The sequence below is a fragment of the Cottoperca gobio genome, chromosome 22 (genome assembly GCF_900634415.1).
Source record: "Cottoperca gobio chromosome 22, fCotGob3.1, whole genome shotgun sequence".
Lineage (NCBI taxonomy): Eukaryota > Metazoa > Chordata > Actinopteri > Perciformes > Bovichtidae > Cottoperca > Cottoperca gobio.
The window spans coordinates 19,103,761-19,206,351 of NC_041376.1; the positions used below are offsets into that span (position 1 = coordinate 19,103,761).

At 41.2% G+C, this 102,591-nt stretch overlaps 3 protein-coding genes across 8 annotated transcripts; 1 reads left to right on the forward strand and 2 right to left on the reverse strand.

The window, feature by feature from the left end:
- The first annotated feature begins 1,691 nt into the window (after positions 1–1,691).
- gnmt (glycine N-methyltransferase) lies at positions 1,692–10,839 on the forward strand. Its single transcript, XM_029461125.1, has 6 exons — positions 1,692–2,049; positions 4,205–4,332; positions 4,439–4,552; positions 4,761–4,903; positions 7,256–7,377; positions 8,935–10,839. Exons 1-6 carry the CDS (start codon positions 1,841–1,843, stop codon positions 9,104–9,106), a joined length of 888 nt encoding a protein of 295 aa, XP_029316985.1. The 5' UTR covers positions 1,692–1,840; the 3' UTR covers positions 9,107–10,839.
- An 18,593-nt stretch (positions 10,840–29,432) lies between these two features.
- On the reverse strand, positions 29,433–47,892 carry sertad4 (SERTA domain containing 4). 5 transcript variants are annotated; one of them, XM_029461120.1, is made up of 5 exons: positions 47,431–47,892; positions 37,990–38,362; positions 34,577–34,749; positions 33,822–33,940; positions 29,433–33,148 (listed from the first exon to the last, which is right to left on the reverse strand). In XM_029461120.1, exons 2-5 carry the CDS (start codon positions 38,013–38,015, stop codon positions 32,279–32,281), a joined length of 1,188 nt encoding a protein of 395 aa, XP_029316980.1. In that variant the 5' UTR covers positions 38,016–38,362; positions 47,431–47,892; the 3' UTR covers positions 29,433–32,278. The 5 variants fall into 5 exon arrangements, with proteins under 5 accessions (XP_029316980.1, XP_029316981.1, XP_029316979.1 ...); XM_029461121.1 differs by lacking the exon at positions 47,431–47,892 and adding an exon at positions 39,543–39,688 and having other exon boundaries at positions 37,990–38,136; XM_029461119.1 differs by lacking the exon at positions 47,431–47,892 and adding an exon at positions 39,543–39,688.
- Positions 47,893–49,342: 1,450 nt separating this feature from the next.
- Positions 49,343–101,068, reverse strand: syt14a (synaptotagmin XIVa). Of its 2 annotated transcripts, XM_029460991.1 has the most exons (9): positions 101,063–101,068; positions 85,863–85,910; positions 75,490–75,642; positions 72,211–72,438; positions 58,780–59,051; positions 58,247–58,696; positions 57,393–57,582; positions 56,761–56,817; positions 49,343–54,365 (listed from the first exon to the last, which is right to left on the reverse strand). In XM_029460991.1, exons 3-9 carry the CDS (start codon positions 75,587–75,589, stop codon positions 54,052–54,054), a joined length of 1,611 nt encoding a protein of 536 aa, XP_029316851.1. In that variant the 5' UTR covers positions 75,590–75,642; positions 85,863–85,910; positions 101,063–101,068; the 3' UTR covers positions 49,343–54,051. The 2 variants fall into 2 exon arrangements, with proteins under 2 accessions (XP_029316851.1, XP_029316850.1); XM_029460990.1 differs by lacking the exons at positions 85,863–85,910; positions 101,063–101,068 and having other exon boundaries at positions 56,761–56,838; positions 75,490–75,881.
- Between the last annotated feature and the right edge of the window lie 1,523 nt (positions 101,069–102,591).

Sequence of the window (102,591 nt, forward strand, 5' to 3'; positions counted from 1 at the left end):
TTCTCTGTGCATGTTGACTCTAAAATGAAACATTGACTATGAGGTTAAAGTACTGATTTAGCTTGTTAAGGCTTAGGGTCAGAAGGTCAACAACGGGTCAATGGAGAAAGGGTCAGATGAATAGTGAAGGAAATGCAGCCGTTAGTCCTACAAGTTTTCAAGGACCAAAATATACTAAACAATGAATTCATCATATCTTGATAATGCTTTGTCAGGCCTGTACTACTACCACGCAATGCACGCACAGTTGGATTCAGGTCAGGTGATCAAGTTTGACAAATTCATCAAACTTGCAGTATCACCTGCCCTGCAATTTTTGTTTTTTCATATGCATCACTCATATAACATTTTTAAGGTATAGCATGCTAGAACATTTTTTTTGTTTGACAAGCTTTAAAACACACAAAGCTCAATTGCCAAACTAAGTCTGTTATGTCATACAAAAAAACATGACACTGCACACAGGCATGCACATGTATTTAATAGTAGATAACCTATTGTTTCCCCATCGAACTTTGGTGGAACTGGTTGTATGTGACCTCATGCTGCCGTGGTTTGTCTTATCTTGAAAATAAGTGTGTATGTACTGTATGTGTGACTAACAGAGAGCATTATGTAAAGTAGGAGTGTGAGTTGATAAAACTGGGTGGTACAAACCTAACCCGGATGGCACCAGTTGTGGCTGACATAACCTCACCTCTACCAGTAAATACTTTTCTGAGCTTAATCAGCCAATCACAACAGGAGGAGTTCCCTTTTTGGGGAGGGAACAAAAAAAAAAAAATGCTCCAACCTGTTTTGTTTCAGATACATTATTGTTTTTCATGACTCGCACCATGATATATGCACTCGGCATTTAAATAGATGGTGTGCAATAAAGTTAATAATTATTGTTGAGGCATACAATTGCAAACATACCCTACCTTTCTGCTAACTTTATTCTTATCATTTTACAGTTATGATGTTTTTATAAGCACATGTGCCGAAGCTGCATGATGAAATGATGAATGATGAAATGTTGGAGTGGGAGGATAGCATTTGGTCAATTGTGCCCTGAGTTTTGCCTCACAGGCAACACTATCTTCTAGCCTACCTTCTTCAGTAGTCTGGCTACCTTAAAAACATAACCCTAACCTAAACATCAATTATCTAAAGCATAGGTCTTCAACAGGGGGTCCATGACCCCCAGGGGGTCCTCGGAGGTACTGCAGGGGGGGTCCCGAAATTGTTTGTAGATAAAGCTATTAATTCAAAAAAAATGTTTGGCTTTGCCATTCACATTCCCTCCTCTGCTGTACTTCGTGAAGGGCGGCGACACACGACTGAGTGGAGGAAAGGAGAGGGGTGACCTAAAATATATTTCTGTCACTCACGCACATTCAAGCCTTTTCTATACAATATATACAGTAGGGGGTCCCTGCACCACGCTACACCAGTTTCGGGGTCCTTGGCATGAAACACGTTGAAGACCCCTGCTCTAAAGTGTCTGATTTTGCGGTTTTGTGTTACGTAATAATGCAGAACGGTGAGTAAATGATACTGGGAGGCTATTTAGGGACGTCTGCTAACGTAAACATGGAAATGGGAGCCGTCTCCCTTTGCTTCATCCTATCAGAAAGTAGGCGTCAGTTCATTGCATAGTGTCATTGGGTTAAAGTTTGCCCCCACCCTCCATTTGTTATATATAAATAATAACAACCGGAATCGGTGCTAGCATGTGGAGAGAGTACCTGTTAGACAAGGAGCTAGTTCGCACACACGTTTAAGCAGCCAGGTAGCTGAACACCACACCCGATTGCTGAGTAAGCTAAGAGGACACAGTCAACAACAAGGCAGCAGCATGTCGGTCGACAGCGTGTTTAGGACCCGCTCTCTCGGTGTGGCCGCCGAGGGTCTTCCTGACCAGTATGCCGACGGCAAAGCAGCGAAAGTCTGGGAGCTGTACATCGGAGACACGCAGAGTAGGACGCAGGAATACAAAAGCTGGGTGGTGTCTTTGCTGAAAGAGCAAGGGGTGCGGGGAGTGCTGGATGTAGCCTGCGGAACAGGGTAATGTAAAGCCGACTCCGAAGTTTTACACTGGCCACTTGTGTAGTCTCACCAAACTCCATCAAAAATTAGTTCAATTTTTATGCATACCCTTATATATCAGCAAAGGTAACACCATCAGTTAAAACTTTTATAACGTTTCTATATTTTCACAACCCAACCTTTATTTCGGCATTAGTTTTATAAATCAAGTCTACATTATTTCAATGAAATGTCAAATGATGTGCATATTTGTTTATTAACTGTAGCCTATGTCGAATTGAAGACTGCACCCAGTAGTGAAAATTGGGATGCTATAATTACCCTGCAGGTTTGTGAATGGGTGTGACCATGCTGAAAAAACACACTGTGATCATATTAGAGTCTTGGCATTCTTGCCACGTTTACAGTGTTTATTATTGCTGTTTATTTATTTTTTATATAAACGTTTAACTTTTGTGTGCATGATAGAGACATAGACACACATGTTGTTGTGTAATACATAAGTTAGATTTATCTTTATAGAAAATCAAGTAAATTTGGCTTTTTCTGGAATTTCAACCCTCTGACCCTTTTTAACTCTGGACAAAAAGCGGATTAGGCCAGAGAGTAATGAATGAAAGTGCAGAGTTTGCACCAGCCACTGTGCCAGTTCCTGCCTCCAGCAGCAGTCTGGAGCTGGGACCATGTCGACAATGTCACTTAAAATAGTTCTAACTAAGTTTTAACTATATGGTCTAAACAAATGCCCCAAGATACAAATGCTGTTGATCAGATCTGTGTACATTTTCTGCCTTTAACATTTACTCCAGTTGCCCTCATTCAAACCACTGGTTTAAGATCGTGGATGTAGGGTTCAGGGTCTGATGACCTGGTTCTGGGTTGCTGCAGGGAGTTTTGGCTGGTTCTATGCAGTCTGTTTACCTCTGCTGATAGTGTATCTGTGTCCTGGAACAACAGCAAGGCCGTTGGCTGAACACTACTTTAACCTGTCAGTGTGTAGCCTCTCAATTCACCTCAATTTGTCTTTCTGGCTGAGAGAAATTGTACATTGCAACATTTATTTTGTCATTAAATGGCATGTACTACAGGATTTTGCACTTAACAAACATCTATTCAGTGATCTATCCGTTTAATTAACCCATTTATAAAATGGGTTGCTAAAATGTTTGCTTTTTTAATCAGTTAAAAGCTGTCATTGCAGATAAATATCACAGAGTTAATACTTTTATCTTAATGCCATCCACCCATGCGCATCTCAAATGTAGACATTGTAAACCTGCATATCTCACATAAGACTTTTGGTATCCAGTATGGAGGCACACAGTCTTTGGCCATGTGTCATAGTAAAAGTGTCTCCGCAGCACAACCATCTGAGGCGACGTAAACACGCTCACAGTCGAATGAGGGGACAAATGGCCTCACTATTTTTGGCAGTCTAAATGTGCCGGTGATGCCAGACTCTCCAGTTGTTCTGCCATCAGATTTAGCAGCAACTTATGCAAGAGCAGAAGAAGCTGCACACCATGCTTTCAATTAGGATATAATCATCATAATTTGCAGATGAATTACCTTGATCTGAACCATAGAGTTTTCTTTGCTTTTGCTTTGCATGAGATTTATGTTACGTAATTATGAACCAAACTTGAAAGACTTGTTACCTTAACTGTTATAACTGCTTTATATTATCTTGTTACCCAGTTGTTAATGATTGCAGTTTTTTTCAGGTCATTGTGCAATGAATCTCGCTCCTGTGTTGCTCTTTAACACGCATCAATTTGGATTCTGTTTGAAATGTTCCGGAGCTCTTGCATATTGTTTAACTCAAAACTAGTTATTTTTGGAATTCAGTGCAATCAAAGTCCAAACAAAACTCTGCCAGGCTTTTTAAGCATAAAGATGTCAACCATGTCTTTATAGCTGTAAAACAATGTGTTGTATGATGACATTCATCGTCACACTGAAGTTATTTCTCTTGTCACAAGCTAACATCGGTCTAAGAGCACATCCAACCTCACCATGAACAAACGAGATGAAGTCACTAAAGACCACATTTCCTAAACGTGTCTCACCTCACTGTAGTACACACTAGTGTATTATTAGCAAGGTTTGTAAGTTTATGCTGTTGTTTAGTACACAACTTGTATTTACAGAGCAACTGTATTTTATGTTGTAGAGTTGACTCCATCATGTTGGTGGAGGAGGGCTTTAACATGGTGAGCGTGGATGCCAGCGACAAAATGCTCAAGTATGCGCTGAAGTCAAGATGGGAGAGAAGAAAAGAACCAGCTTTTGACCAATGGGGTACGGCATCTTTCATTTGGTTTAAATTCAATTGTCATTTTTGAATGTTCAAAAACACGTTTTCCTCTTCATGTTTCATGGCCGTTCTTTCCCCTGGTATCCACAGTGATTGAAGAGGCCAACTGGTTAACATTATCGGAGGATCTTCAGAAGCCAGGGCCTGGCTTTGATGCTGTTATCTGCCTCGGCAACTCATTTGCCCACTTACCAGACTTTAAAGGTACGTGAAAGATGAAGGGACAGAGTTTATTTTTCCAAAGACCTCTTTCACATTTTTCTTGAATTTGCCAGGTTAAATTCTGGAACACAATATGGATCCCTGATCATCTCCAACCAAGCAAAATCTTTCTTAGATGCCAATGATCATCCAACGTCAAGTCACTCACATAACATCTACTGATGATGTGTGATCATTGTATTGCTCTCAGGGGACCAGAGTGACCAAAGGTTGGCCCTTCAGAACATTGCCAGTATGGTCAGACCCGGTGGGATCCTCATCATTGACCACCGTAATTACGACTTCATCCTGGAGACCGGCCGGGCACCAAAGGGCAAAAATATCTACTATAAGGTATTAAACTTAATGGCGTTAGGAAAGGTTTGTTACAGAGAGGTGCAGATTGACATGTAGATGGATCATTTTGCAGTGGTGGACCAAGGACTCAGAATTTATACTAAAAGTAAAAGTAGTACTAACACAGTGTGTAAATACTGTTACAAGTCAAAGTCCTGCATTCAAAATCTTACTTCAGTAAAAGTATAAATTAGCATCAAAGTACAAAGAGTGAAAGTACACATGCTGCACAACGACCCATTTCAGAATAGTGTATGTTATATAATTGGATTATAATTGTTGATGGATTAATGTGTTCATTACTTTAATGTTGCAGCTGGTAAAGGAGAAGTTTTTATTCAGTTTTGTTTTACTATAAATTCTGCTGTGTAGCTTGTGAATCTTTGAACAGGGGATCAACAGTTTTATCTTAACCTACACGTAGTAATACACCATCATTTATTTGTTGAAATATATTTTGTCTTATTAAACCGAATCTGAATCTTCAAAGTAACTAAAGCTGTCAAATAAATGTATAAATAAATGTAAAAAGTACATATTTACCTCTAAATTGAGTGGAATCATGAAGTAGCAGGAAATGTAAATACTCAAGTAAAGTACTTCAAAGTTCAGTTCAGTACTTGAGTTAATGTACTTAGTTGCTGTCTACCACTGTCATTTTGTCCCCATTCATTAGTGGTGTAACAGTTGAAACAGAGACCACAAACTGTGACACTGTCCCCCCCCCCCCCCCTCTCAAACAGCTGCCAACGTGACGGCCGAGGTCTCATTCCGCTATGAGGCGGAGCTCTCAGGACGGCTGCTAATAGACCTGAGGTTGCATTTTAACAAAGCATCTTAACCAGGAGGTGGCAGTGTTAGCTAACGGATGTCTATTCACAGCATCAGAACCTGCACTCTACTGCCTCTCTGCTCAATGGTGTCACTTTATCAACACTTTGTAGTCCTCATGGCTTTTGTCTGCATCCTGTGTGCCGGTATGCAGCCCGTGTCTGTGCTGTTAGACACACGTGAGCTGAAGGTCACAGCTGGTGTGCTGTTTACTGACTCTTCATGTACATTTTGCTTTCTGGATGTTGTCCGAACTCCTACCTGCTTAGAATGAAACCTCTTCTTCATTAAGGTGGTTCCATTGAGTGTGATCACGCCGGGCTTTATACCTGTTAGCTGCTCTTCTGTCGTGCTCACCTTCTCCAAATAAAACAGAGGCTGCTTTTGTTGGTGGGAAGCCCGGGGGTGATCACAGAACGTGTGCGTGCGTGCGTGCCCGTGCGTGCGTGTGTGTGTGTGATGGAGGAACTGAAGCTGAAAAAAGTGCATTTGTTAATTTCAGTGTAGTGCATGTTATGTAAAGAACTGATTGAAGTGTATGTTTTTATGAGTTTGTCCTGGTGCCTCAACAGTCTGGTGGAAAAATGCCAAGAATCTACTGGTGCACTGTTGCCAAAAGTGTTTTCTCTCAACCATTTTGACCATGTAGTTCTAATTTCAGTTTTTATATGAAACAGCCTGCGGAACGCATTACAAGCTTGTAAGACACACAAATGTCAAAGAAGAACAAAGGCATCAGCCTGAACGATTCATAAAAAGGCTTTTCTTAAATCAAATGTTCTGCTCTATCTGACTATTTATTTCCTTGTGAAGAGAAGTTGGACGGACTCGTATTGTTTAGGAATGTTTTATTTAGCAGCAGCTGAGTTTAAGACCTAAATCTCTATCCAGAGCCTGCCGGATATTGTGAGGTTTTATTGAAAGTGGCCTCAGAGAAACAGAAGGAAATGAGGATGAAATTGTTGAGTTTAAAAATATTTTTTGCAATTGGAAGAAACACCCCTAATGTCAGGGGTGCTGAGGAAAAAATCTATTTGCAAGACGGAAAATGAAGTTAAGTGTTTTCATATCGGGCTTAAAATGATGAGCAATATCTAGTTTGTAGCTAAAATGTACATGTATTTCTATAAGCAGCATGTGTTTGGATATCTAAAGTTGAATTATACAACCAATCCTGCTATTATTCTATTTTTTGTCAAAAGCTGAAGAATATAAAATGGAACTAGAAAGACAGAACAGCAGGTGCCAACAGAAATGAGCCATATTTGATTTATTTTCCACAAAACAAGTTCCGTATTCTTTGATCCAGCCAAAGTGTGAACTAACCAGCTGGAAGTGCTCGAGGAAATATCCCCTTCTGATACCTCTGTAATCCCCGAGTCTGCTCATATGCTCCAACTCTGTACTCCACAACAGTAAGAGCCACCTCCAGGTTCTGTCACTACTGAAGAAAAGAGTATTTTTGGTGGCGAATACTCTGCAACATGTTTCATAAATGAGCGTGTGTTTGTGTTGCAGAGCGATCTAACTCAGGACATCTCCACCTCGGTGCTGTGGGTCAATAATAACCCCCATATGATCACTCTGGACTACACCATCCACGTGCCCAAGGCCGCACTTCACAATCTTCCTGAAGTCAGGTAGGTCATCACTCTGCTCACACAACACTAACGCAGCATCAAAGTGCCCAGCGCTACTTACTTACAGCTGGACAATAAGAAGAATAATAATAAACAAGAAGACTCTGGTATATGGTATGTCAATCATTTAATGTGTTGATACCTCAACATAATACAGTTTCAGTAATTGTAAATGGATGAAATAACCAGAAATGGATGTTTGTTTGTCGAATTCAGCAAATGAAATACTCAGAAAAATATATACCAAACGACACATGACACTGCTCCACTTTGACAGCGGCTGTTATAAGATAGTTATTAATATGTCATCAGTCCTAATGATTACAGTTTGGAAGCTTCAAACATATTGTGTAATTATTAATATTCTTTCACAAGTCTGTCTCCGCCCCACACACACACACACACAATTTTTTTTATAAAATAGAATTATTATTATATATATATATATATATATATATATATATATATTAATAATTCTATTTTATTTTATAAAAAAAATTATATAAATTGCCCCCACTGCCACAATTTTCTTGGGCGTTACAATAAAATGTGTTTGTCAGAAAATTAACATTGTTCTGCTGGATTTTCAGCAGTAATTGCAACCTGACGGGGCGGAGACAGACTTGTGAAAGAATACTAATAATTACACAATATGTTTGAAGCTTCCAAACTGTAATCATTAGGACTGATGACATATTAATAACTAGCCGCTGTCAAAGTGGAGCAGTGTCATGTGGCGTGTTCCATAAGGACATACAGTATTTGTGGCAGATTTTGGTGCATATCCGGAGCAGCATTCAATTTATCAAATGACTCTTCAGGTGTCATAAGCCAATAAGCCATATTCACTCAGGACTCGTATTGTGAGGGGGTCTCATGTGATCTCACGTCTGGGTTTCGTATATGATGTCAAGGCTTTGCATAACATCTGCTTATATTAAAGATATTGTACTTATTATTATTATTATTATTATTATTATTTTACTTTGATTCATTATTGCCAACATTGCCTCTAAAATTCTGGACTGGGAAATAATCAGAGAAAACAACAAACCTTATGGAAAAGAAATGCGACTCCAAATCACAGATTTAATTTGATTTATTTATTTTATTGAGCTTTCTGTTTGGCGGAATATGGAAGGCAAGTTGCGGTGAAATTTTTACTTTGACAAGCTATGAACCTGGCAGCATTGCACAGGATTCAGATCAGACGACCGTCACAATAATAATTATTATTATTATTATTATTATTATTATTATTATTATTACCCAGAGTTCCCCAGGTAATGCTAGTCCCGTGCGAATAGGGCTTAAGGATATAATAATGACGATGATGTGTGACCCTTTGAATAAAATGTTACTGGAGGACAGTCTCTAGGGTTTTGTCAGCATTCATCTGATATTTGTCTCACAGTCTGGGTTGTTTTCTGAAATCCCTTACAGTCAAGGTGGATGGCCTCTCTCACCAGACATGTCACACACACAACAGAAAGTAAGACTGGTTGGAGGAATTGTAATGTGTGTAACTCTGCTTCTGTGTAACTCTGTCCTCTGTAGTAAATTTCGTCTGTCCTACTACCCTCATCGCCTGGAGAGCTTCAAAGCTTTACTGAAAGATGCCTTCAACGGCAAAATGGAGCACAGCGTCTACGGAGACTTCAAGACGTACGTCCCTGGCCAGACCCAGGCCCCGTGCTACTTCATCCATGTCTGTAAGAAGACAGCATAAGAAGCCCCACACACACACACACTGCTAAGAAAATAATAACACTCTGTTCTCTTCATGTCTCAGCATGCTCCTCCAGATTTGGGCAAAATTATATTTGAATATGTTTTTAAAAAAACCAAACAAACCAAAAAAGAATAATTCATGAGCATGCACAAGAGTGGCAGTGCCAGTAGGTGGCCTGATGAACATTATATAAGAATACAACTTGCTGCTAGCTGTCATTTCTCTACTGATTGTGAAATGATGTATGCTAACATGTTTGTCTTTACGTGCAACAGTTGGTGGGTTCTTATCTCTCTTGACTTCAAACACGGCACGTTGCTAAAACTCTCAAATAGTAAAAAGTATTACAGTAAATAATATATTTCAAATGTATCGGACCACTGTTTTGCCCATATCTGTTTATTTTCCCAGTGTGCTGTGTGTTGCTTTTGTGTTTACCTCATTTCCTCCCTGAACTTGGATATCCACGATGAACATGTTTTGAAATGAGCGATATTCCTCATGATGGAACACTTGATATTAATCGCCACTAATGTACAAAGTGCTGCGATTCTTTTTCTTAAACAATTGTATTATGTAAGTTTACAACAAGGGTCTTAAAAACACAGTTCTAAGTTTTTTAAAAGCGTATCTCATTCCGGCCTGCTGCCTTTCTTTAAGTTCAGGCAGATCTGGCACAGCATGACAGTTTCATATTCATTAGCCTTGCTTTTATGACATGTTCAACTTCATGTTTAATAGTAATCGTGCACACCATGTTGGAGTCAATTAAAAAAGACCAGAGAGCAGCTAGTGAAGATTGTGAATCCCGCTGACCCCCTTTGAAAGGCCAGGTGTATGTTTGGAGTGTCACACCGCACGATCCCCCACAGAGATCATTCTGTAACTTTCCTCCACATCCTTACTTCCTCACCCTCCAGCTCCAGAGCTGAATGACCTCTGACCTCTTTGAGAGGAACGGCTTCTCATATTTTAACTCTTTTGTAGCAATTCAGATGTTGCTTAACTGGTTTCTAGTTTATCTTATTTAAGCCAATAACAGCCTTTACATTTCCTGGCCACTAATAAGGGTTGATGATTCAAAACTACCAACTGTGTCGTTTTAGCAATACTCGTAAGGCCAGTGACTTTGAGCAGACTGTACTAAACTGGTTATAATTTCAAACAGTTTTATATCATGGAGAAACAAATGTCTTAGACAATTGTGTTATCAACCAAAGATATTTGAAAAGTGTTATTTTCTGCTCATATCTTGGAATTGTATGCTTCAAAAGTGAGAGAAACTTGAATGTTTGTACATGTCGCAAATAATTGAGTTCACTTAAATGATGAGTGGAACATGATGAAAGATTAATTTATTGTGCCATATTATCCAGGTCCAAATACATTTTGCTTTGACACCAAATATTTTTCACGTGAATGAGAAAAAAAAGAGTCTCTAGCAGAGACAAATAAAATATTATCCTGACCCCTGCTGTTTGCCTGAACAAGAGCGCACGGTGCATTCAAACGCTGTGCGTGTGCCTCTTGCAGAACTAAGCGTAGCTTGTGACAGATCAACGGGAGGTATGTGGTGAGAATGTCTGGATGTTTGAGTGGCTTTGAACGTTAACGTAGAGATACAACTATTTCACAGCAGTCTTATTGTGTTGTCAGCTCTTAAATAAAACATGTTTTAACATTTTATAATGAACGATGATAATTGGAAATAAAAGAGTATTTGAAATAAACCTGACTGTCACATTTTTATTTGCAGTGTCATGTTGTGAATTTGAAGATTTGTTTTCAGCTCTTTTGAATGATACTACCAGATTTATGAAAGCAAGTAAACATGTGTCAGCTCATATATGTTACACGTGAGGGTTTATACATGTGGCTCACTGGAGCTCAGTATCACTGCATCAAGTAAAGATATTGGTTATTCATTTCAAATCTGCATGAAAGCGACACAAAATGCTTCACTCGTGTTTTCAGAATCATGATTTTCATATGGCAACTGATTGAAGTTAATAACTAAGAAACATATGAAAGCAGTTGTGACGTTATTCCATCAAAATGAGATCTTTTAAAGGAGTCAGTCATTAAGTGCAGTACACATGTTGGACACCAGAGGGCAGTGTTACATTACATGTAGCTATTGAAAAGCAGAACGTCCCACAGATGAGGAGTGAACATTAGTAAACTTCTGCTTTTTGTCTTTCAACATGATACATTTTTTTATTATATTACCAATGCAATTATTTTATTTAATCTAAGCAAGTTTTATATGTCCCATTTCATTTTAATGACCCTTGTCTGCTCTCAATTGTGTTTATTGTGATCGCCTAAACAGCTTTAAAGTCCCAAGGCTTTCAAATTTTGTTGACTTTGTCTTTATTTTTTTGTGTAAGATTCAAACCTATAAGAAGCGTTTACCTTCTCGCTCTCTTTCAGCTGCAACAATTCAACATTCAAAGAACAGTAAGAAGTTTTTAGCCGCAATAAAACAAACAGCTTCTTCACTGTCGGACATTTAGTCAGTGAGTGACATTTCCTGCATTGTGTGCCTGACCTCCGAACATGAACTCGCTCACCATCATCCAGCTTCTCTTCCCGGAGCGGAGCGTCTTTAGCTCATCTCATTTCTCAGGGGCATGCCATCAGACTGTGTGGTAGACGGCCGTGCAAGGAGCTGATACACAAACCAGATGTGAGGACCGTTTGCCAGATGTGACTGCTACGCTTTACTTTGCTCCAGTTAGGGAAGTCAAAGTGGTCAACCATGACTGGCTTTACTGGGGAGGATCGCTTTCACAGCACATCATTGGCCAAATCAAACAAAAACAGCGAGAGCGGAGAGAGACAGATTGGCTGGAAAGAAGGAGATGAGTAATTATGATTAATAATGGTTATACTGAGGAGCCCTTTAAAGGAAGGGAAGAAAAGATGTTAGATTAAGTCATTTTACTTTATCCATACTACTTATACATTATTATGTTCTTGTTACAAAATAGTTGTGGAAGTATTTCTAGGCACGTCCACATTACACTCACTGGTCAGATGTGGATTTTCTGGCTCTAGCATTTGACAAGTTGATGTTATCCCTTCAGACACCTACAATATTAGTTTCAGTACTGGACGTATACACACGGTCATCCAGCTGCTACATGTTTTTTGTATCTATACTCTTCGTGTACGGTCAAGTCACTTCCTGGGAAAACCCAGGAAGACACTTAACACTTTGGAGTTAAGTGTCCTGTAATCAGACCTGCTCACAGAGCTCTGCACACATTCAAGCACATTTTGTGGTTCAAAGTACACAGTGAGCTGTTGTTCACCAACAAGAGTATTGTCAAAGTTACAGCCAATCAAATTCCTGCCTCAAAATTTGCATAGTCCAGTTTTATGTTTTTGTAGATATTTGCTAAGACAAATACAATTCTACTTCAGCTATCACTTATCTCTCAGCATACACTTATCTCTGCGTGTTTGGTAAGGGTCCATCAAGATTGCAAAGTGAAGATCATGACCCGACAAAAGTCCTTAAATTGTTTAAATTGATTCACATTTTCTCTCTTTCCTTTCTTTATTTGTCAGGAAAAGATGTATAGATGTATGAAGTAACTCTTTATATATGTTCATTCTAACAGTGGACAACCAGTTCACCACGTGTGTAACGTGAAAGTGTTGTCGCCTCACTGCAGTTCCCCTCAGCTCTACAGGCTGTTTTAGCCTCTTTCAGCTTCACTACTTGTTTTTTTTTTACTTGTGTTGTACTGTTTACTCTTAGTACAATGTGATGCTGTGTTTAGAGTATAGTTCAGATGTTGCCAAGTGGCTAATATATTTTTAAAGCTTCATAGGAATTGTACAACATCATAAGAAATACACTCATTTGATTTCTTGCTGAAAGTGAAATGAGTAGATCAAGTAAACCACAAGGCGTTTTTTTTCGTCAGTTTTTGTACGGATTGAACAAACAAGATATAATGTGTTCATTGGTGACAGTGCCGGTGATGTAGTTTGATATGAGGAAGGATCACAGGGTATTTCGGTTTAGTTTTTCTAGTCTGTGCCTCTGAGTAGCCAGGGTGGTGCATGCTCTATATGCCGCTTAAAAACAGCATGTCTTTGTTCTCTTCACTTGTATTGCAAAATAGCTACATTTCCAATGGCACAAATATGCAGAGGATGTTATGGACGAGGATACATTTTGCAGTGTTTTGGCTGACTCGGATATTCAGCCATATTTATTCGAGCCAGAGTATACGGCTAAAGAGATGCAGCTGAGAGAAGCTGAGGCGGCGGCTTTATTAGCCGTGCAAGAGGATATGGCCGCTGGAACCCTGAAGCAATGCATCCTGGTACATGTAGGCACTGCCGGCAAGGCTCCGCGAGCAGGAGCACTCTGCTTTCTTGGTCAAAATAATAATATAATGATATATAATTTGCCATCAACACTGAGTGGACATCCACATAAAAGGTAGCAAATGTTTTCTCGTTTAGTATGTATAAGTATGTTTATGTTACTATTATTTTCCAGTAAAATTCACTGTAGGTTTAGATGGAGTTCTGGGAGAAGAGAGGTAAACAAAAAGGACAAGGACATTGAAGGAGAAAAATAGAAGGTGAGAAACAAGAATTAATAAAACTTCTACATCTTTGCCAACAAAACCATCCAAGAAAAACTCAGGACTCAGGACTCAGAAGACACGTATAGAGGTGAAACCGTTAAAGTGAAAATGGAAAAAGATGCAGCAGGAATCCAAAGGTGCTGAATGAGAAAAAGCTGAGACGGGGAAGGGAACGAAAAGTCAGACAGTATCTAACTGGCTTCAGTTGCTTCCACTCTGTGCTGCCAGATGAGGATTTTCCAGATGTTAGAGGTAAGGAAAGAATAGGTAGGGGATGTGGAGGGAAATAAACAGCCTGAAATGTGTTCCTGTGAGTTTCCAAGGCTGGTCAGAGCACGACTTACAGTAAGCGCCTGCAAACACTTCAACAAGGTGCCTCCGAGTGCTTTGATGGCCTCTATTAGTCTCACAGCGCTCGTAGAAACAATAGATGAAGAAAAAAAAAAACAGTCTAGCTTGATGGCTTCCTATAAACTCACTGAACTGCTTGCTTTCTTCCTCTCTCCACCTCTCTCCTCTTTTCACTTCTTCCTCCCACATCACTGATCGTTTTCTTTCCAGGGCGCATGAGAAATTATGTTTTTATGTGTGTGTCATGTGATTCCTTAGTACTAAAAGCCTGGCTCTCATTTTTCAATCCCCCTGTGTGTGTGTGTGTGTGTGTGTGTGTGTGTGTGTGTGTGTGTGTGTGTGTGTGTGTACAGGCAGGACTAAGGAGTCCCAGCTGTCTCTTCCCCAGCTGGCACTGTGTGACTCCTGGTGAGAAGTGGACACAGTGAGAGAATAGTTAGCTTGTATCTTCACCTCTGTTTGTATGCATGTGCATTTACTGTGATGTGTACATAATGTGTTTGTGTAGCGGGTCTTTCTTGAATCCCCTCCTCGGGGCGGGCCAAGTTCAAGGGTCTGTAAGCATTTATAGAGTCGTTATAATAAAAGCGCAGGTCACACCAAAAACTCAACAGCAGCTCTGGGATTTTCCAGCCCTCCACTCAGCCTGTGCCAAGACACTGTTTGGACAGAGAAGGATGGAGATATTGAATGCCTTGTCTAGTGTTACGCAGGGGAATAGCCTAATCCAGACTGGGCCCATTCTTTCCCACATGAATGGTGCGTGTTTGTGTGTGTTTGTGTGTGTTGTGTGTGTGTGTGTGTGTGTGTGTGTGTGTGTGTGTGTGTGTGTGTGTGTGTGTGGGTGTGTGTGTGTGCGCGCGTGTCGAGAGAGGCCGGTATGAGAATCAAGAAACAGACAACATCCTCCTGCTGCGCAGAGAGGGCCTGCAGAACAATAAAGCCTGGCGAGTGAAGGAAGCACTCTGGCTGGAGGCCCGTGACTGGACAACGCTTAGCTTGTTTCGGGTCCTGAAACAAATAAATGTTGTTTCACAAGCTTGCGCGCACAAACACAAAAACACACACACACACACACATACACACAAACACACACACACACACTCACACACACACACACTCACACACACACACACAAACACACACACACACTCTCACACACACGCACACACAAACACACACACACTCACACACACACACGCACACACACACACACACACTCACACACACACACACACACACACACACGCACACAAACATGCATATGAAAACATACGGAAATCAATATGGTTTACTCATAACAAACGGATTGCACAAGCGCAACACAAATTCAAGCTGTAATCAATCTGCAAGAGTTCAGAGAGTGCAGAGACAGATTTGTAAGCGCAGTAAAAGTTTTGAGCTCCATTTGTTTGGCAAACTCCACTCATGGTATATTTCTCCGGATGTCTAAGCAGGAACAAAAGAAAAGAACATGCTGGAGAAATCGCCTGATCTACAGGATGACTCTGCACTTCCTGGTTATATCTAGGTTATATGAGTAAAAATAAAAGAACTTAATTCGTGCTTGCATATGTTTGTTAGGGTAATAAAAAACACACAGGTTTACACTTGCAAAATTCCTGGAGGCTGCTCACGACAAGTGCACTGCCTGTTATTGACAGGAAGTTATCTTTAAATAATCACCCATATGTATGAGTGATTGGTCAGAGAATTCACTGTCAATCCACATTTCCTATTTGTTAATGTACTCTGAAGGCAGCTGAAGTGAAATCACAAATTCCTTCTTTGTCTTTCAATAGACAGAATTTCCTTTCTGAGCTGCATTGGTGGAATAGTTTCTCAAAGAGGTCATTTTATATAAAAGTACTGTGCCTTTGGATGAACTTCAGAATGTATTTTTCACAGACTGAGGAGTGTGGATTTTTGTTCTTCATCTGTGAGTGTGTCAGCCAAACCCCCTACTGTAGGTTGTCTGGCAGTTATAGCTCAATAAACTGTGCTGTGGCCTTACTGTACACGGACAGACACACACACATACACACACATACACACACACATACACCTAAGACACACATCAATAGAAACACATTAACTCACTCAAACCCAACATTCAGTGAATGTGTGTAAACCAGAGGTGTTCTTGACAGTTATGACTCTCAGGCTTCTTTACAACCCCCTGTGTGCTTTGTTTTTTCTTTAGTTAGCCTCTAAAGATTTTTGGTGTGTGAGGTCTCGCTCTCTTTCTGCATGTGTCTATCACTCTGCCCCAACTTCTCATTCATGCCCTCCATTTGGTTTTCCTCCCAGTGGTCTTCCAGATTCATTTCAGAGTGTTGCCAGCTCGCCACAGGTTAGACAGAAATAACAGCCAGGCTCTGCAGGTTAAACAGCGACCTTGTCATAGCATCTAAAAAGCCCCTCTGCTTCCTCTGGGCCGCCCTCTGCTCAAAGAATGTGTCTTCAGTTCTCTGAGAAAATGCCACAGTCTTCACACACGAGCAAACAAACCTGCTCGCATGTAGAAATGAACATATAGATGTCATGTTCACACACAAACACACATGGAAAGTGTAACTCTTGTGCACACAAAGGAGACACACACGGGCAAACTCTCGCTGTGGTGATTTCAGGGACAGTCCTGACTACACTGTGTCTATTGTTCGGAGGCTTTTGTGGGTCCCAAAGAGAGCGGGGAAGTGTTTGCCCAAAGAGAGGGATATGGGGCGGGGGTTGGATATCCATTTCTCCACACTAGTGAAACTACACTCACTCTCTCCTAACTGCTGCCACATGCTGAGCTCTCTTAATGGCATACAGTTGAGCACAATCCGCCCTTACACACCACAGGCACACACACACACACACACACACACACACACACACACACACACACACACACACACACACACACACACACACACACACACACGTATGGACATCGTCACATAACATTTTCATAGAGAGAAGTTTTTCCTCCTAGCAGGTCACTCCTGCAGAAGCTCAAGGTTTCCACAGGTTTGAAACATTTAGGAAGGATGTGAGCAAAGCTTACACTCTGAGCCATTAAACATTATAGAGTAGGTCAAGTGGTGAACTCACCATGAAGTAAACAAAAGTAATGCTCATATATTATACAATTATTTTCTATCCGAATTTAGTATTCATAATACTGAAAGTCTGCAATCTGGACAGAAAGACAACACAATTGTTTTAATTCCTAGACTAAACAGCTGAAGTTGGATGGTATTCTAAAGCAGAAAGTTATTCTACAGGCATTTTTCTATATAGACTAATCTGTGTTGTAAATGGAAGTGAACAAGCTGGTTAGAGCTGTAGCGTCTCACTTGCACCTGCATAATAAAATAGGATGTTTCAGCTTTTGCCAATAAACAGTCAGTGAAATGGCACTTAAATAATAATGAATGTAAATTGTATATACAATACAAGTTTTGTTGATCCATAATCAGAAGCTAGTAAGTAAAGCTGGCTAGGGTCACAGCACTTAAACACCAGTCTGTGGAGGTCGGACCAGGTCATCTCATTCCATTTGAAGGCTAATGTTTTGAGACTGAGTGACTTCCACATCAACAAAGGCCGTTCATCTGTTGGAGGGGGCGACTGCCAACACGAATGAATCTGTTCTTTCACTGTCGGTGAAAAGGCCTTCACATTCACTGACTGACTGATTGAGTTTCGCTAAATCAACCTGCAGATTGTCCTATAGTGTTATCCCAAACAAAGACACTTCCTCAGATCTTGCTTATTGGCCTGAAACCATACCTGACTCATCATATTCTGTCATAACTTTATGTTTGTTAGTAATGTGTAGTCAGTTGCTTGTAGAGACATTTAGAATGTGTTACATCTTCTCTCTGAAATAGACTGAACAGACACAATGTTTTCATCCAACTGCTCGGTTGCTATGTACTTATACTACCAGAGGAAAGTTCTGTAGTGGGATTTTAGTTTTTGTTTCAACTACCATCTTCCATAAATTAAGAATTGTGGTCAGACTTTGGACCTCTTTTGTCATAAATTGTGTTTGTTTGGACTGTGGGAAGTTATTCTCTTTGACTCTCCGCTCCAAGATGAGAAGTTCTCCTTTTATTGGAAATTAAAAGCATGATTTGTGTTCCCAGGAAGGCCAGAAAACTTTGTTTTGATTTAACCACACTGCATGTGTTTTGAATGTGCAGAGGGTGTCAACAAAGCCCCTTTCTGCTCTACAACAGTTTGTTGATGCATTTCGTAAAGCCACTGGAAAATCACATTAGAGCTGTTTTTAATCTCTTTCCTCTTTTCTTTAGGTAACATTGCTTTTTAAATGTCTTTTCACTGGTAAATTAATACGTAGGAGGTATTTTCTCTATGGCTTTAATTCAAACCCTGGTTATGAGTGGGAGTGATAACAGTGATAAGACTAAATAGCACATGTTTCCAGCCCTCTTCTTGAAATGAATGCAATGGTAGTGGTTTGAGTAAAACTGAAATAAGATGAAAGCATAGAATAACTGGTGCAAGTTGCTGTGAAAAGGAGTTTGGACAATTTTCTTATTGGTTCTGTTTATTAATAACAGTGAATAAAGAGAAAAAGACCCAATAATCTCAGTAATTTACCATTTTCTATAGAAGTAAAAGAAAGTGTTCAAGGCTGGAATGACAACTCTATCATTGGGTTTTCTATAATGGTATCGTATAAGGTTCAACAATGTACTTTCGACCTATCCTGATGCAAGCGCATCAGGATCTTGTTTGTCTGGACTGTGTGGACTGTGGCTACACTGGGAACCATAATTCTAAGCTAAACCACAAAAACACAGGAGACAAAGAAGCCAGCTAATAAGAATTTAACTTGCGTGCCAATTGGAGTCTGGAGTTTCAGGTTATTTGAGGCTGAGAGGAGCAGTAGAAATGAGTCAGAGGGCCATCTGAGTCATTTCCTTTAATATGATGAATGCTGGCACACGCAGAGATCTGACTGAGGCTTTCTTTAGAATCATCTGGATACAGCCAGTGGTGACTTGGATGAGTTGTGTGTGAACATTTTTAATTGCATGTGAAATAATTCTTTGTAGACATTTCAGCTGTAAATAAAACCGAAAAACAGCCGGACGTTCTTATTTTCTCCTCAAGACAGAACCTGCGGTCTTTATAACTCCAAGGTGCAGGGCAGCTCTATGGGTCACACATGGTCACTGATGGCAGAAAGCGTGCACTTTCAGCCCCATAGATAACAAGCATTTAATTCAAGCTAATTCCCAGCCTCATGTTCCTTGACATTTTGGACAGCCTGTAAACATACTGATGCTAACCGTCTATAAGGTGCTACGATAAAATCTGATCAAAAATAGTCCGCTCGAAGGAGGCAAATACTGCTGCGCTCCTTTATGCATGCTCAACGTTTTTTTACCAAACCATATTTAGCTCAAACTTTTCAAGGAATACTGAGACATATTGCAGAATATGCTTATTTACTTTCTTGCCGAGAATTTGAAAAAGATTGATACCACTCTCACGTCTACGCTAAACATGATGCTATAGCTAGCACCCAGTTAGGTTATTAGCAATTTGTAGCTTTTACACTTGAGTTTTTGTTTGAATTAAACAAACGAGATTGTGAGATTCAAAACTACTAGTAGGCAGATTTGTTTTACCTTTAGGCATAGCCAGACTAGCGTACAGACATGAAAGCTATCCATCTTCTGATCTGGTGAAGTGGATGCACAATTCTAAAACTGTTATCTATAATGTTAAAATCTAGCTCAACTGTATACTGCTCTCACAAGCTCCCAGTTAAAGGGGGTAAAGGGAGATGTTTGGTGATGATTTGACCACTGGACATGTCGAATGATGTTTACAATCCAGTTACTGTTGTATGTTGTTAAAATGCCCCGCTAAATTCCTTCTGTCTGCACCATCTTTCAGCTCGGTTGCACCATATGCGCTTCAAAACACAATCGCTGCATTTCGAGTCAAACTTTGCTTTGGGTCGGAGACAACGAGCCAAGAGACCGGAGACTGGCATTAATCAGACACAGATGACCTGGCTTGCCTTGTATGATAAATGCATCCAAAAAGGAAAAAAAAGGGTTGACATTTGAAAGTCAGAAGTGAAGAGGGAAAACAGTTCATAAAAGCAGGGAAAGACTTAAAGGGTTCGATCAAAGCTAACATCGTCACATAAAGGGTTTCTAGGTCTCTATCGGCAGTTTTTCACATATCTGTCACTTCCTGATTACCTATTTATTTTACAGTCAAAGAGATCATAGTGCAGATCAGGACGTAACAGGACTTCAGGGGTGGAGAGATCCCAGTTGTACAGTTGGTGGACAGGAAAAACGGGGATGCGGCAGAACAGATATAGAACAAGGTTAAAGGAGGACATGTTGTAGATGCACTCAGGCGGTTCTCTCCCCTCCTCCAACGTTTAACCTCATTCTTTCTTTCAGGTCCATCAGCCCACTGATGCCGCTGCATGTTGCAACAAGGAGTGATTCAGGGCCTTGACAGGAAACTTGTGAATTGTTGCCAAAGATATCAATCTCCAGACAAGGTTTGGCCTTTGCCTGCTTTCCCTTCATACTAGGCTAATCTACTCCCTCTTAAAACCTAGCTTCAATGTCACAACAGCATTGACACAAGTTCTTTTTAACAGCAATTAAACACTGATAAAAGGAGAAAATAAATGTCACAGATCATAAATGTCAACTAAGGTTTGTCTCCTTATTTTATTTAAATGATTATCCTGGCAGCACAAAGACTGCTAACGAACCTTTGTTAAAGTGTAATCAATGTTACATCTGATAACTGCGACCTTGAGCAATGAGGTTAAATGATAGTTGTGTTACATTTGTGATCTACAAGTTAAAAAAGTAGCATATTACCACAAAGAAACATATACCACACTATCAGTCTGGAAACTGTCATTTTGGAAGTTCACAATTGTAGGAGATTAGAATTTTAAAGAAGATGATAAGTAAACAAATGAAGTTGAAGTTAAACAAATGTTGTCAAAATTACGCAATTGTGCAAGTCTGCGGTATTTTCTTTTTTCCAATAAAAACAGTTGATATGTTTAACGCGTTAGCAAACAGTCATCTATTTACACATCCAGCAGCCATTAAGCAACATCCATGGTCCCTGTATGCTTTGATAGTTTGTGGCAGAAAGACTCGCTCCCCTTGACTCATCCTCATCGCCACCACAGTCGCTAACTCAAGCCACTGCACGCTTCCTTCCGGGTGAAGCAGTTTTGTTTTGTTTGTTATTTTGACCAGTTCTCAGAGTTACAGCAGTTTTTCAGCAAATTTCACGTATTCTTGCCCTGCTGTTATTTAGTAGTATTTGATAATTGTTGACTGTATATTTTGGTTGTATTGACCCAGTAGTAGAGGTGAAATGCTGCCTCCTATTTCTTCTATATTTATAGCATAATATCAGTGCAAAAAACTAAAAGGTTATCATCATTAGACATTTAACTTATACAGACTTCATTGCAGCACTGCTCTTGGGCTATTTTGCAAATAGCTAAATGGGGCAATAACACACTTTATTCCAAAGTAATCAGTCAATAAAGACTAGTACTTTATTTTATTTCAAATCCATCCATAATAAGCTTGTGGGTTGTTTTCATTGCATTTACACATTCTCTGCTTTGGGACAGAAAATACATAGTTTGGCCAGTAAGATGATTTATGCTCAATCCAGTTTTTAGTTAAAGACACCACAAATCATAAAAATCAGGTGTCATAGCCAGTAAAATTGATCTCTTTCATATCAAGTCACAATCCATAAACAACGTGTTCCTGATACCGTGAAAGATTGACTGGTGGGGAGAGGGAGTGTGCTTTACAGTTAAGGATTGAGGACATCCTCCACATTGCAAGTGTTTATCAAATACCAACAGCTTCTTTCTGCACTGAAAATACAGGCGCATAATGCTGCAGGGAGAGACCCAGAAACATCAACAACAGCCAGAGAGCCGTGTTTGTTATGTAAGCTGAATCAAATTGATCCTATGGGGATTGACTTGTTGGGCTTGAGCTGCTGTGACATGGATAAAAAATTCAGGCATAATAATTTGTAAACCTTTGCAGAGGGCAAATCATGGCTGTAGTCCTTGTTGTTTAACAGGACTGTGCATTCTGGTTATAGGTAACCAATCCTCTCAGATATCAGCTGATCTTTAATCTGATCTATGATATTGCTCAGGATCTTCACTTTTATAATGTTTACAGTAGTTTGGTTTTTGAATGTAATTGCATGTAAGGTGCATGTACTTGTATTAAATATATACCATATCCTGAAGACAATTACAATAACCAAATCTTAATGAAGATGCTATAGTCACAGATTGTGCTATGTGTGGACACAACCACAGCATATGGTTCAGATATGACAAGTAATACTGCAGTATTTTAAGCTGCTAATGTTTTGTGATGTACAATACTGGACAGCCACAGAGAGCTGCAGGAATGAGTCCTAAAACCTGAAAATCAGTCAGCATTTTAGCACTTCCTCGTCTCAAAGTCAATGGTTTTTTTGAATGAGTTTTAAGTTAGCGTGAAATACGGTCTGTGGTTCTAACAAACTTAACATATTTTAATGTTTTGTTCTATGCCATAAAATAAATACAAATAAGTAAATACCCCACTCTTGAATTTCTGAAGCTTCTGTGTGTCTTAAAACCTGTGGTTGCTAACAAGTGGCTAAAGAGACTACTAAACGTAATTTGTGAATATTGTCCTGCTGAACAAAACGTGTAAGTATCATCAACGTGTGTTTGTCACAGAGCTTATTTTCTGCAATAATCAAAAATTCAATGGAAAATTGCCGTTGACTTTCTATTGAGGGAACCGGAGCAATGCTAACTTCCTGGTCGGACAACAACAATATGTCATCCCTGCAGTACTCTACCTGTTATGATTTATGAGGTACATCATTAAAAGGCTACTGAATACATTTTCATTACCACACAATGATTTAGCAAACATTTGGCATTTCCCCTTTTTAAGGTAAATAACCATTGTTTAATATATAAATTCTCTGAATTGAACCTAAACAGCAGCTTAGATGCAAACAGTGTAGCACTAAGCAGAGTGTACATGTGCCCAGAATGTAGTCTAAGATGGTAGCTGGGTGATGGTAGCCTAGTGGTCTAGTGGTACGCCTAGTAGTCTAGTGGTACGCCTAGTAGTCTAGGCGTACCACTAGGTGCACCACCTAGTGGTACAACTATCTCTCTATCTATCTATCTATCTCATACCTGTCAACATTGGAATTTCAAAATAAGGGAATTATTTTGGCGGACTCTGTCCATACTTTCACAGCTCTCAGCCCCTTACCAGCCCCCATATAATGTAAATGTAAGCACATAAGGGACGGGTATATACATTCAGGAAATACATGTTTATTTAAAGTATGTATTACTTGTACAGACATGTTTAGAAGATGTATGTATTTTATTTATTAGTTATTATCATCAATTTATTTGATGTTTGATGAGTTTTTATGAGTTAAGGCTTTTGCACATGTCCGCTACACTGCGACTGAAATCATCGCAGAAGCTGAAAGCTACATTATTTTTGGCGCAAAGCATTAACATCTTTACCTCAGTTTTGGTCACTTGATCTGCCTCCAACACAGTTCTTGTCACAAATGAAGTCATTGACAGTGTATGTTTTGTGCCGCTTGTGCTTGGACGATTATTCAGACTGGCGAACATCGCTTATTCCGCCGTGTGCAATGCTAACATCTGAATGGCACACTTTACAAAAAGCATGAGTTTGCCAGACTCTGCTTTTCATTAAATAAGGGAAGGTCTCCTCCTACTACTTACATAAAGTTGTAACTTTTTTGGCAGGTACAACTGCGTCTCCATCTATCTCCCGTTCACTGTGTCTCATCCATCTCTTTTTGTCTTCACCTTCTGTGTTATTGTTCCTGTGTGTTTACTGGCGGATAACGTTTTTCAGGTCATGTTAAACATAATACTGCCACCTGCTTTACTGGAGTCCACTTTACCACTGTACACTTTTTTTAATTAGGCCTTTTTTTTTTTGAAAGGTTAAAAATATGGGACAATTACGGGAAAATATTTAAACGGGAGGAAAACGGGATAGAAGGAAAAATACGGGATCTATCTATCTATCTATCTCTATCTATCTATCTCTCTATCTATCTCTATCCATCCATCCATTGTCTACCGCTTATCTGGGGTCGGGTCGTGGGGGCAGCAGCTCCAGTAAGGAACCCCAAACTTCCCTTCTCCGGGCCACATCCGCCAGCTCCGACTAGAGGATCCTGAGGCGTTCCCAGGCCAGTGAGGAGATATAAACTCTCCACCGAGTCCTGGGTCTTCCCCGGGGTCTCTTCCCAGCTGGATGTACCTGGAACACCTCCATAGGGAGGCGGCCAGGTGGCATCCTTATTAGATGCGCGAATCACCTCCACTGGCTCCTTTCAACGCAAAGGAGCAGCGGCTCTACTCCAAGTCTCTCACAGATGGCTGAGCTTCTCACCCTATCTCTAAGGGAGACGCCAGCCACCTGTCTGAGAAAACCCATTTTGGCCACTTGTACCTGTGATCTTGTTCTTTCGGTCATGACCCAGCCTTCATCACCATAGGTGAAGGTAGGAACGAAGATCGCCCGGAAGATCGAGAGCTTTGCCTTCTGGCTCAGCTCTCTTTTCGTCACAACGGTGCGGTAAAGCGAATGCAATACCGCCCCCGCTGCTCCGATTCTCCGGCCAATCTCTTGCTCCATTGTGCCCTCACTCGTGAACAAGACCCCGAGGTACTTGAACTCCTTCACTTGGGGTAAAGGCTCATTCCCTACCCGGAGTAGGCAATCCACCGGTTTCCTGCTGAGAGCCATGGCCTCAGATTTTGAGGTGCTGATCCTCATCCCAACCGCTTCACACTCAGCTGCGAACCGATACAGTGACTGCTGAAGGTCACAGACCGATGACGCCATCAGGACCACATCATCTTCAAAGAGCAGCGATGAGATCCTCAGGCCACCAAACTGCAACCCCTCTCCTCCACGCCTACACTTCAATGTCCTGTCCATGAAAATCACAAACAGGATTGGCGATAAAGCGCAGCCCTGGTGGAGGCCAACATTCACTGGGAACGAGTCCGACTTACTGCTGAGTATCCGGACACAACTCTCGTTTTGGGCGTACAGAGATTGGATGGCCCTCAGAAGTGACCCCCTCACCCCATACTCCCGCAGCACCTCCCACAGTATCACCCGGGGGACCCGGTCATACGTCTTCTCCAGATGCACAAAACACATGTAGACCGGTTGGGCATACTCCCAGGCCCCCTACAGGATCCTTGCGAGAGTAACGAGTTGGTCCGTTGTTCCACGACCAGGACAGAATCTGCATTGTTCCTCTTCAATCAGAGGTTCGACTATTGGCCGAACCCTCCTTTCCAGCACCTTGGAGTAGACTTTACCAGGGAGGCTGAGAAGTGTGATACCCCTGTAGTTGGCACACACTCTCTGGTCCCCCTTTTTGAATAGGGGAACCACCACCCCGGTCTGTCACCCCCTAGGCACTGTCCCAAACTTCCACGCAATGTTGGCGAGGCATGTCAACCAAGACAGCCCCTCAACACCCAAAGCCTTCAGCATTTCTTGACGGATCTCATCAACCCCTGAGGCTTTGCCACTGTGGAGTTGTTTGACTACCTCAGTGACTTCCAACAGGGACATTGACGATGGTCCTTCTCCATAGCTTCTTCCACACCGGATGCTTTGCCTCTGCCACGGCAGAGGCTGCCGCCCTTTGAGTCCGTCGGTACCATGCAACTATTTTCAGAGTCCTCCCGGATAACATAACCCGGAAGGACTCCTTCTTCAGTCGAACGGCTTCCCTGACCACCGGGGTCCACCACGGTGTTTGAGGGTTACCGCCCCTTGAGGCACCTAAGACCTTGAGACCACAGCTCCCACCGCCGCTTCAGCAATAGAGGTTTTGAATATCGCCCACTCAGGTTCAATGCCCCCAACCTTCACAGGTATGTCTGAAAAGCTCCGCCGGAGGTGTGAGTTGAAGATCTCCAGGACAGGGTCTTCCTCCAGACGTTCCCAGTTCACCCGCACTACCCGTTTGGGCTTACCAGGTCTGTCCAGAGTCTTCCCCCACCCCTTGATCCAACTCACCACCAGCCTCAGATCAGATGATACGATCACAAAATTCACCATTGACCTTTGGCTTAGGGTGCTCTGGTACCATGTACACTTATGAGCATCCTTATGTTCGAACATGGTATTTGTTATGGCCATTCTATGACTAGCACAGAAGTCCAACAACAAACGACCATTCGGGTTTAGATCAGGGAGGCCATTCCTCCCAATCCCGCCTCTCCAGGTGTCTCCATCGTTTCCCACGTGCGCGTTAAAGTCTCCCAGCAAGACTACGGAGTCCCCTACTGGAGCACCCTGCAGGGCTCCATTCAGGGTCTCCAAGAAGGCCGGATACTCCAAACTGCTGTTTGGGGCATAGGCACAAACAACAGCCAGAGTTTTCCCCCCCATAACCCGAAGGCGTAGGGAGGCGACCCTCTCGTCCACTGGGGTGAACTCCAACGTAGCCGCGCTCAGCCGGAGGCTTGTAAGTATCCCCAAATCCGCCCGACGCTTCACACCTTGGGCAACTCCAGAGAAGAATAGAGTCCAACCCCTATCCAGGAGTACGGTTCCAGAGCCAAGACTGTGCTTAGAGGTAAGCCCCACCAGATCCAACTGATAGCGCTCCACCTCCCGCATTAGTTTCGGCTCCTTCCCCCACAGAGAGGTGACGTTCCACATCCTGAGAGCCAGCCTCTGCTGCCCGGGTCTGTCTATCTATCTATCTCTCCATCTATCTATCTCTCCATCTATCTATTTCTCCATCTATCTATCTCTCCATCTATCTATCTCTCTGTCTCTCTGTCTCTCTATCTATCTATCTATCTATCTATCTATCTATCTATCTATCTATCTATCTATCTGTCTATCTATCTCTCTATCTATCTCGAGCGATCTCTCATCGCGCTATCGCGAGCCCTATCGCGAGCGCAGAGCGCGCTACAGCGAGCGAGAGATCGAGCGAGAGCGAGCGATCTAGCGCGCGCCTCGCGCGAGCGCGCGCGTCGCGCGCGCGCCGCGCGCGCGCGCTAGCGATCGAGCGAGCGAGCGAGCTAGCTACAAGCGAGCGAGCCTCGCTCGCTCGCGCGCGCTCGCTCTCTCTCTCTCTATAATATATAGAGAATATAGATATATATATAGCTATCTATCTATCTATCTATCTATCTATCTAATCTTCTATCTATCTATCTATCTATCTATCTCTCTCTCTCTCTCTCTCTATATATATATATATATATATATATATATATATCTATCTATCTATCTATCTATCTCTCTATCTATTTATTTATCTTGTTGCTGTTGTAAATCAAAGAGCAGAAACAGATCTCCCTTAATGAGAACACCTGACTGGGGATTGAAGCAGGATTTCAGTCTCTGAGGTTGAAGACAGCAGAACTGGGAGAAAGAAAGAAACCCTGACAATATGTTTGAAGCTGTGAGAGACGGAGGTGAGGCGGGTGGAGGAGGGGTGGGATCTCCGAGGCTTTAGAGCCATTCGAGGACCTTGTGATGCAAAACCAGTCCTCTGCAACAGACAGTTCCCATGGCAACGGTGAGCTGCCAAAGTTCCTTGTTGATAAATGACAACTCCCCTCTCCTCAGCACTTGCCCGGCGATGTGTGTGTGTGTGTGTGTGTGTGTGTGTGTGTGTGTGTGTGTGTGTGTGTGTGTGTGTGTGTGTGTGTGTGTGTGTGTGCGTGTGTGTGTGTGTGGTATTTGGCAAGTCCCCATCTTTGCCTCAGGCAAGGGAGGAAGAAGGGATGAAGGGACAGAGAGAGAGCATTGTATTATGTATGCAGACATGCATACAGTATTCAAACACACACACACACACACACACACACACACACACACACACACACACACACACACACACACACACACACACACAGTAGCTGCAAGAATGGCCAACATCCCCTTACTAGATTCTGAATAATTTGCCAAACTACAGTATATGTTAGTCTTATAACTGTTAATGATGTACAATTGTATAATATTTGTTCATATATGATATAATACCATATTATAGGTAATAGTAATTGGGAGTGTGTACTATTGTGCAGTATAGTGATCCAGGTGTTCTGGGAGCGCAGGTTACTTTTGCTGTTGTCAAAGGGTTCGTGGAAAGATTGCAGAGCAGTTCAAACCATTTGAACTGTTGTAATGGTGATGATGATAGATAATGGATAGCGAAATAGGGCTGCAGATTATTTTCGTTATCGATTATTTTCTCAATTAATCGTTTGATCTATACAATTTAAATGTCTTGTTGTGTCAGACCAAGACCCAAAGATATTCACTTTAATATAAAACAGAGAAACAGAAAATGCCCTTTTACTATAAAGTGATTATCAAAATAGTAGGCGATTAACTATTTTCTGTTTTATTTATTAGTGGACTAATCGTTGCAGCTCTATAGCGAACAATAGCGAAGAAAAAGTTCAAATACTGATTCATTCAAATGAACTAAATTAGTAGTCTTAACTAGTTAGCTAAAAGTATTGGATTAATGGTGAAATACACACACCCCTGTGGCAGAAGTGTCATGAAAAGATGATCTTCCATCCTCACCTCGCAACAGAGCTGTCAAGATGTTCAGACCCGGGATTTAACCTCCCCCACTTCACACTGTTGCATCCTACCGACACACACACGCACATACAGACTGCACAGTATGCACTACAATGGCTTAGCTGCTTTCAAGCAATCTGGACTAATGTCATACAAAACCTGCACAGTATTATCAATAATCCAGTAATTAGACTGCACATGGTGAACACTATTACTGGATCAGGAGAACATTTCATTTAAAGACCAGTAATGCCAGTGGATGAGTCCTGTGTCCATTACAACTGTACTGGGCTAATCTCTAGGTAGAAGTGTGTGTGTTTTATGCTACAACATGTGAGTATTGCACGGACAATAGATAAGACAGGGAGTGCAGGGAGGAGTGTGGAGGTGACTGCTCTGAGCGTAATGTCAAGAAGATTAACAAGAATTGAGCAGCAAAGTGACACCTGAGAGATATTTTGGTGAGTGCAATAAGCTGTGGTACTGCACTCCACTGAACAGCAGACAGAATGGGAAGACAATAACACACACACACACACACACACACACACACACACAGAGTATGTCATTGTACTGTGAACTGCAGTGTTGTAATGTTAAGGAATAAAGATGGAAGCAAGGTTTTTTTTCAACATTTCTTTTACTGATCTTTACACTTGTCACGGAACATCACATAAAATGATCAGAGCAGACTCGCTCTTTTGTTTTTTTTAATAACAAACAACGCAGTTACATGTTCTTGTCTCAGAAACAAATACTGCTTTGTCAAAAATGTTCATCTTTAAAAAATACCACCGATAATCACTGGGTTTTATCATTTAGGGTTTAGAGAAATGAAATGAAATAGTCTGGTACTGGACTTGTCTAGTTGTAGATGTGTCACTGTGATGCCAAAACAGTCTGAGGGATGCAAACTGTTATTTTGTACATCTGAAAAACAAGCAGTTATAATTCCACCTCACAAAGAGACTGAGATCATCCAATTCTTGTACCTAATTGTACGTCACAAAAAAGAAAGAAACACTACTGACTGATATAATCTTTACATTTGTAAACACCTTTGGTTTGTGGTTGTCATCAGTGTGAGGACCCAAATCTTCAGAGGTGCCAAACGAGACACACCAACAAACAAGAAACCACTGATCATGCCATCATGACAGAAAGGCTCATATACGTAGATTAGAAATGCTTTTGTATTGTATCTGTCCTTGATTGGTTTATTTTAGTCTAGAAGATGTTTGGTCTGTTAGCCGCTGAAGGGGTTCGGTATACATGTTATGTATGTATGTTGAGATACATGTATATGTACACTGTGACACAGGGAGAACATGTGTTGTATTGTAGTCCCTTTCCTGTCGAGTTACTTTAGATCGATATCACTGTCATGTCTGTAAAGTAAATATGAAGCTACAAACAGCAACCAGTTGCTTAGCTTAGCATAAAGACTGGAAACAGGTAGAAACAGCTAGCCTGACTCTCTAAAGGTAACATCATCAGCCTCCCAGCACCTCTACAGCTCTCTTATCACCTCATTGTTGGTTTAATCCATACAACACAAGAGTAACAACGACACTTTGTGGTGTTGCATAGGGTTATGCATTGGGCTTGGCCCGGTGCAGAAACTCCCTGGTTGAGCAACAACCAGGAAAAAAACGATGCTCATGCACAAAAACCATGTGTGCACATACACTGGTATTTATAACAGAAGAATGTGTGCACATCATGCACGCTTCAGACCAGCCGTACGTTTCAGCTGAGATAGCTGCGGGTGAAATGATAAGGAGGACATGAAATATAAGTTGAGAAACAGGTTGTTTTCAGATTTCACAGATAAACAGCATTTCATCATCATTTCAATTTAATGTTAGACATCATCTCCCTGTTAATGGTCTTTAGTTGTATCCATCCTTCTGATGCTTAATAATAATGATAATTGAGAATTCTACTGCAATGATGGTTTGCAGACATGTCATCGACAGGTCTAATGAGTGGTGGAGCCGGCACAGGTATCCATATGCAAAGGTATGTTCACTGTGAGTGTGGACATGAGGCTTGAGCACTTGGTCCACAACAATTGAGATTTCTAAAACAAAATCAGGCGTACATGAGGCTTGAAAAATCTGACGGAAAGAAATGCGTATGAGTATTTCTGTTTTTTTAGTCGTGAATCTACATATAGATTTACACATCTGGCCCCAGGAATGTGACCACAGTGATACAACGTGTTAATTAGTGAGCTGTAGGGGAGCTGGTAAGATGATTTTGTTAACTTTGGGACTGATCTTCTCATCGAACTCTCTGTATATTTGCAAGTATATTTCCTAAAATGTCAAATTACTCCTTTAACTTAAAGTCTGACTTGTCCCGTTGTGTTTGCTACACATGTATTTCTATGATGAAGGTGACTGTTTGATAATGCTGCAGACAGACTTCAACTCTCTTTTTGGTAAAACCTCATCAACGGACAGACCAACCAAACCATGACAAGCCTTTTCTGATAGAATCCAACTAAAGGAGCTTTTGAACACAATTATTTTTTCAAGGCTTTAGCAACTGCCCTTGAAAGTTGGGTTAGGGTTTGTGCATTGTCAAGACAGGTAATCCTAGAAAACATGCATTTTGAAGTAAAACAATAAGAACACATTTTGGGTGTGGAAATTTAGTTTCTTTGAACTTTCATAGACATTTAAAAGAATCCCTGCATTTCACTACATGCCTGTGTCCTGTCTTAGTCAACGCAGTCACTTGGAATGCAAGATACTTAGTAACAAGAACAATTACATTAACACACAATATACACGTATCTATAAAAACACTAAGGCACTTGAACTTGTGATTTAACATTTCCAATGTGTATGATTGTTGTCTTAAAATAATTTGAAGAATACACATGGTGCCGCCACTGCAGCACAGTCGCCCGCCATTGCCTGAGACAGCATCAAAATCAACCAATGTTTAAGAAAAAGAGCGGCTTAAATCAAGTTTTAAAATGCTACATAATATCTTGCAAACACACGCACATACACACACAGAAGCACACACTCCCAAATCCACAACACTTCATTTTGCAGGCTTGTTTAGGGTCCTGGAACAAGACCGGTGCACCAATATAAAGCCCCACTTGAGACCTTTAGTTTTGTGCAATGGGGCTTGAAAATGGTCTTGGAGACCCTTCACTTCACTTTTAGGATTTATGATGCCACCATGTGACCTTAGCCTATATATATATCATTGTTTAAGAAAATGTTCCAGTGCCAACAGTGGCCAAGATCTGTTTTGTGTATTTTATCATTTTATTTGACCATAACATAAGCAATAGAGTTGAATGGAGTTTGTCTGAGTGCAATCGATATTAGAGCATTACAATAAAGCTGACTTGGCATTACTATAGTGTAGATAGCTCACACCTTCATCTGCTATGAGGAGAAATAATCTTCAACTGATGACAGCTGTCGTCATCGTTACATTTACATTCTCAGAGAGCACAATCATTGTCTGTGAGCCCTGCGGTGCCACAGGCTGACCTTGTGGAGATCCCTTCCTGTGGCAGTAGAGTCCACAACCTGCCCCTCTTCTTCCTCCTCCTCGTCCTCCTCCTGCTCTCCCTCATCCTCCTCTTCTACCCTATCTGTCATGCAGCTCTCCTCCTCTGTCCTTGTGTGTGCGTGACCCAGCAAGGTCCTAGTCCTACTTTTCTGGCTTGAGTTGTCCTTAACAACATTGAGGGAAGGCCCAGCCTCTCTTCTGTCATCCTCTTCCTCTTCTTCTTCTTCTTCTTCTTCCTCCTCTTCCCTTTCTTCTTCCTCTTCATTTTCCTCCTCCTCGTCCTCAACATCTTCATCCTCATCATCATGCTCCTCTATGGCCACTGTCAGTCCTAACTTACTATGGCTAGCTAGCTGAAAAAAGTGTGGTGTGGACGTTGAAAGTGCTGCATCATACATGGAGAACGGGAGGTGGAGGTAGTGTCCTGCAGCGGCTGCCGCTGCATAGATGCAGCAGCATGTCTGGGCACAGTCGGGGCGTAGATCCCCCTGCCCCCCACGCACCATTCGGAGGCGCTTACGGAAGGGCGGTCCAGCTTGGGGTGCTATGCAGATCCGGGTTGGTACTGCTCCGTGGAGTGCCTGGTGACTTGGGTTAGTGCTTGGTGCCGGGACGCAGGGGCCCGTGGTAAATGCTGGGTTGGGTGGGAAGCACCAGTCTGTGCTCTGGAGCAGAATCTCAGCTCGCAGGCGCCGAAGGAGGTTGTTAACAAGGACAGAGCGTCGGAGGAAGGCCTCAGGGTCGTCAATGAAGCGCATCTTCTCCAGGGAGAGGCGCAGCACATGGGCACGCTCCTCCAACACCGGTGCAACCTGAAGGACATTGTCAATTAGATTCCCAACCGATGTTAAATGGCTCGTGAGAGTATGAGTTATTTTTGCTATGAATAATATCAATGCAAATCAAATTGCAAACAAACCCTTTAAAAAGATAACTGTGTAGGTGCATAAACCTCTTCTTCTTTTAACTATGGCAACTTTTTATTCCAAAAATACCTTTTATAATAAATCTGGTGGGAGCAGTGCTTTCATGCAGCGATAATTGTAGCCACTTTGAATAAACAGCTAAATGTATCCCTGTTTACCATGATATTTACTGACTGCTATTTTATTTGAGTGGTAAAATTCTACGTGTAGAATTCATCCACTATATGGTGCCCTCAGAAATGATAACAAAATAACAAAGTCAGGTCATGCAAAACTACATCTGTAATCTCAAACTCACTATAAAGTGAACTATGGCATCACATCACATCATATAGGGAATATTGGTTGAATATGGAAGCTTGTAGCATCTTTCAAATGGTTTCATGATGACAAAATGATGGTCTATAATAATTATAGTTAAAGAGTTAGAGTTTGTGTAAACTTCTTCATTTACAGTAGTACAGTGTGCTACAGTTAGTAAAGAGCACAGCATTGTAATGAGGTAACTTGGGATACACTGTGTACTGTGAATGTAAGCATGTGAGTATGTAATACTTACAGTCTGGCAGTACGTCCTGAAGCTGAAGGGAGACTCATCATCATCATCAACAAACTTCCTCTTGAAGTATGCAATCCTTGATACTGAAACATGATCAGGAACTCGCCTGCAGGGGGTTTCTGCAGACACAACACATTGTAATGACATGAAAATCATGTCATTCCAAAACAACATTAATATAGAAGTGAGCTGTACACCAGCCGTAAAAATAACTTTTCTGATGCATTAATAAAAAAGAAAAAAAAAGTAAAGGAAAACACTTTTAGTCAAAGAAACCTTTAACAAAAGTTTCAGTGTAATCAGTTCACAGTCACGCTGGTTAAGCTTGAGTTGAACTTGAGCCTCAGAAGCAGCCTAAGGACAGCAGGAGATTCTAGAAGAACAGCTTTCTTTGGCTACTGACTGTCTGATTAACAATGTGATTAAATGTATCCTTAAATTACACCGACTCTGTAATGAAAGCAAATACACCTACTGCTTACCTGCTAACATGCTATTTAGTTGGTTGCTCCACATCATTTGCAATTACCTATACTCAAATCTTTCATATTGACTGTGACATGCACCGAGAACACTTTAACAGCAGGGCCATGACAGACCGTGGACAGGATGTGACTAGCTGCCCTGTCTGAAGACTAAGGACTATAAGATGTGGTGCAACATCATTGCTTATCAAATAAGTTTGTGGATCATGTGATTAAATCCAGCTTACATAAATGACTAAATAAACAAACATCTGTGTTTGGTGTCTGTACCTTGTGTACATTGCTCCTCAGAGCTGCATGGTGGAGCAGGGTCCGACAGGCAGGTCTTAGTGCAACGCTCCGATTCCCATATGGGCTGGTATGTGGAGAGCGGAGGGTCTCCCTCTGGGTCCAGGAAAGGATTCATGGACAAAACTAGGGTCATCTCTCTCTCCGAGTCAGGTCTTGAAAACAAATTAAAATGGAAAAAACAAATCTAGTCAAACCCAAAATAAGTTGTAATTCTAAACACAGAACAATTCTCCATGATTATAAGAGGATACTTTCAAACAGAAAACACATTGATGAATGAGGTGACATTAGTTTATTCAATGCAACCTTCAATATTCTGTTAAATAATTCTAATAATATAAAACCGTAGCAGTTTGCACATTATCTCCATAAATCTAACAAGCATTGTGCATATGCTTTCCTAATGATGCGGTTAACAAGATGTTTGTCTACGGTACTGGCAAATACGTCGCTGTTGCACGGAGGAGTCACCAGCTTCTGTGCAAGCTGCATGGGAAATCCGAACGACAATATTTGTGAGCACAAAAAATTGCCAGATGGCTGGCAACTCTGTGATATGCGTGGTACTGTTACATGGGGGACACAGATGGAGAGATGACACCCACTCACATCGTGAATTCCCTATTGATTAGTTGGTAGAAGAGTTAGCGAGATGTTTGACACGCTCATTCGGTGAAATGGATCTCACACATCAAATCGCACTGGGAAGCTTGTGTCAACAGCATGGTGATCTATAAAGCTAAGGAGATGTGCACAGTGCCAGTAGGTCCAGAGCACGAGGCAAACAACTTGACAAAAGGTATCAAACAGTCACAGTGTGTAGATCATGTTGGTTTGTGTAAGAGTAACATCACCTTAAGTTTTAAATGAAAGTGATGCAGATCAGAAGAAACATGAGGAGGGCACATTACTTGGCAGCGAGTGACTCTAGCCGCCAACTGAGCTTTTTTCAAACTGAAATCAGAGCCCCACTGTGAAGACACTGAGAGCCAAAGTCTGTTGTGATACTTTGAATCCGAGGAGAAGCTCTACGGTGCTTTTGATCACAGTGAACGACTGTCATTTGGTTCGCTGTTGATTCCCTCCCCTTCATGCAGAATGCAAAGGAAGCTGTTTAAGGCAGCGGCGGTCGAACCTCCTTGTCACCACCTTTCCTCCTCAAAGCTTCTCTACCTGCCCCCATAAACAGATATCATCGCCCACAACCCAGCTTGACAGACCAAACTGAGGCGACACCATTTCAGCCTCACCCGTTGGGAAGCTGATTAAAATGTCCGCTTCAATAAGCTCACTGCTTTGCTTGGATGAACAGTTTCATTTCTATGCTGCTTTTCTAGTGTTTGCTTTTAACTGTCTAATCAGACACACCCTAACGCTACTGAAACATCACCTTAGGCAGTGCTGCTCCTACCAAACCCATCTAGCAAGCCTCAGGTAGTAATGGATTACATAGAAGAGCATTGCATTGAATATTTTTTAAAGGTTCAGCAAGCATGCTTTAATATCAACTCCAACAGTGCAGTGCAGTGTCTGTATCACTGAGAATGCTGCAACAATCCTCATATTTATGCTCCACCTTACCCTCACTCATGAACAAGTCCCCGCTCTGAATTGTCACTTCATTGTGGTGGAGGACTCTGCACGTCCTTGTGACTGTCAGAGCTGCGTTGGGTGCATTAGCCAGTAGGATCTACCGAGACAACCTGCTGTCGGAGATGATAATGTTCATTTCAAATGTGCTATCCATGTATATGTAATGTTATATTGCAGTATCATTATTTATATATAGAGTATATATCTTGTCTGATACACAGACCTTAGTGCGAGGCAAAGTGGCAGCTCTCCAGGTGCCCGTCCACACTCGGTACTTGGTATTGAAGTCTGGGTCTTGAACTGGCTACAGTCCGGTTCCTGAGCCAAGTCCCTACGAGCTGAGCTACTGCCCCACTGTGGAAGGTTACTTTCAATTGTTGAAGTTGCTTCTCCCAGCCAAAAATCCCATTCTTTTATAGCGCCCCTCCCCCGGACCTCACAGCTTCCCGGGGCTATGGATTTGTTACGAGGACGGGGATATACGCAGGGGGAGACTGTCCTCAGTGTGTCCCCTGTCTGCAGCTCGTCTCGCTTTGTGGGGTTGACTCTTTGTGTAATCACAATTCATATCAATTTGCGTTTATTGTCCTATGCACAGTAAAACAAAGTTTCCCTGTACAAGTTTAGAGAGAATTATTTCCACCAGACATTATGACGAGAAAGATTTAAATATGATGTTACCGGATAAGGAAAACCCTGTACGGTGTGGGAAGGACATGCATCCATGTGGCAGCTGAAGAGAAGCAGCTAGTGACTCCATGTGCATCAGAGAAGAAGACTCATGAGTGTCTTTATTTGCCTCGGGCCAACAGTGCGTGTCAACAGAAAAAAGGACTGCAGCACAAAAATAAATGTTGTTTTTTTTGGGGGGGGGGGGGACAAATTACTTCCACAATTCACTGACATATTCTGATGTTAATGCAAATGGAAGAGCGAAGGAAGAATCCATCTGAAAGACATTACATTGTATTCTCTCTGACCGTTGGAGCCTGCAAATTATTCCAGTTATTCCTGTTCTGGTGGTAATCCATTGCATTACATTAAGGATTATTCACATTTCATAATGTGTTGTCAGATTTAAACCATACCTCCCTCATCAAGGGCCACCAACTAGGGCCAATTATGTCACTGTTATTGCACTAGTGCCATGGTTAATTAGCAGCTTTAGCCCTTCTTGATTCCCCCTGAGCTGCTTTATTACCCTTAGCTACTTTCATCTCCATCACCTCCCTTCACTGCTGCTGTTACTACGTTTTCCGGGACACAAAGAAACAAGCATGCCATCACTCCCTTTGCCCTCTTTAGGGACCGCCATCTCAACACTCCCACCTCCCTCCTTTACCGCCTCTTTCATCCCCCAGTCTCAATTTCCCTCTCTCTCGCTGACATCCTTTCAACAGCGGTCACAGTCGACAGCTCTCTGAACCCGGGGGGTGAAAAAAAAAAAGCAACGAGAATACCGACAGAGCAGCTTCCCTACATGTACAGCAATACTTCTTGTTCTTCAAAGACAAGGAGGAGGAGGGGAGACAGCGTGAACAAATGTGTGTGCGTCTGTGAAAGGGGTAGGGAGAAATGGAGGGTTGAGAAATAAAAACAAGGAACGTGGAGAGACAAATCTCCTGAGGGGGAAATCATACCTCTCTTACTCCCTTTCTCTGTATCTGTCTGCATCTCGCAGGAATGTGAGTGATTGAGAGCAAGCGTAGGCTGTGTAAGAGTGTGTGTTTGAGGAGAAAAATAGAGAACCTGTGAGTGTGCAGGTTTAAGTGTGTGTGTGTGTGTGTGTGCTGCTTCACCTCTGTTCACTCTCCTCTGGTGTCATCCCTCTTATCCTCCCTCTCGCACAGCTTCCCTTCCTCTGTCTGACTCTCTATCTCGCATTGTTTTTCATTAGAGCCTTTGATGATGAGAAGTTAATTGCAGTGCCAGGGCACGAGACAAACCTTGGAAGGGATAGAGAATAGGAAGAGAGAATGAGGAGAGGTGGAGATAGAGGGAGGGATGAGGGATGTTTGGATGGAATGAGTCAAGGAAGGAAAGATAAGTGCCTTAGGAGCCTTGTCATGAGTGGAGACAGATCGCCCGCAGGGATGATTTCTGCTGCTGTGATTGACTCACTCCCTCCAGCGCAGATAGACACACACTCAGACACACACAGCTTGTAGTGTCCTGAAATATTTCAGAAGGAAAGTCAACTGAGGCTACGACAGTCAACAGAGGGGCTCCTACACCACACTACTACTGACAGATTGTGGATTTTTACACATATACAGTAGGTGCTATTTTTGACATTCAGTCTAACAATAACCAATGTCTTTGGCCATTTTAATTGTAAATGTTCTATTAGATGTGGGTGTTATTTAGGTTGTAACATGTGTATAAAGATAAATGTCTGGTTTACTTTCTATTTCTCAAAACAAACCACATCCACCCATGTGCATCCTTCTTCAAGAGGAAATCTAAATAAAGCTTGGTGCACAGGAGTGACCTCTCAGGGGAAGAACGTGGTACAGGAACAAGCTCCGATGGACACAAACTTAAAATGATCTTAAGGAACACCATTTTACTTTCCCCCCAACTAAATTGACAGTGGTAGATGCCTAAATCCTGTATTATGAAAATCAAATGTGTCAGCTTTAGCATGTTAGCTTTAGTCTCTGTCTGTTACATCCCTGTTTTAAAACAAGTCAGCAGGAAACATTAAAAGGTCAGCCGTAGACGGTGTTTTCAACCAACTCATGGGGATAACGTAGAGCTTAATTTGCTATACAGCTGATAAGATCTGCCAACGACAGTTGACATTTGAGAAATCTAGGCCACCACGTAAAGAAGGAGAAGCCTGCTTTTGTCTTTTTCTGTCTGAAATCAGGGACCTAGAGTTTCAAATATCAACATTTCGTGGACAAATCTGTCACTGTTGTCATTGTAGACTGCACTTATATAAATAATATGATCATTTATCGTCTTTCAATAGAATCATGATGAAATCTAATATTGTGATATCATGATACACAATTACTTAGTGTAAGTACATACGCACATACTAACTCAAATTTCTCAGAAAATCTGATGTGAAATATATTGAGGGAATATCATTTGAAGATTGCGGTTTTGTTTTCTATCACACTTTATAATACCACTCAGTTCAACCTTCCAATCCCAACCGTCTCCAACATTAAGCTCCATCACTCTAGAATACAATAGTGCACACAACTCAGGACAGGGTTCTCTCGGCATATTAACATTTTTGCAATTCAGCGCCAAGATGTTGTCATTGGCTCCCCACATAATTGCTCCAATGAGCATCCATGTAGCTAGCTGTTACACAAACTCCCTTTTTTATCCTTACTTTCTTGTAAAGACGTGTTCGGCATGGAAGTTACTGTAGGCTACTCTCTTACTGACTCCATGGATATGTGATTGGCCACCGAACCGTGACGACAGGCTGCGTTTCTCCAAAAGTTGAGGCTGAGATGTGAGGACTGGTCCCGCACCGACCCCGACTTGTTGTTCATCCTCACTGCCTGCAATCTACTTATTCCCCTCACCTGGTTTCCACAGCCCATCTCCTCACCTGCTTCTCATTCCCTCATTAGTTCTCTCAGAGGATATATACCAGGTCTCTCCCACTTGTTCCCTGTCAGATTGTCTTGTGTTTTTCTGCCAAGCTCTCCAGCGATCGTCTAGTTTACCTGTTTAGTTTTCCTGACCTGCCTGTTTTGACCCTGCTGCCTGTTTCTGGACTCCGATTCTTCTGCCTGCTCCTTACTGGATTTGTTTGCCTTTTGGACTGATTCACTGATATTTGACCCTGCCTGGATTACTGAGTAAACTGAACTATATTGTATTCTGCCCGTCTGTGTCGTGCTTTTGGGTTCAGGTCTGTCGGTTCCAGTGACCCTTACAAGTTTAAACCATCTAATAAACTGTGTGCTCTTTTTTTTTTCTCTGCTCCCTCAAAAATGCTAATCGATCCAGCGTGTGTGCGTGTGTAAAAAGTGTTTACTCCCTGTTCTTTTGGCCAGGTTTTTACTTAGTGTTTCCAAGCCTTGGGGGGAAAAGATCGCAGTGAAAGAGTTCATGTCTGTGGTTTTAACATGAAAATAGATCCCTGACAGCCTGAGAGGGTCTTCACAACACACACAAGAATGCAATGTGCCATGACTTAACATCTGCACAATGAGGCAGATGCATTATGGAGCAGGGAATTCTGCAGAGGACATGCGTGTGTTGGTAAGATGTTGCTCTGCCATATTCCAGTACCACACATGACATGAGTGCCCACCTAGTGTATTAGGAATACACATTTAATAGAGATCAACATGGTGAATAGAATATGCATTTATGCTAATAGTACAAGAAAATCGGAAACAAATGCTGTTGACGTCAAATAGGGCTGCACTTTTATAATAAAACAATATGTATGGCTAAACTCTGAACACCATCATTAATCACATTTATATGTCTCTGGACAAAATTATTTAATTTCTTATTCTCTTTTGTGTTAGCAGCAGCTTGTAAGAATATGTACTCATCTGGTTTAAACCACAACATTTTCAAATGACTTGACAATTTCCTCACTGATGTTGAGCCAACTCATGGGTTAGGGTTGGTTAGATGGACAAAGTATTAATTCTCCATCTAAACATTTGTCTCAGTATGACAAATGACATGAACAATAGTAGACATACAGTTGAATTGTAATACAGTAGGATTAACTGCAAATATGTGGTTAACTATGAAATCATGTTAAAACAAATGCAGAGCTCTGAGTTGTTATGCAACTTAACAAAGGAACCCACAACACTAATGCAAACCATCTTTGCATCAGATGGCTTCGAAAGAGCTTCTCTAACCCTGAAGACTTAATATGTGCATCAACTTTGACTGGATGACAATGTGAAGACACTTTTAATGCATAACTTTAGTGTATGTTGAACCATGTGCCATGCCTTATAGCCCATTTCATTGGTGAAGCAGTTCATATAAGTTGGGAGACAGCTGCAATGTATTCTATATGTATAAAGCACAGGGGGGGGGCGTTTACAGTAACCATGTGCCTATGTACTAAGAGTCAAATCTTTTTTCTCAGTCACTTTTGACAGCTCTTGAAAGTGTCAGCCTTTGTCTATGTCAGTACTCATCTCTGTACAGAGACAGACAGGTGTGTGTCTTTGTGTGTGTTGGGCCAAATCTAAGCAATACAACTCCACAGTGAGAAGACAAGTGGGCGTAGCCCTGGTAGAGCTGCCTGTGGTTGCCTTGACAGGAGCTTCAACAGCCAGGTTCCTCGGAGCACTGTGATCTCACAGGAAGAGAGAAAACTTGAGTACTAGCAGTGCCTTCCCTGCTCCCTTACTTTTCTCTTGGAGCTTGATGCCTGCTGCCTTTGCTCATTCTGAGACTGCACAGTGATGTGCTTTGACAGGGACAGGGCTGTTGGAATCTGTCACATGTGGAGTACCTGTTGTATCTTTATAGTGCTACCTGGTCACCTGCATCACTTTGTAGAATGTCTATAGTCGAAGACAGCCCTAAAAAATCTGTATTATTGCCTTTCTGTCTTCTCTTCACTTTTACTGGTGCCCTGCTACTTTTAGTGATGCTTTACAGTGAAGAACCGGCAATATGCATTAACGCCCTACAGTTGGCAGCAATGTGTATCACACCAACCCTCCCACGCTTGCTGCATGCATGTACAGAATGTCCTCATGCAAATATTCATTGAAAAAAATATAAATAAAAAAGGGTTATTTAGTAAATATAATGCTAGCAGCGGAGTTAACAGCCTGTTGTTTAAGTTGAGTTAACTGTATTTTCATCGCTGAAACAGAGTTGCCCCATTATTTGTAATCTGACATACCACAGCCAGCCAAACTGTAATTACATTACACTACATTTACATATTTGAAGAAACCAAAAGCTGACATAAACTTTACATCTAAGCATACACTACGGAAACAGTCTGTGATCTTAACCCACATGAAGAAAGAGTTTGAAAACTGTGACGCAGCAGCGGCGGCAGCAGCACTGTCTGTGTGGACACCTCATATGAGTAAGCCGCGGCAGTTCAGCCAGGTAGCGGCCGGTCACACACAGGTGAAGGTGGAGGCAGCGTGTGCATAACCATAGATAGTATAACCTGTGTGGGTGTAACGTAGTTCATCGGCTTGTGGCAAGTAGATCGCCCTCATGTGTGTGCTGAAACCAAAATGTGTGTGTCCTTAAAGGTTCAATGAGCCACCTGATTTAAAGAAATAGGGCGCAGTATTTCACCTCTAAACTGGGTCCACACAATCTCTAATTTTTATATTTTAGTTGTAGTAGTTTGGCAGATTAATTTTATTCTCATTTATTCTTTATATTGTGTATTGCATTTACTACGTGGCTGAAGTGGAGTTAACTGCTAACTAAAGCTTTCCCGGAGCTGCCGACAGCTCTACGCTCGGCGAAGCAGCCTCCTGGCAGCTGTGAGGACAACGTGAGGTGATGCAGGTGCTTTTCTCCTTTCTGTCACTTTGAATGTAATCCAATAAATAAATAATATAATAAATTAGGTTTAAATCTGGCATACATTGAACCTTTAAACCTAAATAAGTGTGTATTTATCACTGTAACGACGATATTGCAAAATTCATGTTGTGGCAGGACGTGACACTGATGAAACCGTAGCGCCCACCCCTAATCGGGAAACAATAAGGTGAAAACTGCTTGTACAATACCAATCAGAAAGCAGACTAATGAGAAATAAAGTGGACCTGATCATCATACTGTAACTGAGAACTTTAAGCCAAGATACAGCCCACTTCTTCTCAATATGGAGCGCTACATCCCATCAATATGCCTGTTGGCGTGGGGGTGGAGAGTGTGCAAGTGCTGGCAGGCTGGGGGGGAAGCACACAGCCAGAGAGTACAGATAGAGAATAGATAATAGGTGTCATGACATCAAGTTCTCCTTCAGAGTAGCAACAGCAAGGCACTGTGCAGGTATGAATCCAAACTGAGACACTGAAATATCAAGCAATTAGTCCCCTACTATTAGAGTGACCACAGTTACTCAGAGACACTAACAACAGCCACACTAGACAGAAAAGCATGAAGATACTTTGCAGAAGCATGAAGCACTGACAGCCTCTTTGATATCAACAGGATCAATAATTACTCATGTGTCTTCTTTAGATATTATGTCCTTATATACAGTACACATGTGTGTAGGATTAGAGACAAAACAAATGGTACAGTAGTTTAGGAAATGCGACACTTGCCTCCTTGTGCACATGATGGCCATGCATATTTGCAAAACATATTTTCAGGCTTGACAAAGAGCCAAGCTTGGTGATAAATCTTGGGTCTCCTTTCTTAAATGAGCCCCATTACTTTGACTTGTTCTACCTCTGCTAATACCTATATTCATTTGAGTAGTATCGAAGTATCGTTTCTTGTGACATCCCTACTTAGAAGCAGTGTTTCCCATGAAGACTGTGGTGGCCCGCCACAGTTTCATAATGAACCGAAAATATCTTCACACTTCTAAATGGGTGTGCTGGCTGGCCCTTACCAAGCACATGTCCTCTGCAGCAGTGCAGTGTGACTGGCAAGGTCGCCCAGGCTGAAGGTGGCTTGGAGCTTCGGCCTTAAGCTTTACAGAACCACTTGCCCCCGACATTGCCGCTTCCCAGGGCCCGCGACCCACTGCGCAATATTTTACTATCAACCAGGCAGACTGCTCAGTGCGTCAGCGGTCTGTAACGATGTCTGCAAACCACCTGATCTATCTTAAAACACGGAGCCCGTCACATTTGTCATGCTTTGTGACAGTGTCTCTTTAACTGTGTCATCACCATTAATATCAAGTCAAAGCCTCTATTTTCATATGCACAGTTAAAAACAAGTTTCCCCGTACAAAGAAATTCCTAATTTGCCTCCCATTCTGAACGGTGTACGAGGTATACAGAAATAAATACAAGAAAATAAATAAATAAAACTATGTACATACAATATGCAGAATAATAGAAAGAGATTTGTGCAAAATTCTATGCAGACAATGGGTAGCCTAAATGTCTGTGAGTGTGCAATATGGAGTGTGAGAAATTGTTTACAAGAAGACAAAGTTCTTCATAAAATTCTTAATTTTGCTCTACATCTATAACATGTACACAATTTTCTTCCGGAGGAGCATGGCCCGGGATCCCCCTCCGACCCATCACAGTAATTTACGCTTCCTAATCAATTCAGAACAATCTGTCCACACCTGATTCTCCATTTAGTTTGGGTATGCTGTATGTGAATCTACAGTATGTGTAATTTCACTACTCAAACACAGAAATAACCTTTCACAAATGTTAACATTTCAGGCTTTGCGCTTATATTAGTGACGGTTCTTTCAGACTTCTTAAGGATACCCTGATGTTGGACAAAAATAACGGACAACTCAGAGGCATCCTCCCTGCCCTTCCACTCTCATGCTGTGTGATGTTCGTATTTTCTTTTGGTTGAATCTTAGATTGTGTTTGTGCCAGCTTGCAGCCTGTCAGGAGTCATCAGAGCAGCTTGAAGTTGGTAGAGGGCCGTCTTGACCACGGTGGCGTGACTAAGCTGGGCTCAGGGCCTCCGGGGTTTCGCCCAGCGCTCTTCTCGCTGAGTGGTGACACATGTGTTGTGGCAGGGCAGCTGTACGGGGCTGCATTATGGACTATCTGGGGATGGCTAGTTGTGGCTGTGAGGGTTAACAGGCCAGGGGTCCGTGGGTATGTCACTGCCAGAGGTGGATGCAGCACATTAAAGGCATCAAGGGCACTGGTATTTATTTTTTTAAAACATGTTGGTGACACTACAGTACAATCTCCTTTACACTCCTGAACAGACATTGTGAAAGGGATTTTCAAGCTATGTTTTTCTATATATTAAATTACGAAACTGAAGGTTGTGAAATGAAATCCACCGCAAAATATGTTACCACTTATGATAAGTGATAAACCTTTACCTTCTGGAATGTGAGGCATTTTGAACCTACATGTTGCATTAATCCTGACTCGTCTAAATAAAAGCATGCTCTTATGCAGGTCTAAATCCATTACAGACACAAAGAGCAAAGTACTGGGAGGAATCTCGGAGAAACATGTTTTTGGGAACTACAGGATTTGAAAGAGCAGGATCTCAGGTTGTACATGCAGTTTTTTCAAGAGAAAGCTGAAGTCATAAGGTCTCAGCTATAAATAAATGTCACGTCACACGTCCATCTATTTTTGCACTTGTGCAGAAACAAATGTGTGTTCTGCTTTCCTATCAAGTTGTCCACCTAAGTTGTGTGTCTTTCTGGAGCACAAAGGCGTATTCATGATGGGGAAGTGGTGCCTGAGGGGAAAAAGAAGTCTGGGGCTACACCCTGCAGTCCTCACACACACACACACACACACACACACACACACACACACACACACACACACACACACACAGAGCAGCTCAACTTGTCTTGGCTGAGAAAAAACAGAGCAGAGAAAGAGAGGGACAAAGGGAATGAGATGTAAAGCCCGCCTAAGCTATTTCTTGCCAACTATCATCACCGATGACATGCCGTTAGCATTTTTGTCTTTCAATGGTAATCTCAATTTCCCTTTGTAATATAATATTCTGTATTATCCACTACACCCGTCTTTGGCAAATAATATACTATTACAGGTTTGTGTATGAACAACACACTTCAAGTGCTGTTAATTTTATGCTCTGCACCACGTCTGCTGAAAGGTAGCCTTTAAAAATGCATTGAATCTCTTTCAGTACATGTCTGCTAAGAGCTATGTTTTGAAATGCTGCTCCAGATGTGAGTGTCTGCACCCCGCTGAGAGAGATGAATGGCTAGGGGGGCTGCAGGCTACCTACAGGTTCACATCCTTAATGAGCAGAAGAGTCTGCTGAGAGCAAGATATGATTGATAGCGCCGCAACAGAACTGGGAGGGAAATCGCAGCGAGGGCTTTTGATAAAGACGATGGGGTGGAAGGCTTTGGCAGGCGTCAAAGAGAAGGAATCTGGCATCGGACTTGCCCAAGCTGGATGCCAGGAACCCGTCCACCATGATGCAAAGTCGGTCCGCTTCCTCTTGTTACAGCCCCTCTTCTCTGGTCTGTTAGTTCAATCTGAGCTGGATGTTCCTCCCTGTTGCATGCCTCATAATATTCCACATAACACACTTTTCCCTCCAAGGGAAACAAATAGCAAAGATGGAATTCCTGGCAAACAACTCCGGATATTGTTGGCAGTGAGTGGAGGTGAAGCAAAGACAGAGGGGAGATGGCCTATATTTATTGACCTTACTCCATAAAACCTGATATGTTTGAATGTTTTTAATCCTCTCCGGGGCTAACAGGGTGGTAATGGTGAGTGAGGCGATGCTTGTGACACTAAGTCTAAGACAGCACAGAAAAGACATCAAGGAGAGAATTACAACAGAAGCTCAGAATTCAGCTAAATCGTCTAAACTCGCATTCATTCAGCAGGCAGCAGTAATACAGACAACCGCCACTTCAGGATTTGCAGCCAAGAGCAGTCCCCACAAAATAATGAAGTGAGGCTGGATGGATGCCAGGAGGGTGGCTGGTTATGTCAGCCTGCATAATGTGCAAGACCAGGGTCTCTGTCATGTCATACTAGTGAGCTATTGACGGCCCTTATTCTCACAAATCCTACAGTAATCTGATCATTCCACTACGGGTTTATCTAACTATGTTCTTAGTTCAGTGAACATTGACTACAATAACCACTTTGCATTGACTAAAGCAATATTGCTCAATCAACAGAATCACCTTAAACAAAATGTTCAATTTTAGAAACTTTTGTTCTACTTATTTTTTATATTGTCATTGCTTGATTAGAATTTTAAATAAACAGAACTACTTAGGAAAATTAGTTAGTATGCAATTACATTTTTTTTAATAACCTTAACTTAACAATAAGTGATTGTTTACCTGCATGGTATGGGCGTCAACAAAATATGAGCACTTGCCAAAATTATGTTTGAGTCCAAATGGGATGTTGAAAGGTTTTATTAATTAATAATGAACACAAAGACACGTACATATAGAATCAGATAAACAACCTAGGCTTTGTGAGAGAGCGTTTAGGAATAATTTATGGCGGCAAAAATATTATTACAAAGCCCGCTTTCACTTTTTAATACTAAACCTGATGCTTACACAACTAAACATCAGGACACATTTAGCTAAAGGAATGTGAGCTCACCTGTCTTGAATTGTTTTGACCTCGGCTCCACACTTGCTTTGTGATAACGACAGAAATCCAAGGTGCTTTGATGAAAAATAAAAAAAGTCCTACTGAATAAACACTGCAGGGTCCTCCGTTGGCAGCGCGTTGTTCTAATTTTAGCCTCCTAGCAGACACGCGAACCACACTGGCGGTTTAAATACCACTTATGTAATTACTAGATAATTAGCTGCTTGTCTAAATACTTATCATTAAGCGCGCGCGTTTCTCTCACAACACCCGCGCGAAGCATCCCCACGCGCTTTCCACACTATCAAACGTAGACAGATATTGTTTTTCTTTTCCTCAATGAAATAAAAAGGTGGCCTAACGTTGGTTCGGTGCCGTGGTAGTCCATTCAGGGTGTCTTCACATGCAGAAGGTTCCGCGCTGCTCACGTCGCTCCGGCTGGGTCGACAGTTGAGATAAATGTGTGGCGGAGAAAACAACATCAGCGTCGCAGCTCCATCCCTCCCAGTCAACTACTGATGAGGAGTTCAAGAACTGCTCGGAATTCTCCCTACTCTCTTGGCTCTCAAGTTGTAAGTGAAGTCAGTTACTTATTTTTAAGCAGCTTTTAACCTTTTGATTTTGTTGTGGGCAGCAACTAACGATTATTTTCATTATCGATTACACTGCCAAGCAACAATCCGAAATCAAATTATATGTTTACTATTAATTTACATGACCAAGATAAAGACCAAAGGCAACTAACATTATTTTATTTTTATTATGTCTATATTCTATTTAAAGTAATGTAGTCCTACAGTAAGAACAAGAAGAGCAACAAATTCTCACATTTTGAGAAACTGGAAGCAAATGTTTGGAATTTCTGCTTGAAAAACGATTAATCGACATTGCCACTTGATTTCATATTTACAAATAATAGATCAACTACTCATTGCATCTAATCTAAATGATTGCTGTTTGTTCCCCATGTCATTTGACTAATCACTTTAGCTCTAATCATGTTTCATTAATATTGGTTGATTGATTCTTGTATGTGTTTTAGGCCCACTTGATATTACTCAGTCATCAACATAGCCATACATAAATGCATACACCAGTTTTGCCTCATACTTGTTTATCAATCTTTTCATTTACATTTGTGTTCATTTTAATGTCACATTAATACCAATTTGTTTTGGCCTGTGCACGGAATTTGTGATTGTCATAATTCTGACAGCACTTTAAGGCAATCTAACACTTTCTTTAGATGGGTTGTGTGTTGGAGATCTGCTCTGCAGGGATGTGACCGACAAAGAGAAGGGAGGGAGCAAGCCCCTCTCATCTGTCATGCATTTCCCCTTTGATTCAGCAGCAGCCACTGAATCTTATTTTGCAGCATTTGTCCCCCTCGGCGCTTTGTTCTGTGTTCAGCTGTGGAATGTGTTGGAGAACACAGTCAATTGTAAAAAAACGTAAATCTCTGATCTTGTTTTCTCTGTCTTTACTCTCTTTGTTTTCTGATAGCTAAAACTACCACCGAAATATTCAGGTTTGTGCCAAGATCACATAAAGCAGTCAGACCTACGTCATGGCAAAGTCTCTGCAGAGTGTAACAAACAATCGGAATATTTCTTTTTACTTTCACAAGTTACTAATACTATGACAAGTCATTTACTCATAATAAAAGCTGAAGTCAATCTGCTTTCAAACAAAGTTTATCAGACAATATAGTGTTCTGTGGCAATGTGAACATTGTATAGACTTAAATAACTGTATTAGGGCAGAGCTGCACATCATACTTAAAATGTACCATAAGCCCAAAACATACAGTGTGAAAGGGTTCAACACTGTGTACAAAGTGGATGTTTGCTCATATCAACACAAATGTAGTTGCTTTAAAAAGTAAATGTGAATATGTTAACACAAACTGCTCCCACACAAGTGTTTCTTATTTTTCTTTAAACAATAATATCACATATAAATTATCTCTATCATAAATCAATTTGTAAGACATTTTACAAATCAAACTCAGCCTGAAGTACAGAAGAAAAGTACATGTACGAGTACATTAAGACACTGTGACACAAGTTTGCTGAGTGAAAAACAGTAAGGCACCATTGCCGTATGTGGCATAGGTAGTTTCCAAACTAAAAGAAAAACAAAATCAGCAATTAAAACCAGCATTAAAACCAAAGGATTTGAAAAAATAAAAAAAGCAAAATAATAACAATACTGAAAATGAATAAACATATTGTTTTAAAAACCTTATTAATGGATCACATCTTGTGAAAGATCTGAAAAAATGTTTTCCAAGTCTTGTGTTGGTTTGTACAGAAGCAAAGGAAGGCCATAACAGCCTGCATTTTAAATGCAGCTGAATACCTAATTGTGAAATGAAACCACTATTGAATACTTAACTTTGAAATTTAAATACTACTGAATTTATAGCATTGGAATATAGTATTTTATTTTGAAAACCATCAATCTCAATTTATGTGGTTTGAATTTCATACCTTATTTTTCTCTTTTTTCGCTATATCAAAAAGAACATTCTAATATCTGGTAGATATTAGGTTTAAGATTTTATTTTGTTTGTGAATTTTGCTGTCTACATTTCCAATCCAATTTTAGAAACATCTTTTTTTTATACTGAATTTTAAATTTTAGATGGGAAAATAATCTGAATGTAGTTTTTCTTTCATTTTCCATTTGAATTCATATACTCTAAAAATACATTTAAAATCAAGTTCTAATCATTTTTAAAAGGGGAATTAAAACCACATACATGTTTGAATGCTCTTCATTCAGTGGAATTCAATCAACACATTTTTACATCTAGATATTCAGTTTCTTCCAAAAATAAAAATCCTTTTGGCCTATTTCTTTTAATCTTCTGTAGGTTGTTAATCACACTAATAATAGGATGTGTGGCACTCTAAGGAAAGTGTGCGTCTGCATTTTAAATACAATTTCAGTTGCTATTTCTTTCTCCTGTAATTGATTTGTATGAAGAGGTGTTGAAGAACCCTTTTGTCCCCAATGTTCATCATTCCAGGATGCACAAACATCTACTTCTTCACTGATGATATAGTCTTGTTCGCTGCCTTTAGATACCCACTGACAGTGTGAAATAACCCTATTTATATTCCTGCACACCTTCTGTTGATTCAACAAGATCCCTCCCCTTTTTCTGCAGGGAGAATTAATTTACTAAGGTCATATAAAATGATCCAGCCAAATCATAAAACAAATATTGTAAGAGTGGATTGGCAAACTTTGGATTCAAATTATATGATGCATCTCTACATGTACAAGTGAGATATTGCCACGCTATCTTTTATCTTTCTTTACACGGTGTGCTTCACTATTGTGCTGTAAAAGCTGTGCTTCTGTTTCACACTGTTAAAAAGCATCAAAGCTAAAAAGTGTTGAAAGATTGTTTGAAGATGAGCTCTGCTGTTCTTCATCACATCCCTTTGTTTCAGAGACACAACTGTTACTTTCTCCTGTACAGAACACAAAGTAATGGAATAAACAATAGCGATAGAATAGTATTGCTCACAAGGTGCGTTAATATGTGATTCACTATTTCACTGTCTCAACACAATTCCCTAACCATTATTGATACAAAAATAGAAAACATCTACTGTATATAAAGTATATGGCAGACAATCAAGAAGTGGGTTACTTTGTTCTAAATACCATTAATTATATTTAGAAATTGTCACACCCAACAAGTAAATGCAATAACGACCTATAACACAGCCCCCCACGCCCCCTTTACTGTATCTTTCCAGTCAACACAAACACACACGCACACACATCCACTTGGTAAACACTGCACAAAGCTAGCTTTCACCACAACTACAGGCACAGTTAAGAGTGCATGTATTTTCTGTTGTCTGTGAATGAAATGAAGTGAGGAAGTGGCCACAGCTAAAAATACAACCATTCGCCTGTAGACATTCTGCAAGTTTGTCAATGTACACTGTGGCTCCTATGGAAACCGTTAGAATTCCCTTCAGTGAGGTTGAGTGGTGCTGTGTGTGCTTTCTGTAATTATGGATGCAGGTCTGTGTGCTCTGAGGGTGTGTCTGTGTCTGTTTTTGTACTGGGTCCTACATAAACATAAGGCAAGGGAATTCTGTGCGTGCAGCCACAGCACTTATTAGCACCAGAGCAGGTAAAAGAGAATAACAGGTACATGTTATTCTCACCTGTACTGCTGTGATGTGCGACCACCAAGATATTTTTTAATTCAAGAGAGACGCATAAAAAAGTGCCTTGAATGTCTTGGAATATGACTTTGACATTATGAGTGACTTTTGAATGGTGGATACATGTAGGATTGCACAACGCTTTTATACAGGCTAACATATCTCAGTCTGTCAGTTCTTCAACAAACTGGTGTTTTCTAAAAAATGTGAGATGCCTATTTCTTCTCAAAGATCACTACTGACCTCCATCTCAGCATCGACCGTGACACTTCCACTATTATACCTTGACAATTTTATTTGTCTGACAAAAATGTCTACAATTATTAAGTTGATGTTTCGTTTACTTTAGTTGAGGCTGAGACAATGGGGAGATGTTTAGCCTCGGCAGTGTTGACAGAGGGATTCATGAAAGTGTGGTAATTCAGCTCAAGTCTTCAAATTATTATTCATAAGGTCCCTGGAAATCAAAAATGGCCATCAGTTCTTTGGCCTTCAAAATATCTTTCAACATGCCTCCATCCCCAGAGAGTCCTGTACATGTTTGCATTCAACACATAATTGCAAGGAATTCATAGTAGACACATCGGGATGTGGCGCATTTAAGCTTTGGCAAATAATAATCAGCAGCATTTACAACCTAATGATTTAACCTGATTTGTATCCATACTCAATTTATGAAAGTGTTTACTAATGTCCTCCCTGTACGGAAGAAGTGACTAAACTAAACTAATGAGTTTTTAGTTTTTAGGTTCATTAAGCAACCCGTTCTCATTCCCAACTCATCACATACTTACACTTAGTCAGGACCCCTGACGTTACTTGAACTTTTAACGAGCAGGGTAGCCCTACACGTCAAACCGTGACGCTCCACTAGTGTTACTCTTTTAAAACACGCGGTTAATGTTGTGAATTCAAACAATACTACTTTGTCATTTTTACAAGACAAAACAGCATGGTACGGGTTAAAATAAGTACATTTTTTAGGTAAATGTTACTGTTAAATGTTACGTACGGACATTATTCGTTGGAAGCCCAGTTTGTCTCATACGGATGCCTCGTGTGCAACGGTATCAGGGTTAGGCTTTGACAGAACGTCTGTATTTGCTGACCTGAGAATGAGACTGGGCTGGACGAACAGGGTAGCCAGCAGTAGTGATGGTAGCTTCATGTAGCCACACCTCTTGCTTAAACAGGAGACATTCAAACTCAAGAGAAGTAGTGATGTTGTTTCCTCTCTGACAGAGCATAGCTGAAAATCCCTGAAAACTTGGTTTCAATGCATTTCTCTACAAAATTACATATTAATTTATAACGAGGCAACGGTCTCAGTTAAAGGGACAGTGCGTAGGATTTGGCGGCTGATTGTAACCAACTGAATACTACGCCGCTCACCCATCCCCTTACAAGACTGCGGTAAGAAGCTGGTAAGGGCAAAATGGTAGTAACTTTCAGCACCATCACCTTTCTCACTGTAGAAACAAGGCGGTGCAACACATCCGTGGAAGAAGACCCGCTCCCTATGTAGATATGAAGGCTCATTCTAAGCTAACAAACATACTACTCTTAGTTCCAGTTTATACACTAATGAAAACATAGTTATGAATACTATATTCCATTTCTGCTAATAGATCCTAAATACTTTATAAAAAATTATTAATTGTTAGTTACCAGAGTTGACCATTCAAAAAACTATTCTCATTTACTTGGGATATGTTGTGTTTATGTGGGACCACTCCATCGTAAGAGTTTTATAGTAGGTAGTTATAAACTGACTGAGAAAATAGGTTGTCTTTTACCTTTAACAATGGTGGTGAAAAGTCCATAAAAAAATTGAAAAATAACTTACTAGTACTGATTTGAAAAGTCCCGTGTTCTGGCTTCTAAATTGAAAAGTATTTCTTTGGTCAACCCATAAATTCATGACTTCAAGTTGTTGTACACAGGAACACAACAGCAAAAGAGATGGGCTATGTTTCACGTTGTAAACCTTTCTGGTAAGATTAAGTCAAATTCCTAACATCAGTTGTTCGAGCTGGAGGTGTGGATACACAAAATTATCAGTCAATAATTTACTTATCAAAGTTTTCCAGAACCTGCTTTTAGGGGCAGATCCCAGCTCAAACAGTTCAACAGACAAAAACAGAGCGCCATCTAGAGAAACTTAAAGGTCATTACTCGGCAGTCTATGAAAATAAATGACATCACATTACTGGCCATACAACTAATCAATGGCTGTCAGCGATTTTACAAACAGTGCCGTGTAATGCCTTTGTTGTGCAAAGTTAGAGACACACTGTGTTCCGTGTCTTTTCCTTCATCAGCACTGACCCTGGTTTATCTATCCCAGCTGAATGTATTCATTTCTCGCCCATCTGGGAAGACAAACGCTCCGTGCAGTTATCCTCACGCTCTCTCTTCAGTTGTTCTCTTGCTGTTAGGACTCCAACAAACTGTGCCAGCGGCAAACCTGCTGTCCTTTAGACTCCTTCATCAGAGTCCAGTGGGTGAGCTCCTCCTCTCCAGAGCTGTTGAGGCCGAGCGAAATCCAGCCAATCATCTCCTTACGCTTCATGCTGCGCTTGTTGTAGACGGAGAGGATGAGCGTGACGTCAGATAGCTGGAAAAGAGCTACCTGGAAGACAAACGTCTCTTTGTATGTTGGGTTGGGCTGACCTCGACAGATGGATGTCTTACACTTGGACATCTCGTGGCCCATGGAGTTCAGTAAGGTCAGCTTAACATATGTATCTGAGTGAGAAACAGATGGAGCAGACAATTATATGGGGAAATGATGTAAACCTTTAGAAATAGTATGGCACCTGACTTGAGTACTGGATCATTTGTGCAAAATCCTTCTGTTTCTCCCGTGTATTCTCTTTGAATTAAAGCATGACTACCTGCTGCAGCTGTGTTTCCTTTGCAGCAAAGTATGACCCATTTTCCCCTCAAAGCATTTGTTATTGTAATAATGTCACTGCAGTTGATGTATACGATCATGACCACATAGGATGCGGTTTTCTCCTGATCAAACACAAAACGCAGCTGTGAGTGTTCCTGATAACACAGAGCGAGAACTCAAAGGGTGCAAACGGCGTTACTTTTGTCTTGTTGCTATGCAACTACTGTATGTCTAACCTGAAGTAGGGGATAATTGTGCCGATAAAAATGGACTAGAAAAAGTTAGTAATGCGTCTGCTTGTGCTTAGAGGATAACCTAAAACAAATGTTCCTCATCAGGAAAGCCCTCCATGAGCTACTATTGTTTTCTCTGACTGTGACAACATGTCAGTGTCATGACATACATAACATGTGCACAGACTTTTAGAGACCAGGTAGGGTTCTGTCCAAAACATGATGCATGCCTGCTGCAAACAGATATACTAAGTCACTGCGTCACGACAATGGTACCTCAAATCTAGCTCAAGATCCTTATAATCGACCAGAAAACAAATTCTTTGGACATGTTCCACACGAGCAATATTCAAGAATGTACATCTAGTACAGAGAGTTACTGATTAACTTTCCCCAGCTAATTCCCTTCTATTTTATTGTAAGTCAGTGCATATTTCAAAAAATCATTCCCAATAAATCTCATTCATTTCCCCGCAAAGAGAAGAAAAGGAAAAACACTGGCATTATCAAGTGATTCAGCATTCACGGTTTCGTTTTTCCCTCCTCATTTCCATGCAGAAATCATGATATAAACTGAAGCCGCAAATCCAGCGGAAAGTAAACGAGGCAAGACTGGCAATCACAATGGGTCTTTGAGAGTGTTTCGCCCCTCGTCTACATCATACTTCGTAATAATGCTGTGTATTATGTTCCTGTCGAAGAGGGAGTATAAGGAATGAATTGCCGGCTTTCATGCTGTCGAGTGCCAGCTGCCTTCCAACGCCTAGCTCACCGCCTTGAATCACACATTCAGTTGCTCTCTTTGACATAAAAGCACAGTGAAAAAAATAGCCTTGATTTCTTTTTTGACTGCTGCTGAATGGGCTCTGTAGAGCTGTGGATGTCTTAAGTGGTCAGTAGCGGTGATGCATGGCTCTTTGGTATTGTTGCTGAATGAGAGGGGCTGCGACTGATGATTAACTTTACTTGTCGCCTTGGTACTGTTTTGAAATTATAGAAAAAGATCTCTGAAATTGCTCGGCAGCTTTCACCACGCTCTTTCCATTTCGTAAGACGCACAAGTCAATCAAGGCCTTCATAAGGATTTTGCACAAAGATTTTTTTTTCATGTGTTACCAGATGTGACCATTTTCTAAATGCAATTTGTATACAGTACGTGGATATGCTATTCAGGAAAGCACAAACAATATTAAATATCTGGTAGCCAGTCATTAGTTACAGACATTCATAAATACAAGGAACAAAGCAATTAATGGCAGGACATTACAGTGTGTCTTCCAGATGAATATTTATGCTTTACTCTGCCACAGAAGCCCTGTTTATGTTTCAAATGCTGTAAGCAGAACAGATTTAAATTACACCGAAAGCATGCCAAAGTGTACTGTTTGACTAAAGACAGCAGTGGATGACGCACATCATTTCCTTCTATCTGGCAATTAGCCACCATGCAAACAGGTTGAGTTAGCATGAATAATGTTACTTCTAAGTGAAAACATGAAAGACTTGCAGGCATCACGAGCACCAACACAAGACAACACGACACAGGTAGTGACACTGGATGCAGGGCTCGTGCATTACATGACATACACATTCAAAAACCAAGGGAACAGGGTTTACAACAAGCAGCTATCTTCATAGACAAGTGGTATTAATCTTCTCATCTAACTCTCTGCAACAAACTGAATATGCTCATTTTCCAAAATGGCAAACTTTTGCTTAAAGTAGAATAAACAAATCCGAATTAGAACAGAAAGTGTCTGTCACACAATTTTAGCAAGCACTTTGTTGGCTGTCACATTCTTCTGTTTCATCATAAATCATTCAGTTATCCAACTATTTCTTGAGGGTAATATTTTACATATTATCATGTAAACCAGATAAGTAAATAAAATAGTTAGAAAAGTAAAAGAGGTCAATTTCAAATGTTGACCAATGGAAAACGCTTTGTGTTTGATTGACCACATCCATGAAGAAAGTAAATAAAGGTCCAGAATGAAACAGCGAGACTCACCTCTGATAATATAAACCTGTCCACCTATCAAGTGTTTTAGACAACAGAAGAGCCCATCTGACAACAAGGGTTGGGCAGCAGTAAGGAAAAACAACGGACCAAGATGTCAAAAAGGTAGTAGGGTGAGAGAATTTCAGGGGCAGACATAACAGAAGACGCGAGGGAAGAGAAACAGGGTCATAAGGCCAACACAGTTTCTCTCTGGCTCATTTAACAAAGGTCTGTCACGTCACTTTTTACCAAATATTTGATCAAGAATGATTCTAGTTCCTCGTTTTCTGTAAGGGTGCAAGTGCCATTTACAATTTATACTAGTCTAAGGGGAACAAATTATTTGTGTACAGACAATATAGTAGATGACTTCAAAGGCTAACACAAAACAACAAGTTGATGTCCTGTATTGATTGCTAATCTGTAAAATCTACACATTTTGATTGTAGTTTAATAACATTGGTTGGGACATTTGCTGTAGAAGCAGATAATAGTGGCATTATCACATAAAATATATGTAAGGCTGCCCAAACAAACGTCCCTAACTTGTCATTTTCCCATCTGAAACAGTTTGAAAAACAGTTTACACTCGTCACTGCTATTTCTGCAATGACTCAAATAAAACGTTTTAGAGTACTTACTGGGTGGCTTGTTGGCGGCCAGGTTTTTAAAATGGATGCCTTTGATGATCTCCACAGAGAGACGTCCTGTCGTGGCGTTGTACACCAGGCCCACGAGGATCTCTGGTGTTGAGGTCTGACTGACTGACATGAATGATGAGGCGCTTTCACTGCATGTCATATCGGAGAGGCTGACCTGGGATTCACCTGCCTGAGAAAGTTTGCAGTTTGACATTCAGAAAATTGTTTACTGGTATATCTATAACAAAGCTCACAGTCAGTGCTCCCCTATCTAATGCACTATCAAGAATGTTTATTAGTTCCCATTACCACTTTAGTTTCCTAACACTATCAACAGCATTTGTAAAATCCAGTGTTAATTCTGATGACACCACTTAAATACATCTGGCTTTTGACTTTTCATTACGTCATCCCTATAGTTGGTGTCAATGTGTAATTATTTTTCAACACCATCATTTTTTATATATTTTACAGTGTTGTGATAAACAATTAAACTATTATATGAAAAACTCCTTTTTTGGGCTGCTTTTCCTCTTTATAATCTGAAATGTATTTAAATTGATGTAACATTTTAAATTCTAGGAAGAGAAAAACAAACCCCCACAATTAAATTGATTGTTCTATTTCCTGATGTGAAATGGACGCAGTGTCACAACACCATTCCTCACACACATTAAACCAACAAATCAATCAGAAGTAGCTGGTTAGATTTTTGTATTTTCTCAAGCTGGAAAATATGACCTCTTTCTCAAAATGTTTTTCCAAACACATGAAACATAGATCTACGTAGAGGAACAATTGGTGAGGTGCTGAAAGAGGGTTTGAAAGCCAACCCTTGCTTTGATCCTACTTACCGGGAGAGCACAGCATGGGTCTAATATGACTGGCACAGACATTTTGCCCTGAAGGTTGAGCTTGGTAAGGTAGAACACCTTTTCCCCGAGCACCTTCTCCTTCTTCATCCGCCGCATACTATAAAGGCGGAAACGGATGGCGTAATTGCTGATCATCTCTGACTCCACATGGCTAAAGCGGAGAGTCTCGGTGAAGATTGGGCACGGACCTCTCTGTATTCCTGTCTTGGCTCTTTGCTTCTTGGTGGGCAGCAGCACTAGGTGGACCTGCCAGGAGATGTTGCCTGTGCGTTTTAGGGAGGGAAGATCCGATGCTGCCATGATGGTGACCGCCAGCTGCTGGTCCTCTGAGTCATAGTCAAACACCACGTCCAGAGTGCCGTATTTTGCAACTGAATCTGGTTCATAACCTTTAGGGAGCTGAGATGCTGATCCACGGGCTGACATGTCCTAAAGAAACCAATAAGATGTGCAATGTGCAATAAAAACCTCAATATACATTTCCAGTCATATCTCGCATCACTGGCATTTACCTCTGGGCTGAGGACAGCTGTACTGTCACTGGGCACATCTTCCTCGTAGCCTTTGTTGAAGTTACTCTCAGTCTCGTTGCCGTCGCTGCACTCACTGGGGCATTTGCCAAAAGACAGGTGGGGACTGCCACTGGTATAGGACAGATCACACTTGGCGTCTCCAAGGTCAGACAGTGTACAGGACATCCTGGGAGAGCCGTTCTCATCCTGATAAGGAGGTGGCTGAAGTTCGTCTAGCGGCGGCGTTCGTCTCATCCTCTGGATGCAGTTGGCTGGTTGGAAGAAATCAATCAATCAATCAAATTTTATTTATATAGCCCAGGATCATAAAATGCTATATTTGTCTCAGGGGGCTTCACAATCTGTACAGCATTCGACACCCTCTGTCCTTAAACCCTTATAGCTGCTAAGGAAAAACTCCTCCATTGACCGAACAAAGAAAGAAAAGAGCCATGTCTACAGATGAAACATTCCCGAAACAAGTGCCACAGTCACACCTGCAGTTTCCGCTTATCAGCATAGGTGCCGCCAAGGAGAACGTAATGGAGATCTTCGAGATTGTAACTTCAAATACTTGACTAAAAAGTAAAATTTCTCATTGGATGGATTGCAATGAAATTTGGTATAGCCATTCATGATCCCCAAAGAATGAAGTCTATTGAGTTTGGTGATCACTTGACTTTTCATTTACAGCCACCACAAGTCAAGTTTTCACTTATCCTGTGAAATATGTCAATGTATAAAAATCGACATTTCAGCAAACTGAGTTCCTCAGGATCCTTATTTATCCTATAGAAGGCTATTTGCCAAAACATCTGTCTGTATAAGTGAAGTTAAATAAATGCACCTTTCTTGTTCTCTTGTATCAATGGTATGTCATACTGGCATTAACATTTAGCTCAAAGCATCATTGTGCCAAAGTATATCCTCGAAGAGCTGCTGGCTGGAGACACGTCAACGGCAGCTATCAATGTAGCTGACAATTTGATTTGTATAGCATATTTTATATACAGTATAACTCACAGTGTTTTACATAAAACATGGACACAACAAAAGGCTGAGAAAAAAATAAAAAGAAGTGACAAAAGAAAACCGTATTGTACAGATCTAAACTCACCCTAAATTTGAAGTAAACCCAATGGCAAACAGATATTTTAGCTTAGATTTAAATGTGAGACATGTTGAAGCAAGTCCTCTTTGTTCCAGATCTGTGCAGCATTGCAGCTAAACGCAACCTTCCCATTTTTGGATTATACGTTGATGTAGGGGAAAGCATTATTCACAACATATGCTGATAAAGTATTGGTTTCATTTTGAAGCAGACTGAGTTGCCCTCTCAAATATCTTAATCCACTTTTAACAACAATGGAGATAACAGGAGAGAAGGTGCAGAGAGAATGTGTACCCATGTTGTAATACATTTATAGAACACTAGATTACATCACAGCAAAGGCTGAATTTACTAACAGTGAAGGACTCATTATTAAAGGCTTGCACAGTCATGTATGCATATGTACTTCTGCATAGCATGTCATTTTATTTCATATTTACAGAGGTTAGTGTAAATGTTTTATCTGTAGCTCCAGATTAATGTTACAATATAATTCAGGTTCTTATTTCCTGGTATAATATAGAGCATTCCTATAATTCTTTTTGCATTAAGCCATACACTGTTGTGTGCAATTTATCATATATTTCCTTTTCACTCTGACAAATAGAGCTTATTCTGCCCGTCCTAGTGGGCATAATGTGCTCTGTGAGAGGAATCTTTTGAATACACAACCTAAATAAAACATCAGATATGCACCATTAAAGGACCGAACTGAATACTTCTTAATCTGCCACAGATTTCATGCCTCTCACCTTTCTAAATGATTCAGTTTGCCTGGAAGGCAGAGAATAAGGCTATACTGAGAGTCTGTGTGGCACTTATAAAGAATCTTGAATAGTGTTGTCAGCTGCATTCTCAAATCTGCCTCCCTTGTCCAATTTGGATTCACAAAAAATTGAGCAGCCGATGCTAATACTCCCATAGGGACACTGGCGAAGAGTGCTTTAAGCCCCGGTCTCAAAAAAAGAAGAAGAAGGAAAACAAAAGATGAAGAAGAAAATAACTTGGAAAAAAAACATCTTCTTTTTCTGCCTCCATAACTTTTGGAAAAAGCCAACATTGTGATGACGTAATCCTCTCATTGTTCCAGCTTTCTCCCAAGTTCTTGAAACTTTCACTCTTAATAATGTCAGTTAGACACCACCTCAAAGTGGCACATAACAGTGGTAGGATAGAGGCAAAGGAGTCTAAAACTAAGTGTCAGGGAGGGCTTGATAAAAGGAGCAAATCCATTTTGAGCATCTTTTTTTCTGCTGAGCCGGGGGCGGTTGATTTGATGGAAGCTGCTGTGTAAAAGCACTACTCGTTTCTCCAGCCCGCTAATTGGGATGGTTACCATTCCTCCTCTCGTCTAACCCACCCTTCCTTCACAGAGTTCATCCCCTCTGTACTGGCAGGCACCTTGTTTTGCCTTCTTGTACCTCTGTAAGTGGGGAAACAGTTTGTGTTTTGTGAATCTTGAATGTGAAGCAAAAAAAAAAACGTATAAGTATAAATATCTTAGGTGACAAACGAGCGGAGCAGCACTTTATTGTCCTTTCCGTGGTTAGAAGGAACACCCCCCCACACCCCCTTGAGCAGCACCTTCTCGTTTTGCAAGACAGTAAGTCAAGATTTCACAAAGCTACAGTTAAACATCATGCCTATCAATCAGTATCTATCAATAATGCAAGCAGTGCAAAAGACCAGTATCAGTTTATGGAGTATGCTGCTCTCTAATTAATGTTTGTAACACAAGTATCATCACCCTGATTTAAACACAGCAATGTATGACTGAGGGTAATTCAAACAAGTAATAGGCTATAACAACATACAGGTGTTTTTTATAGATCTGTATATAGCTATACAGTAAAAACATAATGTGAAAATGGATTTACATGGTGTTTTACCCCTCTTTGTGTGTGCTTCTGACAACTGGGAAAATACAACAGACTTTTTCGAAAATTATCTCAGCTATGTGTTTCCCTTGTTCATCAACTTGCTTCATTTCTTTTTTTTAAAGATATTTTTTGTATTTTTTTGACAGAAGACAGTATAGAAATGGGGGGGAGAGAGAGAGTGGGGGGTATGACATGCAACAAAGGTCCGATGGCCAGAATTGAATCCAGGATATTGGGGTTATATAGCATGCGCTGTCACCACTCGGCTACCAAGGCGCTCTAGCTTAATTTATTAGTTAGTTCAACCTTTATTAGCTTCTCCACCTACACCGACCCACTACCTGCACTTTGTCCCTCACAACCAACCAGGTGAGGAGTGAGCTCAGAAGGTGTAATAAGGCAAGAAAGGCTGCGGGTCCAGATGGCATCAGCTCAAGGCTCCTCAAATCCTGTGCCAACCAACTGTACGGGATTGTGGAGCTATTGTTCAACCTGAGCCTGAAGCAAGGGAGGGTACCACAACTGTGGAAAACATATTGTGTTGTACCTGTGCCAAAGACCCCCCACCCCAAGGACTTCAACAGCTACAGACTGGTGGCGCTGATATCGCAGCTGATGAAGACCCTGGAGAGGCTGGTCCTTGGCTATCTTTGACCCCTTATAAGACCATCGATGGACCCACTTCAGTTCGCCTACCAACCTGACATCGGGGTGGTCTCTACCTGATGCAGAGATCCCTTTCTCACCTGGAGAAGGCTGGGGGCACTGTGATAATCATGTTCTTTGATTTCTCCAGTGCATTCAACCCAGGCTGCTGGGGGACAAGCTGGAGCCCTCAGGCGTTGACAATCACCTCACCAGCTGGATTCTGGACTACCTCACCAACCGTCCACAGTAGCAGGGGGCTCCTTAAGACCTTCTTTGACTCTGTGGTGGCATTAGCTATTTTTTTGTGGAGTGGTCTGCTGGGGCAGCAGCATCTCGGCTGCTAACAGTAAGAGACTGAACAGACTGGTGAAGAAGGCCAGCTCTGTCCTGGGGAGCTCACTGGACACTGTAGAGGTGGTGGGAGACAAGAGAATGACGGCCAAGCTGTCCTCTCTATTGGACAACATGTCCCACCCCCTCCAGGACACTTTGTCCGCACTGTGCAGCTCCTTCAGTAACAGGCTTCTTCACCTGCGGTGTCTCACAGAGAGATACTGTAGGTCCTTTCTGGCAATCACCACGGCCCCTGGTAGACCACCACACCAAGAACAGACTATTCCACCAATTATTACTGCCATGTGCAATATTCACTTTTACAACTTTTTATCAACCACTTTGTACTTTTACTCTATTTTATTCTATTTAATTGTGTACTCGCCACTTTACTTTCTTGTTCTTTTGCTGTAACAAGTTCAATTTCCCTGTTGTGGGACTATTAAAGGATTTCTGATTCTGATTCTGATTCTTGAAATGTGTCACTTTCTATCCGAAAGTAATATTAGAAGGTTGATATTAATCTCATGTCTGTGCGTTAAGTATGTAGCTGGATATATAATTGTATATAATTAGCATAGCTTAGCAGAAAGACTGGTAGCAGCAATATGGGAAATGTTTGAGGGAGTGATGTTTTCAACCTGGTGGAACTAAATATGGCTGTTAAATGACAACACATCACTATGTTTATTTGTAAATGTTTCAGGAAACGCTACTGGCTGGGGAACCAGGGGGTTCAAGTCCCTGAACGGAAAAAGTACTGTGTGGACTGGTAACTCGAAGGGTGCCAATTTTCCTCCTGTGCACTGCCAAGGTGCCCATGAGCAAGGCACCTGACCTTCTCAATCACCACTTATGACCCACTAGAAGTGTGTGGTGATGTCTGTATCTGCAGAGATCCTACAGCTCTCTGCTTGTATTTTCTCTTTCCTTCTTATTTTACTGTATTTAGTACATTTCCGGGCATCAACCAAGAGTCCCAAATGGCAGCCAATATGCAGATTGTGCAGCCTAGTCTCATTCCCAAGTCGTCAAATATCGCCTTGAAACACAGGCACCGTTTACTTGTATACAAAGCGGCTAAAAACAGCTTGTTTCATCGCTGTGTTTTATGTGCTACAGTGTTTCCCCTTTCTGTCTCTCTCCTTTGCTGTGTGCTGCTATCAGTGTGTCGGTTTGACCGACAAGCACACACACACACACACACACATACACACACACACACACACACACACACACACACACACACACACATACACACACACACACACACACTTACGCTCACAGACACACACACACAGAGAGCAGACAGGCCACACAGCAGGATGAAATATGCGCTTTGGCTGCATTCATTTAAAATCCTGGAACTTATGGATAAATTGTTGTGCGGAGGTTCGGATGTGATATTTGTGCTTTAGAACGTAACCACCGTAAAACAATCAGAAAATTAACGTTTTATTCTTCTGATGTACTGCTTTGTTCTCGCTAACACTGTTCCCTCTCTTCTTTCACAGTCTAGCTTACACGAACACCGCTGCTCCCTCTCTCTCGGCCATTTGTTGAGCCAGGGAGGGCCAACATTGAATGCTGTGTGTTTACAAACAGCAACCGACAATGCTACCAACTATAAATTAAAATTAGCCCCAAGACCAGAATCAGGGAAAATGGCTGACTCTGTTCTAAAGTAAAAACATCCACTTACTAGCTCTTAAACTCACTAATTATTAACATGTTATATCTTACTTTTTTAAAGTATAAAATGGACAAGTTGTGATTGTACAGGTAATTAGGTGCAGAGCACAGAGCCAGCCTCTGTTTCCTGTCATTATGCTATGTTAAGCTAACTCTCCTTGCCATAGCTAAGTTATGAAAGTCATATCAACTTTCTTATCTTTCGCCAAGAAACCAAAATATTCTTCTCAGACTTGTGTTACTGCTGAGAAAGAATTGGAAATGCTTCCAAACAGAGAGCCAAGTTTTCATTCATTTCTCATCTAAAGCAGGTTATTAGACAAGGTTGACCACTCATTATAACGAAAACAAGGTTTGAATTATAATTAACTAATTTTTATGAATTTGTTTGATTGAATCATTTCACCCTCAGAGAAGAGAATTGGTCCAGAGAAACCTCCGATTTTTTCTTTTTTACTGCTTACTTCCTATTTTGGGTGGCTGTGCGTTGCCACCGGGGCACCCGCCCTGCTTGATTCTGCAGCCTCTGCACAATCCTCCTCATGTATAATACATATGTCCTGAGGATAAAGCTCTTCATACTCACAGACAAACACACGCATTAGTGGGAGTCGAGAGAAAATAACATAGGCGCCTCAAAACTTTTACAACGACTTGTTTGAAATTAAGTGTAGTCTTTTAGCTAAATCATGAATTCTATTCATCTACATTTCTAAAAATATTTTTGGGTTTTAGAGGGAAAGAGTGGCCTGATGTTAGGAAAGGTGTGAGGAAATTGCTGATGCATGATGACTTATTGGGTGAGAATATCGCAGTCATTAAAGCACACACAGGGAGGAAAATAAGGAACCTCTAGTTTTTTTTAAACCAAAGTGCACACCAGATTAGAATATTATTAGTTGAATAAATGGCCGTTTGTCATCAGGAGATTAGATTTGAGGTGGTGTGGCCCTACTCTACCTCTTAGTTGGCTCAGTAGGCCATTATCATCTATTGGTAAAATGGCTCTCCGCAGGGAGGTTCAAAATGGCTAGGCACCGACCTCTAGTGTCAGTAGAGATTATGACAGGAAGCAAATGAGGAATTCACGTAGTTTAAAGAGCAACAAATTCTGTATAGGGAATAGTTTAAGGTCGATAAATGGGTTAAACAAAAACAGGACTTTCACCCAGGGGGCCATGGCCGAAAACGTCAACGATGATTTATTTCACGTAACATACTTAATAAACTTATTTATTTCAACCCAAACCATGATCTTTTCGTAAACCTAAGCAAGTAGTTTTGTTTAAAACTTCAACTGGTTGACAATGTGCAGGTCGGTGCCTTTGACCTGTCTGAAGCATATAATGGGAGTGATAACAACTGATAACGGCCCCTTTAATGGGTTGATAACTTTCTAAATGCAACATTTACAGCCACGGATGGGCATAGTTCTCTCTCCACTTACATTAATGTGTTGTTTATTACAGGTAAACTGAAAAAAGTTTTGAGAAACTGCAAACATTTTTTAATTCCTTTTCTCTCCACTATTATATTTTCAAAAATAAATAAATTTCTCCCAACTTCTGGAATTGAATATTCTAAATAATCCTACAAACCTTTAAGGGCATTTGACTCACACAAAAACAAACTACAGACCTTTCAAATCTGAAATGTTGTTATATAAATAAACCAAGTAAATTACAAATTATTGCTGTCAGGCACAGATGACTCATATCCCTTTCTCTAACAAGGTACACTGACTGCATAACACTTACAATGCAATGACTTGCTACAGAAAACAAGTCAGTACTGACTTTCACCAACAAACAAAAATGTATTGAATCCAGTGTCCTGGTTCCATTAATATAAAAATACAGCAAGTGTCCTTGCAAACATGACCCCGTTACAGTTGGTGAAATTTAGGAGATCAATCTTCTAATTTAGTTGTTCCCAACAGTGGGATTGGGACCCCCACAATGCGTTGCAAGATAAATTTGAGGGGTCTCGAAATGAACAGAAAATGAAAGTATGTTTATGCTACACAACGTTATGCTTAATATTTTTGAACTGTTGCCTAGTCTTAGCTTTTGTTCTTTTAAATTACTTATTTATTTCTTTAAACATCATTCTATACATACTCACAAGTCCCCGGCTGAGTGCCACTACGTTGAAGTTCACCCCGGTGGATGAGAGGGTCGCCTCCCTACACCTACGAGTTATGAGGGAGAAAACTCTGACTGTTTGGATTTTCGGCCTTCTTGGAGACCCTGAATGGAGTCCTGTATGGTGCACCAGTAGGGGACTCCGTAGTTCTGCTGGGAGACTTCAACGCACACGTGGGAAACGATGAAGACACCTGGAGAGGCGCGATTGGGAGGAACGGCCTCCCTGATCTAAACCTGAACGGTCGTTTGTTGTTGTACTTCTGTGCTAATCATGGAATGGCCATAACGAACACTATGTTCAAACATAAGGATGCTCATAAGTGTACGTTGTATCAGAGCACCCTAGGCCAAAGGTCGCTTGTTTTGGACACTCGGGTGGTGAGTTGGATCAAGGGGTGGGGGAAGACTCTGGACAGACCTGGTAAGCCCAAATGGGTAGTGCGGGTGAACTGGGAACGTCTGGAGGAAACCCCTGTCCGGGAGATCTTCAACTCACATCTCCGGCGGAGCGTCTCAGGCATCCCTGTGGAGGTTGGGGGCATTGAACCTGAGTGGGCGATGTTCAAAGCCTCCATTACTGAAGCTGCGGTGAGGAGTTGTGGTCTCAAGGTCTTAGGTGCCTCAAGGGGCGGTAACCCTCGAACACCGTGGTGGACCCGGTGGTCAGGGAAGCCGTTCGACTGAAGAAGGAGTCCTTCCGGGTTATGTTATCCGGGAGGACTCTGGAAATAGTTGCAGGGTACCGACAGGCTCAAAGGGCGGTAGCCTCTGCCGTGGCAGAAGCAAAGCAGCGGGTGTGGGAGAAGTTTGAAGAAGCTATGGAGAAGGACTTTCAATCGGCAACAAGGTGCTTCTGGAAAACCGTCCGGCACCTCAGAAGGGGGAAGCGGGGAACCATCCAAGCTGTGTACAGCATGGGTGGGACCCTGCTGACTTCGACTGAGAAGGTTATCGAGCGGTGGAAGGAGCATTTTGAGGAACTCCTGAATCCGACTAACACGCCCTCTATGGTAGAGGCAGAGCTGGAAGCTGATGGGGGACCATCGTCAATTTCCCTGTTGGAGGTCACTGACGTAGTCAAACAACTCCACAGTTACAAGGCCCCATGGGTTGATGATCCGTCCAGAAATGCTGAAGGCTTGGGTGTGGAGGGGCTGTCGTGGTTGACACGCCTCATCAACATTTCGTGGAAGTCTGGGACAGTGCCTAGGGGGTGGCAGACTGGGATGGTGGTTCCCCTATTCAAAAAGGGGGACCAGAGAGTGTGTGCCAACTACAGGGGTATCACACTCCTGGTAAAGTCTACTCCAAGATACTGGAAAGGAGGGTTCGGCCGATAGTCAAATCTCGGATTGAAGAGGAACAATGTGGATTCTTTCCTGGCCGTGGAACAACGGACCAATTCTTCACTCTCGCAAGGATCCTGGAGGGGGCCTTGGAGTACGCCCAACATGTGTTTTGTGGATCTGCAGAAGGCGCATGACCGGGTCTCCCGGGTGATACTGTGGAAGGTGCTGCGTAAGTATGGGGTGGGGGGATCACTTCTGAGGGCCATCCAATCTCTGTACTCCCAAAGAGAGAGTTGTGGCCGGATACTCGCCAGTAAGTCGGACTCGTTCTCAGTGGATGTTGGCCTCCGCCAGGGTAGCGCTTTATCACCAATCCTGTTTGTGATATTCATGGGCTGGATATCGAGGCGTAGTCGTGGAGGAGAGGGGTTGCAGTTTGGTGGCCTGAGGATCTCATCGCTGCTCTTTGAAGATGATGTGGTCCTGATGGCACCATCGGTCTGTGACCTTCAGCAGTCACTGGATCGGTTCGCAGTCAAGTGTGAAGTGGTTGGGATGAGGAGGATCAGCACCTCGAAATCTGAGGCCATGGCTCTCACCAGGAAACCGGTGGATTGCCTACTCTGGGTAGGGAATGAGTCCTTACCCTCAGTGAAGGAGTTCAAGTACCTCGGGGTCTTGTTCGCGAGTGAGGGGACAATGGAGCGAGAGATTGGCTGGAGAAACAGGGGTGGAATTGCATTCGCTTTACTGCACCTTTGTGACGAAAAGAGAGCTGAGCCAGAAAGCAAAGCTCTCAATCTACCGGGCAATCTTTGTTCCTATCCTCACCTATGGTGATGAAGGTTGGGTCAAGACCGAAAGAACAAGATGGTAGGTACAAGCGGCCAAAATGGGTTTTCTCAGACGGGTGGCTGGCATCTCCCTTAGAGATAGGGAGAGAAGCTCAGCCATCCATGAGAGACTCGGAGTAGAGCCGCTGCTCCTTTGCGTTGAAAGGAGCCAGTTTCGGACATCTAGTAAGGATGCCACCTGGGCGCCTCCCTAGGGAGGTGTTCCACGCACGTCCAGCTGGGAGGAGACGCCGGGGAAGACCCAGGACTATTATATCTCCACACTGGCCTGGGAACGCCTTGGGATCGCCCAGTTGGAGCTGGCGGATGTGGCCCGGAAAAGGTAAGTTTGGAGTTCCCTACTGGAGCTGCTGTCCCCACGACCCGACCCCGGATAAGCCGTAGACGATGGATGGATGGGTTGGGAACGGTTGTTCTAAACAGTCAGGGTTAGGGTTAGTTTAAATATAAATTTGACTGTTGGTAAACTGAACAGAATATTATGAATAATTTGCAGACTAGTGAAGAATAATCTAAATTTAGATAATGTGTTGAAGACGGCATGTTCCCACAATTGCCTGACTGAGCCACTTCACAAGAATCACTGATTAGCTCAAGCCTCAAAATGAAGAATCACGGTGAATGTGAGACAGATTAATATTAAATTATATTGGAGTAGTTTATTGTGTTTCAGTTTTGATTAGATGATGCACGTCTGCTTTAACAGAAAACTTTTAGTATTACAAAAATGAAATCATCTCTGCTCTGTATGAGCCCACAATTACCTAAAAATCTTGATATGTGAAATCACTGAACAGCCCATGTGGTCCCATCTGAGCCCAGACTAAGGATGGCAGGGACCATCTAGTGGTTATGAGGAGACACACAGCTAATGCAGCACTTGTGTAATGATGACCTTGTTCAGTGCATTGCATATTCACTAATGGAGTCAGAAGGATGTCATGTGCTATTTATCCCTCAGCTACATATTCAAACATTGCTTTAAATAGAGTTTAGCAGACACTCTGCTTTGGAACCCATTGTCTTATATAACACAAAGCTGGTTCGGACATGATTCACCCATTAAGGACCCTGGCAAAGATTAGATTGTTTTTGTCTTTGAAAAACACTGTCAGACATAAACACGGCTGATTTCTGTCTGCAGATGTCCAACACAAGCATGTCAGATTTGCATTTTTTGTATGTGTTCAATATGAGACAGTTCTGCAGGATATCACCACCTGAACTTCTTAAAAGATATCAGGTATATGATATATAATAATCCACAACATCCAGGTTTACGTACAATTACAGTTATTGTCTTGTTATTGAACATTTTTCCTTATTTGATTTTGTTCTACTTTGTTCTACTTTGTTTAACTATTGACAAAACAATTAGATTGGTACCACCATGTCAGTCCAATAGTCTAAAGATAAAGTTTCAGCCAGCAGTCACTTAGCTTAGCTTAGCATAAGCCTGAAAACAGGTAGAAACAGCTCATCTGGTTCTATTTGACAGTCAAAGAAAAAGCGGCTTACCAGCACCTCTAAAGCTCACTATGTAACCAGTATATCTTGTTTATGTATACAAAAGTTTAAAAATTGCAAGTTAATGTTATTAGTGATAACAAGACATAAGAAAGTCACTGCTCCTGGTCAAAAAGTAGTATTTCTTTGTAATAATTTAACAAAACAGCTGAAACAAGTCGAGTTTGACAGGTGATGGTTGGCCGATTTCTGTCACCTTAGAGATGGATTGATCCGATCCAATATCGGTATCGGGCTACGACACTTATCGGATAATGGACTAATGTCACAGATCTACGTACCGATCCATATAAATATGTAATTATGGTGAAGAACGTCCCATCGGCCATGTTGGGACAGCTGCAAAGCTAGTTAGCTACGTTTAGCGCTGCTCAAGAGTCTAACTCTAAGGCCCATAAACAGCACATTACTACCTTTTCTGTATTTAAAGTGACGGTCTATTAAAAAAGATTAATTAGAACACTTAACTAGCGCGTTTATAGCACAGATTGTGAACAAAAAGTATAAACTGACACGGCCTGCCATTTTTTTATCACAGTGACTGGATCTTGGACGGTGAGAGTCACTCGCGGACATGGTTAGCATCGCTACATGGCAACCATAGCAATACCCAACGCTCACCACTTCCTCTATTCAGCTTCTATCACAAACAGTGTCTGATCTCGGCTTTTATTACTTGATCAAAATGCATTTGTGAGTATAAAAACATGTGCTTTGTCTTCACAAAATATTGTAGCAAAGCAGATTTAAAGAAGCAGCTAGCTACATTGACGTTTTTAACTTGTTTGATAGAGTAGATATTTATGTCTGTTTCACTTGCACTTTTATTTAAAATATTCACTTTAAATGTTATAAAGGATTTGTCAATGTGCCATTGCACTTTCACATTCTCTTTACTTACTTTACTTTACTCATGTATACCTACTAGTAGCCTAGCTGATAATGCATTACTGTGCACTTGATTTGAAGTTTAAAGCATTAAAGGAGTTTTCATAGGAATTTCACTCCTACGCCTCTATGTGTGTGAAGCCTACTTAACCTACAGTTCAAATAAGATGCTTTGGAATACATTTATATTTAATGCAAAATTGTAATGCAATGCAAATTCTATGCAAAAAGAGCTCTGGTATCAGAACTTTATCAGTATCGGCAGATATCCAAATTCAGTCAGACAGACATGAGAGTAGCTATCGACGGTCTAATCTAACTCTCAGCAATCAAATAAAAAATCACTTTTCCCAAAATGTTGAACTATTCCTTTAAAAATCAATTCATCCTCTATTATTTAGCCTCTCCTTGATTGTTGTACCATTCCACCTGAATAAATCCAATATAACAATATCGACTGCAGTATGTTGATGTCAAGTGTGTTACACGCCCTAAATTATTTATTCACTTTCATGGTGAAAATTAAATGTGTATGTCAAATAAAAGACTGATCCAAATAGGTCAGTGCCAGTGTTGTCCTGTGACTCGGTCTATTTTGACATAAAAGAGGAACCTGCCTTCCATCCGCCACGGTAAACGCCCTGTGATGTTGAGTTGGGCAGATGGGAAACAGAGATGCATCAAATAAAAAAATAAAAACAGAGTGTGAGGCTGCGGCTGTGCAGATTATGCAGACAGTTGACTGTTTCACAACCCTCCCACGGAGAGTGTGCTGAAAGGGAGGTGCGCTTTGATCACCTCTCTGGATTAACTGACAGTGTGTATCAGTGTGTATACTGTGTGTGTGTGGGGCATTTGTGTTTGTTATTTTGTGCAGAAGAGTCTGTGCATTTGGCTCAAGCTCTCTGCAGTATCTGCATTAATCTATTAAATGCAACTTGTCATTGTTGAGGCATCCTTTGTGGATGTTTTTGGAAAAATAACCAAAATTGTCGATATATATGAATACAGGGAAGAGCACTAGTTTTTTAAATTAAATTCCCAATTAAATTGAGAACCTACCGTCGTCAGCCGAGGCTTCACTGCTGTAGCCGTCATAACCAGCAGTTATAGGGCTGTATTTCTGCCGGCTCTCCCAGCTGAAACCTCCTGCGTGTTTGGTGTTAGTGGCCGCCTTGGCTCCTCCCCGGAGGCCTTGGGAGCGACTGACCGCTTCCTGATACTGACCCATCAGTTCATCCTCGCTGTCCGATGACGAGCCCTGCAGGTCGGCATCAGTGTAGGCTTTGTCTGTTTAGGGTAAAGAAAGATGGCCTGGTTACAGTGGAACAGACCGACATGTAAAGATCAGGTAGACTGGCAGCCTCTGGCCCCAATCTGGAACTTCACAGGAAACCTGCTGAACTGCTTTGTAAAAGGTGAACAGAAAAATTATTTCAGGTGTCCAGAAAATTCCAGTGTCAGAAAAGCTCCCCAGAAACTAATTTCACCAGATTTTGTCTGAGAATGTGCCACCAAAGCTTGAAGCTGCTTGAAAAGAAGAAGGATGAGAGACATTTTAAGGGGGTCAAAAGTCTCCCAATTGATAGGTAAATCATAATATAATACATATAAGCATGACTACCTACAGTAGATGATGTTAACAGTATAAGAATGACATTTGGTGTGAGTGAGTGAAATGGATATCGAAATGTGAACTCTCAGAATATTCTTATGTTGTTCATTCAATAACAGGAATTATAGAAAATGAATACATGTTTAATGCTCTATTTCTTTTGCCTATTTGTTTTTTATTTAATCTTTTTCTATTTATCGCAATTTATTCCAGTATTGCTATTTTGTTGTGTTTTATTGCATTGTTTCCTCTCATTTAAAGCACTTTAAATTGTCTCTGTAATAAAGGTAAACTTATAAACCTTTATGTTCACATGTTTTCTTAACTGCATTATATCAAAAATATTTTCAATATTGGTGGTCGTGACATTTAGATTTGATAGAAAAATGTATACTTACTTATTGTTTTGCAGTATAAATGTACAACATGTATGTGGCAGCTGTTGCTGAGTATTGTGAACAGAGAACTGCAGATCATTCAGTCCCAGCTTTGTTAAGGTGCTGCAGTTAAAGAGACATCTGCACACTCACCCTGCCAAGCTATTTTCTGCATTTTATTTCATTTCTCAAATTATCTCTTTTTATCATTCCAGTTTTTTGTATGTGTTTGATTCACTATCAAAATTACAAGATGTCACGATTCATTTTGTCATTATGGTTCTGGGTTTCGTCACACAATGTAATCCGTTCTCAAAAAGTGCCTGATGTTTTTTTTTTGTTCTTGTCAAGTGAGTTGTTGAATGAATATGAAACGTACATGAAAAACAGGAGATGAAGAACATGCTGACGAGATTATCCTGAGATCATCAACTTTGGATAGGTGAACCATTTATTGTACGGTATCCTTTTCTCCACAAGAATGCCTTTGATATTTTTTTGACGAAACCACTCACAATGTCACAATGTCTACAAAAATAAGATATGTCTGTATTTTTCTTCCAGAGCTTACTGAGAAGGTGATTCATTGCTCTGTTAATAACATTTATGTATCAAGGAGGAAACAATATGTGTTGCCAGATACAGCCAGCAGATACAGAATGTTGCTTTGGATGACTTGTTACAACAGACGTATTTACGGTAACAACCCAACGCTGATCAAGCAGGAAGATAAAGCAGCTACCAAAGCACTCAATCCCTTCTCTTTATGGCATGGCAGCAAATTAAATTGTACATTTTGAGTCACAGATATTTTTACACAACAATTACACGACATACATAGAGAAAAATAAAAGATGTCAAAGGTAATAAATCAACATCGTGGAGAAGCAGACTGACATGTTGCACATTCTCAAATGACTAATAAATAATAATAATAATAATAATAATAATAATAATAATAATAATAATAATAATAATAATAATAATAATAATAAGCTTTATTTCTATAGCACCTTTCATACAAGACTTGCAGCCCAAAGTGCTTCACAGCAAAACATAACAATTAGTACATGAATAGACAGAATAAGGTTTTTTTGAAACACTAATGTTGCCATGGAGCTCTGTCCATGATTATGCAACAGCGTGCCTTGTTATGCAACAGAAGTATATTTATAGACATATAAGTAATATATTAATGTTGTTGAATGAATTGTAGAATATATAAGTGTTTTAGATTCTTTGTGAATCTTAAATATTCAGTGTCTCTCCGGTGATTTTCAAAGCTGTAGTTATGTAAAGTGGTGGCCTTGATTTGGACTGCTACTGAAAGGTATTTCTAATGTTTGTTCCACTCACACGTAGATACATGAGGGGGAAATTTAAAAAAGCATATGATGTACAATCAATGTATTCTTGAAGAGATTCAAGAATATTATAAGCATGTATGCCAATAAAACAGTCCTTATAACATCCTTGCTTTTACATAGGCCAACCACTGAAACACCAGTTGTAGCTTTACATTTGTTCCAGCAAGAGGCAGCAGAGCTTTAAAATGACAGAGCTGCGCTGTAACATTTCCCTTGCAGAAAATTTCCCCAAATTAACTGTATTTGTTTGTATGCTTAGGAGTATAAAGAATGAAGCGTCCATCAAAAACATTGTCAGTTTTGGCACAGAAAGGACAGTAGAGTTAACCTAACACAATTTATGAAATCTAAACATAATTGTCCCATGTTTCCGTTAAAACAGACATTGTGTAAAAAGATAAACAGGAAAAGATACCAAGAACAATCACCTCACCACTTTATACTGCCAGAGCCTCCCTTTGTTTTTAACTGAATGTTTACCAGGTGGCTTCTCAGGGTAGAGCCAACTCCCTGTGCGGGCTCCCTGGGGCCACCAACCTTTTAAACGTCTGAAGCCCGGGGGACAGATGACAAATAAACAGGCCTACATCTGTCAGCAACAGTAATCTTTTCATAGGTTGAGAAAGGCCAGTGCCAGTGGAAAATGTCCCCGTGCAGAGGTCAGGCCTCGTGCTGCAGTCGGTGGCATGGCATGGGTCCATCATTTTATGGAGTGGTATGTATTTTGGATATTACACAAACAAGGTTTTTTGTTGTATTTAAATGCATCTACTTCTGGTTCATCTTGGACATGTAGTAGTATATGATATCAGTCCTGTCCTCAGCTGTCAGATAAATAGCGAAAATATATATACGAAACCAGTCCAAACTTTACTAGTATAAAAAAATCATGTGCCTGGGGCATTAGGACATGTAGAAATGAAGGTGAAATGTGCCTTGAAACCTTGAGCACAGTCGCACAGATATGTAAATGCAGGCTCACCTTGCAGCTCGGTTTTTTTCCTGAAGTCATCAAGGCACTGAAGGCTCCCTGGATTCTCTAGTGCCAACTTGTTGTTGAGGTACCAGAACAGGAGGGTCATGAGGATAATGAAGAGTCCGATGGCTGTTAGAAACCCCAGCACCTCTGGAGAGACTGAGGAAATTCAAGTTAGAGTTGCTGCTGTCAAATATTAGCACACGACTTTCAAAAAATGTAGTAAGCCATCACAATTAAAAAATCATAAACAATCATTTTTGTATCACTACCCTTCTAAGGCACAACATGGGTAAAAAATGACTTGCATCAACCCACAAAGCCACCCCACTTTGCCTCCCCGGCACACCCCCGGAAATCAACTCATTCCATCATTCAATATTCCAATAATTCATCAAATATGCCGTTCCCGATCACCACACATCATCCCCCCCCCTTCCCCCCACTCAATCCATGGACCAAAACAGTTCCTGCACCACCACATTAGGTCCACACACATGGCCCAAAAACGCCCCATGTGCGTCAAGTGAGACAAAAATGAAAAAAGAGACACGCCACAACAACACCATCAAAAACATTAATCCCCGCAGCGATCCAAACCAAACACTACATCCAACATCTGAACTCTCCACTCGCCACCCCGCCCCACCCACACACACCACACATCACCGGCCAAATGATGCATGCTATGTGCGAGTGCGACACAGCGACAAGCAAAGATCCCAAACTTCAAATGCACCACCCGGTCCAAATCACCGCCAAAAATAACCATCCCCAACAATATCATTACCATATCATTGTCCCCTCCCCACCCCCATCACACCCGGCACTCATGGGCCACCCCCGACCCACGTGTGCTAACCCGATGCAGCAACACAAAAACCATTACAGCTCACAGATCAAGAAAGGGAAAATGAAAACAATGACCCGCAATAAAAACTTGTGTAAAGTGTAAATCATCATCACTGACGGAACAGATAATATTTTTAAAACACCAACGTTGTTTAAAAGTGTGTATGTCTCCTATATGTTTATAAAACCTGAACTCGAGCCAGAGCCTTGCTCTAATATTGCACAGCCACACTGCTTTCGCCTCCTGCCTCTGTTTTCTTCTCTGTTCTTTCTACTTATGTGATGGCCATTTTGGCTTCTCCTGAGAGGAAGTTTAGGAGCTGCCACTTTTCTTTCTTATCTTTTTTTGTAGGCAGCTCCCATGATAAAAACACTCTCAGTAAAAATAACATCAAAGAGACTAAAAAACAATGTTAAAAGTGAGAAGAAACCCGTGAGTCTCTTACACTCAGTGAAAATGTGGAAGACAGTCTCATGTAGATTACAAATGGACAATTATTTAAAACAGCAGGATTAATAACAGAGATAAAGGCATTTGAGGCGATAGCATCATGTAAAATCCTCCACTGAAGGTCGGCAGTCCGCTTCTTGAGGGGAGGTTTGCATAAAATCCTTCACTGTGGGCCCGGTCCGCTTTCTCCACCTAATCTATTGCTCCACACATTGGAGGGTCTGCTGCACAGGCCTTTTCTGTTGATGCTTTTTACACAGTTCGTATAGAAAGTTGTTTTGTCCGCTCTGTGCAGCAACAGTTTTGCAGGGCTAGTGATCTTAAGCAGGGGGCCGGTCAGTTCTCCCAGCCCTGGGCTCAGGTAGATTTCTGGAAATGGGTCTGCTGGGTCTGGAACAGTCTTTCCCTGACTGTATTTGATGAGGAGGCTCCTCTCCAGAGAGTATCTGGCTCCAGAGCTGGAGGATGCTCTGAGCCACCCGGCTAGAGGTTAGACCCAGCAGAGAGCCCAGGGCCCGGGCATAATTCAGCGCCGGCCCCAATGCATCCACCAGCTGTTGTAAGCACAGGGTCCTCAACCTGCACAGCGCCACCGTCAGGCCGGGTGTGTTGCTGCTGCTGATGTCCAGCCTGGCCCTGTGAATTAGAGGCTCCATAAACAACCAGTGCAGAGAGTCAGACTTTGGGCACCTTTTATGGTTAAAAAGGGCCCAACACTTAAAAACACCCTGATAAACCGGAGGCAGCTCACTTACCTTTAACAATTTTGAATCAGTTAAAAACAGAGCAGTATCCAGGCCCAGGTTACTCACGCGTCTGAGGATACAGCTGGCCACGTCTCTCCACACAAGATCAGCCAGACTGGTAAGATATTTCTGTAAAAACTGGAGTCTAAAAGTAGCTGTTCGGCTGGCCAGGGGGACTAGGCCCTGTCCCCCCTCCTCTCTTGATAAATACAACACTCCTTGTGGCACCCAGTGTAGACCACCCCAAAAAATATCTACCATTTTCTTCTGTATTTTTAGCTAAAAGGCCTGAGGGAGGGTCTACACAGGTCAGATGGTGCCACAAGGTTGTGGCCACAAGGTTGTTTAAAACCAAAATCCTGCCTTTAAAAGGGAGCAGCCATTTCCATTTGGAAATCCTTCCCTCAATCTTTTCAATGACGTTCTCCCAGTTCTTCTGGACTATATTTTCTTTTCCCAAAAACACATCTAGATATTTTATTACATCTTTTCTCCAGGTGAGGCTCTGGGGAAGAACTGAGAGACCACCACGCCACTCCCCGACAGCGAGGGCTTCACTTTTCTTCCAATTCACCCTCGCTGCCGATGCCGTGCTAAAATCTTCTACAATATTGGTTAAAATATGTGCTTCCTTCTGGCTTCCAATGACAACAATGACATCATCCACATTAGCTAATAAAACAATGCTGCTACTAAATCCAGGTAAAAGCAGACCCTGTAGGTTGCAACGTATTTTCCTGAGGAGAGGTTCATGGGAGAGCGCATAGAGCATTCCTGACAGAGCACAGCCCTGCCAGAGGCCAGGCTTTCATTAAAAACATCTAAAAGATAATTTGCTAAAATGTCCCAGAAGGCTTTAAAAAACTTGACTGTGAGGCCGTCGATGCCGGGAGCTTGCCGTCCCTGCATGGCCTTTAAAGCTACCTGTAAAGCTACCTCACAGCCCCTCGAGCTGTGAGTTGTTCTCCTCTGAGACCTGAGGTAATCCACCACAGAACCCTCCGAGGAATGTTTCATCTCCCTCATACTCACTGGAGTAGAGGGAGGAATAAAAACTCACAGCTCGCCTTCTGATCTGGATTGGTTCCATTATTTCTTGCCCTGTGTCTGAGAGGAGTGAGTGGATTACCCTCTTCTGTCCGTTATTTTTCTCCAGACCGAAGAAGAAGCTAGAGGGAGCATCCATCTCGATGCCGTTTCAAAAACCGGGACCGGACCAGTGCACCCTGTACTTTAACGTCTAGCAGGTTGGCTAAAGCCATTTTCTTAACTTTTAGGATTTCAATATATCCTCGATCACCTGTGGACTCACAGATTTTTTCTAGTTCCACTATATCACCCTCCAGGTCTTTCATAGATCTGGTGATGTCTTGTGTGACATTGAGGGTGTGCTGTTGACAAATTATTTTTATTTCCGTCTTACCATGGTCCCATCACTGCCTAAGACTGCTAAAATCACCCTTCCTTTGTCTAAAAACACTCCGGAAATAAATAAGGACCTACCTTTTATCAAAAGTCAAAACTGAGTTAAAATGCCAATATGGGCTTTTTGGCTTAACGTTTCTAATAAAACCATTACATAGAAGCAAGGAATGATCTGTAAAACCAGCCGGCATAATGCTGCGCATTTTTTAAATATTACAATGATGTTTAAAACAATAAATATGGTCTATCCTTGCTGAGTAAATCCTATTCTCTCTAATGTGAGATCATGTATACTGTCTGCGTGCATCCTTCTACACACATCCACCAGACCATGGGAGTGGACCAGCTGCCTCAGAGTGTTCTGGGACGCTGCGTGGTTGCGATCTAAAGATGCATTTTCTTAAAATCTCCTCCCAAGAATAAAAAATCGTGCGAGGCACAGCCATTTACAACATCATTTACTTTTTGTATAAACAGCTTCCTCTCTGCACCGATTGTTGGAGCGTACACATTTATAAAAACAGCTGTAAAAAGGTCAAACCGTGCTTTAACTAAAAGCAACCTCCCCTCGATAAAATGCTCGACCTCCAGTGAGACTGGAGTAAAAGACTTGGAGAAGAGGAAGCCCACTTCTCCACTGAGAGACTACATGTTTCAGTAGCTGAGACTTACATCCAGACAGAATCTTTTTCACCGGGGAAACAACTTTCCCGTGTCTGGACAGCTCTCTGCTGAGAAACTCATCGGTTATGAACGGAGGGACGTTAGAAATAACAACTTTGGTTGCGTGAGTGGCAGTACCTGCACAAACAAATCGTTCACCACGATACCTGTCTCGATGACGCGGTTCACCTTCTCCAGCTGGTCCAGGAAAATGACAACAGCGCCAGTGACTTAATACTGCTTTGTCCGACCTACACGGGAAAACGGCAGAAATCTTAATGCCATGTTTCCTCGTGAGCTTGGCGAATTCCCCATTTATCATGGCGTCAGACGCCGACCGGTGAGACACAGGCAATAGAAAACACCACAAACACCTCAAACCCCACACCAAAAGTCAACTAAATCAAACTATCAGCAGTGAATTAAGTTAAATCAACACCCATTATTAACAAAATAATCAAAACAAGAAGAAATCGAAAAGCCCACGCTCAGCGTTTCCCAGCACAAACTCCCAGCATGCACTAAGAGAGAGAGAGAGAGAGACACACACACAACCGGTTTGTTGCCATAGCAACGGGTTCAGGTGCAGCATCATTCCAGACTCCAGACACACAGGCTAGTCAGATCTCATTAAACAGCGCTGCCACACATCAGTGGATAGTTTACTTTGGAAACAACAGGTTTGTAAAAGCAGAACGACTCCTGTTGATCAACAATCTGAGGGAGTTTTTAACAGACGAAAGCCAGCTGTGTGACCTTCCACCTCATATTTGACCTTCCAACGTCGTCATGGAGGTGCTATGTCATCATCAGGTGTGGTCAGAGGGGATACTTTCCATTTTAGCTTTTAGAACACGTTTTTCTGTTGTTCTTCTTTCTGTAGGTGGATCAAGCCCTAGTGACATCAGAGCAATCTAATGAGCGTAAAATCTTTGTCATCAAACAGTGACTATTTAATGTAACCCTTTCATACTTAAAATACTACCTTTTCACTTCATAGGCCTCTACAAAAGCTCAGTATAAATCAACCTTCAATTCAACCAGACATTGACTGTCATCTCCTTAATTGGACATTTTACACTGGCAAAATAACGTGTTGACACTGAGTGGGTCACTGACAAGCTGTCACACATTAAAAGACAGAAGTGCTTCATGATACTAAAATGTCCCTTTGAGGGAAATTCCTACTGTATTTTCCCGGCATAATGAGAGTTGGCTGAGGCAAATAATGCTAAGAAGAAACATCGAGAACCATATGTTAGAGAGGGGAGTAAAATAGTGCATCTGATTGCAGCAACGCAAACAGGTGTCATGTGGGAGCCGTTAGCACAGACTGCATCTTGTCTTGTCTTATCCAACATGTAGGGACATCAGTTTCATAGCTTAAAAGATGAGGCAATGCCCATATTGTAGGGAGGGAAGTGACCTCATACTACTCAGACAATACTAAAGCCTAAGAGGCAATAACCAGTATGTGCTGTGGCAGTAAACACACCCCTACCAAAGCCATTACTGTTGAGTGTGATTCCTTGCTAAGACTTATCCAGGGTGATTGTGTCTTGCGTCATGTGGTCATTAAGGACAACATAGTACGAAGGCAAACGCAATGTGTGGTGCATTATGAGATGAAACGTGAATATTGCCCCTAGTTTCTCAGTGTTGCAGAGGAGGTTTGTGTTCACAGTGTAACATGCAGGCAGCACCAATGGTTTATGTGTGAACACCGCACACTATCAAACACTGCAAACAAACTTTATAGAAAAGGCTAATTTATGCACCACTTTGTATTCTCTCCAGGAGAGGGCGATGGTGAGAGGGATTTGGATTGTGGAATACAGTGGAAAGAAAAAAGGATGTAAAATGCAATCTTACTGCTGCTGACTCCACTGCAGTCCTACTTGCACTTGACAAAACTTAGAATAAATTCTGAAAATTAACATAGTCGTTAAAACTACTTTTCTTCTAAAATTTCTTCAATTTCTCAATTTCTCATGTATTACATTTATTAAATGTATTACATTTCTTACATTTTTTAAATTAATTATAGGAATTAGAATAGTCAAGTCAAGTTAATGTATATAGCTCCACTTTGTAGACATACTGCCTTGAAAGGGAACTCATATTCATATTAATCTTGCCCTTCCATAAAGTGATTTATAAGAGATACATAAAAAATAAAGCAATGGCTAAAATCAAAGAAACAGAGGCTGAGATATCTTGATTTTTAGTCGCCAGTATGGGCCAAGCTCCAAAAACACTGGATACATGCAACCAATGTCAAAATTTAGTTTGAGTCTCCCTGCCTTACGTCCACATCTTTCAAACTCCACGCCTGCAGTTTGTGATGCATGGTTTCTTTTATACATGTCTCCAAGCCCAAGATGAGATAACCAAAATGACATCATCAGGGTAATTTTCTTTGAAACACGACAGACATTATACAACTGATTGAACACTTTGGGAAGTAAACCTCATGAAGAGGAAACTAAAGCATCACGGGTGGACTGAGGCTCAGGAGATAGAGCGGGTCATTTGAGCCCTGACAGTGTGAATGTTGAATGCAGTGTAAAAGTCATATAAGTAAGAAGAAATGTGACGGGACACTTTAAGGCAAGGGAGGACGGGAAAACACATTTTTAGTGCATTTAAAAATAATACATTGTTCACTCCTCAAATTACGTCCTACATTTACAATGATGAATGATGAACAATGATGCTCAACAATGATGCTCAATGCAACACGGAAATCACTATATGCAAAGTCAATGTTGTTCAATTATACCAAATGACTGCCTTGGTACAGATACTGATAATGAGCTCATTTGGCAAGAGAGTACTAGATGACATCTTATTTTTGGAACAATAATGGTGATGCCATTTTCTGTTATTTATAATGGCCATATAATGCCTGCAACGCACACACATACACACAAATACTATAGGCTTAATTATATTTAATTAACTTCTCCATTATAAAATAGGAGCTGTTAAATGTTCTTTAACTATAAGAATGTCACATATTAACAGCCAGAATGACACTTTCTCACCAAAAGAACTACAAAATAACACTACATAACCTAGTGTGCTCTTATTTCGAGCTTCTGTTCGACTTCTTATCTGTGTTTCTGCAAATAATACAAATAAAATTTGAGTAATTGTCTGTTAGATGTGTCTGCTCTGTAATAAATCTGGATTATTGTTAATAGCCCATAATGTTTGGTCACATGGTAAGGTGGAAACAGGAGGCGTTGTCCCATGGGAATGCCTGTCTGCTCACACTGCACCAGCTTCTCACTGTTGACTGAATTGTTCACAGGACAGATGGAGTGGGATCCTGCGCTGTATAATTCCCCAACTGGCTCAAACAGGGAAAAGAATATTCAATCACAGAAATCTACAAACAGTTTCTCTCTTTACTTTTGGATTCCTGACTTAAGACTACAATTTTCTTTTTTAGTTGGCATCATGTCCAATGTTTACTTATAGAGTGAAACACTATTACTATAAGTAAACATTGGACATGATGTAATAAAAGTGGTGTAACAGTGTCGCTGAGGCATTATTTCTCATTTTAGCTTTTCAATTTTATGAAATAGAAACTCTGTTTTTTAAAGGAACTGTATCTAACTTTCAGAAAAATATATTTTATTTGACATGGCTGAGTGACAGGATCTTGCAAGTACATTAGCTTCAAATGTTGCCATGGTGACCTGACACAGGTATGCGGCTAAACAAGTTGATGGATGAACAATTGAGGAGGCTGTGCTGATGCTAGGTCCCTCAAACTGTCAGTTATGTTTAGGTTTATGTGTTAAGATAGAATTTGCACATAAATATTGTACAGTATGAAATGAGGAAACCCTCTGCACATAAGTGACAAACTGTTGTAAAACATGCTTTAGTCTAAAGTTCTGAGAGTTGCTTTATTGTCACTCTTGACAACTATCCTTTTGTTCATGTCTCTATTGTCTTTGTGGAGTTCTGTCGCATGGAAACAGTTGCCATGTTGTATGTAAAAAAGCACAAAACTATCTCAACACCACAAAGACACCCACACACACTCCACAAGTAGTCCACAAGCACTCTCACCAGCACTCCCACACATGTTCATACAATGCCCCGAAGCACAGTACCTACTGTGTAGCTACAAACCTGTTCAAATACACACACGCACACACACACACACACACACACACACACACACATACACACACACACACACACACACACATACACACACTCTCTCACACGCACACACACACACACACACACACACTCACACACACACACACACACACAAACACACTCACACACACACACTCACACACACACACACACACACACACACACACACACACACACACACACACACACACACACACACTCACACACCCACACACCTCTGGAAACTTCAAAAATCACATATCAAATGGGATAACTCATATTATTCCACATGCACAGGCTTACACAACCAGAGCCTCCAGCTGGCTCACACTGTGGTCGGACCTCTCTGGAGTGTCATCTCCATCCAAAATATGAATATACTGAGAGAGGCACTGACTGCTCTGGCTCAACATGCAAAATGATGATTGTTCTGACCCGCATGATTTGTTAAAAGCGTGTCATTACAGAACTTTACAGTTGTAGCACCATCATGATCTTCAAAACATGCAGTTACATAAAAAATAAATCATGTATTACAAAGAAGTATTACATGTACTCGTGGAAAACTGTAGCCTGACTTTAGAATTATACATATAGAGATGTGTGCTGTATCCATTTAGGTCTTCTTTACTTAATTACTTAATATGACTTAAATAATGCCATCGTAACAATTCAGATTACAGCTGGCAAATTACAGTGCAATTATTTCACAGTGTAATTATTGAGTACATACAGGGCATTGCAACAATTCAGATTATAGCCAGTAAATTACAGTGTAAGAACCCTTCTTAACATTTAGCCTACTGTACTTATAATTGTAACTAGGTTACACAGGAAAATTAGTGAAACATGTTAACAGTGCTGATATTGCAATACAATTTGTTTGGGTATCTTTTTTAAATTTTTAGAATTATTACAGAAAAAAAGGTTACATGGTAAAATGTGTTTATGCACGGAGTGCTTACTTATTATTAATAGTGTGGTAATCATTTTAGCTGGGTAACAAAACATTAGGCTTAACCTGTGAAGAGGTTATACCTTTATAGATAGAGCTATGAAATAGTTACAGTATGTGTATGTTTTTAAAATGACGATAAAACACTTGGGAACAGTAGAAGATCTACAGTATTTGAAAAAACGAATGTAAAAGAAGCTGCATTTATCATATCGTCATATCACTAACATTTACGGAGGCAAATGTATAAGCTTTAAGTTTGAAAATAATTGTATTGTATTTTATTATTATTATTATTGTTATTATTATTATTATTATTATTATTATTGTACAACATGCAGTATAGGATGTGGCAAGATATCCCCTCTTTCAAGTGAATGCACAAAAAAACAATTTTTTATATTTCACTTTATTCTCCTTTTTACAACTTTGGTATTGTGAAAGAGCATATAGGCAACACCTTGTATTGTACTGTCTACACCCTGTAACTATCCAAGAAGTGTTGGGTGATTAAAAGATTACTATGTATCTCTATGTCCCTCCTTAACACACATGTGTAACTCCCTTATTCCCTGTATCCCTTGTACCTTCAGGTGGATACCCAGAAGTATTTCATTGGTACTTCCATACGTACAAAACATAACAGTGTACATGTCATTTGATAGCTGTCATTTTAGGAGATACCATTCACTATGTACTCTAGTCTGACTGGAGCTTTAAGGTCTGATTGATTAACTTAAATAAGCACAAATATGTTTTTTTAATTTATACCACACTTAAAGACACTGAAATAGCCTCAATCTCCGTGACAACAGTGTAGACTAACTAATGTAATGAAAGAGAAATCTCTCAAATGACTAAAATGTATTTTCTTTTACTTGGTCTGCCTTAAGAGGATATGATGTTATTTAAACATTTTCAGTGGAAAGTTTTAGAAAAAACAATGAACACAAGCAGTGAGCACAAATAACAAAACAAGTCTCAAACAAACGACACAGCCCGACAACAGTGAAGGCAGCACAGCCGGAGTGTGGGCGACCATAGTTTAACAGGGAGAAATGCTGATGAGGAAGGTGAAGTGTGGGGTCAAAAGTCAACCTCCCAGAGCTCTGATCTGCCCTACCTTTTCTGACGCAGATCAGCTCATGTACTCCACAGTTACGCTCGCCACCTGGAAAGACAATGCAGTTTCAATGAGCCACACCGTGATGGCGGGAACGAGACACAGAAAAAACCTCATGGAAACACATTTAAATATGTTGGAACATTTACACAATTTCCCAGAAAAGGACAAGAACAACACAGATATAAGACAGTGACAGAGGCTGGATGGATGTGGGAGGGGCACACGCTGCTCAAGATTAAAGTACAATTAAGCACAACAGACATACAATACTTATTCAAACAGCCTGTACATGATGGATGAATAAAATGTAATGTAAAATAAGGTTGAATTGTTTTTTTCTTTTTTGACTATGAACAATAACTGGAATGCGCTAAATGCCCACATATGGTCCCCAAAATGTTTTAACAGCAGCTGATGACAGTTCTAGCTTGATTAGTGATCTCCTGTGGACAGAGGATCTTTATATGATTGAAGGCTGGTCTGGTTTTTATCCACACATACTGTGATAAGCAGTTCCTATTATAGAGCATGTGCTATGTGTTTATATGAACATATTTAAACTAGTCCACGCCTCCAGTAGCGGTTCTAAGGCTGGGAAGGTGGGGGCCGGTTCCCCCGTAATATTAGGCATCTGGCCCCCTAACTGTAGCAAATATTTTTCATACATTTTTCACCCTTTATGTATCCCCAGAGAGGGGAAATTGCAATTATTCATAGCAAGTGATAAATAAAATGGATGTTAACATTGAACGAACATTCTTGTGTTTATTTTCATATGTACATTATTAGTCTTTTGGAGAACCAAGCCTATGTATGTATAACAGTTGTGCTTCATATATTTGGTACCAATAAGATCGCATGTGGCCCCATCATGGCCTTTTAATTCAAACAACTCAACTAGGTTACAGTAATAATTACCTGTTCCCTCCTAATTAGATGGACATAACCTCTTTGTAACAGTTTAACATCTCTATCTCTCAAACCTTTCTCTTCAACTCCACTTTAATTAACCTTATTTATATAGTACTTTGAACACAACACAATTGTTTGTAGGAACTAAAGTGGGGAGAGAGGAGCCATTGGACATTTCTACAGCATCTCTGACATTTAGAAAACCCTCATGATACAATCTTTCAAGCTTGATTGTGCATCTCTCTGTGTCACTGTTTGTTGAGTTTGCTTATCGGAGCTGCACCACGCGGTTTAGATAAAGGCCTGAGATCCTCAGATGCCATTTGCATGCAACCCACTGGCTTGATGGTGAAACTGTTTGAGTAAAATGTGGATGGGAAGGGGAAGTAGTTGTGTGATCTGACTGCAGAAAGAATCGTTCAAAAGCTGGGACAGCGCGTCTTCTAATGTTAGCACAACTCTTCCAACAACAACCATGTGGTGTTGTATCACTGTTTCATCTAATGATTACATTCAAAAGCAAGCAAATGACTAGACTGTTATTAAATTTTGGAGCAATATTAAAGAGCTGTAAAGACAATCCAAAATATTCAAAGATCTATTAACATCTGAAAAGCCTATTTACCAAATTAATTTCAGATCTTGTTCATTGAGAGGATTATTTATATTAAGATAGTCCATACTGTAGCTATAGGTTCAGTTAAATATTTAAGTTTTGGTTGGATTGCTAAACATTTTGCACAGCATGACATGGGTGAGGGATTCCCTCCTTCCAAGCCTCAAGTGGGCTTCTTGTGAGAAACAACTCATCCCACTTTTTGAAAGTCAAACCTATGCAGTAGGATGCACATGTGAAAACCACTTAAGGGAAATTTGAGGTCTGAATTGGGCCTTTTGTAATTTGCCAATCTCCCAGCAGAGCTTAAAGTGAGCTAACTCCCCACTGCTGTCTCGTCTAAAGGGAGTTTGGGATGCAAAGGCTGTGTTTATTGTAACAGTCCATTTACTGGTCTTAGCTTATAGTCATTTCCAAACTTAACAACATGGATTGTGGGACCTGCCAGGACTTTTGCCCATATTGAACACTTATTGACTTTGTCTAAAATCAGCAGGACATTATCACGTGAACCTGAACTTGTTGGGCACTACCTTTCAAACATATTAAACACAGGTATCTACAGCTTTTATTCAACACACTAAATCAGGGGTCACTAACAGGCGGACCGCGGTCCCAGACGCCGACCTATACGGACCCAGACCGGTACTTCTATTTTAACAGCGCATTTTGTTTACTTTTTTAGATTTGCACATTCACATTCGCTCCGCTCTGTTTCACGAAGGGCGGCGCTTCGCACACACCTACACACACAAACAGAGGGAAGGAAAGGAGCGGAGTGAACTAGAGAATCACCGCACGCCTGATGTTTAGCAGGTATCATGTTCACCACAAGTGGCAACCTCCGGGTCTGAAAAGTGAAGCCAAAGTCAAAGTGCCCAATGCGACTCCACTGGTTGCAAAAAGAAGTCCTATTGTAAAGAGGTCTATGAGAAAATGTCTCTTCTCGCTTGATTACCTCAGTAACCATGAGTTTATGGTCTCAATCGCAAGTTGTAAGTCTTCTTCAATACAGCATTAATTTAGTAAATGATGGTCACTTTTAGAGTAAAATAAACAATACAACAGCGTATGCTTTAGGGCGTGGCTACCTTGTGATTGACAGGTCGTTACCAGAGTGTTGTCCGGTTTGGGTGTGTTTTCAGTTCAATTTGCTCGCCTAAAAATGTCCTGTTTAGTGTTTGCTTGTACTGAGCTCCACCCTCTCGTGTCATTTCTGGTTCCAAAAAAACTAAATGGTGACGGCCACTAACCAAGATGGCAACATTCAAAATGCCAAACTCTTGAAAACGGTAGTCCACAAACAGTGGTGGGCCGTCAGGGCTAGCAAGGCCTTCTCTGCTGGCCTAAACATCATCAGAATATAAATTTAATTTTGATATATATTTTCCACAAATATGTATTAAATTATTCCCCATAGTCTATTCTTTTCATTTCATACCTTTCCTATTGGTTGCGCTGCTTCCAGCCTCAGATTGAGATTTGGAGGGCTGGCCTTTATGTTAGTGCTTTTATCCAATCATATTTCAGCCATAATGTGTTGCCAGGGTCCACGAAATCTGCCCTTAGGCCTTCAGAACCAACAGTGCGGGCGCCTGTAGCTTAAAGTGAACGGAAACAAAACTGTGGCGTTAACCAATCTGATTTCGAGTTGGCGACACCGGGGCCAGCTAGCAGGCGTACGATAACGTCAGCATGCGTACGATAACGTCAGCATGCGTACAATAACGTCAGCATGCGTACGATAACGTCAGCATGCGCATGTCTTTTGATTGGATACGTACTATTGTGAGGCAGAGCTATGCAGAGCTAGCAAACTTTGAACGAGCTAATTTGTGTAGATTTCTACAAGCTGTTTGTTTTCAACCCACAATGGCTGAAGGAGGAGAGGAGATTGATTTGGTCGCAGATATAATTACAACGCCATTTTCAAGACAAACTTTTCAAGAAAAGCTAGACATCGTCAGAAGAGAACGGCCAACCCCGACGCTAGTGAGCCTATAACAGCCGGGAAAAGGGTTTGTCCGCCACTTTCAAATCACTAACTACGAGCGGTACCCATGGCTCATAGCCTCCGAGAGGCACTGCACATTGTACTGCTGGGAATGCCTGCTATTTACAACTAAATGTTTCGGAAATATTAATATAACTCTGTTGTACTTGACTATGTTAAGGTGATGCAACGCCCAGTTATACTGCGTTTCTGTCTAAATGTATAGTTTCTAGAGCCATGCCGTCATAATGATGGTATTAAGAAGTGGAATAATTCAGGTAGGACTGTGTAGGACATCACTGAAGGCCTAGGTGTGAAATGCACGGCCCGCCACTGTCCACAAATCACTGGGTGACGTCACACTCACTACATCCACTTATTATATACAGTATGTGGTTCACCATCTAAGTTAAGCACATTAGCATGCTAACGTTTGCTCGGTAGAGATACACACAAAGTACAAATAAAGATTTTGACCTGATAAAGGCATTAGATGAAAAGTTAAGGGAATGACCAAAGTAATTACTATTCATCCTGTGGGGGACAGATATATGTCCACCAAATACATCCAATAGTTGTTGAGATATTTCACTCAAAACCACAAATGTCAACCTCATGGTGACAGTAGAGGGAAAGTTAAGGATCACAAAAGGTCATTAGTATTCATCCTCTGTGGACCTTGAATAACTGTCTGACTGACAGCCAGAACGACATTATTCACAGAGCCACTAAATTAATTGAAAAACATCATATATAAATATAACATATGACATTAAAATGTTGATTTGTAAAATGAAGACAATTATGAATACCCAGTAAAGTGTGCCATGTGTGTTGATAATTATCTTTCTTTTATTTCTGGGCCCATTATCAAGAACAATGTCTGGTGGTAAGACCACATTTCTAACAGGGTTCCCTCACTGATGTCATCTGTCGCTCAGAATTCTGATCAAGCTTTGTATCATCTCAGTGGCCTGGAACCATTGGGTGGCAGCTGCGGGGGGTGAGTGTCCGTCATCGCATCAGGATATCATGAGTTTGCTAACTAGACACATTCAGACAGAGAACCTCTGCAAAGAGCTCACAATGGTTTTCTTCATCAGACTTCCAGACAGTGACTGTAATGCAGAACTATTACTCACACTTGTGAAGGCCTCCCAGGCTCTGAGCTCTGCCTCTGGGATCTGCCTACAGGTGCAGCTTTCAAATAGCTCTGGCTGCCTTCAACTGTTACACTTGTAAGATTTGCACAGCTCTGTAGCAAAGCTAGAGAAAGCTGAAAGGACTGAAATTAATGGTGTCAAAGTGGTGTAATGGTCGTAGAGACACATTACCTTTGCCTCTTGCCATTTTTCATACTTAGCTATTACTTAAACTACATAATGACGTGTCTATGAAAGAATCAGTAGTGTAGGTCTTGGGGAAGTTTTTCATTTGGGACTTTTAATCTAATTGGCAGCAGAGAACCATTAACACATATTAACCACACAGTAAAATATCAGAAATTGAAAAGAATGTATATACTGGGTGGAGCAAACAAAAGTAAAATATTATTTATTCTTACATAATGAACATACTGCATTGTTCTTGTTGAAACAGTCATTCTGGCCTCCCACCTTGGAAAGGTCATGTTCAACATACAAATATAGCTCAGATTTGATACTGATTAATAAGAGCAGAGTGTGTTGGCCTAGTTCATTCAGACCAAGGCCGAAACAATTAATTAATCGATGAACCATTAAAAGAAAAACATATCTGCAACAAGTCATATATTGTGAAAATTGTATTTTAGGCTAAATTTATGCTACATTTAATTAGATCTAGCTCCTTAAATTGTGAATATTTGCTGGGGTTTTTTGTCTTCTGTGATAATAAACAGAATATCTTTTGGACAAGAAATTTTAATATGGGCTTTATATGGGCTCTGGGGAACTGTGAACATATTTCATACATGAAAAAAATGTTGTTTATTGAGAAAACAATCTGAAGGTTTATTCATAATGTAAATAATTATTAGTTATTAGTTATTGTTTTAGGTTGAATCTACAACCAGTGAGTAATCCTGTATCTCAAATAAAGCCAATGACTTTAAGACGTCTTGTTCCTAGTCACATATTAAATGTGTTAACATCTTTACTTACTTACAGTTGTTGCTATCTTCACTACTACTGCCATGAATCTGGTTTATTCAGAAAAAGGTTTATGTAAACCTCGGGAAGTAAACAATGTAAACACGATCATTAAGGAAGCTGAGCCGCTACATGGCAGGACTGTCTGAACATCTTTCCTTTACAACAGTAGGAGCTGAAAGGAGTTGTTTCGGTTGTCCAGCAGATCGATACAGCAGCTGTGTGTGGGAGGAAGCTGCTTGTGCTCTTTCACTCACCACACACCATACTTGTCAAAAATAACATTTTCTTGCAAGTGCTCTTGAATTCAGTACACAGTACTGGTTGCTCATTTCACACCACAAGCAATCTCTCTCTCTTATTTTAAATATTATAGGGATGGACACCAACATTTACTTTAACCATGAGATGTATATCAAAACATACTTGCTAATGCTAATTAGTCCGTCAAATAAGTACATTTAAGCTGGAGTAGGCAATATATTTTTTTTGGCATCATTGGGTAAAAAAATCATAATAACCAAAGTATAAAATTCAGAAGTAGTCTCTATGAAGTCATCCATAGGTTTCTGAAGATCTGTTGTGAACCCTACAATTGTCATGAATAGGGAAATTAGTTATAGAGACTAAACATTTGTATTTCTGCTGTAAGGTTGGGCGTTTTAACATGGGGGTCTCTGGAGAGCGCTCCCTTTTGGAAATAGCTTAAAGTGGCCACTCGATCAACTGCAATTTTTGGCACTTCTGCATAGGCTTCATTGCTCAGCCCTAGAGGCATTCACTTTATAATAACCTTTCAGCTTATTGTAATTCAAGTGGTCTGTGAGTTCTGCACTTCTTGGCTCTGTTTTCAGGATTTACAAAATCTACCCTGTGACAGGAGACACACAGAGAGCGTTCTTATTCGCTGTTCTCTAAATGCAGATGCGCGCACGTCCCTTCGGTGAAGGCCTGATCCATCTAGGAATATCCAGCAGGACATGTTGATATTCCAGCATTGACAACAGCTGCCTATACTGCGAAGCAACCCCAAAAAAGGAAGGCTGATTTATCAAAAAGAGACTCTGACAAGATCGGCAAGGGATTTCAGAGATGGAGAGAAAATGTTAGTGAGTACTACTGTATACGTTAAAAAGATTAAGCCTTTAGTGACTCAAGTGATGTCAGTTGAGCCAGTGTCGGTTGAAAAAAAATCGGGGGATGTTGATTTAGAAAGAAGTGAGTTTACCAGAGCTCTGTAGACCACTACATTAGCCGATGCTAGCATAACACACCCGAATCTCTGACCGAACTGTTGGTGGTCAGGTTGTGTTGTGGATAATGTGGACAAATTAAAATAAATATATAAAAGAAGATATCTCTGGTTCTACTGCATCAATTGATTAGAAAGAATATTAATCAGCAACTGTTTTGATAATCAATTCACTGTTTCAGTTTGCCGGGGGACACCTCCCTGCTCTCTTCATTCTCTTCCTCTCTCCTCCTCTCCCTCTCTATCTGTATGCATTTATGTAAATGTGTGTTACTAACTCAGCATCAGGGGCATCATCCCCGGAGGATCAGGATCAGGAATCGTGGCTGCGCCTGCTGCCCTGGTCCTGCTGGACACGGGGAAGCCTTTTTGACATTTTCCTGAATTCATCCAAACTTTCTCTTTTTTGATCACAACATCATTTCTGTCAAATGTTGTATTTGTACTATGTTGTTTATCCTGTACACACGATATCTATTGCACGTCTGTCCGTCCTGGGAGAGGGATCCCTCCTCAGTCTCTCTCTGAGGTTTCTAACATTTTTCCCCCTTTAATTATGGGGTTTCTTTTAGGAAGTGTTTCCTTGTGTGGTGCGAGGGTCTAAGGACAGAGGGTGTCATATGTACAGTCTGTAAAGCACACTGAGACAAATGTGTCATTTGTTATATTGGGCTAAATAAATAAATTTGATTTGGATTTGATGTCAAACAAATAGCTTAATTGAAAAATGTTCTGCTCATATCAAGGCCAAACTGATAGAAACCAAGCACCATCCCTAAAGAAGTGGCACACTGCTCAAAATTGCCAGAGAGCGCCATGCACCTTGGTTGACCTTTCAAAAAGCAAACAATGAGAAAACCGCTGTATGTGACGTAGCCATGTAGACGTACACCTGGCTGCACTTTGCCTTTGCTCTGTCTTATACACTATGCTCTGCGCCCTACCTCACAGGGATCGAAGCGCAAGTTTCTAATCATGTCAAGGCAGCTTAACACGAACACTACATGGCACTTTGTGTCAACCTGTGACACGTTTGAAAGTCCACTAAAAAATATGGGAAATGAGTTCTTGTTTCTTACCCTTGGCTTCACCAGGGAGCATGTCTAACTTCTGCAAGTTAAATCAAAGTGAAGTCTGTGGCCTCGCAGTCTTCCCTCATGCAGACATCTGGGGCCGGGCTGGCAGCATTTTTAGGATTTGCCCCAGTTTCTTTAAGGAATCTCCTGTACCTGCAGCCTCTAATCAGGCTGCTGACGCTAACACGCTAAGGAGAGAGGAATGGACTGAGGCCGTGACACAGAAAGTTGGGCTGAAGAAATTGACCTGACACATATTTGGTTGTTTGAGGTCAGTGAAGAGAACATGCTGTGAGAGAAAGGAACAAGGGAAACAACTTGTGGTGTTGCCCCATTAAGTTTCAAACTCAAATACAACTCTAATAATAGCTCTGTTACCAACGTGTGAGGGAAATATCAACAAGCCATGGCTAAAATCAGCTGCCTGCTTATGCTAATGAGAACTGTGATATGTAGCTATTCAAAACAGTAAAGTAAAAAATGATGCTACAACGCTACATAAAACTGGAGTCGACTGCATCCATCCATCCATCCATCCATCGTCTACCACTTATCCGGGATCGGGTCGTGGGGGCAGCAGCTCCAGTAAGGAACCCCAATCTTCCCTTCTCCGGGCCACATCCTCCAGCTCCGACTGGGGGATCCTGAGGCGTTCCCAGGCCAGTGAGGAGATATAATCTCTCCACCGAGTCCTGGGTCTTCCCCGGGGTCTCCTCCCAGCTGGACGTGCCTGGAACACCTCCCTAGGGAGGCGCCCAGGTGGCATCCTTACTAGATGCCCGAACCACCTCAACTGGCTCCTTTCAACGTAAAGGAGCAGCGGCTCTACTCCGAGTCTCTCACGGATGGCTGAGCTTCTCACCCTATCTCTAAGGGAGACGCCAGCCACCCGTCTGAGAAAACCCATTTCGGCCGCTTGTACCCGTGATCTCGTTCTTTCGGTCATGACCCAGCCTTCATGACCATAGGTGAGGGTAGGAAGGAAGATCGACCGGTATATTGAGAGCTTTGCCTTCTGGCTCAGCTCTCTTTTCGTCACAACGGTGCGGTAAAGTGACTGTAATAGCGCCCCCGCTGTTCCAATTCTCCGGCCAATCTCTCGCTCCATTGTCCCCTCACTCGCGAACAAGACCCCGAGGTACTTGAACTGCTTCACTTGGGGTAATGGCTCATTCCCTACCCGGAGTAGGCAATCCACCGGTTTCCTGCTGAGAGCCATGGCCTCAGATTTGGAGGTGCTGATCCTCATCCCAACCGCTGCACACTCGGCTGCGAACCGATCCAGTGACTGTTGAAGGTCACAGACCGATGATGCCATAAGGACCACATCATCTGCAAAGAGCAGCGATGAGATCCTCAGGTCACCGAACTGCAACCCCTCTCCTCCACGACTACGCCTCGATATCCTATCCATGAAAATCACGAACAGGATTGGTGATAAAGCGCAGCCCTGGCGGAGGCCAACATTCACTGGAAACGAGTCCGACTTACTGCCGAGTATCCGGACACAACTCTCGCTTTGGGCGTACAGGGATTAGATGGCCCTCAAAAGTGACCCCCTCACCCCATACTCCCGTAGCACCTGCCACAGTATCACCCGGGGGACCCGGTCATACGCCTTCTCCAGATCCACAAAACACATGTAGACCGGATGGGCGTACTCCCAGGCCCCCTCCAGGATCCTTGCAAGAGTAAAGAGTTGGTCTGTTTTTCCACGACCAGGACGGAATCCGCATTGTTCCTCTTCAATCAGAGGTTCGACTACCGGCCGAACCATCCTTTCCAGTACCTTGGAGTAGACTTTACCAGGGAGGCTGAGAAGTGTGATACCCCTGTGGAGTCGACTGCAGTTCAGGGTAATTATCTGTGGGTTTGTCACTGAGAGAACACATTCATTGTTAATATGTATGTAAAATGATTTTATAATGGACTGGAATAATACAGTCGTCTTTATCCTCAGCGATAAAACAGTCGGAGGAATGGGTTACTTCATATCCTCTCAATAAAAGCAATAATTGATTTATGGGAAACATTTCTTGTCAGCAGTCATTCACATGACAATCACTCAGTTTCTTTATTGAAACTGACAGAGGGAAGTTTTGTGTTTGTGTTGTCATAATGAAAGGCAAGAGGGAGCGACTTCAGAATAAGCTTCAGCTAAGCTAATTAGTTAAGATTAGACAGTTCAGCTGTAAGTTCATAAAGCAGCAACAGTTTCCTTGCACTACAGCTACACTGTTGCACAAGTCACAGCTTCTTAACTATTGCTCCATATTAGCAGCACGCTCTATAGCCCTGGGCAATGGAAACACACTTTCAAAATAGTGCAGTTGATACCTTATTTTTAGAGTGGACAAAGCCCAATTCACCCAATTCACAACCAGAATATTCATGAAACCAATACGGTGAAATATTTCTAATACCTTGAGCCAATACAGAAGTAAAAAACATGTCATGTCTGCATCTTTGTCCCCTTTTTCACCTCTGATGAGTTTGCATGCCTGATCTTTCTACTGGAAAACGTCATAAATGTGACTTAACAAGCGTTGGATTAAAACTGACAATTGTTGATCTGAGCTCTGAATGTCCCTCTGTTTCTTGCGATTCAACTCCCAGCGTCCCTTGCGTAAAGTAAGTAAACTGCACAAAAACAACAGTAACAAATCCCTGGCTTTGTCTCCCCGTAGCCCTGAGGTGATAGAAACATCAAATATACAGTACAGCAAAAATGTTGTTCAGGATGAGTCAATGCAGTGAATCCAATCCATCATACTGTAAGAACCACGTACCCATCAAATCCTCAACAGATCAAACCTCTGAGGTTTTGAGCAGAAAAGTCCTGGGAACAATCAGCTGAGGAACATTAGCAAACATGCAGTTAAAGATTCTAACACTGCATTAAGGAATGAGTTCTGTGTCTATAGTAGACAGGTGGTACAAGTCACATGGTCTCTTTAAGTTCATCTGCTTTATGGATTCCACTGGCAACATCCATCTTCTTCAGGCCCTTAAGACTTTTAACATACAAAGTTCATACTACTGACCTTTTTTTTATACATGTAGCTCTCATCTCTGTACGAATATATATTAAACAAAAATGATTGCCTCATTAAATGAGGAGTCTGCCACATTATTTGTTTAAATGGAAAACTAACAAAGTGGCTCGGAGCGAGGGCCAACACCACTACTCCGGCAAGCACAGGGTAAAAGCCATGGATGTATAAAGAGAAAGGCAGTGGAAGCCAGACACATTGATAGATCTGGTTCTGATCGTTCTGAAGGAGCACTGACGAGAGATCAAGCACTCACCAACAGCCTCCACTTTTAATCTTAAAAATGTAAGGTAATGTAATGTAAGGTATTGAAAACATTTTTGGGCCCCTTGGACCAACTCAACAACAAGTCCATAATAATGCAATCTTGGCATATTATTGCTTTAGTTGATGTCACTAACATGTTAGCAAAGAGTTGCCTCTTATCACATTGAGCAGACACAGAGCAACATTGCCATTACAGTCTTGCTTCAGGCCATCTGACAAATATACGTAAGTCCAATATTCACTATCCTCTTAGCTCTGTCTTAGTGTCAAGCTAGTAAGCTAGTCGCTAACATTGTGTGTCTTCTATGTAGTGCTGAGTAGGTAGTGTATAATAGATTTACCAGCTTTTACCACTGAAAACAAAAGCTTGAAGCTGAAAACAATGCTGAATTAGCTGAAAGATGCTAAAATGCTCCATTGAGCTAAGGGCAATCAATACGAGCAACACTTTTTATATTATACATAGTCATATTGAAACATTGATTAGAGCAGCTTTATTACTATCATAAATAATCAAGACTCTCACTGTGAAGACTGGTAGCCTCCTCAGTGTCTTTCAGCTTGTGTTACACTGAAATCTTCTGGTTTGATATGCGGCCTCCAAACAGAAACAGTTTCACTTTGAAAGTATTGTATTGCCCTATTACAGTTACAATGTATCATAGCAAACTATGTATCTACCATACATTTATTTCTTATTCTATTTATCTCAACTGGTTAACAAAGGCACCAGAGGACAAATGACATGGCAGGCATTTCAGTAAGATCTGAAATATATTGTCCAAATGTCAGCAGACCTTCTCTGTTGTTGTTTCAACACGTCATTTTTCCATAGCTGAACACCTCCAGCGCTGCCTGCTCTGTACTTGGCTCTAGCTCAGGACTCAGCAAGGCTTCATACACACCACACACATTAAGAATACCAAGCGCATGAGTCGGGGTGTTTTCGATCTGCCAGACAGAAAACCAGGCTTAACTGGGATATGTGAAACCCATTTGAGCCTGCAGTCGATCTGTCTACAGCTCGTCACAGGAGCTGATGCACCGGTCCTGCCAAGATAGCATTAGTAGAACCAAATCCTCTGTATTATAAACAAATTAGGATGTATTTTTACAGATGTTCTAAAAGTCAGTGAATTTTGATTAACATTTTTCTTAATTTTAATTTTGATTGCAAAATCTTTCATGTACACAAGCTTTGTTGTCACTCAGGGATCTTCTCACAGAGAGCCTGCAGTGTGTATCCAATTAACTATCTTAAGGAGCTCTGATATATTTAGTATTTAAGGCAGCACGCTTTGATAACGGTAGTTTTAAGATGATGACTCAGAAACAAAACACAACCCGAATTAGCAAAATAAACAGACTTGATCGCACGACTGGATTTCTGTTAATACATTAATAAAGTCTCTGAATAGCTGCCAACACATGAGCCTTAAGGCATCAAGAAAGCTTACATTTTTAAGTCACACTTGAAGCTGTTTCCTAAAACTAGTGGAAGAGAAAAGAGGTTATAAAATGTAAGAGAAATCATTCAAATGTAATGCAATGCATGAAATACCATTTGGCACTTTTAGTATTTACTTATTTTACATAAAGACACTACTTTAGGCCTTGAGAAATTGTGATTTCCACTATTCCACTACTACCAGGCCACTATTTATTTTTACATTTCATAAACTCAACAAGTAATTGATTCATTGGAAGAAAATTGGGCATGTTAATTGATAATAAAAATAAGTGTGAGTTGCAGCTGTATTCTGGTTTTGTATGAATATTCTTTATACATATGTATTAGTTTTTATTAAGTAACAGCGTCAACACAGAAAACTTCTTTAAATGAGACGACTGCACTGTAAATAATAGCACTTGTGAACAACATAATTACTTGCAAACACTGATTCATGCAGCCACAATAAAACATCATAACACTTGAATTCATTCTTTGCTCTGAAATGTCATGGAGAAACAACGTGTTCCTCTTTCTTATGACACTTCATGAAGTTCATCCAACCTAACATCAGTACAGAAAGAAACAGCTGGTGTGGACCGCCCGACCTCTGCATGCTGCAGGTGTCAGTCAGCCCAACAGCTGCTGTATGAATATCAGCGGAGCCAGCATGCTCCGTGGAAATATTGCTAACAGGGGCCGCTATAATGAAGGCCCTATCAAGAAATGGGGCTTTGCTGACTAACATAGTGGGAAGTTCAGGTACTGGCCTGAACTTCCCACTATGTTAGTCATGTTCACTGGAGCAGGGTAGGATCAGCCTCTAACTCGGGCTGATGAACTGGAGGAGGTATGATGACAGTGAGATGAGGCAGGGTGACATTTAGTAACGCAGGGGCAAAGAGCTGTCTCTCACAGGGGATTTATAAGATGCTCTTGTCAACTAATTCTTCATGGGCATATGTAGGAAAAAAAGACTACATTATGAGAAAAATAGCAAAAGGTCCATCATGCTAGAATAAAACTGAAAAGAGTGGGATCACATTTGTTTTCAATAACTCCCTCCAATGGTAAAATGTCAAAATGAAAGCAAAACTTTTCGATACACAAGTTACAGATTAGTCCATGAGACTGTCTTGGATCACTTGATAAAAAGTGTCAAATTAATTAAACGACACAAAACCTAGTGGTTTAAAAGTATAATACAGTGTACCGTGATAACAGCAATCCCTGTTGGATTCAAGTGATAACAAACGTTGTCATTTTCCATATCTCTGATCCCCCTCATGTCTTGTCACCTTTTTACTGCATACTTGATTAAAAATAAATAGAGGCATAAAAACCCACCCATGCATTTGTCTTTACAGGTTTGATCTCATTATTCAAATGAAAAGAAATATAATTCAATATAAACCCCTCATATTATCACACAATGTAAAACAGACCAGTTAAAGAACTGACACAAAGACATCAGCAATCTGCACAAGATACTCAGATATGTGTTATTGTATACTTTATTAACTAAGATAAACTATTAATAATTCTCCAGAAGTGGATGATTTTTTGCAGAACACAGCTTTATACTTTATACTAAACACTTGGCTTCCACTCTCTATTATTACAAAACAGCTATTTTTTTATTGAGCTGTGATGTCCTCTTTCCAGTGACATTTAAAATACTGTATTCCACAGCAACGAGCATTATGATATTTAAACTGATTAAATAAACACCAAAGCTGCTTACAACCTGCAAAGTTATATAAGCAGAGAAAGGTGTAAAAGCACATATCTGTTCACTGTGCAGCCCATAAACAGACAGCCAGGAAAGCTCAAATACAGGATGATAAACAGAGGAAATCATCTATTACACAGTAAAAACCAGATATTCCAAAACAAACTAAACAAAATAAACTGAATCAAAGCTTTCCAAATCAAACAGTCCTGGGCTAAAACTTCTCATTGTGCCTTCACAACTGCAGCCACTGAATGAAACCTCAAAGCCCATCTGTGTGAGGGCTGCTCTCTTTACCCCAAGTTGTAAAGTACCGGCATGCAGCGAGGATAAAAAGACGACCAGTCGACTTCGACGAGAACCATCCAGAGTTATGTTGAATAAAGAGTAGAAACAAAGGCAGCGAATAGACACATAACACCGTGTCAGCTGCTCTCCGTTCTAATAAACGGTGAGCAGTTGAATTAGCGGAGCTGTCCTTTCAGCACCAGCGTTACAAACACCGCCGGCTTCAACAGTCTATTCTACTCTCACACACAGCAGAGGAGAATAACCGCTTAAAATAAATAAAAACAACTTCCACTCATTCCAGCTAAAGCAAGCACCATTTTCCTGAAATCATCTGTACTTTTTAGTTTCTAGAATTCAGATATGATATGTATTATTTCCAGCTGAAGTTAATTACGTGGAAAGGAGAGACGTTATTGGCCTACTTACCATCAATCGCCATGATGTTCTGTTTGGGCTTCCACTGAGGCGGGCGGTGAAGAAGGGGGAGCGGCCCACTGCAAGGCTGATGGAAGGGGGGTTCATAGTTTGGTACAGTCCATGTGACACCGGGGAGTAAACCGTACATGCTACAATATAGCCTACAGGCTGAACATATGACTGATTAAATAGATCGTCATAGCTCAGAATATTTATTTTATGTGGGACGGATTATAATCTAATACATTTTGAAAATATAGATTAACCCAAAAGTTTGTAGTTCAGCTAAAATACGTTAAAACTACAATAGATGCAACTAGGCTACTAACTACAAGCTGATTTAGTTGTATTAGCAGGATGCTAATAAAAATGAATAATGTAAAATAGCTTAATCAACAGGAAAGTTGGCTAAAATGTGCTACATTATAAAGCTGTATCAAATCAAATTTATTTGTATAGCCCAATATCACAAATGATACATTTGTCTCAGTGTGCTTTACAGACTGTACAGGTTACGACACCCTCTGTCCTTAGACCCTCACATCGCACAAGGAAAAACTTCCTAAAAGAAACCCCATAATTAAAGGGGGAAAAATGGAAGAAACCTCAGGGAGAGCAACTGAGGAGGGATCCCTCTCCCAGGACGGACAGACGTGCAATAGATGTCGTATGTACAGGATAAACAACATAGTACAAATACAACATTTGACAGAAAATGATGTTGTGTTGGAAAAGAGAAGTTTGGATGAAATCAGGAAAATGTCAAAAAGGCTTCCCGGTGTCCAGCAGGACCAGGGCAGCAGGCTCAGCAGGCTCAGCAGGCGTCATGATCCTGACGTAAACTTTATCAGTGGCAGCAGGCTCAGCAGGCGCAGCAGGCGTCATGATCCTGACGTAAACTTTATCAGTGGCAACCTGCCACATGAGACACAGAAACTCCGGGATGATACCCCGGATGATGAGTTAGTAACATAAATTTACATAAATGCATACAGATAGAGAGGGAGAAGAAGAGAGGGAGGGGATGAAAGAGGAAGAGAAGGAGAGCAGGGAGGTGTCCCCCGGCAGTCTAAGCCTATAGCAGCATAACTAGGGGCTGATCCAGGGCAAACCTGAGCCAGCCCTAACTATAAGCTTTATCAAAAAGGAAAGCCTTTAGCCTACTCTTAAATGTGGAGAGTGTGTCTGCCTCCCGAACACAAACTGGAAGCTGGTTCCACTGGAGAGGAGCTTGATAGCTGAAGGCTCTGGCTCCCATTGTACTCTTAGAGTATGCTAAGTATGTTAATATAATTATTGCATTGTAATATTTCACTGTGGTTTCATTTTATGTTTATAGCACAAATAGGCTACTTTGTGTGACTTTGATCACAAATAATGTGGCAGTGTTGTTAGCAAGTAGCTATAACAAAAAAAGAAGAAGCTAAATCAACAGTAGGCTAAGAGTTTGTATCAGCCCATCAAAACAAGAGTCTCCTCCTACACTCACCTCGCTGACAGTCATACAGGAAGAAAAGCATTCTGGGAGCCACAGGAAG

Coding starts and splice junctions, on each gene's coding strand:
- syt14a (XM_029460990.1), bottom strand. CDS start 75,589: ATGACCCTCCTGTTCTGGTACCTCAACAACAAGTTGGCACTAGAGAAT. Junction 59,052..72,210: donor TGAAGCCTCGGCTGACGACG/GTAGGTTCTCAA, acceptor TCTTCCAACCAG/CCAACTGCATCCAGAGGATG. Junction 58,697..58,779: donor CAGCTGTCCTCAGCCCAGAG/GTAAATGCCAGT, acceptor TGGTTTCTTTAG/GACATGTCAGCCCGTGGATC.
- sertad4 (XM_029461120.1), bottom strand. CDS start 38,015: ATGACACCAGAGGAGAGTGAACAGAG. Junction 33,941..34,576: donor TGAGGAGCAATGTACACAAG/GTACAGACACCA, acceptor TTGTGTCTGCAG/AAACCCCCTGCAGGCGAGTT. Junction 33,149..33,821: donor TCAGGACGTACTGCCAGACT/GTAAGTATTACA, acceptor AATGTCCTTCAG/GTTGCACCGGTGTTGGAGGA.
- gnmt (XM_029461125.1), top strand. CDS start 1,841: ATGTCGGTCGACAGCGTGTTTAGGACCCGCTCTCTCGGTGTGGCCGCC. Junction 4,333..4,438: donor ACCAGCTTTTGACCAATGGG/GTACGGCATCTT, acceptor TGGTATCCACAG/TGATTGAAGAGGCCAACTGG. Junction 7,378..8,934: donor CACAATCTTCCTGAAGTCAG/GTAGGTCATCAC, acceptor TGTCCTCTGTAG/TAAATTTCGTCTGTCCTACT.